The 121,634-nt window shown below is 39.2% G+C and overlaps 1 protein-coding gene across 1 annotated transcript; it reads left to right on the plus strand.

The window, feature by feature from the left end:
* The first annotated feature begins 274 nt into the window (after positions 1–274).
* On the plus strand, positions 275–76,583 carry SYCP2L (synaptonemal complex protein 2 like). The gene is made up of 32 exons (XM_053664114.1): positions 275–338; positions 1,338–1,407; positions 3,274–3,411; positions 3,717–3,836; positions 6,740–6,844; positions 7,261–7,285; positions 13,093–13,178; positions 13,275–13,363; positions 15,720–15,754; positions 16,601–16,743; positions 18,518–18,570; positions 19,369–19,414; positions 21,133–21,225; positions 21,326–21,386; positions 28,650–28,789; positions 38,727–38,820; positions 39,326–39,423; positions 40,288–40,345; positions 40,449–40,533; positions 49,568–49,616; positions 51,605–51,755; positions 52,367–52,416; positions 54,108–54,234; positions 55,235–55,308; positions 55,461–55,530; positions 63,191–63,292; positions 64,749–64,852; positions 65,755–65,846; positions 67,663–67,762; positions 67,941–67,999; positions 75,368–75,430; positions 76,487–76,583. The coding sequence occupies exons 2-31, from the start codon at positions 1,372–1,374 to the stop codon at positions 75,390–75,392; spliced, it is 2,508 nt and encodes an 835-aa protein (XP_053520089.1). The 5' UTR covers positions 275–338; positions 1,338–1,371; the 3' UTR covers positions 75,393–75,430; positions 76,487–76,583.
* The last annotated feature ends 45,051 nt before the right edge of the window (positions 76,584–121,634 follow it).

Genomic DNA, 121,634 nt, shown 5'->3' on the forward strand with positions numbered 1-121,634 from the left:
ATCCAAGAGCCACCCGGCCTCTCCGGGCGCGCGGCATCGCGGGAAGTGGAGTGCGGCGGCAGCCCGGAGCCTCGGGATGCGGGAGGTGAGCGACACTGGGAGGGCAGGGCACCCTTGCAGCTCTGGCCTCCTCCTCGCGGTTCCCGCGGGAGCGAGGGCGCTCGGTCCGTCCCGCTCCCGGCGCGGAGCCCTGCGTGCTGGCCCAGAGACCCGGGGCTGGCTCCTATCCCTGTGCCCCGGCGGCCGAGGAACTTGGTCCTTCTCCGGGACCTTTCGGGCGCTTCCACCTCTTTACATTTGTGTGTTTATTGTCAGTTTTCAGTGAGATAACAAACCAGGTTAGAAACCTCCGGTCCTTTGTTAACAGAGCGCTGGGAAAAGGATAAAGTGTAGAATTAATGCTTGGAAGGAAATAATTAGTTCTTTTCAATTTCTTTGTTGTTTGCCCAGCCGAATGCACGGCTGATGGGGAAAAGAAACGTCTGGGTTTGGGTTTTTGAATTCATCTTATCTTTCATACTTATAAACAATGACGGTAATATTGTAAAATATGCTGACATTTGAGGAGTTGGGGGCAAGAATATATAGAAGTAGGACCGTTAGCCCAAGCTAGGTTAAAAAAAAAAACTTGAGCAGAGATTTAAAAATAGTTAAAAATATTTCTTTTTGTTACACTTTCTAATTTAATTAATTGGGATGAAGTGAGCAGATGAGGTGCTGTTATTGCATTGTGTTGTGAAAAACAGGATGGCAGACCCAGGGGGCACTTTTTTAAGAAAATATGTAACAATCCACTGCCGTTTTGTAAATTCTCTGTGGTGGATGGTTGTAGTTGGTCCTTGAAATTTCAATATAAGTCCTATTTCACATTTAAAATTCCTGTAAATCAGAAACATGAAGCTTAAACTCATGACTGGGCTTGAAATGCATCTTTTAAATTTTTATTTTATAAACTCTTATTCTAAAAAGTTCATTAATTCAAAGCCTTTTATTTTACAGTTGTCTCTATATAGTTTAAATATATCTATTTTGTGTGGTTGTTTATAACAATGAAGTTTGCTTTGCTTCTTGTGATAGTTGTGTTATAGTGCTAAAGAGGTTGCATAGATTTTTTTTTGTTGTTTAAAATAATATCTGACTTAGACATAAAATCAGGGACATGAGCAAGCAAAAAAAAAGTTTTGTTCAAGAAAATAATATGAACCAGACTTAAAATCAGGGTCATGAGCAAACAAGAATTTAAAAAAAAGAAATTAATATGAACTTTTATTTCTTTTAAAATTTTGAACTGCACTTGTTTTAAATAAAAATTTAAAAACATTTTTTATTGTACACAGGAAAAGGACGGTCCTTCACAGCCTGTTCAGGAAGATGATAAGAGTGGAATGGCCCCAGGATGCCTTCTATGTAAAGATCAAGTTAATTTCATGTCTTCTCTGTCTGTCTCTCTCCCTCCCTTCTTACCCCCAATGTGTGTACACTCTTCCTAGTTCGCTCCCCTGGGCTTTCAGCGCTGTTGTTCCTCTGGTTGCTCAAACCAGAAGCAGAGAAATCATCTTTGCTGCTTCTCCTTCTAATCTCCAACGTCCAATTTATCATTGTGTCTTGTGATAAGTGTAAGCCAGTCTAAGCTGTTTTGTGCTAGCCACTATTCTAAATGCAGGTAAACAGTATTGAACAAAACAGAGTCTGTGCCCTCCTAGAGCATGCAGCCTGACACCCAGCCAAAGAAACAGGTTACCGACCAAAGGAGAGTAGGAGGAAGGAAAGGAACAGGATATTGTGATGGAGAATAATTGAGAGTGAAGGAAGGTACTTGGCTTACTTTAGGCAAGGTCCTAGAAGACATACGTGAAAATGTGATACCGAAGCTGAGATGTGAGGGGTGATAGGAGCCAGATGGGTGGAAAGTTGTGGGGAGAAGCAGTCTAAGCATTCAATAGCCAGTGCAGAGACCCTGAGACAGGGAAGAGTTTTACTATTCTGGGACTCATTATAAGGGAAGTCAATCAGAGGAAGCTGATAGAGATCAAATCAGGCAGAGCCCTGTTGTAGACCAAAGCAGAGGTTTTGGGTTTATCGGAGTGCAGACAAGCCAGGCAGAGTGTTGAGCAGACAGAAGACTGAGGTTCTAACTCAGAGAATCAGAGGGTGAATCTCAGCTGGGTGATCTCATGTGAGTTCTTAACCATTCCCAGCCTTGCTATTATTATCCCCTGATAAAGAATGTAACCTCTTAGGGTGGTGATGAAGATTAAATGAGAACATCTGCAGAACACTTAACACTTGGCACTGAAAGATTCACTATGTGGTAACTTTATAAAGAAAATAATATTTAAATATTTAATTTTAAATGCTGTCTTCCCATTTAAATCAGTACTAAGGATAAGTAGAATTTTGGGCTTCATACAATATAATACTTTCTTATTAAAATAACATTATATGTTGTAATTTATCCTGCAGGATTGGACTGGATTTTTTGAAATAAAAAATTATATCTCTGTATTACAGGTATTTAAGAAAGAGTATTATTCAAGTATATAATTAGAAGTATGTCTTGGCTAATGTTCAGTCAGAAAATATCAGTTTCATCATGGAAATTTGCATGTTTATCAGGTTTCATGATCTGAAGTTACTCGTGTTGGAGCCATTTTCCTCCTTTTATGGGCTTTCATGTTACTTAATGAGTGACAATAGGCTTGAAATTTTTAGTGTTTTAGAATTTCGAACACCATTGAGGATAAATGCTCTGTACCCCCAGATATCTGCAACTGAAGTGCAGGTTTCCTAAAGTCAGTGTTTCTCAGATGGTAGCATGGTGATAATCACCTGAACACTACCCTGAGCTCCTGATTCCTGACAAGCCTCAGGTGATGGCCATACTGCTGGTGGCCTGGGGGCCGTGAAACTGCAGCTATACCTCAGTTTATTGTGTTTTGCTTTATTACACTTTACAGGTGTTGCATTTTTTTTTACAAACTGAAGGCAAGACCCTCCACCAGCAAAAACATTACAACTGCCTTTATTGTGATACTTGCTTTATTGGGTGGTTTGGAACCGAGCCTGCAGTTTCTACCAGATATGCTTGCACTGTCTTAAGCCAACAAAGTTGCTCATTGGCTACACAACTATGTGCTGTTCAAGATATAACTCTGTTTTATATGTATCCTCTAATATTTTCACACTGAGTTATTGATAATGGTAGTTAGAAATGTTACTATGAAATAAATGTTCTTAGGGAAAATAGTAATTTGCAAACTATCAACTTTTCAGCTTCAATCACTTATTATTGATGCATTCCATGGTAAAGGATTTCAGAAAATAAAGGAATATTTTCAACAGAAAGTGAGCCACATTCCTCAAAAATATAATCATCTTGTATTATACCATCTTGACAAATCAATAAATAAGGCAAGTAAGTTGTTTTGTTTTTTTGACCAGAATACCAAATATATAATTATACTTTGTAAAGCTTTCCTCCAGTTTTGCTGAGATGTAATTAACATACAGCACTGTGTAAGTTCAAGGTGTGTAGCATTGAATTTTGACGTATGGGTGTGAAATGATTGCCACAATAAGTTCAGTTAACATCTGTTATATAATACAAAAAAAAGAAAATTTAAAAATAAGTTTTTTTTTCTTTGTGATGAGAACACTTAAGATCTACTCTCAACTTTCACCATAAGACTTTTAACTTAGTGTGGTCTCATACCTAGGAACTGGACAAAAGTGAGTTTCAGTATGTTTCACTGTTGCTGAAATGTATTCAGCGGTTCTTCATTGATGGCCTCAAAGAAGATGAGCCTTTGCTAATTCAGCAGGGACTGATCCCAAAGATAAGTTATGTTTTAATTTTGTATGGCTTTGGGTAACTTAAAGAACTAGAGAGGATTCAGTAATCTAGGTAAGTTTGGTATTTTCTCTTCCTTTAAAATCAAATTTGGAAAGAAACTGGTAACAGTATTTATTGCTCACATCCAGTCAAAGATCGAGTTCAGCATATGTTTCCTGGTGTGTGTGCTGGGCAGGAGTCAGACACCACACCTTTCTCCCCTTGAGGAGCCAAAGCAGGAATCACACATTTTTATTATTTTAGTGAATTTGACTTAGGAATATAGGATGAGTAGGTAGTGGACTACTCATTTCCACACTTCTCCCTGCAAACCCTGCAAAGGCTCTATAAGTATTTTAATACATATTAATAACAAGATTGGACCTAAGTGATCAAATACTTCCCCTTGCCACATCCCACTTTTCCAACTTTCTAAAATCTCAGTTAAAGCTGAAAAAACAAATGGCAAAAACATTGTTTATTTTTTCTAAGTCACCCCAATTATGAAATTCTGTTCTGTCTTTTAATTAACTAGTAGGTAATATTCTGAGGACCTGGCATCTGGACCCAGCAGAGCTTGCAAAAACTGGCTGCAGTTCCCTTTTCATGATGAGATTTTTCAGTCCTGAGACAAGTATTGGGGAGGAGATGGGAGGAGGCAGAGGGGCAGAAGGGTGATGTGGCTGGTAATAACATCTTTGCTTTACCCCCTGGACTCTACTGCCTAAAATGTGTTATCATCTGGTTGTGTCAAGGAGATTTGTCTCTGCCTTTTTTTTATAACTCAAAAACACTTCTCTGCAGCTGCCTCTCCAGGGGAGAAAGAATAAACACAGATTTCCCCTAAGTCTTCTCAGGGTTGGGAAGCTGGTGGGGGGAAACTAAGTGCTCAAGTAGTGCTCAGGTGCTCAGTATACAAACTGTGTATTTCATTTTGCATTTAGCTTCACCTAACTCCCTGATACACACTCATGCAAGTAATAGGAAGTAGAGAAGAGAAAAATCAAACTTTAAAGGAAATGGAGCAGGATTTCCCAGGGGTACCTTGGAACCTTAAGCTGGTTATTGGGGGCATGAGTTGCCATCCGCCCCAACCAGAATTTCCCATTTTGATTTAAGAATGCCCTCCCAAAGGTTTAAAGTATCAGACCAGATCTCCACTGGAGTCTTGAAATCATAGAAATTTCTATATTCCATTGGCATTCTGATTAATGATGGAGATTTCATAACCATAATTTAGATACATTTAAAGCAAGTGCTGTTTCACTTACATTTTGGCCAAGAAGAGGAGACTGATATCAAAGTGGATGGGATATTAGATTCTGTACTTGTAAACCCAGTTGTGTTTTCAGGTCAGTATAAAATGTGCTGGGGTGTTACTCTCCACAGAATAAGAATTCCCTACAGAAAGGAATGTATTTAGTCCTGTACCCTAAGATCCAGGAGTATTAAACACCTTGTCGTATACCATATACATAATGAATAGTAGCTACTGCATCTGTAAATTACTATTTGTCTGGGCCTCTGGTAACAACACAGCTATGGAGGGCAGTTGGTCTTTTCTGTTAGACAATGTATGACCATAGCATATACGTGGGTTCAGGAATGACTTCCTGGTCCCAAGCCTTCATAAAATAGTGTGGCATTTCCCCCACTTCTTTGTATCTCTACTCAACCAATATATTTTTGTGGGCTGGGAAGGGGGAAAATTGGGGGGAATAAATGGAGTAGTGGCAAAAATGTATTTAAAAGGCATAGAATTTTGAGTATGAATATAGGGAAGAGAAACTATCCCCTTAGCAGTGAGTTCTGCTCTATAGAGGCACATGTCTTTCCTCTGGCTGTCGGAGAAAAGGTTGCTTCAGAAGTGAATAATCATCTAGTCTAATACAAATATTTGTCTGATTTGAGATAAAAGAACCATTACTTGGAACCTAGTAGTGGCTCCAACCTGTTGTGCATTAGAATCACCTGGAGGACTTTAACAAGCGCTACCCAGGTACATCAGCAGAGATTCTGATTTGCTGGGTCCGCAGGGGTCCTAGGCATGAGGGTGTTCCATAGCTCCTGGGGCTTCTCCTAAGGTGCAGCACATGGCGAGAGCTGATTGATTTGTTCATGGTCTTTATCTGGGGTGCCTTGTATTCTTGGCTCCAAATTGAACAGTGTCCAAGGCTCTGCTCCTGATAAAAGTGGATCACCATGAACTTATTTTACTGACTTTGTGTTCAACTGTTAATTTCTAACTATGCATGCAGAATTTTTCTTCTCTTTTTCTTTTTTCTTTTTTATTAAGAGTGACCAGTCTCAGCAGCAATGGCCCAAAGATTTACTGAATAAATATATTGTAGGAGGATTTATGGTAGTTTATTTTAAATTATAGCAATGTTAGCAATTTAATATGAGCTTTAAAGATATATGTCCTTATGGAAAGGAAAAAGTCTCAAGTGGCTTTTGCTACTTTTGGCAAAAGAAAGGTAGTGAGACATTGGCATGTTTACTGTACTACATGCACTTTTGGAGCACATTCGACATTCTGCATCTCCTTTGACAGCTCGTCTTCTACAGCTTCCCAGAGGACAGGAACTTCTGTGTTGGGAGGCCCATTTTTGTCCTCACCCTTCCTCACTAGCCCCTTATTCTAGCCTTGCTTCATGGCCAAATGGAAACCATTCTTGCTGGTGTCTGAGAATTTACTTATTGTGACTCTGTGTAGCAGTATGATTACATCCTGGAGTGTTCTAGATGGAGGCCTCGGAGCCAGGCCTAACTGAACTTGGTGATGGAATGGAAAAAGGTCTTTAAAATTATTTTTCTCTAGTGAAAGAATTATCTCATGAAATGTTACCGAATAGGAAGTAGTTATGCAGTCATGGGGGTTCCACCTGTATTTCTTCTTTTGTGTACATGGTTACCTGGTTTGAAAGAACAGTAGGATTTCTGACCGTAGAAGATCTAGCTTCAGATACATCACTGAAGAATGTTACAGAAGACTTCTTTGATGCAGCACTGGTAAGGATGGGGGTGGATGATTCTCTGAACAGATGCCATTGGTAATTTGCAGGAATCTTTGCATTATTTCTAAAACTTGAATTTTTCTAAGATTGGGTTTTACTAAAAAACTCCCATATTTTATTATTAGAATATTATATGAGATAGAAACAAACAATATAGATAACCAATATTATAGAAAGATGAGGTGTTTTATTCTCATACATACCAATCCAATATATTATTATTCACCTGATAATAATATACTGATTTTAATAAAGTGATTGAAGTTCACATAGGATTTCTCTAATTTTTTTCTACTGTGTTTATAGTCAACTCCTGCCTGTTAGAGAAATATCAGCATTAATGTATTAACATTATAGTTTACAATACTTTTTAAAAATCATGCAAGCCTCACTTTTTCTTCTTTTTATTAGATTATTTCCAGGAGGAGTAGTAAAGGTAAGTGTATTACTAACACTAATTGGCTATTTACTTTTCATTAATAGACTATTCTGGTATAGAGAGAATATTTGTCTATGTGATATATAAAAATAAAGTGGGTTTAATTAATGTTTGGATTTATTGACCCTCTATGCGATTCATGTTGTGATGTTGAACTGAAAGTTTGTTGTAAAATATGTCTCAGTTTGCCTGAGGTCCATCTTAATTTAGCTGCTCCAATCGCCATTGACCACCCTGCTCCATTCTGGTGTACAGAGCCATCTTTGTCATTCCCAAGCAGCAAAGGCTGAGCTGTTACTGATTTAACCTGGAGCTGATGCCTTCTCTGTCTTTCAAGAGTCTAAAAGGCAAATTGTTAGAATATTTGGCAGTTAGATTGCTGATTCTGTTCCAGGTACTCAAGTTAAAGGTAATTTGATATCTTGAATTATACTATGGATTCAAAAATATTGGAACGTTCAGAAATTGACATCGTCTTAAATTTGGTATGTCCTCTTCCTATTGTTTGTCTTTTTATTTGTCTCTTGAGAAGCTGTTACTAAATTGATATTACATTCTACAATGGATATCATCTCACAGTTGAGGAAATTCAGTGCTAGAAACCTACATGTACATGGTGCTTAGTTGATTTTTTTAAAGGTCCTCCTATTTTTAGTAAGTGGATCCAAATACTTTCAAGTAAATTTCTTATGACCTTCATAAGTGATAGTTAATGTCTCTAAAAGTGATTAATACAATACACAATGGTTAAAAACTATTCTGATTTTTGTAACACTTAAAAATAAACTTGTCATATTAATTACAGCAGTGTATATCACTGCATATTTGAGAAAAATACATATGAGAGAGATCTATTCAGTCTACCATTGTTGTTCGGCCCACTTAGGGGTTCCTGTCTGTACGCCGACTCCATTGTTCCAGTGGAGGCAGCACTGCTCTAGGTGACTGACTGTATCAGTCAGCTTGGGCTGCCACAGCAAAATACCAAAGGCTCAGTGGCTTCAACAACAGGAATTTATTTTCTCACACTTCTGGAGGTTGGAAATCTGAGGTTGGGGTTCCAGCATGTTGGGTTCTGGTAAGAATCCCCTTTCTGGCTTGCAGATGGCCACCTTCTTGCTATGTCCTCACATGGCATATGTCAGAGAGCAAGCCAACTCTCTGGTATCTCATCTTTTTATAAGTTTTTTAAAAGATTTTGTTTATTTACTTTTAAAGAGATGGGTAGGGAAGGAGAGAGGGAGAGAAACATCAATGGGTGAGTGAGAGAGATATCGATCTGTTGCCTCTCACATTCACCCAACTGGAGACCTGGCCCACAAGCCAGGCATGTGCTCTGACTGGGCATTGAACAGGCAACCTTTTGGTTTGCAGGCTGGTGCTCAGTCCACTGAGCCACACCAGCCAGGGCTGGTATCTCATCTTATATAAAGATAGTAATCTCATCATGAAGACCCCACCCTCATGACTGCATCTAACCCTAATCACCTTTTCAAAGGAGCCCATTTCAAATACCATCACACTGAGGCTGGGGCTTCAACCTATTCATTTGGAGGGGAATGGTGTAGCAATGACAGTTTGTGGTTGGAGCCCACCCTGGCCACATTAGGATGGCTGACCTCTCTGAACAAGTCAGACTTTCACATGTGGCTCTGACAGTCATCTTGCATGGATGGCGTTATGTCTAGGCTCCACAGAGTTGAGAGCTAATCTCTCTCTCTTTTTTAAAAATATTTTATTTATTTATTTTTAGAGAGGAAGGGAAGGAGAGAAAGAGAGAAATATCAATGTACAGTTGCTTCTTGTGCGTCCCCTGCTGGGAACTGGCCTGCAACCCAGGCATGTGCCCTGACCGGGAATCGAACTGTGATCATGTGGTTCTCAGGCCCACGCACAATCCACTGAGCTACACCAGCCAGGACTTTCTTTTTTTTTTGAAGTACAAAAATGTTTTCACTGACTTTCCCATCTCCTCTTGCCATTGATGGAATTAATATTCCTTTTTCCACCAAGATTTATGTCTTCTTATTAAATATATTCCATTTTATGATTGCTTTGTTTTGTGCTTTACTATGTGGATTCTATTTTCTTTCACAATTTGCTTCTCTCTAGTGATTTGAATGGCTTATGTTTGAGTTACATTATACTGGTAGTTACTCTTAGTTTAATTATCAACATCAAAATTATAGCACCTCATTTTTTCTTTATATTATATAACAAGGAATTCAACATGTTTTTATTCCTTCTCCAGCTTTAACCCACATTAATTTAATCTGGGGTTTTAGGCCTGGATTAGGTATATATCTTTGTAAACAGGATTTGCTCTTTGCCTTGTATTGCAGGCCTATTTACAATAATTGTGTAGGGGTCACTACCAACCTGTTTATATCATGATGTCCTTATCCTTAGTCTTGAGTTCTTTGTTCTGCTTTATCTCCAATGCAATATTATCTTTGGAAGAGTGTCATTGGGGTGTGTAGGTTGGACATGGTCAGAGCTTGTTATCATTTAAGAAAGTCTTTGTGGCTTTTATACACTATAACTCCTGCTTTGCAATTTCTCCCCCTCAAAACTCTTGTTTCATTGTCTTCTAATATTAAGTGTTGGAAGGGTGTATACACATTTGTTTTAGGTGGTTCATGCTGAGTTACCTCAAAGTCAGATCTTACTTAGCTTGGGGAATTTTATTCTTTGATAATTGTATGAGTTAAAGCCAGGTTTCTCACCTTTGACACTGTTGACCTTTAGGGACAGATCATTTTTTTCGGGGAAGGGGTGGTTTACTGTCCTGTACATTTAGGATGTTTATCAGCCTTCCTAGCCTTTACCCAGGTGCTAATAGCAGCCCCTCCCACTTCTGCAGTTGTGATAAGAAAAAAAAAAGTCTCCAGAAATTGCTAAGTGCCCCTTGGGTGGAGGAGGGGGCAAAAATCACCTCTAATTGAAAAACACAGAGGTAAAGTGTTTTCCATGTGTGTAACATAGTAGTATCTAGTTCATGTAGTCTTGAATGATAAAGATGTTTATAGGCACAGGAGCCAAAAAGGCCAGAGGTAGGTAGTTCCAGGGGCACTTTGGTTGTGGCTGTGCTGCATGTGCTGCAGTTCTTTCAATTCTGCCTTTCTTGTATTTGCTCTTAAGTTGGTGTCCCTTGCTGGTTGTTAGGTGGTGGCCAGTAACCAGAGCTTTGTGCTTTCTGCTTCACATCCAGGGGAAGAAAATTTCTTTTTCCTCAACCATCAAAAGAAAGCCATAGCTTTGCTCTAATTGGACACCCCCACCCCTTAATGAACCAATCACTATGAAAACATGCAATGATATCCCAGCATAACTTAAGCCAATCTGTCCCACCCGATAGCATGGCAGCCATATAACAGGAGGGGGAAGGGAGAGGGGAGGCAGCAGAAAGTCCTTTATGAGAGCAGATCCCCAAAATGTAATTTATGTATAGAAAATTGTGTATTTATTTTTACATGTTTAATCCTCACTCACCTTCAGCATACTCTCCATTTGATGCAATACACCTATTGAGATGCAAAACACTTACATTTTTCCACTGCTCAAAACAGTATTTTGATGCCTTTTAGTGCCTCTGTAGGTTTTTTCCACATCAGCAAAAATGTTTCCCTTTGAGGACCTTTTCATCCAGGGAAACAAAAAATGTCTCTGGGGTGAGATTCAGTGAGTAGGGAGGGTTGAGCATGGAGGTCATACCTTTTATGGTCAAAAACTGCTATGTACTCAGCATGGTATGGGCACGTGTGCTTGTAAATCACCCATCATGACATGGGCAAACACATTGAAAGAATCTTCAGAAACATTCACTGATGCCAAATGCAGCCTCTCATAACAATGCCAGCTGGTGCACTGATACAAATGGGTTCCTAGAATACTCACCTGCTGGGGGAAGCCTGTACTACAAGGCCCCCACCTCTAGAAAATAATTCCATCGTTTGGGGTACTCCCTCTAGTACAATTACTCCTTCTAGTCTCTATGTAAGGTTATTATTCATTCATTACATCTTTTCTGTCTTCACATGCATTGGTTTGCATTGGTTTCTGTCATTTTTCCCCATGTATTTTGAGAACAGTTTCTAAGTTTTTCTTAGAAGCTATCAGTTAACTAATTCTGTTCTCATTGCTTCCAGTACAGTCTTGAATTCTGCTATTACATCTTTGCTTCCTTGAAAGTTCTGGGTGGTGGTGATCTGCCTCTGCTTTTACATCCATTTCCCACTCTTTCTCTCGTTCTACTTTCTATTACAGAGAACTATTTTTTCTAGGTTTTCTTATCAACTGGTTGCCTGCTAGGTTTAGCCAATGGAAAGAAATCCGAAGCAGCCAGGAACAAAGAAGGCATTTCTCCCTCTCTGTTCCACAGAGGTGCCATCTCCAGGAGTGACCACATAGTCTCTGCGGCTCTGGCCCATTTGTGTTACAGCTTTTGCTAGGTGACCTTGATTCCTGGGGTCTGACAATACTACTTTCTCCAAGTGACTTTGGGGGTGGGGTGGCACACTGGGAGGGGCCTGGGAGTCCTGTTAACGATGTTAATTGCTCAACCACATCGGTGTTTCCAATTTGGCTTCACAGCTTTTAAAAATTACCTTTGTCATTAATTTACTGTATTAAATTCCCTCAGATTGAAATATCAGACTGGCTTTAATTTTCATATTATGTATTTCTTTCTCATTTACAGTTGTATTATCTATATTCATCTTAGACTGTTACCTTTTCTTGAAGATCTGTTTTTTTATCCCATAGAATTCATGTTCTTCTGAGGTTTGAGATTATAAATCAGATGCCTCAAAAATTTTTGTTTCCTGAAATAAGCATATTTTCCAGTCATTCTGCTACCGCTTGACTTCAACTGCTTCTCTTTCCTTTTTCATTGGGCAATGTTCGTTAGTTTTTCTTTATTACCCTTTAAATGAAAAGGTCTAACGATGGCTGATATTTGCTAATAGGCTGCATAAGTATCTTTAGGATCCCTCCCTGTCAACCTAGGTTCTGTTAGAATCTTTGTCCAGTTTTAAGCTGACAGGCAAATTGTTGCCACAGCCCCTAGCCAAATACCTGGTTTCCAGAGATTATCTAGCAGTATTGATCTGGCTGCTTTGGGACTGAATAGGGATCTTTTAAATTTCTATTTTCTGGCTTGGGTTCCTATAGTTTCATGAGTTACACGGGGGTTTAAAAGTATATGAGATGTGATGAATAATTCATATATCAAAACTGCACTTCTGAGCCTGTCAAAATAATACTATGATCTTAGTGTAAGTTTTTGCAATGTATGCTACTGGTGCCATTTCATATCTTAATATGCTTAAGTAAAATCAAAATAATAGTTCATTTAATAAGCATAAAAATTACTGCATAGCTTTTCAAGTTTCTGTGCTTATGTTATTTAATAAAGGCCAACACTTAAAAAAATCCCACTTCTGTTAGTATAAGACCTTATAAAATTTTAATTTTTATGAAACACATAAATGTAAGAAACAGCAGGGCACTCCATGAGGAATTGAGCTTTGCATGTGGCTCAGTCTGGACAGAAAAGCTTTGTTTGAGCTGTGACCATCATAACAGCACACTTGGCACATGCCGTTCCTACTTTCCTTGGTGGGATCTATGCAGTGCAAAGGTGCTATGGCCTGGTGGTTTCTGGACCTTGAAGCAGGCTGCTATTTGTCTCTTGCCCTAACTATATAGCTTCCTAAATGTTTACTGCTCTCATGCCTTTTCCAGTCTTGTCTCTCCTTATTCTTTCTAGCATCAGTTTGATTGTCTTAAAATTATGCTTTCAGGGACAATTCAGATGTTGGGTTCCTTCATGTCTACCTTAGGATTTCTGGTGACAGAAAAGGCAGTAAATCATTTGATTCAGCAAGAGGTGAGTTGCAAATAACAAAACAGAAACCTGGGAGAAGGCTATGCACCATTCCTGTTTGTTTCTTCCTCTTGAATGCCTTTCTTCAACTCGGACCAGGCTTTGAAGACTCTGAACAGCATTTTGCATGCCGTACCTCGGGAGGAGAGAAAACAACTCCCCTCGTCAGAAGGAGTGCGTCAGCTTATGTAAGTGACCTTGTACTTAACTGTGTGATGATGTAAAGGCAAAATATCTCCGACTGAACCGCCTCAGTCTTTGTTCTCCTTAGGCCTGATTGCATCATTCCTTCCTTCAGGAAATGCTGTTCTTATTGTCTTATGCTAAACAATGAAGAAGGACTGAAGAAAAAAGCCAGACTTTGCTAAGCTCTTCTTTTTTTAGCACTATGACTTTTTGACTTTTTTCCATCAAATTTGTGAGGTAAAAAGCTTCCTTGGGCTATAGATTAATTTTTCACTGTGTGAACTAAATTAGTTATTTATGGGGTAATGCTGAGTACAAATCTTGCTGGTAAATTGCTTGGCTTCAGACCCTGGTTTTGCCATTTATGCTCATTGCACTATTTAGAGCACAGTCTTAACCTCACTGTGTCTCAGTTTGCTTGCCTGTGAAATGAAGCCAACATTAAATATACCTGATGGATAGGTATGTACCAGGTAAATCAGGCAATATATTGAAAATGATGCACACATTACCTGGCAGAGAGCAAATGCCCAAAGGTTACCAACTATTAGCTATACCATAGTGCTTAGAATTTGTGTTGCTTTTCAAGTGATAGATTTTTAAAAAATCCTCACTTAAGGACTTTTTAAAATTGTTTTTAGAGATAGAGGAAAGGCAGGAGAGAGTAAGGAAGAGAGAGAAAAACATCAATGTGAGAGACAAACATTGACTGGTTGCCTTTTGGGGGCTCCCCAACCTGGGGATCAACCCCACAACCTAGGTACATGTGCTGACTAGGAATCAAACCTGCAATCTTTCAGTGTACAGGATGATGCTTCAACCAACTGAGCCGCACTGGCCAGGGCTCAAGTGATTGATGTTTTTGTGTTTTGGTGCCCCAGTCACAATTATGTAGTTTTGGGACATTGAAATTTGGAGGTAGAGTTGTTATGCGTGAAGATGGAAGAAAACAAGCACCCTATTTTGAAATTTTAACCTAAAACCATGACTGTGAGCTAACCACTGACACACACTGATGACACTGTTGGTAGCACCCAGTGATTCATGGGACATGCAGCCATAACTGCATGAGGACAGGTGACCAGGTTTACCATAATGTAGGCCTGAGAGGGGACTGGTGAACATGGGGCTCATTGATGTCATGTTTGTCCATTTAACAAGTCTGTGCAGGATTCAGTTTTTTGCACTGAATTTTTCCTAAAAAATATTTATTGAATACATTAGCAAAATCATGATTCTTAGTAGTGTATTTAGACTTGGAGAGTAGCTGACTGGAATTTTCTCATAAGTGTTCAATCTAGTCCTATGGTCTTATCTTATTGCTTGTGTGTTCTAGCAAGTCTGGAATATTTTAGACTTCAAGTAAAATGTGCAAGTATAAAATTATGCAGAACTCTCAGTGGTGCTGTTTTAAGGCTTCTACTTAGCAGTAACAAATCAATTGTTTATTATGAGAAACTGAACTACTACAAGATTTATTAAGTTTCTTAACAAATGTGTTAAAATGAGAGTTATTTCAAACATTAAAAAAGATCTACATCACATTTGTTAGCATTTAATTAAAATTGTTAAAGAAACACAGATGCTCCTTGACTTGCAATGAGGCTACGTCCCATTAAACCCATGGTAACTGAATATATTTTAAGTAAAAATTGCAGTGAATATACCTAACCTACTGAACATCACAGTTTAGCCTAGTTTACCTTAAACATGCTTAGCACACTTATGTTAATCTAAAGTTGGGCACAATTATCTAACACAAAGCCTATTTTATGATCAAGTGTTGAATATTTCATGTTATTTATTATGTGTATCATTTTTCATCATCGTGAAGTTGAAAAATCATAAGTCAGAGACAATCTGCATACAAAATGGGAGTCTCTTTTTGTTACAATAATGTAATAACTTAGTTTTAAAAATAAGTTAAAAAAGCTTATTGCACCTATTATTAATATTTCTCTGCACCTATTGTTAATATTTCTTCCTGATGTTAAACTATGTAAAAAAGGGGCACACATCCCAACAAGGCTGGCAAGGTGATTATAAAATTCTAGACTCTTTGTTGAATCCTCAAAGGCCATCAAATTGAATTTGCTTTACAGAGGGAGGGGTAGAACCACAGCTTTTTTTGAACAAAACAAAACAAAATAAAACAAAACATTTAAGTCCTTAACATATAAACTTGAGAAAATGTTCTCATTAAAATCTATTTTTGACATAGAAAAAGTGCTGATGCTGAATTTGAAATAAGTAATTTAAAAAATATACATGTTGGTTTAAAATTTTAATGCAAATATAGTGAAGTTTGCCTATTTAGGTTGATTTCAGTAACATGCAGTTTATCTAAATGTTTTTCAGGAAAGATCTCTCAAGGACACTTTTCACTGTGGGTGGTAAGAAATGTTTAGAATTTTAAATATAATAATGTTAAATATTGGACATTAGGGTTTTATGAGCATTTTGGAACTATGGAAAATAAATTATGGCCAAACTGGAAATAGAAATTAAGATTTTGTTTTTGATTTATTATGAGAAATTTCAGTATGCTGAAAAACATAAAAAATAATTAATGAATACTCATACTCACCAATGAGCTTAGTCAAATTTTATCATTTTGTTACATTTGGTTAGTTTTTAAAACTAATCTGTGCCCATGACCCTCATCTCAGTCTCCTCTCCACTGGTGGAAGGGTGGTCCTTGACTTGGACTTGGTTTTCCTGTCTAAGTATATTGTTCTACTTTTTCACTGTGTATTCAAAAGCAACATACATGATTGTTTTGCAGATTTTAAAAGCATTTTATAAATTTCATTCTGTTGTACCTATCCAGCTGCAACTTTCTTTTTGTCCTTAAAATTGAGATTTAAACATGTAGATATATGTAGTTTTTGTGTTTCTGCTGTGAAATGCCACAATTGATGTGAAGACAATCTTTCCAGTAGAAATATTTTTGAAAGGCTATTTGAAGAGATGTTTCTGATGGATGTTTTTATATATATAATATAAAATACAGAAATATAGTTCATTGAAGTTATTATGTGCTGACATACCGTTTAGATATTCTAATGGTTCTTAAATGTTTAATTTAAATAACTATAATTACTCTGAGATACATCTCGCTGCTAATAAGACACAATATTAGTCTTTTAAAGTGGGATTTCTTTGAGTGGGTGCTAATCTCTGGAACTCATTTCTTCCTTTGCTTTGTGTCCAGAATTGTCCATATTTTTAATCTCTAGATTATGGTCAGCAGGTTGCTCTTTCTGAAGCATTGTGTAGACTGACAACTAAAACATCAAGAGATGACCTTGTCCATCAGTGGTTTGAAGATGATGTTATTGCTGAAGCTTTCAAAAAAATTAAGGATCGAGAATTTGAGACGGTGCGATTCCTGGTCCTCAAAATTCCATTTAGTTTGTATTTACTAAGCATCCTCTCAGCAATTCCCTGTGATTAAGGGAGGGTTTTTTCCTCATTTGTGCTTAAGTTACCATTTTTAAACTTCCTTTTTCCCACCTATGTGAAACAATTTGAGGACAGTACAAATAAAATATTTGTGGGTCAAATGTGTGGATACAGATAGGACTTCTTTATAGGTAACTTAGAAGTTACTATATGTGAATTTGATGGATCCAGGAAGAGAAAATGTCATCGGGTGGGGGAGCAGTTATTCAATGAACCTCAAAGGGTGGGTAGAGATGGAGGAGAATAGAAAGTGAATTTCAGCCTTGCAGAGAGCAGCTGGTGAGATAACGGGAGGCTTACATTGGCATCCTGAACTCTAGTGGTAGAGGAGTAACACAGGGTGTTTGTGTTGGGACACTTTGGAGGGACAGTAATTTTCAGTGCATCCCATGAACCTGGGTTCACTGTGATTGTCTCCTCGAGTAGCACAAAAATAGCTTATGGCTTTGTTTCATGCTCACCTTCATCTTAAATAGCTAAAATGTTTTCTCTTTGTAAAAGTTCTGAAAATGAGGGTTGGACACTTAGGAAAAGGTAATGAACAAAGACTCTTAGGTTTAAACAGTTGTGCAATTAGGATTCTATTAAATCCAAACCTTTAAATATCATTAAATATATTACAATTGACTTTGAGCCTGTTGCCAGATCTGCAATAGTTAGGATTCAGCTTGTTTTAAATGGAAAGACCATGAGCCCTGGGAGTCCCCACTCCATGATTTATATATATTTTGATGTTTGCATTTTGGCAAGTTTACTTACAAAACCCAAGTGTCCTCATCTATAAAGTGGAAATGAAACTGACCTCAACATTTGGAGAATTAAATGAGAGAAAATGGAAGTGCCAGGAATGTTTCTTTTCTCCTCTGTGTCACTCCCTCATCTGCATGGAAATTTGGTGAGAATAGGACAAAAGTAATTATCTTGTTTTTCAAATCATACCCCCAACTCCAGAGCTATCAACTTCTTAATTGAACTGCTTGCATCTAAAGGCTCACATTCCTGTTGTCTATTTAGTGCTCAATATAGACACAGAATGCAAGACTCAATACTATCAACAGCCGGTCCTCAATGGCAAAAACCTGGATCAGTCTCTCCTTGGCTTTTGAATTCTGGAAGCAACAAATTTACCTTCCTAATAGGTGTAAGATTGGAGAGCTCTAAAAATATTCTTCATTGTTAGAGCATATACTGGAAGAGAAAATCCAGGAAGTAGCATGTAGGGTGTTCTGGGTAAGGAAAATGGCAGGTGATGTGTAAGTTTTATGGGTTTGTGATTGGCTTGTGCTGGACAGATGGGTTTGTGATTGGACAGATGTTAGGGAGATGGATGCCCAGTGGGTTAGTCAAATACCGTAATCTACTTCATCAGTAAGATGTGGTTTCTACTGCTACTTTTCTAACCAAGGGATACATAATTGTGCATGGAACTTTGAGAGATCTACACATTCCTCAGCTGAAAATCTCCTGGCTCAGGGATTCCTTCTAGAACATAATGTCTGGGGCCTCCTCTTTTGACATAAAGTATTGTTTTAGTTAACATGTAATAATGAATCTCTGTGAAGCCTTGTGATGTTACTAGATACTAGAAATTTTGAGGCAAACACTGGCTTCTAACATGCTGGTGAGGAAAGTACTATTTAACTAAGTCATCTTGATGTTTTATTTAAAAGTTTGTATTATTTACTTTGAAGGACAGTAGACTGTTTCTTAATTACCTGAACAACAGACTTGGTGACCAAAGAAGGTAAGATGTTTCTCTGAGCCTTATTTTATTGACTAATTATATCCTGAAAATGTTTAATATAAAATAATCCAGGATCTATTTTATAATATTTTGGGACAGAGTATACTGCATACTACTGAGTTATTTATTGCATAGAAACCTTAGATTAGATGCATTCTGCCTATTGACTTATTTGTGTGTTTAAAAATAATCTCTATCGGCCCTGGCTGGTGTGGCTCAGTGGATGTGAGTACTTGCCAGTTCAATTCCTTGTCATGTACATATCTGGGTTGTTGGCCAGGTTCTCACTGGCAGCAAGCAAGAGACAAGCAATTGATGTTTCTCTCCTTTTCTTTCTCCCTCCCTTCTCCTCTCTGAAATTTACTGTAGATTAAAAAAATAATCTCTATCAGTCTTTTAGCATATTTATGATTTGGAATATTTTTAATATTACATCCTCTGGGAAGAGTTTATGAAGAGTGATTTTCTACAGTCTTGAGGTCACAAGGGGAAGGCGTATTATGGACAGTAAAGTCCATGATGGGAAGATATTTGCTAAATTCACTCCTTTCATTGGTAATTTTGCCAAGTGACTGGGCTGAGGTATAGTACCAATGAACCTGGCTTGTAGACTGCCAGATGGAGACTTGGGATCTAGCCATAGAAGATCCCCATTGCAGAGTTGAGGTCCCCTTCTATATCTTGTATAAGGAGACTTGATGGCATACCCTCTTCATAAATGCTTGTTTGTAGAACATCTGTAGGCTGTGCTTGGGTTCCACCCATCTTTTCACTTTTTAATTGTGAATTGTTTTACAGGGTCTATTCATTTCCATGTATTGCGGCTTTTGCTGATGGGCATGAGGTATGTTTCTATTTCCTGGGGGTAGTGAGGGTGGTATGTGATGAAACTCAGAGTTAGGTTTGCTCAGTAAGTGGCCATGCTGCTCTTGCCACTCAGAAGAGCTTTGTAGAAAAGGCAGCTCACTTCTGGTTGAGGCCTCAACTCTGAAGCTCATTGTCCCTTTCCTCTGTCTTCTCATACTGTAACTAGGGTGCATTACCATTGAGTTTAAGGGTCCTATTGTTACTACTAGATAAAGAAATTTTAGGGTTTATATCCATTCATGTGCTCAACTACAGAAATTTTAGGGTTTATATGCATTCATGTGCTCAACTACAGGAACCTTATTTTACTGTGTTAGTGGGTAACATTCACATCTAGGTAAAAGGGAAAAAGACAATTATTTTGCTTCTTTCCACACAGTTGATGCTTCTTACTCCAGCCACAGCAATTGGGGCCATTTTCCTTTTCATAAGTAATTCTACTATGTACTTCATAGTCCAAACTTGAGCATCCTCTTTTTACTCCTTCCTTTGATTTCTAAAGGAACAAGGTCCTTCATGTATAGGCATCCCAATCTGCAACATCTCAATTTTGGTGTAAAATCTCAAAAGATCTTTGAACTTTGACCTTGTTGGAGGTTTTCTTAACCATGTCTTCAGAGTTTCCTAATTAATAATTTCTTTGTTTGGGTTCCGTACCTGTGCTTGGTCTCTGTGAACTGTGTCTGCAACTCATGACTACTCTGTAAATTCCTCTCTAGAACTGATTTTGATGGCTTGATTCCCATATCTGTATTCTACTTTTCCTTCTAATTGTCTGAGTGGTTCAATCTCTGCTGGGTTCTTCTTCTTTCTTGGACTTCTAGATTTCCGTCAGCTGCAGTCAGGGTCTGTCCATTGGATTCCAGTAACATACATTGTAGGTTAAAACTTTTATTCAACTCTATAGCTATAAAAACGTAGGCACATATGATGGAAAGGTGTCCAAGAAATACAATTTATTGGAAAAACAGGAGGTAGAAGAGTAAGTTCAGTGTTTGCTTCATTGTTGTGGAATAAAAACTCTGTATTTCCTGATATATGTCTAGAAAAATCAGGAAAAACTCTGTATTTCCTGATTACATGTCTACAATACGTCTGGGAGAAAACAAAGGCATTGTTAATGGTGCCTATGGGAAGGTACCTATGGGCAGTAAGTAGAGAGGCAGAGAAGGGGAAGCTTGCTGTTTCTATCAACACCATACTGCTTGACTCTTTCTTTTTACTATAAGTATATATTTATTTTATAATAATTAAAATGAAGGTAACTTGAAATCTTCAATCTTAGCTCTATCCTAATAGACAGTAAGTTAGGAGACAAATCACCACTTCTATCTGATCACAGTTCTTTCTTTGCTAGAAGTTTCCATCCGTATGCAGTGTGGATTGTTACTGCTTAAACACAGAACTGTCTTCACTACGGTTTCACTAGGAAAAAAAGTTTGTGTGGATAGAGCCATCTGACATATTTAAATATCTTATTAAATAGCTAACGATAGTAGGATTTTTCATAAATAGTTTAGTTGTATAAAATTGAGATCTTCCTTTTGTTTTGTTGAAATGAGTAAGGCAATAAAGACACTCTATAATATTAGTGTTTTAGGAAAACAGAAGTTCTGTTTTTAATGGAAAAGTTTTCATCTGAACCTTTGACATAATATTTATGTGTGTAATTAATGCTGGAATTGTATCTTACAGATGAGAAAACCAGCAGATGAAAAATTAGAGAAATTTTGGATTGATTTCAACTTAGGAAGTCAGAGTGTAACTTTTTATATAAATAGTACTGAGGTAATCACATTTGATTTCTGTTTAAACTTAAGCACTTAGAGATTGTTCATATGCAAATATGTGTTATGTGCTCATGAATTTCACTTATTTTTCTTCCAAGAGTGCTTTGTGGGACTCAGTAATACTTTTGAAGGAAGAAGTGATTAATTTCAGCATAATAGGTAAGATGATAAACTATTGAACATTTAGTTCAGAGTACTATTTCTGTTCATAGTTGCAGTATGTGTTTAGTCACTTACAGAGAAGACTTGGTGCACTGATGTGGAAGTATAGTGGAAGGAGCAGTGGGTTGGGGGCTAGCTCACTGCTAGGCTCTCTGCAGGGGCACAGGACTGCTGATTTCTTCGCTTTGTGACTTTGGGATATCGTTACTTGCCTAATTTTCTCTACTTGCCTGGTTTTCTCATTGTGAAAATTGTGTAGTTTTTCAAAATATTAAAAATAAAACTACTATGTGATCTACCAATTTCACTTCTGGGTATATATCTGGAAGAATTGAAAATAGGACTTGAACAGATATGAGTATTTATAGACCCATGTTAATTGTAGCATTAGTCACAATACCTAATGTGTGGAAGCTACCTAAGAGCCCATCAGTGGATGAATAGATAAGCAAGATGGGGCGTATACATATGATAGAATATTATTTTAGCTTTAAAAAGGAAAGAAATTCTGACACATGGGACAACATGCATGAACCTTGGGGACATTATGCTTAGTGAAATCAACCAGTCACAAAAACACAAATACTGTATGATTCCACCTATATAAGGTATCTAAAGAAGTCAGATTGATAGAGACTACAGAATGGTTACCAGGGTCTGTGGGGAGGAGAAAGTGGGGATGGTTGTTTAGTGGGTACCATTTCAGGTTTATAAAATGAAAAGGTCCTAGAAGGCAGTTGTACAACGATATATACTTTACACTACTGAACTATACATCTAAGAATTCTTAACATGGCAAATATTATTTTTTGTACCACAATTTAAAAAAATGCATGTAGTACCTGTCCTTCCCTTCCTACATATTTTTAGTAATAATGAGTGTATATGGTTATGTGCCATTTCTGTCTAAATATCATCGCCCTGGCACCCTCCTCTTAAACCTCCATTACTCACCTCTCTTCTCAAATTGGTAGGTAGGTTTGAGGGACATGAAATCAGGAGTGATCCTTTTCTGGGTGGGTACAAGTAACCTATTAGTCCAGTTCAGCATTTCAGCTATACTCACTCTTGAACATCTATCAGGATTCCTAAACTGGGTCTTTAAAAAATGAAAGCATGTTTTTAAAAGTAATTTAGTATGTTTAACATTTTAAAGGTAGTTGGGTTTATTAAAGGTTAAAAACTAAGTGTTATGTGATAATATGGATATTATACTTCACATCTTTCCACAGAGAATTTAGACCAGCTTGCATATTTACACCAAAATAATAAAAATGGAAGATCAATAACACAGACAAGAATAACAAAAACGTCTGCCATGAAGGCTAGTCTAAAGTAGACACCATGGATATTCATATTTGGTGCTCAGCTTCCTGAAAACAGGATGAAAAGTGAAAACCTAATCTGTAATACAATTCTTTCTCATCATACAAGTCCTGGGGAGAACAAAGCCTTCTTAACCTTGAACCTGTAACTGAAGGCTCTCTCATGGACCCCTTAGGATGAGGTAATTCTTTCTCAGCCCTAAGTTTCCCTTAAATTTTTTTGTGTATATAAGCTAAATTCATCATTTTGTTAAATGATAATTTTTGAAAAGATGTAATCATGATCCTCATACAAATTTATTAAATGAATGTGAGTTTCAGATTTTATTTAATTTATTAATTGAGGAAGTCAGTGAGATGTAATAAACACTTCAAAGGAGAATTTAAAACCACACATATATATAAACAATACTGAAATTAGTTTACAAATATATTTAAGACTAGGCAATTGCATTCCACAGACACAATTAATTTGAATTACTAAGGACAAGAATAATTTATATTATTATTAGTTTTCTATAACTCACAGATTTGTGAAATAGCTCAAAGACCATGAAGAGTACAGATAACCCAGGAAGGATTGTAGACAGGCACCCAGGAGCTTTTTGGCCCATTTCAAATGTTTTAGTTTTCTGTATTGGTTCTTTTCAATGCATGTGAGAATTTGTTTTAATGTGCAGCCACTTTTAGTTTCTCCTGTTGGATATTATTGGAAAAAGAGGGAAACTTTGGGACTGTGATATTTGAAGTGGTAAAGCAGATGGCAGAAGAGGAGGAGAGACTTTTCTAGTGGAACTCTGGGAAATGAAGGGAAGATGAAATGAAGGAGCCTAGATTTTGGAACTGTACCAGTTGACCTCTGAGGAGTCTGAGAGTTGGAAGAACTGAGAGAAAGGGTAAAAGAAAACTCTTCACTCACAACACTTCAGACAACAAACGTTGTCAATTCTTAACCTCAATTCTGAGGCTAACTACCTGGAGTTAGTGCAGACCCCACAGGTTGAGGGCTCAGTCCCACAAAACTGCCCCTGCTAATCATAAGGCCCAGATGGCCACCTGTACTTCTGACCAACTAGATACAAACTGGGGTTTCCACAACCTTCTCTTCAGTTTTGATAATTTGCTATAATAGCTCACAGAACTCAGGGAAACACTTATTCAAATTGCCAGTTTATTAAATTAAAGGGTATAGATGAACAGCTAGGTAAAAGAGGTACACAGGGCAAGATCCACATGTGCCCTGAATGCAGGAGCTTCTGTCCCTATAAAATTAAGGTGCTCCATCCTCCAGGACCAAGGATATATTTACCAACTTTGAAGCTCTACCAACCTCTACCTTAGGGATTTTTGTGGAGGCTTTATCACATAGGCATGATAGATTATTAACTAAATCTCTGGCCCCTTTCCCCTGGAGCTTGAGTGGTGGGTCTGAAAGTTCTAACCCTCTAATCATGCCTTAGTCTTTCTGGGACCAGCCCCCATCCTAATGCCATCAGAGATCCTCCAGCCAGCAGTCACCTCGTTAGCATGCAAAAGACATTTGTCACTCAGGGAATGCTAAGAGTCTTAGTTCTTCAGTCAGGAACAGGGGTCAAAGACCAACTATTAGAAGAAAAGGTGCTTCTAGCACTCAGGAAATTACAAAGATTTTAGGAGCTCTGTGTCAGGAACCCAGGCAGAAGCCGAATATATAGTTCTTATTGTGTCACAGATGGGAAAACTTAGCAGTTAAGTAATCACAGAATTGAAAAGACAGGATACACTAGTTGGGAGTACCTCCTATCTCTAGTACAGAGATGCAGGTTATAAATAGCTCACCAGAAATGTAAATTAAGTGTAATCATAAATATAAGTTAAAAACAACTTATGTTGTCATTACCTGTTATTGTAGATGTAGAAAAGATGCTATCCAGAACCCACTTACGATAAAACTCTCAGCGAAGTGGGAATAGAAGGATCATGCTGTTACCAAAACCAGCCAGTGGGGAGGTCCCACCACTTGCTGCTGAACAAGCAAAACTCTGGAGACAGAGTTTGGTGGAAAGGAAAAGGAATCTTTTACTTAATGACCATACCATTTGAAATAAAGGCAAGTTTCTGATTCAAAGCCCATTCCCCCTAAGATATCCAAATAAAATTACCGTCCCACTCTCTGCCAGGCCAGATCAGTTGTAGGCTGCACCCAGAATTCATTTCCCCATTTAAAAATACTGGGAAAATGCAGGTGGCTGCAGCATACTTCTTGTCATGGTTTGCCCCAGGCATCCTTTGGAGTCTGTGTGTACTGGCCGAAGTCCCACTGGTGGCATGCTGCTCCTCCTTGGCTTCTGCCCACCAGTCCAGCACTTGCTCCCTGTCTCTTCAGCATCAGCTTACCAGTTCAGCTGTGCTCCTGGTCAGGCAGGCCTGTACAGCTCTCACTCCAGTCTTCAGTGCTGCTGCAGCTTCTCATGCTTGGAAGGGGTGTGAGGCTAGTGCCCCACCACATGGGTTCCAGGGCCCACCAGCCCCAGCCTCCTTCCCTTGTACCCCACCTGCCCAGTGCCTGCTGTGCTTCTGGCCAGGCAGGCTATGGACACTTGGGGAAGGGTGCTGGGAATGCTTATGGACTATGTGGTCTGCAAAAATCACTGGCCCGGGAACTGAAGCCCCTGGTGTCCGGCCAGACCAGCAAGGCCAGGGGAAAGCAAGAGTTCCTTGTTTTCATACTCTGCTCTTTTAAATATGTCCCCCAGAATACCCTGTGTGATGGAAGCAGATAGGAGGGTATATCCCTCTGTCCAATCACCTCCCTAGCCCGACATGCACCCTGTACACCTCTTCCTGCTGAATTATGATATGTTGCCTTGGTTGACAGGACAACACATGCTCCTTGGCATGACCACACTGTAGCTGCTACTTATGCACAGACCTCTGTGCTTCCCAACCCTGCCCCCATTTCCAGTAGGGGGTCCCCCTATTATAATACCTCAATATAATAAAGGCCACATATGGAAAACCTACAGCCAGCATCACGCTCAATGAGCAAAAACTAAAAGCATTTCCTTTAAGATCAGGAACAAGACAGTGGTGTCTGCTTTCACCTCTCTTGTTCAACATGGTACTGAAATCCTAGCCACAGTGATCAGTCATGAAGAAGAAATAAAAGGCATCCAAACTGTTACTATTAATTTAAGATACATAAAACATTGCTGATGTTGATGTTACTATTAATTTAAGATACATAAAACATTGTTCACTCTAAATGAACATTTTAGAAGAACTTCATGGGTTTTCTGACTAAGGTACCCCTAGCATTGTTTTTTATTGTTTAAGTCCCTGAACTCCAGATGTTGCTACTGTAATGGTTTTCTGGAACCAACTTGCCAAAGTTAGTATAATTTTTTTCCTTCAAAGTTAATATTCTGTACTTCATTAACATATCAGTTTTCTGTGAGATTATGATTTATGGTGTGCCTCACAGTGTCTGAAGGAGGTAGGTATTACTTTTCTATTTTTATAGCCAAGGACACTGAAGATTGTCTAGCAAATTCTCCAAGCAACACCTTAGTTTTGTATGAAACTTCTTGCTAAGAAGTTGGCAGTGTTTTAGTAGTATGTTGAATACTTGGTGTGGCCTTTAGGTAATTTCTTCTGATGCTTGTATGTTTGTGTTGAGCTGTACAACCTAACTAGATGTATACTTTTAGATATTACTTTTATTGCAGTGTTTCATAGACTTTTCCTGTAGTGACTAGATATTCAGCAAGACCAGTATTTTGGGGGATTAATGAGCTTTTTTCTAGGCCAACATTGTCCTATAGAAACATAATATGAGCCACATATTTAATGTTAAATTTTCACATAGCCACATTAAGAAGTTGCTTTAAGTGGACTAATTTTAATAATATACATTTAACTCAACATATAAAAATATCAACTTTCAAACATGTAATGAATATGGAAAATTGATCAGATATTTTACTCTCTTTTTTTGTACTGAGCCTTCACAGATTAATGTGTAATTTATGTTTATGGTGCACTTCAATTTGTACCAGCCGTGTTATAAGTACTCAGTAGCCACAGATCCAGACCTAGGTGTGTCTCACTCTTTTCCTCTTTCCATTCTCAACAGTTTGTGACTTTAGCTTTGCTCACTCTTTCATAGACTGTACTCTTTTTTTCCTCAAGCTGTTTCCAATTCAGCATGCACTTACTGTGGCTTATTCTTGGGCTTCCCTTTAATTTTTTTGTCTAAGCCTGCAATCTTCAATATTTTTCATCTCATGGCACACAGAAACTAATTACTAAAATTTTGTAGCATGCCAAAAAATATGTATTTTGCTCATCTGTCAAAAATGGGTAAAATTTTGATACCTACAGTTTTTGCTCCAAAGTGACTTTTTTAAAAAGCAGGTACCTATACTTGTATATAAGGATTTTTGGCACCAAGAATTAACCAATCAGATATGACCTTATTATGTGATGTGACCAATAGAATGTCACTTTCTTAAGGCATATATATATATATACACACACACACACACATATATATACACACACACACACACATACATACACACACACACACACACATATATTTCAAGACAGGGAATTCACTCTGGATGGCTATTGTTATGTCGGCTATTGTCATTAAAAATTTTTTATTTTCATTGTATTTTTTCCCATTACCATTTATTCCCGTTATGGCTGTTATCATTTTTGTTTGTTTGTTTGTTTGACAGTCTAAGGAAAAAGAGGTCAGTGCCCCTGACTAAATAGTTAGGTACTGCAAGTTTTAAAAAATTCTTGTAGCACACTGGTTAAAAATCAGTGGTCCAAGCTATTTTCTGTTCTAAACCAATTACTATTTGTCAGTAAAGGGCTGGTGTCCTGGAAGGGGACCCTCAAGGAGACTGTTGTTTGAGGAACAGGACTGTCTGTGATGTTTCCATTTCTCCTGTTTAAGTGGAGGCCATTGAAAGGCAGGTAGATTATTTCATTTTGCATATTGTGACCATTGACATTTAATCTAAATTTTAGAAATGAGTGGGATCTGGGAGAGAAAAAGAATGAGAATGAATGTTACCCTTCACATAATTGGGATGTAAAACATCTGTTGTAAATGATAGCATTATATTTAGAAAATACTCTTTGAAAAATGGATTGAGTTTTAGAAGGCAAAGCTATCTCCATTGCTGTGTAGTTAAGATCAGTTACTTTCTTTTCTGCCAAATTAACCACTTAATCATATTGTGTGTGTCTATAAACACACATGAATCTAATAAAAGTAACTTCAAAGTAGCTTTTAAAATATTTCTTTTTTTAATTTATTTTTTATTGATTATGCTGTTACAGTTGTTCTATTCCCCCCTTCATTCCCCTCCACCCTACCCCCCTGTCCCCACCATTACCCCCCCTTTAGTTTATGACCATGTGTCTCAAGTTCTTTAGATTCTATATTTCCCATACTATTCTTGCCCCGCCACCTATTTTCTATCTACTGTCTATGCTACTTATTTTCTGTACCTTCTCGCCCCTTCTCCTCCTCCCACTCCCCTGTTGCTAACCCTCCCTTAAAATATTTCTTTTCACCCTGCCTGGTGTGGCTCAATGGATTAGGTGCCTGCCTGCAAAACAAATGGCACTTGTTTGATTCCCAGTCAGGGCGTATGCTTGGGTTATGGGCCAGGTCCCCATTTGGGGGGGTTGCTGTGAGAAGCAACTACACATTAATGTTTCTCACCCTCTCTCCCACCCTTCCCCTCTGTCTAAAAATAAATAAATAAAATATTTTAAAAGGACACATTAAAATATTTCTTTTCTTCCAATAATTGTAGGAAAATCTGGACAGTTGACAAATATCACAGTATATTTATAAAATTATAAAATTATAAAAATGTAAAATAAAACTTAGAGTTGTTAATATACACTAGTATATTTTATTTTTTTCTAGAAACTGAAAAGAAGATATTCATCATTTACCTGAAGCCTATTAATATCAGAAACCGAGAAGTGAGGAAAATAGAAATCCATTTTGATTTGCAATTCAACATATCACAAGCTTCCATTAAAGCTTTAGGAGAAGACAAACAGGTGGCAGGTTTAATTCTCTTTAATTATTTTACTGTGTTAGTATGTTTTCATGTCTCTTAAATTTCCATGTTGGATTTTTTTAATTGAAATATAACTGACATATAATATGTCACTCATATAACGATGTTCCAGTCTGTGAGAGACTTGATAGATGAGGGTGGTTCCACAGTATTATAATGGAGCCGAAAAGTTCCTATCACCAAGTGACACTGTAGCCTTCATAACATCATCATCATAGTGCAATGCATTACATATGTGTTCGTGGTGATGCTGGTGTAAACAAACCTATTATTGCACAGTCGGTTACATAAAAGCATAACACATGCAATTATGTATAGCACATAATGATAAGTGACAATATTATTGACATATATTTACTACTCTATATTTTTGTTTCTTTTTTAAAGTACAATGAAGTTTATGTATTTTTTATTATTTAAATTATTTTATTGTCGTTCAGTTACAGTTGTCTGTATTTCCTCCCCACCCTTCACTGCCTCCCATTTTTGTTTCTTTAGAATACTCTTTCTCCTTACTGAAAAAAGAACTTTGCTGTAGAACAGTATGCTGTGTTATGCTGGCAGGAGCCTCATAAATCTGGTGTTTACTGTGTCTTTTGATTACATCACTTTAGGGTGTGTTTGTTTTAATCTCACATTGTTTTTGTACAGTAACTTGCTGTACAGGATTGTAGCTAAGATCAGCAGAATCTACCATATAGCATAGGTGTGTAGTAGGCTACACTATCTAGGTTTGTGTAAGTGTACTTGATGTTCACACAGTGATGACATCACCTAGTGATGCACTTCTCAGAATGTAGTAAGTGGTGCATGAATATTAGTTTCAGGTGTACAGCATAGTGATTCAGTATTTGTGTATATAGCAAAATGATTACCACAATAAGTCTAATGAGCCGTTGCCATAATTAAAGAGTTTTTCTTGTGATGAGAACTTTTAATTTACTCTCAGCAGTTTTCAAACATGCAATTTCTAATTCTCCCTTTAGGTCTTTTAATATTCGCTTTATATAGGTAGGTGTTCCTATGTTAGGGGCATAAACATGTATAAATATTGTATTGTGCTGATACGACTGACCCCTTTATCATGAACTTTCCTTGTTTCTTATTACAGTGACCCCTCACCTATCATGGGAGTTATGTTCCAGAGACCCCCCCCTTGATAGGTGAAAATCCATGAAGTGGTGGCATTATATTTATTTTATTATTTATGTATATTTTAAGGCTTTATAAACCCTTCCCACATTCCTATAAACCTTTCCCGCTATCTTATTAACCTTTCCCATACTCTTATAAACACTCCATATGCTCTTAAACACTTTCTACACTCAAACCTATGTAATTTTAACAACATGTAAAATTCTATATGGGCACTCACTAGTGAAGTATACAGTCGTCCCTCACTTTATCATGATTCACTTATTGTGGCTTCATTGTGTCTCGGGTTTTAACCTGTGATATAGTGAAGCCGCAATAAGTGAACCACGATATAACAAGGGACGACTGTACAGCCTTTGCATGAAAGTCTATTTTGTCTGATACAACTATAGCTACTCCAGTTTTGCTTTGCTTTCCATTGGCATGGAATATCTTTTCCATCCCTTCCCTTTCAGTGTATGTGTGTCCTTACATCTGAAGTGAGTCTCTTTAAGGCAACATATAGATGGGTCTTTTAAAAAAAATCTATTCAGTGACTATGTCTTTCGAATGGAGAATTGAACTTATTTACATTTAAAGTTATTGATAGGTACATGCGGATTGCCATTTTGTTCTTTTTTTGTGGCTGTTTTGTACATCCTCTGTTCCTTTCTTCTCTTGTTCTATTTATGTGTGATTTGATGATTTTCTATAGTGGTATGTTTAGATTCCTTTTTAAAAAATCTTTTTTTAGTATGTCTACTATAGTTTTTTGCTTTGTTACTATGAGGCTTATATAAAGCAACTTGTGACAGTCTGTTTTTAAGTTGATAACAATTTAAGTTGAGTTACATTCAGATACTCTACATTTTTACTCTTCCTTCCATGTTTTATATTTTTGATGTTAAAATTTACATCTTTTGTCTTGCATATTCCTTAACAAAGTATTGTAGTTATAATTACTTTTATTCTTTTATCTTTTTTAACTTTCATATTAGCTTTATGAGTAATTATAACATTAGATTATTTACATTAGGTTGTTCTGAGTTTAACTATATATCTACCTTTACCAGTGAGATTTATAGTTTTATATATTTTCCTGTTACTAATTAGCACCCTTTAATTTAAGCTTAGAGAGACCTTTTAACATTTCATATAAAGATGGTTTAGTAATGATGAACTCCTTTAGCTTTTGCTTTTCTGGAACACTTTATCTCCACATTTGAATGACAGCATTGTCAGATAGGCTATTCTTGGTTGGAAGTTTTTTTTCTTTCAGCTCTTTTAGTATATTGTGCCACATACCCTTGGCCTGCAGATTTTCAGTTGAGAAAACTGACGGTCTTAGATGGGTTCCTTTATATGTAACAAGTTGTTTTGGGGTTTTTTTTTTTGCTGCTTTTAAGATTCTTTTTTCATCTTTAACTTTTGACACTTTAATTATAATGTATCATAGTGTGGGTCTTTTGGCTTCTTTTTTTCTTTTCTTTCTTTCTTTCTTTCTTTCTTTCTTTCTTTCTTTCTTTCTTTCTTTCTTTCATTCATTTCTTTCACCCTTTTGAGTTTTCTGGATCTGGATGTCTATTTCCTATTCCATGTTAGAGAAGTTTTGAGCCATTATTTCTTCAAATAAACTTTCTGCCCCTTTCTCTCTTGTCTCCTTTTGACCCCTATAGTGAATGTTTGTCCACTTGATGTTGCCTCATAAATACCTTATACTATCTTCACCTTTTTCATTATTTTTCTTTTTGCTGTTCTGATTGGGCAAGTTTTACTGTCTTAAGGTTCAGTGATCGATCCTTTCTTTCATCTCTCCTGCTGTTGAACATCTGTAGTGTGTTTTTCAGTTTAGTGGCAGTATTCTCAAGGTCTGTGACTTCTGTTTGGCATTTTCTTATATTTTTAATGTTTCCTATAAAGTTCTCACTGTGTTCATCCATTATTTTACCATTGATGAGTATTTTTATGACCATTATTTAAAAATGTTTATCAAGTAAATTGCTTTCTATGCATTAGATAAAATAGCCACCTCTCCCAATCTGAAGGAGTGGTTTCATAAAGAGATGAATCTTGTTTCTCAACTCTGCCCTAGCTCTTCATTTTCTCTCAATCCTGTGAAAGTCTAAGCAGCCTGTCATTTTTAGAGGCTCCTAGTATTTGAAGTTGTGCCAAGAACTGTCAGCATCCTAAAGGGAAAGATCTCAGTCAACACCTAGATTCAGGCTGATTAGAAAACAGACCATCAGCCAGCAGCTTTTAAAGTATGAAGATATTTACAGTCCTCTGGAACTATGAGTGTGAGTGCAAGCCCCACTGTCTACTAGAACCAAGTGATCTAGAGGTGGACCCTGGGTGGCAGCCACAAAAATTGGGGTGCTAAGTGACAGTACAAGCTTCTTTCTGGAAGATAGTAGTGAGCTGTAGTGAGGCAGAGAGAGAGAAGGCAAAGGTGGCATCCACTGGCCTCTATTTTGGAGAGTACCTCAGTAGCCTCTGTGCATGTTCCCAACCAGAAATCTGCCCCTCTCACCAGATCTTCAGGAAAGCAAATAGGCCTTTTTCAAAGAAAATCTGGGGGGGGGGTGTTTTAGTCTACTGTGTGTGCTGTGCCATAGGGGTGATAGCCAGAAGAGAACTGTCTCTCCGGCTGTTATAGTCCTATGGGACACAGGAATGCAAGCCCTGATGGCTGTCAGTACCAGGCAATCCAGGGGCATAGTCTGGGTTGCAGCCACCAAAACTGGGGCACCAGAGGTAGAAATGGGTACCAGATGTATGTACAAGCTGCTCTCTGGGAGATCTTGGTACTCTGGTGCATGGCAGAGGGAGAGTATGAAGATAACACATGCCCTCCAAGGCCTCTGGAGAGGTTCACAGTCAGCCCTAAGTTGTATGTTTAATTAGAAACCTGCCTCTCCGGCAGCAGCTAAAGAGATAAGTGAATAGGCCTTTTCTGCATAAAGACTGGGCATCTCAATCTTTTGTGTGTCCTGAGGGTGGTATCTAGTTAAGAAAACTCTTCATTGGTTGCAGTCCTGAGTTTAAGCCCTGCTAGTCACAAGAGCCAGACAATTTAGAGGTGTTCCCTGGGTTGTACCTGTAAAAATCAAGGTACTAGTTGAGAGTACAAGCTCCTATTCAGAGACATTGGCAAGACAAAGTAGACTATAAAGATGGTGCTTTCTGGCTTCTGTCCTTAGATGCCTGGCACTCAGACTGAAGTTTTAAGATAATCAAATAAGCTTCTTTTCAGTGGGTTGCTTCCTTGCAGGGCCGTGGGGAAGGCAAGTGAACCCTTTAAGAACTGTTTCTCACAGAAATCAGGAAAAAATGTCCCATTTGATATAGCAACAAGAAAAAATAAAGTACCTAGAAATAAACCTAACCAAGGAGGTAAAAGACCTGTACTCAGAAAACTATACAAAAGTGATGAAAGGAATTAAGGAAGACACAAACAAAAGGAAGCATGTGCCATGGTCATGGATTGAAAGAATTAACATCAACAAAATGGCCATGCTACCCAAAGCAATTTATAGATTCAATGAAATTCCTATTAAAGTACCCATGACATATTTCACAAATAAAGAACAAACATTTCAGAAATTTATATAGAACCATAAACAACCCTGAATAGCTGCAGCAATTTTGAGAAAGAAGAACAAAGCAGGAGGAATCACAATACCTGACACCAAACTGTATTACAAGGCCACTGTAATCGAAACAGCCTGGTACTGGCATAAAAACTGACAGACCAATGAAACAGAACAGAGGGCCCAGAAATAAACCCAAGTCTCTTTGGTCAATTAATAGTTGATGAAGGGGGAAATATTAAATAGAGCAAAAATAGCCTCTTCAACAAATGGTGTTGGGAGATCTGGATAGCTACATACAAAAAATTGAAATTTGATCACCAACTTAGTTCATACACAAAGATAAATTCAATGTGGGTAAAAGACTTAAATATAAGTTGTAACACCATAAAAGTCCTAGAGGAAAACATTGGCAGGAAAATTTCAAACATTCCAGGCAGCAACATCTTCAGATGATGTGTCCCTTACAGCAAGGGATATAAAGGAAAGAATAAACAAATGGGACCTCATCAAATTAAAAAGCTTTCAAATGGCTAAAGAAAAGAGCATTAAAATGAAAAGAGAACCAACTGTATGAGAAAACATATTTGCCACTGACACCTGGGACAAGGGTTTGATCTCCAAAATATATAAAGAACTCACATGACTCCACTGCAGGAAGACAAACAACCCAATTAAAAATGGGCAAAAGACTTGAACAGACACTTCTCCAAGGAGGACATACAGAGGGCCCAGAGACATATGAAAAGATGCTCAATATCGCTAGAGATCAGAGAGCTGCAAATTAAAACCACAATGAAATACCACCTCACACTGGTCAGAATGGCCATCATAAACAAATTAACAAACAAGTGTTGGAGAGGATGGGGAGAAAGGGGATTCCCAGTGCACTGTTGGTGGGAATGCAGACTGGTGCAGCCACTCTAGAAAACAGTATGGAATTTCCTCAAAACTAAAAATGGAACTGCCTTTTGACCCAGCAATTCCACTGCTGGGATTATACCCTAAGAACCCTGAAACCCCAATCCAAAAGAACCTATGCACCCCAATGTTCATAGCAGCACAATTTACAATAGCCAAGTGCTGGAAGCAACCTAAGTGCCCATCAGTAAATGAGGGAATCAAAAAACTATGGTACATTTACACAATGAAATTCTACACAGCAGAGAGAAGAAAGGAGTTTATACCCTTTGCTACAGCATGGATGGAACTGGAGAGCATTATGTTAAGTGAAATTAGCCAGGAGGTGAGGGACAAATACCATATGATCTTACCTTTAACCAAAACATAATCAGCAAAAGGAAAAAGCAAACAAAATATAACTGGAGACATTCCAATGAAGAATAATCTAACAATTAAGAATAATCTAACAATAGCCAGGGGTAGGGGGACAGGACAGTGGAGAAAGGGTTTTCAGGAACTACTATAAAGGACACATGGACAAAACCAAGGGGGAGGGTGGAGGAAGCAAGGGAGGGAGGTTTGTTTGGCTGAGGTTGGTGGGTAAGGGGTGGGGAGAAAATGCAGACAAGTGTAATTGAACAACAATAAAGTAATTTAAAAGAAAAAACAAAACTGTTTCTCACTTTGTTATAGCCTTATAGGTCTCATGGACTCAAGTCCCAATGACCTTTCAAAGCTAGATAGTTGGGGGGTTTGTATTGCAGGTGCAAATCTTTTTTTTCTTTTTTTAAATATATTTTATTGATTATGCCATTACACTTGTCCTATTCCCCCCTCATTCCCCTCCACCCTGCACACCCCTCCTCCACCATCCCCCCCTTTAGTTTATGTCCACGTGTCTCAAATTCTTTAGACTTTATATTTCCCATACTATTCTTGCCCTCCTTCCTATCTATTTTCTACCTACTGTCTAGGCTACTTATTCTCTGTACCTTTTCCCCCCTTCTCTTCCTCCCACTCCCCTGTTGCTAACCTTCCTTGTGATCTCCATTTCTGTGGTTTCACTCCTGATCTAGCTGTCCTGCTTAGTTGCTTTTGTTGCAGGTGTGGTTGTTAATAACTGTGAGTTTTCTTTCCTTTCACTGGCCATATTTTTTATCTTCTTTTTCTTAGATAAGTTCCTTTAACATTTCATATAATAATGACTTGGTGATGATGAACTCCTTTAACTTGACCTTATCTGAGAAGCACTTTATCTGCCTTTCCATTCTAAATGAAAGCTTTGCTGGATAGAGCAAGCTTGGTTGTAGGTGTTTGGATTTCATGACTTGGAATACCTCTTTCCAGCCCCTTCTTGCCTGTAAGGTCTCTTTTGAGAAATCAGCTGACAGTCTGATGGGAACTCCTTTGTAGGTGACAGTCCCCTTATCTCTTGCTGCTTCTAGGATTCTCTCCTTCATTTTAATCTTGGGTAATATAATTATGATGTGCCTTGGTGTGTTCTTTCTTGGGTCCAACTTGTTTGGGACTCTCTGAGCTTCCTGGATTTCCTGGAAGTCTATTGCCTTTGCCAGATTGGGGAAATTCTCCTTTATTATTTGTTCAAATAAGTGTTCCACTTGAGGCTGTTCCTCTTCCCCTTCTCTTACTCCTATAATTCAGATGTTGGAACGTTTAAAGATGTCCTGGAGGTTCCTAAGCCTCTCCTCATGTTTTTGAATTCTTGTTTCTTCATCCTTTTCTGTTTGGTCATTTTTTTCTTCCTTCTAGTCCATTCCCTTGATTTGAGTCCCAGTTTCCTTCCCATCACTATTGGTTTCCTGTGCAATTTCCTTCATTTCAATTAGTTTAGCCTTCATATGTTCCTCTAATTTGTGGCTATAATCAACCAGTTCTGTGAGCATCCTGATCACCAGTGTTTTGAACTGTGCACCTGAAAGTTTGGCTGTTTCTTCACTGCTTAGAATTATTGGCTCTGGGGCTTTGAGCTGTTCTTGAGCCATAATGTTTTGGTCTGTTTGTGCCTGTTAAGTATGAAGAGTGGAGCCTTAGATGTTCACCAGGGAGGGGCCACCCAGGTTGCTGGGTTGTGAAGCTGTATGTGAGGGCAGGGTCAGAGAGGGGCAGTGGTGTTTGTTCTGCTCTCTCTCAGATTTCTGTCCCCTTTGCCACTTCCCACAAGCAAATTGGGCCCTTCTGGTGCTGGTTCTTGGGTGTGTCAGCTGGTATACCCTCCAAGACCCTGTGGGTCTCTCCAACAAACTCTCTGTGAGCCTGGGAGCCTCTCCCAGCACCTTGACCCTGAAAGTCTTTCCAATTGGTGCATTCAGGCTCTAATTCCTGTTTCTGGGGCCGTAGCCTGAGGGGTCTGTCTCAGTGCTCGCTCCTTCACTTGGTTTATCTGCTCACACGAATGCGTGACCATGGTCAGCTAGCCGCCTTGCGCCCTCACTGGGTCCATCCATTGCCACCCCATGCCTGGAAATCTGCCAACTGCAGCTTACACTCCTGGGTGGGTTTGACCCAGTGAACTTTCCTGCTCAATCTTTCTGCTGACTCTGCTGCTGACTCTGCCCCTCTTACTGGTCTGGCTGAATGGTTCGTTGTCAGACTTTCATACAGTTCAATTTTCTGTGTTTGGCTGTGTTTTTGTTACTAAAACTTCGTTGTGTTTAAACTTAGTTGTGCAAGGAGGCACCGTGTTTCCACCTATGCCTCCATCTTGGCCAGAAGTCAGGTGCAAATCTTAAAAATTGGGGTACCAGATGTGGGGGTTCATACCCTTTACTTTTCAATGAGAAATGTGCAGTCTTGAGTTCCTTCCTGATTGTGAGTTACCATGCTCTTGGTGGGGTTTATGGTGAGATTGTGTCTCAACATTTCTTGCTTTCTCTGTAGTTTTTTCTTGTTCACCTGATCTGTAGGAATCATTCAGCTACATTTGGTGTTTTTTTCCCCTCCAGAAGAAATTTTACTTCAGCTATATGTAGCTGAATATTAGTGTGCCTGTGGGAGGGGGTGAGTTTAGGATATTTCTACGTTGCTATCTTGAACCAGAACTCCTTGTTGGGTGTTGATGTGAACATTTAATTAAGCAGAAGGATTGATGTCTTTCATATCATGTAATAAGTAAGAGCTGAGAGTACTGAGTTTTAAACCCAGTTCTTCCTTTTCATATATCATCCTAACTATGTAGGACACAATGCCTCTTTGTGCCTTGAAATGCTTTATTTTATTTATTTTGAATAATTGAATTTTTTCCAGGATATTATCACCTCCTTATATTATTCCAGAAGTTCTGAGGATACCTGCTGTGGACTTGTTACTTCTTTATCTCTCAGCTCCTTGAGGATGGAGGGGAATCACTGGGAATAGGGTCTCTTTGGGAATTTTCAATAGTTCTATCTGTTGGTCTTTTCTTGTGGAAATGATCTGAGCCTTATATAGACTGCTATTATCTCACTAAGTATAATATTTCCTATTTGTATACAAGAGCAAGGAGACTATCATAGACAGTAAACACAGCAAAGAAATTTGTGGCAAGAAAACATAAAACACTATGGTATGGTCAATAGGGGTGGAATTAAGATATCGGAGACCTGAGGGAGCATGCATTTGGCTGTTATCCTTTTGGCTTTAGTTGTATAGAAAATCATTTTATGCATGCTAAAGTGCACTATACATATAATTTCCAAAGACTTACCCATGAGAAGACCATTTCATGAAGATGAGAAATAGAAGTAGAATTAATCAATTAATGAAAATACCTTTTCCATCATACTTCAGTGAGTTGGCTTGACACTATAGGTTTGCCTTCATGAGAAATGTCAGAATTACATGTATCTCCACATTTCACAAAGTGAATAAAATATTTTGGGAGAAAATTGGGCTTTGCATCCTATTAAGCCACAGTTCCTTGAGCACTAGCCCCTGTGATGAAGGGGTAGGGATGGCGAGAGCCTACAGTTGGGAACTCAGCACACTCATCCTGAGAGCTTCAGTTCCTGAGTAAAGCAGGGATAGAAGTTACAGGCCTCAGACTTGGGAGACAGGAAACAAAGGCTGTGAAGACTCCAAGATGGGAGGGGCTGAGAGCAGGGAAGTGGTAAGCCAGAGATTTTCTGGAGGATGGAGGTAGGCCAGAAGCTGGAAACAGTGAAATGACCCTTCAAAAGAGGACAAGGTGAAGACAAACTTCTAGTCTATCGATGTGCTGTTTCTGAGCTTTAAATTTTCCTTAAAAATTTTTTAAAAGATTACTGGTTTTAAAAGTCATGTGGCTTCTTTTAGATGTTACCTGTCCAGACAGAAGTCTCCTCAGAACTTGTTGATAAGTTTAACAAAGAAGACACCGAGATTCCTATCGACCATGAAAGAGAGACAGGTATGTTAGAAGATAACAAATTTTTCTACTCTGAATATTTGTAAAAATAATGATAAAACCTTACTTGGAAGAGGTCACTGAAAACCTATGATCATGTAAGAATAATAAATTCATTATTTTACTTTTAGAGAAAGAAAACCTGCTAATAGTCTTAAATCGTTTTCCCCACCTAATACAGTTTCTCTTCTGGGTCAACTGGAAATGAAAAAGGAGGAAAAAATGATGTGGGTGGCAGGCAGCAGGGGACAGGGTATGCAGGGGCCTATCTACAAGGCTGGCCTTGTACAGATCAGGTAGCCCTTATGAGTTACAGCCCACAGCTATTTTCTGCAGTTCCTATAGATTTCCAGTCTGAGATTGGAGACCTGATCTAATTTACCAGCTTTTACCAAAAGATGGGGATGTCCCTGCACTGAGGGTCCCACAAAGAGCAATTGGAGAGTGTGCTCACTGTTGTGCATGAATACTGTTATCACTTTCATATACTCTTTTCTTAATGTGATAGACCAGGCAGAAGAATCCACTGAGCTGGCAGAGTTAATGCATGCTGAAGCTGACAACTGCCTAACAACTCCCCCTTTAAATGACCAGTCTGAGCTTGCTGTGAGTATGGGGAGCTGGATACAAGATTCTGAACTCTGTCCACTGGGTGGAAGCTGCCTCTCCTGGCATGTAGTCCATTTTCTCCTGGCCAACCATCTGCTTCTTTTTGACCACCCCCTTCTTTAGATTATTTTTGCCCACCTTCTTTATGTGTTCTCTCTTTTCTTTCAATTTGGTTTTCCCATGGAATGAGTGACTTGGCTGGGTCTGTCTCATTCCCTCATTTGGGATCTAGCAACTGAGATGTAGGGAAAGGAGCCTAATCTTTGGAGATAGACCTGGTTTTTACTTAATACCTGTGGGACTTTGGACAAATTACTTAACATCACTGAGCCTGAAGACTCTCATCTACAAAACGGAAATAATAGCTGGTTCTCAGTGTGGACCTCTAGGATTAAAAACAGAATGTGTGTATAGCACCTAACACACTGCTTAGCATATGTAGGGTTCTGCCCCTTTCTCCTTTACTTATATTGGATTACCTGGACACATCATACTGAACTGTGTTGATAGTATAATGACTTAAAAAAAACATACCAAAGGTTATTCCTCTAGATAGTTGGTCCCCTTGGGAAGTTCTGTGCTTAGTCCAACAATTCTGACACTATTGAAGACATTTTTGTAAGTTTTCCCTTAATGTTTCTTTTAGTAACTTTGGAACACTCTGATTGTCTTTGAGAGTGGCAAATTTCTCCTGAGGGTGAATATTGATTTTTTGGAACAGCTAACTGTAATGAACGAAGAGCCTAGTATCTTAGTATTCAATGGAAACAATTTTCTTTGGAGCTATATAGTGGCTCCAAACTAATGATAAAAGAGACCTTTGAAGGCACCATAATGAAATACATATTTTTTTTTCTGCAGCAAACAAAGATAGCTGATAGTTCTCCTGAAAAATTGAAACTGGGTGATACACAGCAAGGTCAGATTTTTAAATCTATCATAAATAAGGCTTGGATGGTATATTTATATTTAAATATTTACTCGAAAAACTTAACATTTTTGTTTTTAATTTTCACCATTAGAAGTTACTTCAGTACATGAATTTTCTCCAGATTTACAAGGACAATCAGTAGAAATTCTGGTTCCTAAATTAAAAGACAAATCTAGGTAAGTGTTTTTCAAATCAAATATAAATGATGTAGATTTCTGTTAATGTAACTGGTTAATGTACAAGTCAACTGTCTGAGTTATCCCCCTTTTCTGCATATGGCCACACCCCACACAAGGAAAGGGCATTGTGTGCAGTTTCTATGGAATGATTGGAGCAGTGGTAGAATGTTCTCCTGATCTATAGGTCTGTGGTTATACCCCCAGTATAATCTTTAGTAATGTATTTTTCTGCAGCAAAACATTGAATAACCCCAGCCAGAAAACTTATATTCCAGGCATTAATTTAATTGCCACTATGCCTCTGAAGCATGGGTCATAGGACAAGTGATATTTTTATAGCTTTGAGATATAATTAAAATGAAATAAACTGTACATATTTTAAGTGTATATATTTTATTGAGTTTTAACATATGTCTGTGACCACAAGCACATGATGACCATATCCATTATCGACCAAGAACTTTTTCCTGCCCCTTTGAAATACCTCCCTCCTGCCCTATTTCATCTCCTACCACCACTGCAATCACTGATCTGCTTTCTGCTACTGTAGATAAGTTTGCAGAGTTAAAAATCTTATATAAATGGAACCCAAACAGTGTGCACTCTTTTTTTCTAGCTTCTATTACTTTAATTATTTTGAGATTCATCCATGCTGTATGTATCAGCAGTTCATTCTTTTATATTGCCCAGTAGTATTCCATTGTATGGCATGAGTTGTTTATCCATTCACCTGTTGATGACATTTGAGTTGTTTATCTTTTTTGTTGTTGCAAGTAAAGTTCTTAGGATTCATGTATAAGTCTTTGCATGGACACGTGTTTTCTTTTCTCTTGGGTAAATACATAGGAGTGGAATGGTTGGATCATTGTTGGTGTATGTTAATTTTTAAAAAACCCTGTCATACTGTTTTCCAAAGTGGTTGCAGCATTTTACATTTCCATCAGTAGTCTTCAAGAGTTCTAGATGCTGGACATTCTTACCAGTACTTGGTAATATGTTCTTTATTATAGCCATTGCAGTGGAAGTGGTGTTGAGCACCTTTTCATATATTTGTTTTCCATCTATGTATCTTGTTCAGTAAAGTATCTTCAAATCTTTTGCTCATTTAAAAAATGGATTATTTTTCTTTCTTATTGAGTTATAATAGTTCTTTTTTTAAATTTTATTTAGTTATTTTTCAAGTACAGTTTTCTGTCTATTCCTCCCATCCCAGCCCACCCCGCCCCGTGCTCCCCACCTATAATAGTTCTTTATATATTATACATACAAGTGTTTCGATCAGATATATGTTTGCATATATTTTCTGTGTCTCAATGATTTTTATAACAGTGTATTTTGAAAAAGCAAAAGTTTTAAATTTTTGTAACATCCAATTTATTGATTTCTTTTTTAATACTTAATGCTTTTTTGAGACATGCTTAAGAAATCTTAGGCAAACTCATGATCAGTATTGTTTCTTATGTTTTCTTTTAGAATTTTTAATTTTAGATCTTATTTCAGTTTGTGAGTAATTTTCTATATTATGTGAGGTAGTGGTTGAGCATCTTTTCCCTTCCTTGCTCCCTCTCTCCCCCCATCCCTTTTTCTCTGTCTTCTCACCCTTTCTCTCTTCTTTCTTTCATATGTTTGTCCTGTTGTTTCAGACCATTTATTGAGACAATTATTTTTCGCCCATTTAATTTTCTTGGAAACTTTGTTGATGATCAGTTGACCATATCTATATAGATCTATTTGTGGACTCTATATTCTGTTCCATTGATCTGTTTGTCTGTCTTTCCATATTATCTGAATTACTATAACTTTGCTATCATAATTACTATTTTCCATTTTGAAATGAGGTAGTGTTAGTCTTCCATCTTTGTCATTTGTGTTCAAAGTTGTTTTGAATATACTAGGTGTTTTGAATTTTTATACAAATTTTAGAATCAACTTTACAAAAAAGTCTGTTAGGATTTTGACTGGGATTGTGTTGGCTTTTTAGATCAATTTAGGAAGAAGCAACATCATATAGATAATATATCTCTTTATTTATTTAAAACTTTTCCTCTCAGTAGTGTTTCATTGTTTTCAATGTGTAAATCTTGCAAATATTTTGCTGAATTTATCCCTAAGTACTTCATATTCTCTGCTATTATAATTTTTTTAATTTCAGTTTTTGAATGTTTATTCTATAGAAGTGCAGTTGATGTGTGTATATTGGTATTATATCCTTCTTAAGCCCACTTACTAATTTTTCCATACTCCATTTGATAGAATTTTAGTTGCTGTGCACATTTTAAGTACTTAATTCCCAGTAAAGTACAAGAAATGAGCAGCTTGTTGTCTTTACTCCTATAGCACAGCCCCAGCAACAGTTGTGAGCATGACTGGAACAACTGTATTTGTAGGTGATATGATCACCTAAGTAGCTAGTTTGGTGAAATCTACAAGAAGGCTGATAGAACTAATAAGTAAACTTTTAAATGTATAATTGTAGTTTTAGGAATTATGGCAAAAATATATGTAATATAAAACTTATCATCTTAACTATTTTTAATTTTCAATTACAGTTGATATACAATATATCAGTTTCAAGTATACAGCATAGTGGTTACACATTTGTATAACTTACAAAGTAATCCTCCTAATAGGTCTTGCATGCCCACCTGACACCATAAATAGTTATTGCAGTATCACTGACTGTATTTCCTATGCTGTAGTTTACATCCCCTGATTATTTTGTAACTGCCAGTTTGTACTTCCTAATCTCTTCACTTTTCTCACCCAGCCCCCCCAACCTCGATTCCATCTGGCAACCATCAGTTTGTTCTCTGTACCTATGACTTTCTTTCTTTAGATTGCACGTATAAATTAAGTCATATGGTATTCGTTTTGCTCCTTCTAACTAACTCATTTTAATCAGCATAATGCCCTCCATGTCCATCCATGTTGTCTCAGATGGAAGTATTTCATTCTTTATTAAGGCTGAGTAATATTCCATTGTTTATATGTATGACTTCTTTGTCCAGTTGTCTGTTGATGGGCACTTGGTAATTTCCATGTTTGGCCATTGTAAATAATGTTTTATTGAACATAGGATGCATAAATTTTTTAAATTAAGTATTTTGTATTTCTTTAGATAAATATCTTGGAATAAGATTGCTTGAACATATGGCAGTTCTAGTTCTCAATCTTTTGAAGTGTGTTTTTTTATGCTGTTACAGTTGTCCAATATTTTTTCTCCCCTTTATTTCCCTCCACCCAGTGCCACCCCTCCTACCATCATTACCCCGCACCCTCCATCTTAGCTCATATTTGTGGATTGTATGTATAAATTCTTTGGCTTCTCTATTTCCTATACTATTCTTAACCTTACCCTGTCTATTTTGTACCTACCAATTATACTTGTTATTCTCTGTACCTTTTCTCCCATCCTCCTCTCTCTCCCTTTCTGCTGATAACCCTCCATGTGATCTCCATTTCTGTGATTTTGTTCCTGGTCTCGTGGTTGGCTTCGCTTGTTTTTTATATTTTTAGGTTCAGTTGGTGATAGTTGTGAGTTTGATGTCATTTTACTAGTCATAGTTTTTATCGTTTTCTTAGATAAGTCCCTTCAATATTTCATATAAGGGCTTAGTGATGATGAACTTCTTTGACTTGACCTTATCTGGGAAGCACTTTATCTGCCTTTGTATTCTAAATGATAGCTTTACTGGATAGAGTAATCTTGGATGTATGTCCTTGCCTTTCATGACTTTGAATACTTTCCAGACCTTTCCTGCCTGTAAGGTTTCTTTTGAGAAGTCAGCTGACAGTCTTATTGAAACTCCTTTGTAGGTAACTGACTCCTTTTCTACTGCTGCTTTTGAGATTCTCTCCTTATCTTTAATATTGGGTAACTTAATTATGATGTGTCTTGATATGTGCTTCCTTGGAACTCTCTGAGCAGGACTCTCTGAGCTTCCTGGATCCCCTGGAAGTCTATTTCCTTTTCCAGACTGGGGAATTTCTCCTTCATTATGTTTTCAAATAAGTTTTCAATTTCTTGGTCTTCTCTTTCTGGCACCCCTATGATCAGATGTTGGAACATCTAAACTGTCCTAGAGGTTCCTAGGCCCCTCCTCCTCCTTTTGAATTCTTGTTTCTTCGTTCTGTTCTGATTGAATGTTCTTTCTTCCTTGTGCTCCAAGCCGTTGATTTGAATGCTGGTTTCCTTCACTTGGCGGTTGGTTTCCTGTACATTTTCCTCTATTTTACTTTACATAGCCTTCACTTCTTCCCCTACTTTGTGACCATACTCAACCATTTCTGTGAGCATTCTGATTACCAGTGTTTTTAACTCTGCAACTGATAGGTTGGCTATCTCATCATCGCTTAGTTCTTTTTCTAGAGTTTTGATCTGTTTTTTTCATTTTGGCCATATTTCCCTGTCTCATTGCATCTGTTACATTGTAAGGGACAGAGCCTTGGCTCTCCTGGGTGGGGCAGGCCTTTGCTTGGTTGTGTCACTGTATGTGGGGGAGGGGTCAGAGAGGGTTTAAGAAACAATGCTGCTTTCTCCACTCTTGCCCTACTTTCACTTCCCCTGCTACCCACAAGCCAATTGGGCCCTTCTGGTGCTGACTCCTGGGTGGGTGGGTTTGTGTTCATTGTAGGACCTTGTGGGCCCCTCTAACAGAGTCTCCTGTGAGACTGGGAGTTTCTCATACTACCACGCTGACCACAGGTTTTTATAGTCAGAGATATTGAGGCTTTCTTTTACTGCCTTGACCCCTAATTTATATGGCCTGTCTTGCTCCCCAGTTGTTTCTCCTGGTTTATCTGCATGCAAATGTGGGACCACCAGCTGTTACCTCACCCACCAGGTCTTCCAGCTACCGCCTTGCTGCACATCCTTGCCACCCTGGCTGCCTGTCTCCACCCCTCCTTCCAGTCTGGATGAATGTTTCTTTTTTAACTCCTTGGTTGTCAGTCTTTTAAATAGTTTGATTTTCTGCCAGTTCTGGTTGTTTTTTGTTTTTAAATTTCTTGTTGTCCTTTTGGTTGTGTGAGGAGGCAAAGTGTATCTATCTATGCCTCTATCTTGGCCAGAAAGTCCTATTTTTAATTTTTTGGGGTAACTCCATACTGTTTTCCACAGTGGCTGCATCTGTCTGCATTCTACCATTAGTGCAAAAGTCCCTTTTCTCTGCATCCTTGCCAACACTTGTTTGTTGTTTTATTGATGATAACCATTCTGACAGGTATAAGGTGATGTCTCATTGTGGTTTTAATTGTGTTTCTCTGATGATTAGTGATATTGAGCATCTTTTCATAGGTCTATTGGCCATCTCTATGTCCTCTTTGGAGAAATAGCTATTCAAGAGGACAATATATATATATTTTTTAAATTTTATTTAGTTACTTTTCAAGTACATTTTTTTTTCTCTTCCCCCCCCCCGCCTGGTCTCCCCCCTCCCTCCCATCCCCCCCCCCCCCCCAGTCCTCATCTCTGTGTCTTTCATACTTGTTCCTCAAAATCCCTCCCTCTTTTTCCCCTTAAGTTCCCTTCCCTCTCCCCTCTGGTTGCTGCCCACTTGTTCTCTATTTCAGCGTCTTTGTTTTTATTCTGTTTGCTTGTTTGTTTTATTCTTTAGCTTCCTGTCAAAGGTGAGATCATATGGTATTTGTCCTTCAATGCCTGGCCTATTTCACTCAGCATAATGCTTTCCAGTTCCATCCATGTTGTTGCAAAAGGTAGTAGTTCCTTCTTTCTCTCTGCTGCATAAAATTCCATGGTGTATATGTACCACAATTTTTGGATCCATTCATTTACTGATGGGCACCTAGGTTGCTTCCAACTCTTGGCTATTGTAAATTGTGCTGCTATGAACATTGTGGCGCATAGGTTCTTTGAAATTGATGTTTTAGGATTCTTGGGGTATAATCCTAGCAGTGGAATTGCTGGGTCAAAAGGCAGGTCAATTTTTATTTTTCTGAGAAAATTCCATACTGTTTTCCATAATGGTTGTACCAGTCTACAATCCCACCAACAGTGAACTAAGGTCCCCTTTTTCCCCACACCCTCTCCAACATTTGTTGTTTGTTGTTTTGTCGATGATAGCCATCCTGACAGGTATAAGGTGGTGTCTCATTGTGGTTTTAATTGTGCATCTCTCTGATAGCTAGCGATATTGAGCATCTTTTCATATCCACTCTGTCCGATTTCAAGAGGACAATATTTTTAAGACGCCAATTTCCCCCAAATTATCTATAGATTCCATGCAAATTCAACTCAAATCCGAGCAGAATTTTTCATTTGTTTGTTTGTTGTTTGTTTTGGATGTGGAGAAAAGGGAATCCTAGTGCACTGTTGGTAGAAATGCAGACTGGTGCAGCCACTGTGGAAAACAATATGGAATTTCCTCAGAAAACTAAAAATGGAACTGCCTTTTGACTCAGCAATTCCACCGTTAGGATTATACCCTAAGAACCCTGAAACTCCAATTCAGGAGAACCAGTGCACCCCAGTGTTCACAGCAGCAAAATTTACAATAGCCAAGTGCCGGAAGCAGCCTAAGTGCCCACCAGTAAATGAATGGATCAAAAAACTATGGTACATTTACACAGTGGAATACTATACAGCAGAAGGAAAGAAAAAACTTCTACCCTTTGCAAAAGCATGGATGGAACTGGAACACATTATGCTTAGTGAAATAAACCAGGAGCTGAAAGACAAATACCATATGATCTTACCTATAAGTAGAACCTAATTAACAAAACAAACAAGCAAGCAATATATAACCAGAGACATTGAAATTAAGAACAAACTGACAGTAATGAGAAGGGAGGTGGGAGGGAAGAATGGCAGGGAAATGGGGTAGGGTTTTCAGGAACATCTGTGAAAGACACATGGACAAAGCCAAAGAGGGGTGGGATCAAGGGTGGGAAGTGGGATGGTTGGGGTTGGGAGGATTAGAGGAGGGTAAAATGGAGACATCTGTACTTGAGCAACAATTAAATTTAAAAAAATTTAAAGTTAAAAAATATAATTATTGATAGGTATGTATAAAAAAGAAATTGTCAAGTTACTTCTAAATTTTAGATGGAAATTTAAACATCTAATAATTGCCAAAACAGATTTCATAAAGAACTACAAAGTGGGAGGGCTAACACACTACCTGTTTTCAAGACTTTTTATAAAGCTAAAATAATCAAGAGAGTATGGTTTTGGCATAGTGATATATAAATAAATGGAATAGACTAGGAGTCCAGAAATAGACCTACCTATCTGTGAACAACTGGTCTGTGACAAAAATGCAAAGACAATTCAGTGGCAAAAGGATAGGTTGTTTTTTTCCCAAAAAGTGATGCTAGGACAATCAAATATCCATACATGCAATAAAATACATAATTTTTTATCTTTACCTTCTACCATATAAAAAACTCACTAAATTGATTATAGACCTAAGTCTAAAACTTATATGAAAGAACACTTAAGAAAATATTTGTGAGCTTGAGTTAGCAAAGATTTCTTAGATATGACATCAAACATATTGTCTATAAAAGAACAAATTGATAAATTGGACTTAATTAAAATCAACAACTTCTGCCCTTTGGAATATAGTGTTAGGGAAGTGAAAAGACTAGCCACATACTTGGAGAAAATATCTGTAAAGCATATATCTGATGAAGGACTATACCCAAAATATATTAAGTATTCTCAAAATAATGCCAAGTCAAAGAAGTCAGGCAAAAAAAAAACAGTACATACTATATGATTCCATTTACATAAAATACTAGAAAATGCAAAGTAGTCTATAGAGACAGAAAGTAGATTGATTGTTGCCTGGAAATAAAGGTTCATTGGCTGTTTCATTCTTTTTTAAAAAAAATTGTGTTAAGAACACCTAATATGAACTCTACTCTTAACAAAATTTTATGTGTCCAATATAGTATTAATGTTCGTAGGCACAATATTATATGAAAAACCTATAGAATTCATTTACCTTATATTACTGAAACTTTATAGTTGTTAAATAGCAACTCCACATTTCCCCCTCCCCTCAGCCCCTGGACATCACCATCCTATTCACCTTTTCTACAATTTTGACTCTTAGATGCCTCATGTAAGTGGAATCATGCAGTATTTGTCTTTCTGTGACCAGCTTATTTCAGTTAGCATAATGCTCAAGTTCATCTATATTGTTGCATATTGCAGGATTTCCTTTTTTCTAAAGGCTGACAGTATTCCATTGTATTTATATACCATACTTTGTTTATGCCTTCACTCATCATGGGCAGTTGGATTGTTTCCATATCTTGGCTATTGTAAATAATGCTGTAGTGAACATTAAAGTGAACATATCTATTCAAGATTCTGATTTCAATTCCATTGGATTTATGGGATTGCTGGATCATATAATTGTTTTAATTTTGTTTAAAAATTGCCATACTATTTTCTATAGTGGCTACATCATTTTATATTCTTATAAACAGTATGTAAGGGTCTAGTTGCTCCAAATCTTCACCAACACTTAATTTTTTTATAATAGTAAACTATAAAAGGCAAAATAGCAAACCAAAATATATAAGGAACTCCTACAATTCAGTAGCAAATAAGAAGAATCACCTGATTAAAAATATAGGGAAAGGCTTTGAATAGACATTTTTCCAAAGAAGACATACAAATGACAAACAGGTATATGAAAAGATGCTCAGCATTACTACTCATCAGTTGATTCTAAAGTAGAGCCAGACAAACACTGCTCTGCAGCTTTGCCACAGCTCACTGCTTGCTTGTACTTAGTTGTACCCTGCCTTCCTCTCTTCATGCCTGACAGAGAAGGGCTCAACAAAGGTTGGTTTGCTTTAAATAACAAGTTGTCAGGCAGAGGATCTGTGGAAATGGGTTGCAATATGATAAGTTTGTCTATGTGACGTGGTATTCGCCTGCACTGGGCTCGCATTTGACAAAGGGCACATGAAGGAGAAAAGAACTTGGGGCTGTGAAATGAGGGAAGGAGAAGGTGAAGGTGGTACAGTTCTGCTGATTCAATATATTTTGTTTTAGGCAAGAATCTGCTTTCAAGGGAGACAGTAAGGAAGAAACAAGGATGTTGGTAATTGAACAACTTTTATTGTTTGGGGACATTACTCCCAAATTTTATGTTATTTGCATACCATCTTAAAAATTCATCATGGCTCTGCTCTTTGTCTCTATTTTTCTCAATTAAATTTATCTTAAACTTATTTTAAAGGGAATTATTTCACTTTCAAATGGAAAATCAGCATCAGTTGTAACAAATGGTATGTAAACTGCCAAATAAATACAATGGAAAATAACAAAGTTATCAAATTGAGCTGTAGTTTTACTCATATTAGGCTTTCAGGAGTAAGCAGAAGAGAAGTGTTGAAAACCTACAAACACTTGAGATTTATCCTGAGTGGAAGCAGACATGTTAATGAATAGAAATTTTTTACTCTGAGTCACTAGCTTCGTTTTGTTTCTCTGTGCACCAACTTACACATCTCCAGTATGCCTCCCACTTGGCTCTAAATATGTAGTCAGAGCATTTAAAAAAATCTCTATAATTAACATTAAATGGAATTTTTTAAAAATTTGAGATCATGAGCTTCAAACAAATGAGTTAAGGCTCTTTCTGGCTTGCTTTTAGCAATGGTTCTCACTCTCCACTGCCCAGTCTTCTAATTGGAATCACCAGGGGAGCTGATGAAACTACTGAAGCCTGGATCCCCTCCCGGATGATCCTGACTTAATTGGTCCACAGTAAAGCCCAGGCACTGGGATTTTTTAAAACCCTCCTGGTGATTCTAATATGCAGCCAACTTTAAAAACAACTGCTCTGGGTACTCATGTTTTCGTAAGTAACTTTCAACACTTTTTATTATATGAAACTAAAGAAACTGGGAAGCCTTGCTGTGTGATATTTTTACTGGGCAAATTCAGTAAAGTGATGCTTTCTCTTTACAAGACACTGGGCTGAGGAACCTTTGAAGAAATGCGGGCGGTTCCCCCAACTCTTCTTATTCTTCTCATAAGAGTAAGATGCAAATAGGCCTGACTCCCAGAGTTCCTTTCAAAAATGAGTTCTCTACAAAATACTGAGCTGCTAAACATTTTAAATTGGGTCTTTAAAAATAAATTCCTCTTAAAAACAGATAGTTTACCATCCTTAAGGTTATGGGTTGTATTTTCATAAACAGGGGTGAGGCTGGTTCCCACCCTAAGCTGATTCTGCGCTTTGCCATTTTAGGCACAGGGTGGAGCTATACAGTGGATAGGTGTCAATTTGAGAAGAGCATGTGAGGTACTGTGACCATTCAGTATTGTGGATTCACGAGAATCCTCCCTGGCCTGAAATGAGGAGCTGTTAGGAGCTGAGTGCTGGGGTCCCTCTAGAGGCATGGTGGTGTGAGGACCAGGGCCCCAGAGGGACACGCAGATAGGGCTCAAAGAGAGATATATTATGTTAAAGTCAAAGCATATTTCATATTAAAATTAAGCACAAACATTTATTTGTCATAGCATGTATAAAAACAAATGCAAAACAGAAAAGGATTAAAAATATATAAACATTAATGTACAGTTGAATAACCCACCAGAACAGATTAAATTTGCCCAAATCTCAAAACTTTATAATCCAGGTCCAATTTCAAAAGGCTAAGGTTTAAATAGAAATGACTCCCTCATTTTTATTTTAGTTCCTTTAAAATGTAGACATGCATGTCTTTGCAAAAGTTACTTTTGTACTTCGTTTTGTTGTTCAGGTTAGTATTTTGAAGTGACAGTGTTGATGATACTGATACTGATGATACTGACGTGCCTCCGGTTTTAAACAGTTACCTAGCATCTCTTCAGGTGCAACATCTGATTAGACAAGATTTGGTCATCCTTTACAACATTGGCTTGGTTGAGAATTGACTGATGAAATAATCTGTTTCCTCTTCCGCTACTTACTTCTCTGTCTGTATTATGTAAGGAACCCTGTTACCCCTCTCTTGTCTAACTTCATAGTGATATGTTTAATGTTACATAAAGAGTTCCCACACCCCTTTAATAGTGCTCATTTGCTATCTGTGTTTGTAGAAGTTCGGTTACAGGAAACACCTCTTCTCAGAGAGCAATCAAGATTCAAGTTCTAGTAGCACTGCACTATCTTGGACCAATGACCAAGATAGGAAATCCCTAAAACCATATCCTGGTAGAAGAAAGACAAGAACTAGAAGTAGCTTAAAAAGTAAGTTTGGTGTGTGTCTTCTTCCAAGTCGTTTTTCAAATAAGCAAGTGGGTATTTATTTCTCCATATGTGATGAGAGAGGGTGCCAAAAAATTGTATGATCATGTGAATCTCCTTCCCTGCTACAATTACATTGAGAAGGCAAAATGTACCTATGTGAAACAGTATAAAAATATTGAAATGGCCAATGACTGTTAAGTATGAACTGTATGTACATAGTGGAGTAGGAGGTCAGATAAGAGGAATCTGATATGAGCTGGAATCATCAGAAAAAGTTTCAGGGGAGAGGAGGGTGGGACTTGAGCTCATCATTGGGGAAAAACAGGTTTGGAGAAGGAGAAGTGGTGTAAATTAGGTAAAACTACAAGGACAAACTGAGGACATGAGGACAGTATTCAGGAACGTAATCTGGAGCAGAACATTTGTGCTGGGTAGTGAGGAACAAAATTGAATCATTACAAAGGAATCTTAAGAGCCAGACATTTGAGCCAGCTGTAGGAAATAAAAATTGCTTCTCACTGGGACATGTATAATTGGGAGAGGGATAAATGAATTTTTATATTTCTCCTAAGTAAATGTATCCATTGTACACTTTTCCCTTCATTTTTTAGTCTTGCCATTTTCCCCTTCCAGTCTGGGCAGTGACCATGAGAAAGACCAAGTAAGTAAATTTTATCTGGGCTGCCTGTGCATTAGCATGGCATAGGTTGATCTGTTTAGGGTTAAAGAGCACCTTTTTCTTAAAAAAAGATAAAACTTTTCAGAAATATGAGAATAACAAAGCACTGGTATGTAAGCCACTGTCAGTAGAAACTGGAAGGACTTCTAAATATTTAGAATGAATCTTGAGTAAAGGTTTAGGCACTTTTTTCATTGTTCTCAAATGTTGCTGAAAGATTATAACAGTGTGTACAATCTGGGCTGTTCTGATTTACTGCAAATGTGTGCTCTTTTGAACTCACTTTTAAAAATAAACTTCTTCATTTAATTCTTCCCTTAGTGTTCAGTTTGTTGATATGTTACTTCCAAAGCTTTTAGAGATTTAAACATTTAAATCTTTATTTTGCAAGTGGTTTAAATGCCTTCAGGGCTATATAAATATTGAATAGACCCTCAAAGTTTCTTAATTCCCTTCACTATCTTTGTTTTATAGCAAAATGGTTAAGAGTATGAACACCAGTGTCCTCCAGACCAATTTTGAATTGCCTAATTTTTCCTGTGATTAGCTGAATTGTCTCTCTCAGCAGTTGGCTTTTCTTTCTTGTTAATTAAATGAGACCTATCCTGTCTGGCTGCCGGGATTCTGAGGGGTGGACAACAATGTGTTCAGTGCTCCAATCAGAAGTGGATACCCGCCCGAACCTGCCTTCCTCCTTCAGCCAGGGGACTGTGGTCCTCTGTGAATCTTAGAGGCTCTGAGGCTCTGTAATGACAGAGGTTCCAGATGAAACCTATGAGCCAGAGGAAGTACCCCAAATGTTTGTTTAACCTGAAATAATGTGGTCAGAAATAGACCAAATGAATAGTTTTTAGTAAATGCATCTTTTATTTTAAATAAGCACCAAAGAAACATCAAAGTTTTGAGAATCCATAAATTGAAGCTCTGTAAGTGATAGGAACTCTATGCTAATTTTCAGTGAAGGTATTGCTGACTTTGTACAAATATTGGCTTTCAAAGTTTACCTCTCTGTGTTGGAATATAAGAGAATAATTTTGAGCAAGGGTCAGCTGACTTTTTCTTTAAAGGGCCAGAGAGTAAACATGTTTGACTCTGTGGCCACAGGGTTTCTGTGGTGACTGTTTAGCACTGCCGTTGTAGCACACAGGCTGCCACGGACAACACCGGAATGCACGAGTGTGCTGTGTTCTGATAAAATTTTATTTACCAGAACCTGATTTAGAGCAGTGGTTAACCTGGTATAAGGGGACTAAATGGTAATGGAAAAAAATACCATAAAGTTAAAAAAAAACTTTAGTAGTTATCAGAATGACCAGGGTGACTTGTTAAAATATAGGTAGCTGGGTCCTGTCCCCAGAGTTTCTGACTAAGTAGGTCACGGGTGGGGCTGGAGAACTGGCATTTCCATCAGGTTCCCAGTGTTGCTGATGATGTGGTCTGGGACCTTGCTTTGACATCTTTGATTTGGAATTGCTTTCAATTTAGAATTATTAATTAATATATGACTTAATGTGCTCCAACTCTGGGATCTTATAGTTTTAGTGTTTAGTTTCAAATGGAGCAAATCTAATATTTAAACCTGTATAAAGGATATTGGAAATGTCTTGGAATTTTTGGTAACTTGTCTAGAGTGATTATGAATGTTAACACTTCTAAAAAGTACTACATTTTAGGCTAAACTTCTAACACCATTATGGAAAGATACCACCAGGCAAAATAATGCCATGCCTCCAATTTCTGGAACAAAATTTAAGGGTAGTTCTGCCCTTTTAACTCCTGAAGTTTCTGCCCAGAAAACAGGTACTTAATTTCTGATGATTTAAATAGAAAAAAATTATATTTGGGGAAAAGCAGTTTGAAGTAAATAAAACACTTGTCATTTATGTTGAAGAAAGTGTGAAGATATGATTGTTCTTGAATAATCTCATTGGCAAAAGATAGGGGATAATTATGTTTTAATTTTACTTTAAAATTTGAGATCAGCTTGTACATAAGAATTGCTGGTTCTTTTTTTTTTTTTTTTAAAGAGGCAAGGAACTCAAATGATGACTTGCTAGCAGAGGCTGGTAAACTTTTTCTATAAAGGACTGGATAATACATATTTTTTTTGCTGTTTGGTGCCTATTATTTCTGCATCTATTTAAGTGGTAGCACAAAATCAACCATAGACAAGATGTAAAACAATGAGCATGGCTGTGTTTTCATAAAACTTGAATTATAAAACTATGTGGCAGAAGGGCCTGAAGGGCCAGAGTTTGCCAGCCCTTGGCCTATGAGGTATCTTAACCCCCACTGAATTTCATTAAAACTATTTGCATCTTTTAAAGGTTTCATTCACTTTTATCATTCTGCAGTTCGTTGCCAGGCACAGAATGGCTCTAAGAAACCACAGCTGACAACCTCTTATTGCGGCTGCTGCTGGCAGAAAGGAAGTAAAGGAGAGAAACAAGCAGAGAGGAAAATTAGCATTAGAGAATAAGAGGAAATTGGGGAGTAGAACTAAGAGAGAGAAGAAGGAGAGGGATTGTAGGCTGGGGCAGTAGATTGGTTGCCCATGAATTTGGGGCCAGATGGGCAGCTATAAAAAGTGCTGATCTGAACTGGCTAATTATACAAACCTGATCACCATACATGCCATGAGAAACACAGTCAAGGTTTTTTTGTTGTTGTTTCAGTAGGTACTGTGTAGCCCCCTTTTTTGGTGGTGAAATTTTATACATAAAGGCATAGCGAAATGTTAGTGCCTGAAGTTGCTTCTTAGTCCATTTATTCCCTTGAAAATGTTCTCTCTAATACTCAGAACTTCAAAGTCCCTACCCACTGAGCAGTCTTTCTTCATTGGAGCACTCAGAAGTTGAAGAAAATTTACCTAAGGTACTCTTTAATTGTTGGGTTTTTATCTGATTTTCCAGGATTAATGTTATATTTGCATGATGTACTGCTTATTCCTTCTTAAGGGATAATAAAACATTTTTTATTTTGATACAAATACGTATATATTTGGCCTGTTTTTTTCTTTTTTTAAGACTGTGAACCAAGAGCTATTGATGAAAAGTGCTAACCTCAAACATAAACTGGAAAATCTGGAAGACAGAGGTGAGAGAATACTAAACTCTTTTTGTAGAGTGAAGCAAAATTATTGGAATTTGCAGGCTGCATTATTCAAATTGCAGCAGATGAACTCTCTTTACAGAATGATGATTGCCAGCAGCTCCAAATGTGCATGAAGGTCAAGGGGAGGAACAGAGGGCTTCATTTAGGAACAGGAGTGTCTTAACATTGAGAAGCATATAGCTTGGAGGCCCTAATTCTGTCAACCTGCACAACTGGTTTTTGTCCTCAGAGAAGAGCTTAGTGGGGGCACTTACAGTTTATCAGAAATGCTTGAAAAGGTTGTGTGGCCAAGTTATTAAAATTTCCAAATTCATTTATCATGGTAACAGTAATATGAAGGTTTCCAGGCTAATCGACAATGTGGTGAATGAGTATAGTGCCACACTGCTGTTTAGGATGTTTGTGAACTGTTTGTTTTTTCTTTATGCTTTAAATCAAATTTTAGGAAGATTCAAATAGTTATGACTTATGTGCAGGATATTTAGTGTATCAACACAGCAAACATCTGTGAACTACCATACAGTTTTAGAATACTGTTATTTCCAAATCTTGTTACACTACATCCCCAGTACTTCCCCCCTCACAGGGGCCCATTCAGTTTAGTTTGCATTTGATTCAGCTGCTTTTACTGTTTTCACTTTTGCATTATGAAGAATATGACACATTCAGAAGAGAACACAGAACATGTACACAGAATAAAGAGTGGTGATAAGTTGAACACATGTGTAACCATACCTCAGTGTGGGGGTGACTTTGCCAGGAAGTCCCTCTGTCCACCACAGATTAAACTAACACTACCAAGACATGATCTGCTTGGGGAGGAGAGGTGGCCAGTTTCTCAGAGGAGAAGGGCCAGGAGCCCCTTCCTCAAGGGGCTTCTGGTGGGTTGTAATACACAGGAATACAGGTGGTAAGGATCAAACAGTAGATAACATTTCAAAGAAATCTGAGGGCTTAGTCTGAGTCAGTGTCTGTCAGGAAAGGGGGTTGCAGAAACTTTGGGAGACATACTCATTTCCCGCTCGGGCCCTTATCATATGAATGAAAACATTCTTAGCAAAGCAGGCTTCACAGGACTTTTAGGAATTCTTTCTTATGCCCCATCACCCCAGGTCCCACTTTAGCTGGCAAGGGGCTGCACTGCCTCCCCCATCACAGGTTTTCAGGCTTCAGTGGATTAGAGCCAGGAAGCACTTCTCCCAGAGGACATGGGGACTTGGGTTATGTCAGAATAGCCGGGGGGCGAGGGTCCATCACTCCCTCTTTGTTGCAGCCCTCCGAGTCCTTCTATGATGGCCTCCCAAGTGATCTTGTCTGGCTTAGGTTGCCCCCCTCTGAGGGGTCTTACCCGTCATGGACTAACAGACCAAGCACTGGGGGCAGGGGGATGAAACAGAGACAAGCTTTGTCTCCTTGTGGCTCGAATTCTGGAGGTTGCTCACTCAGCCATAGCCATGAGAGGCAGTTGTAATTCCTGAAACCAGGCAGAGCGGTTCCCAAGACCTCAGAGTGAGAACTGGAAAACTGTCACTGACTTAGGGTCCCCAGCACAGGGCCCTGCCCTGTACCTTCCCTTTGTCCCTCATACAGGTGACAGCAGTTCTGACTTGTGGAAACACTTCTCTTGCTTTTCTTCATAATTTTACTTTTTGTGTGTGCATCCCTAATAATATGTAGTTTATATTTGATTTGAAATTTAAACAAATAGCATCATACTGTGTATATCTGATGTGGCCTGATTCTTTCGCTCATAATCATTTGTAAGATCCATTTATGCTGATGCATGTAGGTGAAGTATATTAGCTTTCATCACAATACAGCATTTGGTTACATGAATACACCATCATGTATTTATTCATTCTAGTACTGTGTGGTATTTGAATTGTTTACAGTTTTACTTGTTAGAAATAGTGCATCAGTGAAGAATCATGTACATTTATTTCATCATGCAGGTAGAGAAAAATGTTCTCTAGGTGTTTTTTAGACATAGAATTGCTGGGCCAGAGTATATAATAACCTTTTAACAGTTTTAAAGGTGAAAAACTTTCTCCAAAGTGATTGATCGATTGACTTTCTTGCCAGCTATGTATGAGAGTTCTGCTGCTTCACTTTCTTGCTATCATTTGGTGTTTAAAATTTTTGATGTGTGTGTGTATACATGCATGTTCATGTATACATTGAAGTTTTAATTAGAATATCCCTGATAAAATTTAAGCATCATCTTATGTTTATTAGCTATTTGAATTTCCTTTTTTGTGTAGTGTCTAAACATGTCTTGCCAATTTGCCAATAGAGTTGTCTTTATATAAATTCCTAGGAATTCTTCATATGTTCTATACTTGGTTATGTGTTTTATAAATATCTTCTTCCATGTCATGCTATATCTTCTTCCACTTTGGAGTTTGCACTCTCACTCTGTATGATGCTGTCTGCGTATGTCTTTATGACTTCTCCAAAAAGTTAAAGTTTTTAACTTTAATGAATTCTACATTATTTATCTTTTCTCCATAGTTAGTATGTTTTTAGTCTTGAAAAATTCTCCCCTATCAAAAGTGAAAGATATTCTCATATACTACTTTCTATATTATGTACATTTAATGCTATACATTTCTAAGTACTATTCTAGGTGAATCCCACACATTGTAATATATATTTGTTATTATTTATTTTAAAAGCTTTTTCATTTTTCTTTTTTTTAAATTTAATTACAATTTAAATTGGTGACATTGGTTAATATGTCACATAGGTTTCAACTCTACATTTTCACGATACAAGATCTGTACACTGCATTGTGTGCCCACCACCCACAGTCAGACCGTCTTCTGTCACCATGTACTAGGCCCCCTTCCGCCTCCACCACCCTTCCCGCCAGTAACCAGCACACTGCTGTCTCTGTCCACAAGTTTCAGTTTTATATCCCACATACGAGTGAAATCATATGGTTCTTAGCTTTTTCTGACTAACTGCTTTCACTTACCATAATAGTCTCAAGATCCATCCATGCTGTTGCGAATGGCAGTATTAGGTTAAACAAAAAGTTCATTTGTGTTTTCTGTAAGATGGCTATAGTAGTGCTTAGTTGTCTTTAACTTCATTTGAAACTATTTTGTTAGATTGATTGTGACAGCTGGTATATCAGGATACATTTTAAAAACCTTATCAGAATTGCTGGATTTTTGTATAGCCATTTTAATATTGAAGATGGGAGAAAATATGCAACATTTTTGGCATATTATGCTTTATTATTTCAAGAGGGGTAAAAATACAACTGAAATGCGCAAGAAGATTTGTGCAGTTTCTGGAGAAGGTGCTGTAACTGGTCAAACATGTTGAAAGTGGTTTGCAAAGTTTCATGCTGGAGATTTCTTGCTGGATGATGCTCCACAGTTGGGTGGATTATATGATCAGATTGAAACATTAATTGAGAACAATCAATGTTATACTATGTAGGATATAGCCAACATACTCAAAATAGCCACATCAATAAAATTATTATTGAAAATGAAAAATATGTGTTTTGGAAGTCCTAGCCACAGCAATAAGATAAAAAGAATAAATAAATTTAGTCACTTAATAAATCAAGTTGCTTAATCACTGATACATTCTCCAACTGTACCTAGCAGCCTGGTGTGAGCTCCGCAGGGTGGGGCGACACAGATTCCTGTGGGTGGAGCTATTGCTTCCTCTCAGGCTGATGTCATTTGCAGGTGAATTCTCTGCTGGAGAGAGATGGCTTCTGCAGTAGGGAAATGACTCAACACAGGGATCCTGGCAGCTCACCCCTCTGCTTTCTCACCACAGCCACCAGTCCCAGACTCTCCTCATGCATCTCGAGTTCACTCTGCCTTCCTTCTGCCAGATCCCAAAGTGTGGGGCTGCCAAGAGAAAATTGTGTGTTGGCCCTCTAGAGGCCCTCTGTTTCTCTAGCTGTCTCTCCCTGGTGGACAGAAACTGCAATGCATTTCACAGCCGCATGTTATTTGGGTTTCTTTCCCAGTTCTGGTGCTTAGGGTAGGGGCCCAGCTTGAGGTCTTGACATTTCTCAGCGGGAGCCCCCCAGTGACTAAAGTACCCCTCCCTCCGGAACTTCAGCCCCACGAGCCCTCTCACACCTCCACACTCCCTACCAGCGGCGGGGTTGGTTTCTTCTGTCTGTCCTTCGTTATAAGGCTTCTCTCTCCAGCGAGTGTTCAGTTTGCTATTCAGAGTGTTTTTTCTATAATTTAGTTGTAATTCCGGTTTGGCCCTGAGAGGTGGTTAGTGTAGCTCCCACTCATCCCTCTGCCATCTTATTACATGTTTGAGAGGGCTTTAATTTCCGAAATGATGTGTTTACTGTTTGTGTCCATTTGGAGATGTTTTGTGTATGTGGTTTTGGGGTTTTTGGTTTTGTTTTTGAGTTTTTCTAGACTCTGGGGAAGGGAGGGAGAAAGTGAAGGAAAGAAACATGATTGTGAGAGAGAAACGTCAACTGGTTGCCTCACATATACACCCCTCCTAGGGATCAAACCCAAAGATCAGCCATATGCCTTGACTGAGAATGAAACCTGTCAACTTTTTGTTTGTGGTATGTTACTAAGTCTCTCTAGCCAAGGCTATATATGTAGTTTTAACCCCTTTATGAGAATGTCAAAATGTCCTGATTAAAAGAGGCATATAGTTACCATGGAAACAAAACTGAGCCAATGGCATGACTATTCTGTAACAAATGTGTACTCCTAGTCCTTTTACCTTTTTCATCCATCCCCTCAACCCTTTCCCATCTGGCAACCATCAATACGTTCTCTGAATATATGAGTCTTTCTGTTCTGCTTGTTTGTTTTTTAGATTCAATTGTCAATAGATTATGTATTTATTTACATTTTATTGTTCAGATTTTTTATCTCTTTTTTTTTCTTTTTAAAGAAGACCCTTTAACATTTTCTATAATACTGGTTTGGTGATGGTGAACTCCTTTAGCTTTTTCCTATTTGGGAAATTCTTTGTCTGTCCTTAGATTGCAAATAATAGCTCTTCTGGGTAAAATAATCTTCATTGTAGGTCCTTGCTTTTCATTACTTTGAGTATCTCTTGCTAACTCTGCTGGCCAGAAATCATTTGACAGTCTTATAGGAGCTCCCTTAATTGCTTTTCTCTTGCTCCTTTTAAGATTCTCTCTGTCTTTAAATTTTGCCAGATTTATGAGGGGAGGGTTCAGCAAAGGAATAGTGGCTTCTGCCAGCACTTCTGTCCCAGAGGAAGATGCCCCCAATTCTTGTCCTGATGCAGGATAATTCAGTTCTTCTGCATATGTCCTGGCACCTTTCAAGTTGCTTCCCCAACTTGAGCTCAGAGAGAGTGAGTCTGAGTAAGTCTGTGCATAGGCCCTTTAAGAGCAACTTCCTGGGACTCCACAAGCCCTTCGTCTCCCTCAACCACAATTCCTGCTGGATTTTACAGCCAGAATTTATGAGGGCTTCTCATCCTGGCACTGGACCCCTGGGTTAGGGGGTCTGATGTTGGGTTGGGTTCCCTTGCTTCCCAGGGGGACCTTTGCCCCTGAGATATCCCTTCCAATTTTGATCCGCCATATGTGGGTGTAGGACCAGCCTGTTCCATGTCTCTTCCCTCTTATCAGTCTCCATATGGCTTCTTTAATTCCCTCATTGTAGGACTTCCATTCAGCCAGATTTCAGGCAGTTCTGAATGATGGTTGTTCTGTAGTTGTAATTTTGATGTGGTTCTGGGAGTAGGCAAGTACCATATTTACCTACACCCCCATCTTGACCGGAAGTTAAGATGTCACATCTTATGTTGTAGAAGCTTGGATATTCTGCAGCATTTATTCATTTGTTTGGCCTGTAAATGTCTATTGAATGTCTACTATGTGCAAGCCATTTTACATGTTAGATATTCTAGGGCAGCAGTCCCCAACAATTTTGGCACCGGGGACCATTTTTGTGGAAGACAGTTTTTCTACAGGTTGGGGATGGGGTATGGTTTTGGGATGAGTCAAGCACATTACATTCACCTCCATCTGTGTGGCCTGGTTCCTAACAGGCCTGGAATGATAGCAGTCTGCAGCCCAGAGGTTTGGGAACTCCTGTTCTAGAGAACAAAATGGACACGATACCTGACCTCATTGGAGTTTATCTTATAGTGGGGGAGAAATAATACACAAAAATAAAACATGTAGTATATTATATTGTGATAAAGGCTAAGAAAACATCAAGAAAGGGGATTAAAGGTTGGGAGATGGTATTAAGTATTACATTGTGATAAAGGCTAAGAAAAAAATTAATTACAGAAGTTTAAATACTGGGAGGGTGGTATCGAAATTTAAGTTGGATGGCCAGAGAAAAACCTTGGTGCAGAAATGTGGGGAAAGGACTCAAGTTGGATGAACAGCAATTGCAAAGGCCTTTAGGCTTTTGGGTGTGTCTGGGATGTCCGAGAAAGCTCAAGGAGACTAGGGTAGAAGAGCAGAGTGGAGAAAAAGAAACTTGCTTCTTTGCTTCTCTACTGTCTGCCCTCCATAGTGCACAACTCTTTGCGCATGGAATATTAAAAATGTTTATAAGCATATTAATGAAATTAGATTTCAAAACTTTCAGAGGGAAAACCAATAGTGACTAGCTGGATATGCAAGGAGGGGAAAAGTAGATGACTCACCAGATGAGTGTGTGTGTAGGGGCTATGTGTGTAGTGGGGAAGAAAGTGGTTAGGATGAAGAGGAATAGAAAAGAGCAGGTTTGAGATGGAGATATTGAGTAGGTAACTGGAAACACAACTTTGCTACCTAGGAGAGCTCAGGCAAGAGAGGTATTTGACAGATGCCACCTGGAGGCATGGGATTGATGAGATTCTCCAGGGTTATGGTGTAGGAATTCAGGTGTGGACAGAGCCATGGTGTGAAAATGCAGCAACAGATATGGATTCATTCTATAGGCAGAATTTTAGGCCTTGGTGACAGAAGGGAAGTAGATGGTAAAGAAAAGCAAGAGTCAGGTGAATGCTAGTGAACTGTTAACAATGGTGGTGACATTGATCAAATCAGAAGGGGTAAAAGTGAATATCAGAATAAAAAATATTTAGTAAATGCTGAGTTGAAAAAAGAATCTATGTTTAAATCTCATAAACTGAGGCATTCAAAGTCATTGAACTAGTTAGGAGCCAAAATGACCTTATTTGTAAGGTAGCCCTTATTACAACTCTGAAGCTCCAGTGTTACCAGCAGGTGGCGCACTCCACAGGGTGATCAGATGAGCTTCCAAACCTCATTTGCCTGGAAACCTTCCTCTTTGCCATTAAGCCTGAAGCCTGGGAATTTTTTTTCCAGGGTTAGGGGAAAAAAGGGGGTGTGATGCCAATCATTACTGCTTTTTGTTTGAGTCAGTCTGTACCTGGATAAGCAGAGTGGTGTCCCTAAATGGCACAGAACTCATCAAAGGGAGGCTTATTTCTGTGTGTTCTTTTTAGACATCATTCGACTTAGTGCTTTGGTACTTCTTGAATGTGCCAAATAATAAGTAGTTAGTATCAGGGAACAACTTTCACTTGTTGCTCATCAAGACTAGATATTAATTGGCAAAAAGAGGGCAAGATAAACTTGGGACAAAATAAATGTGTGTGTGGTTATTAATATGCTGTGCTTAACCTTTAGACACATCAGATGGCAGTTTTGCTAAGTGGAAACAGTCAAAATTGAAAGAAGATGATGTTCCAGGATCCCTTTCCTCAGTGGCAGAAGAAACAGACTTGTCAGGTAACATTATACACCCAGCCAGCCAGTCATGCAAGTGTGTGACAAAGTGTGACTGAATGTAGCAATGTGAATTACAAGAGTTACAGTTTGAAGTTCACAGCAGCTGTAAAATTCTGAAAACTAAGCATTCTGTCCTTTCAGAGACAAGTAAATTGTTGCACAACTTACAGATAAAAGTAAGCACATCTCCTCCTAGCCTTTTGGTTTCTGCCACTTAACTCTTCTTTGTGGCAATTTTCAGGGCCAGAGGTTCCTAAACTTACAAGTCTCTGCTTTAGTTGAGAGTTATTACCATATTTTTGCACCATAAGACACGCCTAGGTTTTAGAGGAGGAAAATAGGGAAAAAATTTTTGAAGCAAAAAATGTGGTAAAATATTTAATAACAATATTTCACCAATGTAAATGTAAACAGAACTCAACAGCAGCATTAACAAGCATTATTCCTCCCACATTTGGGGTGGGGGATGGGAATGCATCTTATACTTCGAAAAATACATAACTAAATTTTTGTGTTGTATATGTTTACTCTAAAGCAATGAAGGAGAATGACCTGAGATAGCTTCATAGGTGGGGCTGGCCTTCTGGATGAGTGATGCCACCACATTTTGAAACAAAAGGCTCCAAGAAGGCAAATTGGGGAGCCCAGAGGTGCTAGGGCGTGGTAGTTAAGAGCCAGGCAGCCTGGGTTCCAATCCTGAAGCAACTGGTGTGAGCTTGCACCAGTTATTTGATCTCTCTGTTAAATGTGGACAGTAACAGTGTCACTTCATGTGGTTTTTAAGAAGATTAAATGAGTCAGCACATGCAAGTCCCTTAGAATGGTGTTAGACCCGGCATGTGCCCTAATGAAACTTCTGGCACCCATAAGTTGTTATGCCAATGTTTCCCTTATAGCAGGGTGTCAAACTAGTTTTCACGGGGGGCCATATCAGCCTCGTGGTTGCCTTCAAGGTCCAAAATAGTTTTAGAACTGTATAAATGTAACTACTCCTTAACTGGTAAGGAGTTGAAATTACATTCAGGCCTTTGAAGGTAACCTCAAGGCTGATGTGGCCCCCAGTGAGAATGAGTTTGACACCCCTGCCTTCTAGAAATGCCCTACGTACCACGTCCTCCTTAAAACTCCTTACAACACCACAGCCTGCTTCTTAGATGTGATACCAGTTGCACTGATCTAAAGTACTGGGAAAGTTTGAATTAAGTGGGCATTTGCTAGAGAGTGAGGTTTGATGGGAAGTGACATGAAGTGCCTCTTGCAAGGCCACTTGTGCAGCCTTGCTGGCCTCAGTAGGAGTCAGCCTGGCTGCAGTCTCCGCCAGGCAGCTGTGCAGCTTGGTGGATTGGATTTGTGCTTCTGCCTGAGTGTCCATCCTCAGTTCAGCTAATGGACTGAGCACATCTACGTCAAGCACTTTGTTAATTTTACTTCGTGTTTTATTTTTACTGTTCAAAAGGCATTTCTCCTCCATCCCTGGCAGTTGTGCCAGAGAACTTGAATAGTTCTGCTGTTATCACAACCTTTGAAAACTTCACTAGAGAACTGAAAAGAAAATACGAGGTAATGATCTGCTAACAATGAAAAGCTAGCCTGTGATGAGTTTAAAGTAACAGGTTCATATTATTTATTAATCCTGTTGTCTTTCATGTGTGAAAGTGTTCCTGAGTGTTTCGGGAAGGTAGATTTGTCTTAGCTATGGTCACTGACTTTAGAGCCTTTGTGAATTGTGGTTTGTATTTATAAGACAGCTATTTCATGCCCATTGACTACCATGGGACCAGATGGACTATATGGAAACCAGACTCATGGTTTGGTTTCATTGATAGCATTCTAGACAGCTGAACTAGGAGGCAATGATTTGGTCACAGTGATACACAAAGAGGAGCAGGGAGGAGGCCTGTGGATAACAGAGGTGTCTGGGACAGAGATGGAGTTAGGCTGTGGGTGGGTGTTCAGCTGAGTGGTGGCTTCTCTTTGTGACACTGCACATACAGGCTGTCCCCAAACTTTCATCTGCCAAATGAATTTTAGGACCAGTTCAATGCCCCCCTTTTGTCCTATTTTTGTATATCCCTAGAGTTATTTAATAGCATATATGAGAGAACTATCTTACCCTAACATACAATCATTTACCTAAGTTGGAAGATCTCCAAAGTCTTATTTTCTTAATGGGAGCTAATTTATAATGGAAAGTTGTACATGATATACAATATGTGTAGCAATAGTACAAATGCGAATTTTTCTATTTTAGCTTATTGTTCTTTATTAGTACTGACCCTGAGGTAATGCATGGAAGGTGTGTAGTATGGAACCTTATCACTGTTCTGTAGCCAGAACAGTGACATTAATGTTTGCAATGAATATGAAATGCTGTCAACATGTTTTTAGTACAACGCCTGCACTCAGTTTGTGAGGTTATGGTTAACCCAAATGTGACCCTTTTTATTGTTGTTATGGTTTAGCTTAGGTACAGGAGGAGTGCACTTTATTCAAAATATGCAAAGCAAGCACCGAGTTGCCTAATAAAATTTTTAAACCAGATACATCACTGCAGGTAAGTGCATGCATAAAAGTTCAAAACAAGTTCATGAAAGTGTGATCGCTTGGAAACAATGGTCTCATGACTACTGGGCTGGCTTGTGAGGAGTTGAAGCTTGGGCAGATGTGAGGTTTGATACATGGCTTAACCCTGGCAGGTGTGTGATCCTTCACTCATAAGATAAAGGTTGAACTAAAGGCCTTCCTTAAGCTTCTTTATATTCTTCCATTATATGATTTTAAGATACTATTAAAATTCATAATCCAATTGTGAAAACAGGGCAAGTGTGTATATATATGTAAAAAATGCTGGATAAATGATATATGGTAGAGACATACAGTGGATATTATTCAGCCTTAAAAAGGAGTAAAATTCTGATACAGGCCATAATATAGATGAACTGTGAGGACATTATGCTAAGTGAAATATGTAAAAAGACAATTACTATATGATTCTACTTCTATGATGTACCTAGAACAGGCAAATTCATAGAGATGGCATAGAGGTTACCAGCAGCTGGGAGAAGTAGGAAACAGGGAGTTATTGTTTAATCAGTGCAGGGTTGTTGTTTGGACTGAAGGGAAAGTTTTGGAAATGGATGTTGGTGATGGTTGCAGAACATTGCAAATGGCCTTATACTGCTACTGAATGGTACACCTAAAATAGTTAAAAGGGTAAATTTTATGTTATGTATATTTTGACACAATAAGAAATACTACACACTCATGCACATGCATGCACATGTGTGCAAACACATATACCCCTATCACCATGTAACAAGAAGCACAAGCGTGCTGAGATTTCAGACAGATGGGAAGGATGAGAAATGGGAGTGGAGAGGTGGGTTTCTGCAGTGACTGGAGTTAACCCAGAGTGATTACAATGGAAGTGCATCTGCAGTGAGGGTCAGAAAATGAGGGTTTGAACAGTACAGGGAAGATGAGTATAGAAATTGTTTCTGTTGGAGAGAATGGTTTTAAACGAAGGTGGGAAGACAGCAATGGCAGATCAGTTTGCTTAACTGAAGTAGAAAGTTTCTTAGGGAGGGCTAAATAATATGAATAGAAATTTATATTTTTTTCAAACATTTATACATGTACTTGCCATTTGATTCTTAAAACAAGCCTGAGAAGGACTTGGGACTTCTGGAACTTCTAGTGTCTTCTAGGGGGCAAACATTTATTCGCTTTTTATTTAGCCTATGCCCATGCGCATGTGAGGTGCTGGGTGTGTGCCACAGGCAGGAGTGTAGAGAGAGTAAGCATCAAGAGCGTCTTGCCTTTGTGGAATTTTCTGTGTAATGAAGAAGATAGACAAGAAGCAAGCACACAAAGAAGCAGTTTCTATGGTAGAAACTGCTTTAGACACAATAGCAACTGTTAGAAATTTCAGAACTAAAACGTAGAGATGGAAAAAGTTTGTTAGCCGATTTCAGCTTTTAAAGCCAGTTTACTCAAGAAAAGGGCTGCAAGTGGAAGGTAGGAAGCATTGGGGAGCCATGGCTGGTGGTACAGTGGCTTCTAGCCCAGGTCTGGTGTTGGCCCCCTTTTCCCTGGCATTATTTCTCCTTTGCTCTCTACAAAGTATGGATTGAAATACCAGCTCTCTCCAGGCTTCTGTTGAAAGGGTAAATAACAGTTCGCAGTTGAGTTTCAGGGGGTGAGGGTGGGCTGGCAGTAAGGGGAGGGAAGAGAAGAGAGATGTGAATTCTTAAAAACAAGAACCATCTAGAGTCAAATGTGAGGTATCCTTGCAATAAGAGGTTTAATCAAGAGTGTATTTTGTCACAGCCAAGCAGCCCCAGTGAAATCTATTGCTTTTACATTTACAGACTGAATAAACTAGAGCAGTTTCACAATTTTGTCTTTCAAGAGCTGACCAATCTTGAGAAGGATTTTCAGGCTCTGAAACACCTTGAGAAAGATGTTCTGGTAAGTTCTTTTTGGCTGTTATTTTTTTTATTAATTTTATTTAGTTATTTTTCAAGTACAGTTTTTTGTCTATTTTTCCAAGTTCTTTTTGTTTACAACATTCTCTGTGGCTTTCAAGAGTCTGTTCCAGGGTAGAATAACTGCTTACTGGCTAAACACACCTATTATTCAATTTTAGGAATTTCTGGGGAAACAGGCTGATGATCTGAAGTCATTCTGTGACCTGCAGATAACTAGGTAATTTTTAAAAGTTTTCTTCCTAGAAGTGTCTTAGTTGAATGTGAGCTATGCTTTAGCTAGAGTATGGGGGTTGATATTGGTAGAACTTCACGTAAGGAGCTAAATGGCTACTTCTTTTTAAACTAGCTGCTCCTGTGTCACTGCCTGAGTGTGGTCTGGCTCAGGATATCAATCTAGGAGGGTAAATTTTCAAAAGCAGAAACAGGATCATCCAAATTTCAGTATGTGTGATCTAAATTGTTTTTATTTTTAAGCAGTATTTAAAACAATTAAAATCTGGATTTTGAGCAAAAGATTTAGATTTGTGAGTAAACAGTTGATTTTCAGTTATATACTGACTTGTGTTCTTTTTTTTTAATTTTTAATTTTTTAAAATTTTTATTTAATTATTTTTCAAGTACATTTTTGTCTATTTCTCCCATCCCAGCACCCCCCCCACCCCGTCACCCCACCTCCCTCCCATTTCCGCCCCCCACACCAGTCCTCATCCCTGTGACTTTCATACTTGTTCCTCAAAATCCCTCCCCTTTTTTCCCCTTAAATTCCCTTCCCTCTCCCCTCTGGTCACTGTCCACTTGTTCTCTATTTCAGTGTCTTTGTTTTTATTCTGTTTGCTTGTTTGTTTTATTGTTTAGCTTCCTGTCAAAGGTGAGATCATATGGTATTTGTCCTTCAATGCCTGGCCTATTTCACTCAGCATAATGCTTTCCAGTTCCATCCATGTTGTTGCAAAGGGTAGTAGCTCCTTTCTCTCTGCTGCATAGAATTACATTATGTATATGTACCACAATTTTTTGATCTGTTCATTTACTGATGGGCACCTAGGTTGCTTCCAACTCTTGGCTATTGTAAATTGTGCTGCTATGAACATTGTGGTGCATAGGTTATTTGAAATTGATGTTTTAGGATTCTTAGGATATAATCCTAGCAGTGGAATTGCTGGGTCAAAAGGCAGGTCGATTTTTATTTTTCCGAGAAAATTCCATACTGTTTTCCATAATGGTTGTACCAGTCTGCAATCCCACCAACAGTGAACTAAGGACCCCTTTTCCCCACAACCTCTCCAACATTTGTTGTTTGTTGCTTTGTTTATTATAGCCATCCTGACTGGTGTAAAGTGGTATCTCATTGTGGTTTTAATTTGCATCTCTCTGATAGCTAATGATATTGAGCACCTCTTCATGTGTCTCTGGATGTTCTGTATGTCCTCTTTGGAGAAGTGTATGTTCAAGTCCTTTTCCCATTTTTTAATTGGGTTAGATGGCTTCTTAGAGTGGAGTCGTGTAAATTCTTTGTATATTTTGGAGATTAAACCTTTGAGGTATCATTGGCAAATATGTTTTCCCATACAGTTGGTTGTCTTTTTATTTTAATACTGTTTTCTTTAGCCATGCAGAAGCTTTTTATTTTGATGAGATCCCATTTGTTTATTCTTTCCTTTATATTCCTTGCTCTAGGGCACATATCCGTAAAAATGTTGCTGCGTGGAATATCTGAGATTTTCTTGCCAGTGTTCTCCTCTAGGACTTTAATGGTGTCATGGCTTATATTTAAGTCTTTTATCCACCTTGAATTTATTTTGGTGTATGGTGTAAGTTGGTGCTCAAGTTTCATTTTTTTTCATGTAGCTGTCCAGTTCTCCCAACACCATTTGCTGAAGAGGCTATCTTTACTCCATTTTATGTTACTGCCCCCTTTGTCAAATATTAATTGACTGTAGAGAGTTGGTTTGATTTCTGGGCTCTCTGTTCTATTCCATTGGTCTATGTGCCTGTTTTTATGCCAGTACCAGGCTGTTTTGATTACAGTGGCTTTGTAATACAGTTTGATATCAGGTATTGTGATCCCTCCTACTTTGTTCTTCTTTCTCAAAAGGATTGGAAGAATTAACATCATCCAAATGACTTGTGTTCTTGATACAGTATATTCTATCAAGAACGCTCATATATATATATAAAGCAACAAGTGGGTGTATCCCACCCTGCATTCTGAGGCTGCTGCTTCAGTTCCCTGGGAGTCCCATCCCATTGTCTGGAGTGTTAGGAGTGGGGCAGTAGAGAGCGGAGTCCTGCACACATGCCTCTGCTTCTGCCCTGGGAGGGGTTCTAGTGCTTTCTTCCAGTTTGAACAATCAAAAGGGATGCCTACATATACTCGCGGTGGCTAAAGCTTTATCTCCCAGTTGAGAATCAGCTTCTGTCACAGAAATCTAACTCAAATGGTTTTAGGAAGGATATTATTCTTATTGCACCACATATTTCAAACAGCAACACTTTTGAAATTTGGGTTACCACTCCTCTGTTATTCCATTTAACACAATTAATAATAATGACACTACTGACTATAGATTTTCAAAATTCTTGTGCATGCACATCTCCGTTCATGTGCCCTTATTAAGAATTAAAGGCAATATAATTTTAAAACCTCTTTACTGAATACCCCAGATCGTGAATGGTTCTCAGACTTTTTGGAACTGGGACCTCTTAAACTTTTACCTAAAAAAATATAAGTATAATTTTCAGAGAACTTTTCTTCCATCTTTAAGAATGTAACTCTTTACATGGGCTATGGTGGAGGTCACCCACAGGTACAAATTGGGGTAGGGGTGTTTGGTCATTCTAGGCTTCATGAGAATGATTCCTGCTATCTTGCTGTGAACAGCAGATTCACACAGTAATGTAGTTTCACATACAGCTTGGGAAGCACATAGGCATCAAAGACACTCGCTTTAGAAATGTCCCTAATAGCTTCAGCCTCTACTGTATTTCCAGTGATGAGCCTCTTAAGGGCCTTGTCCTTGGGCACACATTGGGTACAGCTGGTGCAGTGAATGGACTGCATATTTCTGCGGCTCTTCATGGCATGACAGTTGTTCCTTCTTTTCTTGGTCAGCTTGGAAGAGAGAACCCAAGAGAGGCTTAAACTTCTAAAATTTACTGAGAATCCCCAAAAAGCTTTTTTAAAAATATTTTTTTTATTTTATTGATTATGCCATTACATTTGTTCTATTTCCCCCCCTCATTCCCCTCCACCCTGCACACCCCTCCCCCACCACTCCCCCTCCACTCCCCCCTTTAGTTCATGAACACGTGTCTCAAGTTCTTTAGATTCTATATTTCCCCTACTATTCTTACCCTCCCCCCATCTATTTTCTATCTACTTTCTATGCTACTTATTTTCTGTACTTTCTCTCTACTTCTCCTTCTCCCACTCCCCTGTTACTAACCCTCCACGTGATCTTCATTTCTATGGTTCACTCCTGATCTAGTTGTCCTCTTAATTTGCTTTTGTTTTAGGTGTGGTTGTTAATAACTGTGAGTTTGCTGTCCTTTCACTGTTCATCTTTTTATCTTCTTTTTCTTAGGTAAGTCCCTTTAACATTTCATATAATAAGGGCTTGGTGATGATGAACTCCTTGAACTTGATCTTATCTGAGAAGCACTTTATCTGTCCTTCCATTCTAAATGAAAGCTTTGCTGTATAGAGCTAACTTGGTTGTAGGTCATTGGTTTTCATGACTTGGAATACTTCTTTCCAGCCCCTTCTTGCCTGTAAGGTCTCTTTTGAGAAATCAGCTGACAGTCTGATGGGAACTCCTTTGTAGGTGACTATCCCCTTATCTCTTGCTGCTTCTAGGATTCTCTCCTTCATTTTAATCTTGGCTAATATAATTATGATGTGCCTTGGTGTGTTTCATCTTGGGTCCAACATCTTTGGGACTCTCTGAGCTTCCTGGATTTCCTGGAAGTCTATTTCCTTTGCCAGATTGGGGAAGTTCTCCTTTATTATTTGTTCAAATAAGGTTTCCACTGGTGGCTGTTCCTCTTCCCCTTCTGGTACTCCTATAATTCGGATGTGGGAGCGTTTAAAGATGTCCTGGAGGTTCCTAAGTTTCTCCTCATTTTTTTGAATTCTTGTTTTTTTCATCCTTTTCTGTTTGGTCATTTTTTTCTTCCTTCTGGTCCACTCCCTTGATTTGATTCCCAGTTTCCTTTACATCATTTTTGGTTTCCTCTGCATTTCCCTTCATTTCAATTAGTTTAGCCTTCATATGTTCCTCTAATTTGCGACTAAAATCAACCAGTTCTGTGAGCATCCTGATCACCAGTGTTTTGAACTGTGCATCTGAAAGTTTGGCTATTTCTTCATCGCTTAGATTTATTGGCTCTGGGGCTCTGAGTTGTTCTTGAGCCATGTTTTGATCTGTTTGTGCCTGTTAGGTATGAGGAGCGGAGCCTTAGTTGTTCACCAGGGTGGGGCCACCCAGGTGGCTGGTTTGTGATGCTGTTTGTGGGGGCGGGGTCAGAGAGGGAGCAATGGCGGTCCTCTTTGCTTGCCTGATCCGGCTCACCACTCACCCCCGCCTGTTAATCTGAGCGCAAATGTGCGAGCCCGTTGCCCTGTGCTGGGGCCTGTGTGGTCTGTCTCAATGCTCATCTCTTCACTGGTTTATCTGCATGCAAATGCTCGACCCCAGACAGCCAGCTGGGCCGTGCCTTCCCTGGGTCCTGCCCTAGCTACCCCGCATCCGGGATCCACGCCCTCAGCTGCCTGCATGCTGCTCGTGTGCTGCCCGGGTCAGGGGATCTTTTTTGCCCAACCTGCTCTGCTGCTGGCTCTGCCCCTCTCACCATTTAGCTGAGCGGTTCATTGTCTTTGGACTCTGTATTGTTCGATTTTCTGTAGTTTGGTTGCGTTTATTATTGTTAAAACTTTGTTGTTTTTAGATTTGGTTGTGTGAGGAAACAAAGTGTTTCCACCTACGCCTCCATCTTGGCGGAAGTCCCCCAAAGAGCTTTTGATTTATGGGTTAGAGCTATGAAAATTTTCCATATTAAAAATTGAGACTGAGATTTAAAACATGTATTTATTTAAAAATAGCAAATAAATCTGTATATATTGATGTAAGTAATAGATTTTTATGAAAAATAACCAGACTTTTCAAAACAGGGAATGTGAAAAGAGTAGCACTATTTTATGTTTCTGCAAATGTCTTTAACGTCTGGCTTAATAGAAGATAGCTGTGTTCTCATGTCTGCTTGTGAATTCAGTCTGTTGTGATATCACAGGTTGTGTAGCCTCTGGAAAATTCAGTGGTGTATTTGTGGGAATGTAAGAATTAAAAAAGCAAATAATTTCATAGTGTCAAATAATGTCCAAAATAAATGTTCATCTTACAGAACCAAGGATTTGGGGTGCCTTAAGGGTCCAAAGGTTCACAATTTGCTAACAACTAGTATAAAGCAGCACTGTAATAAGCATTAGAGAAGATTATACCCCCTATTCTTCTGAAACATAGAGAATTTACTTATTTTGACTGAAGCCCACATTTTAGACAACTGTTTCGTTGATTCATACAGGTTACATTGTAGAATATTACTTACCACTTACATTCATCTCCCTTGGTAATAGCCCCCTGTGGGAATTTAGAATAAGAACAAAATTGCTTCTAAATATACATATCTCAGAGTTCTACATTTGTTCTCCTTTCTCCCAAACACCTAGGAAACCACCCTGTGGCTTGAAGATGAGAGAGAATGGTGATGCTCTTTAGTTCACACTGAGTGTGTACTGAGCACCAGGCTCTGGGCTAAGCACTTGAAGTGCCTATGAGATTTAGAGTGTTTAAGTAGCTTGGTAGAGATCCAATATCTGGACCTGGTCAGGATCTGGTGTCTGTCCTTCTGTCATGTTTGCTCATTAGTGTTGGCTTTATACATTTTTCCTAGGGTGACAAGAAGGACATTTCTCAGACTAGATGTGGGCATAATGCTGTAGAGGGACTGGGATTCAGTGCTTTGAGATGTGGTCATGAAATATCTCTGCACAAGTTCCAGCCAAGATGCAGGTAGATGTTTTTTGCCTTCTCACACAACCAAAAGAAAGACAACAACAAATTAAAAAACAAAAAACAACCAGAACTGCCAGAAAAGTCTGACAGCCAAGAAGTTAAAGAAGAAACATTCATCTAGATTGGTAGGAGGGGCAGAGAGGGGCAGCCAGGGCAGAGAGGACACACGGTAAAGCAGCAGCTGGTGGACTGGGTGGGCGGGCAAGGTGACAACTGGCGACTGGGCAGACCCACATTCTTATATGGATAAACTGGGAAGATCAACTGAAGAGCAAGACACACCACACAACCCAGGGTTCCATTGTGGGGAAAATAATGCCTCAGAATGTCTGGCTATAAAAACCTGTGAGGGTGAGGTGTCAGAAAAAATGGCCAGTCTCTCGAAAGTGGGGTGAGAGCCAAGCAAGTGGCATTGTTCCCTTTCTGACCTCTCCCCCATGTATAACACCACAACACAGCGAAGTGGGGTGTCCTGCCCTGGAGAACACCTATGGCTCTGCCCTGTTGCCTCATACAACATAACAGGTGTGCTGAGACAAAGAAATATGGCCCAACTAAAACAACAGATCAAAACTCTAGAAAAAGAACTAAGTAAGACAGAGATAGCCAACCTATCAGATGCACAGTTCAAGACACTGGTAATCAGGATGCTCACAGAAATGATTGAGTATGCCTGAAAATAAGGGAAGAAATGAAGGCTATATGGGTGAAATAAAGAAAAATATACAGGGAAACAACAGTCAAGAAAAGAAAACTGAGATTCAAACCAATGATGTGGAATAAAAGGAAGAAGTAAACATTCTACCAGAACAGAATGAAGAAACAAATTCAAAAAAATGAGGAAAGGCTGAGGAATTTTAAATGTTCCAGCATCTAAATTGTAGGGGTGCCAGGAGAAGAGGGAAAGCAAGAAATTGAAAACTTACTTGAAAAAAAAAGAAAGAAAATGATGAAACAAAAATTCCCCAATCTGGTGAAGGAAATGGTGAATCACAGAAATGGAGATACATGGAGGGTTATCAGCTGGGAGGAGGAAGGGGGAGAATGAAGGAAAAGGCACAGGGAATAAGAAGTGTAATTGGTAGTTACAAAATTGACAGGGGGTGATTAAAAATAGTATAGGAAAAGGAGGAGCCAAAGAACTTACATATATAACCCATGGCAAGAACTAAGTGGGGGGAATGCTGAAGGGAATGGGGGTACCCGGCAGAGGGGCATAAAGGGGAGAAAAAGGGATGGGACAACTGTAATAGCATAATCAATAAAATATACTTAAAAAAGAAATACTTATGCACAGGTGTGGGCTAGTGGTATTGATAGATGATATATAAAATAGAATCAAGTAAAATATTAATTTCTTATGTCAATATCGTAGATTGACCCTTGACCCTCCTCAGCTAACATTGGTAACATAATCTATGAAATGACTCTATGGTATATGCATATACATATATGTATATTCCTAATTTTAATTGCCAAATGTGAATATAATGATATGGACCAATTTCTTCCAGGCTTAATGCAATCCAGCCTTCCTGAGGAAAGCCAAATACCAGTTTCATTACTGCATCCCTGGGGTAGGTACAAAGGTTTGCTTTGTTCAGTTGATGTGAATTGGAGTGGGTGAAGCAAACACTGAAAGATACTTTGCCCATATTGCAGCTCTTCCACTGAGATTTCTCCTTTTTCACAATATCTCCCATCTTAGCTATTATCCTTTTGGATCTGGGTCATTCATTCATTCACTCATTCAGTAAATGTTTATAATTGAGTCTTGGCTCTGCATCAGGCACTCTGCTAAATAGGAAAATATGGTGGTTAACACACATGCTACCACCTCCATTAAAGATAAATTCTCTAATGGAATACAGAAAAAAGACAAGTAAACAAAATAATTGCAAGTTTACTAAGTACTTTTGGGGATACTAACCAGGTGCTTTGGCAGAGCTAAATGGTGTGAAGTTCAATTTAAGATAGGATGGTCATCAAAGGTCTAAGGAAGTGATATTTAAGGTGGTGTTTCAAGAACAGGAAAAACCTGGACTTGTGAACAGTTTAAAGCAACCACATTGGATACGAAGCACTTGACACCTTTGAGGAACTGAAAGTTCTTGGATCACAGTGGTGTAAGGGGGTCTTACTTGAAATCAAGTTGGGAACGTGGTTGACTCTCAATGAAGAAAGGCTTCTTTGACCTCGTTGAGGAGTTTGAATTTTATACTAAGGGTGAAGGAAAGTATAGATGGGTTTTGAGCAAAGGCATTGAGGATGAGGGTTATATAATCTGATGTATATTTTAAGAGAATTGTTCTAGCTATTGTGTTGAGAATTGATTGGGGAAGTGAAGAATAGAAGAGGGGGTGTGGAAAGAATAGAAGAAGAAAGCTCAACTGGCGGGCATTGGAGATGGGGAGAAGTGGAGAGATTCCAGATTCATTTTGGAGCTAGAATTAATAAATTACTCATAGATGGAAGGAAGGGGTAAAGGAATGAGAAATACAGGTACATCCTAGGTTTCTGTCTTTTAGGAATTGGATCTTATTGCCATCATACAGATAGGGAAGACATGGGATGGAAGGAATGTGTGTATTGAGCAGAAACTACAGTTAATTTGTTAACATTTTAACTTTCAGATGTCTATGCAACCTAAGTTTTGATGAGAACCTGGAATAATGGACACTTTTCCAAGAAAATGCAATTTAACTAAAGAGGCTCCTGAATACATGGAATAACTAGCAAATATTCATCAAAGAAATAAAGTTGATGAAGAAGTACCCTACAAATGTGTATGGTCCAGATTGCTGCCCAGAGAAGTTCTACTGGTTCTTTAAAGAAGAATAACTTGAGTGTTATTCAGGCTGATTGGAACCAGTGAATTCATTACAGGAAACTGCCTTAAGACTTCCGTCTGGGGGAGAGAGTGGTCTGACAGGAGGGAGGGCGACACTAAGATATGTTTAGCTTCCTAAGAGGTATAGGGCGTTCTAAGCCCATGTGCTCCTGAGGTTGAGTCAGACTGGTTCTACTCTTCTGTGAGGTCCTCAGGCATCATTTTATCTACTGAATAATTTATATTCTCTGGTTCAGTTTCTCCACTTGAATGTAAAATTCAACATATGAGAACAGTGGATGAACCACACGTGTTATCCAACCAAAAAGGTGAGTACCTGGCATCTGATAGGTATGAAATAAAAACTGCATCAGATGAATGAATAGGCTGGACAGATGGATGGATGGGGTGTGATAAAATGTACTAATGTCTTATTGTTCCCACTGTTCAGTTGGGATGCTTCACTGAAGTGATGAAGCCAGATTTCACTCTTGCACATCCCAAACATTAGGCTTCCCTTTAGACACTGTTTGTTCTCAGTCTTTAGAAGAACAAGGTAATAATCTCTTCTGATTTCTTTGTAAAATTCTTCAAGTTGCTCATTAAACAATAACAATACCACCGAAAAACACAGGGCACAATTCCTGCTGCCCATCTACCCACTGCCAGAGGCCTCCAGCTTGGCAGGATCCAAGCCATCTACATTTGTCCAGTAGGCTCACACATGTGTGTCTCAGGTCACGCATCCAGCAGGGACCAACCCCATTTCAACCCTGAAGTAATGTGATCCCAGCCCAACCGTGAGGACACCAGCACCCACTCACCTCAGGTACCTAGATGGGCAGCCTTCACCCTTGTAGTCAGTGGGCCTGTTCCCCTCTGTGGCTGCCAGTTTGCTTCCTTTCTCTGACAGAAAAAAGTTTATAGGGGGGTCTGCGCCAAAAGCAAAGAAACTAAGCTTTGGGGTAACTTTATTATAGGTATAATCACATGAGGTTATGCTCAACTTTTTTAAAAAGTTGAAAGTCCATATAGGACTTTGATTATTATCATAACATATTTCTTAGGAGCCTGACCACACTTCCACCATTGAAGGCTCACCTTATCAGACAGTATCAGGAATATTCAAGTGACACCTGCCTTTAGGTTAATTCAGTAAAAGTTTATCGAGGACTAAATGTGCCAGGTACTATGAATATTTGCTTACACAGAATTTACTATTTCATTGGAGAGAAAAGATCATGTGATTGCAGAAGATCACAAGGCAAGATCTACTTAGGAGTTGAAGCCCAGGCTCTCCTAGTTCCGGAGGGAAGGAGAACCTTTCTCTGCTTTCAGACATAGACTCATCCAGTAACACTTAATTCAGGGCTTTAGGCTCTAATTTTAATTATCTGAAATTCAGCTGCAAATTTAGGCATAAATGATGAAAGACCTCTAAGCAGAAAAACATGCAAAAAAGTCTGTGCACTGTTTATGAGTGAGCCAAATCTATTTCCTTTTTCTGCCAAGTTCTATCAAGTATAATATTTCTGTTTACTAACCCAAAACTGGTTAACAGACAGTATTTAAAAGAGAAACAAAATGCTGCCAGAGATGGAAACTGAATTTAGGAGAATAAAGGAGGCACCTGAAAGTGAAGAATACATATAACTTTAAAAATATTAGGCATAAGAGCTTAATAGGCAGAACAGTCTAAGACAATTTACTATTCAAGCAATCCATCATACCTTCATGGTTCTTCCAAGTATGATATGCTTCAAACACTGCCTGATTTTTTTCATGTGATTTATATATGAAATATATAAACAGTAAGCTAGATGTTTGGAACCCTCAGAAATTTTTCTCAGATACAGTGATACAAAAAGTGATTTTGCTTTCAGAACAGTGTCTGAGTGTTAGTGACCTCCATGATACAAGTGCTATGTTTATGAACTACAGTAAACATTACAGAAAACAATTCTAAAGCCATTTTTAAAACATAAAAGTCATAAGGTAATACCAATAAAATAGGTCCATATCTCACAATGCTCCCCAAACTGCTTGTGTGGTCCAGAGCCTAGGCCCACTTGGTGGAAACTGAATCTCCCTTAGGCTTTGCCTGACTTACCCCACAGACCATTGGAATCTGAAATGGAGAAATATGGGTTGGTGTTGCTTTATATGAGAGGATAGAAGGAGAGCTAACACTTGCCTCAGGCCAGAAGATACCTGATTTGCCACTGGGACAAAGTTAAGGGCATTCTCACTGATTTGATGCATCCAGTCAAAGAGCATCTATTCTTTACCAGACCACCAAGGGCAGTGTCAGACCCTCATTGTATCCCTAGCACCTACTGACTGAACACTGTAGACAAATGTATTTCGAGCAAAGGAAGCAATGGATGGATGATATTTCTTCCTAAAGAAGGGCAGCCACTTAAAGAAGGATGAAGATCTAGTTTCTTATTGCCTACACCCAGGATGTCCAAGCTATGGGGCTAGACACCACAGAGCTAGGCACAGAGCAGCAGCTATGAACCAAAAAAAGACCTTGTACTTGGTGCAGCAGGAATTTCTAGGGAGGAAACAGCTGGTAAGGAAGGGAAAAGAGAAGAGATAGGAGAGGAAACTTGTTCTCATTAGAAGTATCTGGGAGATATAAGAGTCAACTGGTGGTGGCAGGAGAGAGTGAAGATGAACTGGCAGCCGGAAGTGAACTCATGTAGACCAGGGACCTGTACAAACAAATGTTTGTACTCGAAAAATCTCTTGAGCCATAGAAAAAAAAATCATGTTTAGTTTCCCCTAGGATACAGAAAGAATTATGCAATGTATGTTAGAAAGAATGACACCAAAATGAGTTAAAAATTTAAAAGTATATGTTATTTCTCAAGGCAGGAAGCTTTTGTTATTTGGGAAATGCACTGGTGTGCTAGACAAATGGGGTATCGTTATTTCTTCCAGGTTGAAGGCTATTTTAATAGCTGATTAGAATTTTAGAAAGTGAGACTCAATATTAGGATGTATTCTATTCTAGTCTAACACTAGAATATATCTATGCAGGTTTTTGAAATGCCACTGAATATTCAGGTTCATAAACAATGAAATGATCTTCAACTGTACCCACTACAGATAAACAGCTGTAAAATTCACTGCAACACATAGAACCAAAACTAATACAGCTGAAAGTAGGTTGTGCTTTATAGGTTCATTTTATTGTTGAATATCTTGGACAAGCAGGGGAAAGTAGATAATAGCAAAGAAGAATGAAACGGCATGTTTCCAAACAGTCCCTTTAGTTATTCAGATAAATCATGCTATTTCTTTATTGGAATCCCATCAGAAGGTCATTGTTCTAGGAACTAAGGAATTTTGATCAGCATGAGCCAGTCTGATTATTCCTCAAGAGATCAAAACACAGTAGAAAAAGAGCAGCCTGCTGAAAAATAGAACAAATGGTTAATATAAATCATCAGAGGGATGCAAATTAAAACCACAATGAGACTATCACCTCATACCTGTCAGAATGACCATCATTGATAAGCCAACACACAACATGTTGGTCAGGATGTGGAAAAGGAATCCTCATGTAGTATTGGCAGGAATGCAGGTTGGTGCAGCCACTGTGGAAAACAGAATGGAGTTTCCTCAAAAAATTAAAAATGGAACTGCCTTTTGATGTGGTGATCCTACTACTTCTGGGAATTTACCTGAAGAAACCTGAAACACTGGTTCAAAAGAGTAAGTGCAGTCCTATGTTCACTGCAGCATTATTTACAACATACAAGATCAGCCCAAGTACCTACCCATCAGTACATGAATGGATAAAAAAGTTGTGGCACATTTACACAGTGGAATACTACTTGGCTATTAAAATAAAAGGAAATCTTACCTCTTGCAACAGCATTCATAGATCTGGAGCTTATTTTGCTAAGTGAAAAAAGCGGTCAGAGGAAGACAAATACCATGTGATCTCACTTATATGTGGAGTCTAAAAATAAAATGAGACTTCCACCAAGATGGAGGCATAGGTGGAGATGCCTAGCTTTCTCACACAACCAAGTTTAGAGTCAACTAAATATTAGCAACAGAAAACACAGCCAGAACACAGAAAATTGAACTTTTTGGAAGTCTGATAACAAAATCTTCAGCCTGACCGGTAAGAGGGGCGAAACCAGCAGCTGGTCGTGCGGGGTTGCACAGGAAAGCTCGGTCAGATGGACTCAGGCGCGTGGAACCCAGGCGCAGGGTTGCAAGGGGCGGACCTGGTGAGTGGCCCGGCGAGCGACTGCGGGGAGCCAGCAAGGGAACAGGGCCGAAATTTGACTGTGGTCGCCGCATTCATGCGCAGATGGACCAGCGAGGGAGTGGGCGGTGAGACGGGACTGAGCGGGTCCTAGCTGAGCAGGTCCCAGCTGCGCTAGGCAGCAGAGGGCTCCGCCATTGCCCCGCTCTGACCCCGCCTCCACATAACCACGTCATAACCCAGCGACACTGAGTGGCCCGGCCCTGGTGAACTACCTAAGGCTCTGCTCTTCACCTAGCGGTGCCAAAGGGCAGAGGAGGTCGCCATTTCCCCGCTCTGACCACACCCCCACATACAGCATCACAAACCAGCGACCTGGGAGTCCAAGGCTCCGCTCCTCATACTTAACGGGCACGAACAGACCAAAAATGGCTCAAGAAGTTCTCAAAGCCCCAGAGCCTATAAATCTAAGCAATGAAGAAATAGCAAAACTCTCAGACGCACGGTTTAAAACACTGGTGATCAGGATGCTCACGGATCTGGTTGATTATAGCCACAAATTAGAGAAACATATGAAGGTGAAACTAGTGGAAATGAATGGAATTGCACAGGAAACCAATAGCGATGAAAAGGAAACTGGGACTCAAATCAATGGAGTGGACCAGAAGAAAGCAAATAATGGCCAAACAGAAAAGAGTGAAGAAGCAAGAATTCAAAAAAATGAGGAGAGTCTTAGGAACCTCCAGGACATCTTTAAATGCTCCCACATCCGAATTATAGGGGTACCAGAAGGGGGAAAGGCACAGCCACCAGTGGAAAACTTATTTGAACAAATAATAAAGGAGAATTTCCCCAATCTGGCAAAGGAAATAGACTTCCAGGAAATCCAGGAAGCTCAGAGAGTCCCAAAGATGTTGGACCCAAGACGAAACACACCAAGGCACATCATCATTATATTAGCCAAGATTAAAATGAAGGAGAGAATCCTAGAAGCAGCAAGAGATAAGGGGACAGTCACCTACAAAGGAGTTCCCATCAGACTGTCAGCTGATTTCTCAAAAGAGACCTTACAGGCAAGAAGGGGCTGGAAAGAGGTATTCCAAGTCATGAAAACCAATGACCTACGACCAAGATTACTCTATACAGCAAAGCTTTCATTTAGAATGGAAGGACAGATAAAGTGCTTCTCAGATAAGATCAAGTTCAAGGAATTCATCATCACCAAGCCCTTCTTATATGAAATGTTAAAGGGACTTACCTAAGAAAAAGAAGTTAAAAAAACATGAACAGTGAAAGGACAGCAAACTCACAGTTATTAACAACCACACCTAAAACAAAAGCAAACTAAAAGGACAGCTAGATCAGGAGTGGAAACATAGAAATGAAGATCACATGGAGGGTTAGCAACAGGGGAGTGGGAGGAGGAGAAGGGGGGAGAAGGTACAGAAAATAAGTAGCATAGATGGTAGATAGAAAATAGATGGGAGGGCAAGAATAGTATGGGAAATATAGAATCTAAAGAACTTGAGACACATGGTCATAAACTAAAGGGGGGGTAATAGTGGGGATGGGGGTAGGGTGGAGGAGAATGAAGGGGAATAGAACAACTGTAATGGCATAGTGAATAAAAATAAAATAAAATAAAATAATAAAATAAAATGAAACAGTGATAGCTGTCAGAGGGGTGGGGGGTTGGGGAGGCTGGATGAAATAAGGTGAAGGGATTAAGCAAAAAAGATAAATATAGATACACACACAGTATATATAAAACATGTAGATACAAACAACAGAGTCAGAGGGAAAAGGGGTGCAGCTAAGTTGAGGTGAACTAACCCCAGGAAATGGGGACAGAAATAGACTTTGCTTGGGGCAATGAGTGCAAGATACTGTGTGTGGATGATGTTTGCTTGCATTGTACACTTGAAACCTGTAACCCAGTAAGTCAATAAATAAGGTTTTTAAATCATGAACAAAAAAGCTTGTAAAGTCAGTATGAAAAACAAAAACAACTCATTTTTTAAAGTGACAATATGAGTAGGCAATGCACACAACTACAAATGGCTAATCAAAATGTTAAGATTACAGTATCTGAGTATCAGGGGTGTGCAAATCTAATAAGACAGTGTTTCCACTTATCAGATCAAAAATTTAAAAGATTACTAATATCCACTTTTGTGGAGACTAGGGTGTTTCTTCTCTAAGTATGATTTGAGGATCATTTGCATCAGAATCTTTCGGTGGTTTATTCAAAAGGCAATCGCCAAAACTCTGAAACAACCTAAATATAGTTCAGTGGTTGAACTGACAAACCAACATATCTACCCAGGGAATATTTCTCAGCAATGAAAAAAAAAGTACTATATATGTGCACACACATATATCAATAAACATTTATATATAAATTTACATTTATATAAATATAAATATATATTAGTTCAGAGGTGAGCTTATTTTTTCAATTTTTATACATACAAACATATGAAATATATTTCACATATATGAAATATTTACATACATTTATATTTACATAAATACATATTTACATATAAATATATTTGTACTTTTCATTACTGAGAAATACATGTTTATAAGTATATATTTATATATAAGTATAAATATATAAGTATATATAAATATAGGTAAATATATATTTATATATAATATATAATATATATATTTTAAGCAAGTCTTGCATTTGTTTAATCCCATACCTCAGTTGATATTAATACAGGAAGCAACCTGAATGAATCTCAGTGGGATTATTCTGAGTGAAAGAAGTCAGACTCACAAGAAAAAGTCAATAATGACAGAGAAAATGTTGCTGTTCACCAGGGGTTTGAGGTGGGAGTAGGGTGTGACTGTAACTCAACAGTAAGAGAGAACTCACTGGGATGATGGGACTCTTCTGTGTATTGATTGTGGTGGTTACACAAACCTACTACCTATGTTGAAATTCACAGAACCATGCACTCCACCTTCCCCAACATAAAAATTATCATGTGAAAATTGAAAACAAACAAAAAAACATATAAGGAGCTCACCTCAGAACTAACAATCAAAATCTCTGGGCAGGTGGGGCAGAGCCTGTTGCTTATACAACAAGCTCCCAGTGATTCTCATTGGCAATAAGTTTTAAAAATCACTGGTTCCCATAATTATTCATATAAATGTAAATTTGTACCATACTCTGGGGCAAAACTAGGAATATCTATCAGAGTGTAATGTGTGTATACTTTTACTCAGCAGTCCACTTTTAGGAATTTGTTATGTGGATATACTCCCAGGAGTTTGAAGAAACATGACAAACATGTACTGTGGCAATGCCATAGTGGAAATTAGGAACTACTTAGATTTCCATCAACAGCAAAGAGTAAAATAAATTATGCTACAGGCATATTGTGCATTAAGAAGCCAGAGGCCTACTGTAATCAAAACAGCCTGGTACTGGCATAAAAACAGGCACATAGACCAATGGAACAGAACAGAGAGCCCAGAAATCAACCCAACTCTCTACAGTCAGTTAATATTTGACAAAGGGGGCAGTAACATAAAATGGAGTAAAGATAGCCTCTTCAACAAATGGTGTTGGGAGAACTGGACAGCTGCATGCAAAAAAATGAAACTCGAGCACCAACTTACACCATACACCAAAATAAATTCAAGGTGGATAAAAGACTTAAATGTAAGTCGTGACACCATTAAAGTCCTAGAGGTGAACATTGGCAAGAAAATCTCAGATATTCCACGCAGCAACATTTTTACCGATATGTCCCCTAGAGCAAGGAATATAAAGGAAAGAATAAACAAATGGGATCTAATCAAAATAAAAAGCTTCTGTGTGGCTAAAGAAAACAGTATTAGCCCTGGCTGGCATAGCTCAGTGGATTGAGCGCGGGCCTGCAAACCAGAGTATCGCGGTTTGATTCCCAGTCAGGGCACATCCCTGGGTTGCAGGCCAGTTCCCAGCAGGGGACTCACGAGAGGCAACCACACATGGATGTTTCTCTACCACTCTTTCTCATTCCCTTCCCCTCTCTCTAAAAATAAATAAATAAAATATTAAAAAAAGAAAACAGTATTAAATTAAAAAAACAACCAACTGTATGGGAAAACATTTTTGCCAATGATACCTCAGACAAAGGTTTAATCTCCAAAATATACAAAGAATTTACAGGACTCCACTCTAGGAAGACATCTAACCCAATTAAAAAATGGGAAAAGGACTTGAACAGACACTTCTCCAAGGAACAGACACTTCTCCAAGGAGGACATACAGAATATCCAGAGACACATGAAGAGATGCTCAATATTGTTAGCTATCAGAGAGATGCAAATTAAAACCACAATGAGATACCACTTTACACCAGTCAGGATGGCTATCATAAACAAAGCAAAAAACAACAAATGTTGGAAAGGTTGTGGGGAAAAGGGGACCTTAGTTCACTGTTGGTGGGATTGCAGACTGGTACAACCATTATGGAAAACAGTATAAAATTTTCTCAGAAAAATAAAAATCGACCGGCCTTTTGACCCAGGAATTCCACTGCTAGGATTATATCCCAAGAATTTTAAAACATCAATTTCAAAGAACCTATGCACCACAATGTTCATAGCAGCACAATTTACAATAGCCAAGAGATGGAAGCAACCTAGGTGCCCATCAGTAAATGAATGGGTCAAAAAATTGTGGTACATATACACAATGGAATTCTATGCAGCAGAGAGAAAGGAGCTACTACCCTTTGCAACAACATGGATGGAACTGGAAAGCATTATGCTGAGTGAAATAGGCCAGGTATTGAAAGACAAATACCATATGATCTCACCTTTAACAGGAAGCCAAACAACAAAATAAACAAGGAAACAGAATAAAAACAAAGACACTGAAATAGAGAACAAGTGGACAGTGACCAGAGGGGAGAGGGAAGGGAATTTAGGAGGAAAAAAGGGGAGGGATTTTGAGGAACAAGTATGAAAGACACAGGGATGAGGACTGGGGGGGGAGGAAATGGGAGGGAGGTGGGGAGCACGGGGCAGGGGGGCTGGGCAGGGGAGAAATAGACAAAAAAACTGTACTTGAAAAATAACTAAATAAAATTTTAAAAAAAGAAGAAGAAGCCAGAGGCCTGTGGGGAGGCCTGCACAAGAGCTCACTTCTGTGATCTACTTTCTTTCTCCCTTCAATTCATATGCTGTTCCCTTTGTTCAGCATGTGGTTCTCATCTGGGGACAATTGTGCCTTTGAGGTAAGCAGGAGATAGGAAGGAGGAAACTCTGGAGGTGCCCCAGAGCTAAGATAAAGGACATGAATACAGGACAGAGACCCTGTTCTAAGACTAGTTGTATCTGCTTGCTGGAAAAGCACTGAATCATGGTGACTCATGAATGCACCTGCACAGAAGATGCTACACGGTCCCTACTTCATTATAATAGCATTACAATAAATTAACATTGTGTGATGCCCTTCTCTGGTGGCCAGTTAAAGAAAATCATGGGAGACCAAATGAGCAGTAGTTTTAAAGTAGTATAACTACTGTATATGTGCAATAAAAATTCGCCAAAACTAGCCAGGAAATATCCACTCTATAAGAATAGAATCCCTCCAGCCCCTGAGGTCAATCTCTGCTTGGAGTGGGCCTGCTTCCATATTCTGTGGAGTGTACTATCACTTAATAAATCTGCTCTCTCTCTTTTTGCTATAAACTCTGTGTGTTTGGTTCAATTATTTGTCCGCGATCACCAAGAACCTGGTTACCTGTGCCCACCTGTGACAGAGGGATACGTAGAAATATCAGCAGAGAGGTTTCTGGTTGTCGCAGCTGGGGAATGGGTCCTGCTGGCACCTAGTGGGTAGAGGCCAGGGGTGCTGCATCACATCCTACCAGGCAGAGGACCTCCCTCACATCAAAGAATTTTCTGGCCCCAAAGGTCTGAGGTGGACAAGCCCTGTCTTGCAGGGCCCTTTCCACCAAGACTTAATCCCAAACCTCTTCTTCAAGTCCTACTTCCTCACTGAAACTTTCCCAGGCCCCTTCTTTAGACCAGGATCTTTAGTTTCTTTAAACCCTGTTCTGCTTAGCATCTCCCCACGACCCACAAATTACCACTTGACACCTAATTAGTTGTCACCAAATCTAGCATTTGTCTTATCCCATATCCTCAGGTTATAATGTTACAGAACAGAGGGGCAGGGGGCGGTGAATTATATACTATTACCAAAAGAACCCCACCTTTTTCTCTGGGGGTCCCCCCATCTACTAGATTTGTATTGCCCACTGCCAGGGAGAGATGTCTCTCGATGCCAGAAATGGAAAGGAAAGGAATTATTAACTTTTAAATAAAGTTATACAGACTTAATATCTTCAGAGTAGACATTACTCTTAATGTCTAAGAGTAATGACTTAATGTCTTCATTAAAAATACTAAAGTTGTTTAGAATACCCACAGATACACACAGTCCTTCCTTCTCTCTCTGCCCAGTCCCAGGTACTGTATCTCAGGAAAAGAAGTAAAAGTCCATGATTCAGGCTCCTGACACCATCAGCTGTGTTGCAGCCATGATCTTCAGTTAATCCAAAGTCATGTGGCACCTTCTCATGGCCCACCAGCAAGAGTCCTTTCACCCTTTTCTTCCCGACAAAGTCTCTCCTGCTTCCTAAGCCACATGGCAAAAGGGAGCAACCCAAAGCCACATGGTCCTGACTCTTGCTCAAGCCTCGGAGTCCCCACTCCACCAAAGCCCTGTAATCCCCCCCTCCCTGGCATGGCTCCTGCTCCTGGATTTACTGTAAATCCCAGCACCAGTCTTCCTCTGCAGCTCCATTTCTGGCTCTTCCTACAATCAGTTATACCTGCCAGTATTCCTGTATTCTTCTGCCTTCTGGCACTCAGCTCCTTTTCCCGAATGTCCCCTAAAATCTCCCACATTGGACATTAACATGTCGAGAAGTCTTTTTCATCATTTTTTATTAATGTTCAAATACAGTTGTCTCCATTTTCCCATCACCACTTTCCCAGGCCCCACTGCACCCACCTCCCACTCTCAATTCTACCTTCCTTTGGGTTTCTCCATGGGTCCTTTAACTCTGGCTTAGGTTGCCCCTCGCTGTGAGGAGTCTTACCCGTCTCTGATTCTGACCAAGCTTTGGGGGCAGGGAGGAAACTGAGGCAGCGTTCGCTACCAGAGACAGGCTTTGTCTCCTGTGGCTCGCATTCCAGAGGTCACTTGCTCATCCTTAGCCATGGGGGTAGTTACAATTCCTGAAACCAGCCAGAGTGGTCCCCAACACCTTAGCGTACAGCCAAGGTGATGGGATGTCGGGTCCTGTTGCTTTTCTTGTATTCTTGTTTTTGTGTTCCTTTCTGTCAATGTCCCTTTCATTTTCTGTCTGTCTGCATGTTTCTGTCTGCCATATCTCAGTAAGATATATAGTACACACAGCCACAACCCCACTCTGTTAATCAGTGCCACCAAACTCTCTATCATTTGGGCTTGGATTGAGTCCTGTTTAAAAATCAAAGACAGAATAGGAGCCTTGTATTGGGATGGCTGTTTGATTTAATTAGTGAATCTTGCTCCATACTACTGAAAAAGAAAAGTAAACAGTGCTTGAACATGTCTTACATGTGTTAATTTTTAAAGAAAGCTGGCAGTGAAGGAAAGGTAGAAGCAAAATGGGAGAAGTGGGTCATGATGAGGAACTCCATGTGGCTGGGAGTATGGTGACCTGGAGAGAGGAAGTAAAAGCCAGGCAGTGGCTGTTTATAAAGCATCTACAGGTGATAGTTTTTTCAACAGGTGAGTTGATTTGAACTTTAGCATTTGGTTTATTATAAAACACTAAAAAAAGCTTTTGTTCTAAAATTTAACAGAAATGATAACAACAGAGTATAAGGATCCCAGCAGCTGAGTGTACATTTTAACATATAATGAAGGTAATAGGGAAATAAAAATTTTCTTTATTTTCTGTATTGTGAGCCTTTTACACTATTCTTTGTTGATTTAATGATAATCTTTAAACACTTAACTAATTTGATTTGTTATTGTCAATAACAATTTATAAGACATTAACTTAAGGATTCAAAAATATATTAACACATGATGATTATATTTGATTGCAGAATGTTGAATAAGTAACAGTCAGGTTCACAGTAATACTCAGAGAGTAAGGGAAAGGACAAAAGCTAATTTGCTGTCATTGCTCTTGCCTATTACACCTAACTCAATTCTAAAAATGGATAATTAAGGGGACAGAATTAAGCATTTGCTTTGCCTTTTTAGGAAGACATGCAGGTCATCTTCAGTTAGTGAAGGAAAACTCTTATTTAAAGAAGAATACTAGCTAGCAAATATAAAAGGAGTGGTAAAATTAGAAAATCACCATTTTGTACCTACCAGCAAAAAAAGTGGTTCAGAAAAGAATTGTAAATGGATATTAATGCTGATCCATGAAAGGGTGTTAGCATGGTGCCAAGTGAAGGAACAAATGTGCCTGTACTTTAGTGCTATGTGTTGGTCTCCAATTCAATGACATGGTGGGCTTACCATATATAGTGGAACAGAAGACATAATGTCATACACTTAGTTTTCTTCCCCCAAATATTTGCTCTTAGTATGTAGACCTAACTTCCAGTTACAGGAAATATGGGGGCTGGAGGATCAACGTGTAAAATGTCATGAGATGAGGAGCAGGTGAAGGGAGGCACAGGTGAAACAAGAACAGCCAGATGTTGATAATTATTGAAACTGGCTGATGAGAATTCATTATGTTAGTCTGTTTATTTTGTATATATTTGAAGTTTTTCATAATAAAAACAAACTTAAAGAAAAAAACACCAGGAGGAAATAATTAGACAAATCCAGAATATGGTTATGGTCTACATTCTGGTCTCTTTAAAGAGTCAGTCTCAACCCCGGCTGGTGTGACTCAGTGGATTGAGTGCTGGCCTGTGAACCAAAGGGTAGCCTGTTTGATTTTATGAACATAAAGAGAAAGATGGAGAACATAAAGAGAAAGCCCTGTGGGTGGTGGGGAAGACCCTAGAAAAGCCCATGTGGTTGTAAGGGCTGTCGGCTGGGTATTTATTTCAGCTTTTTGAACAGAGGGAGATTGCACTCTGCAACACAGTGAAACTACACGAGCTCCAAGAATGAGAGAAGAAGCCCTGGAAACCAGGATTGATGCTCTGAAAGATCTGTGAGTGACAGAACAGCAACACAGATCCCTGTCTCCTGCTACAGCGATCAAGTCAGAGTCAGAGGGAGATGACATCAAAGTGGGACCCTATTCCCAAAAGGCCCACCCCATGATGATACAAAAGATGAAATCCCAGCAGCTCATGATGCCTTGGGGGAACCCAGTGAGCCCTGTGCAAATGGTGGAACATACCACCAATAGACCTTACATGAAGGCTGAGCTGGTTGATCTTGCAAATCAGTTTCACCAGCGATCTGGGGAGCCCTTAGCCCCTTGGCTCTGTGGCTCTTGTGTTTGTGGGACTTAGGGAGGATAGTGTCATGTGCTCTGATGCCGAGATGGAAACGTTAGCATCCATCACAACACACCCCTCCCTGTACCAGTGGCTGCAGAATAGCTGGAGGCATGCTGGGGAGCAAGGGCCACAATGTGTTCCATGCAGAGACATGCAGGGAGACACTCAGCTTGCAGCATGTGTGGCTCACACACCCATGAATAAAGGCATGCCAGACATCCCAACAGCTCCATGAATATTCTTCCATCTGCCTGAATACCATGAATTTGTCAGGCTTTGAATGGTCACAACACAATAGAGTAATCTTAGATGTATGTCCTTGCCTGTCACGACTTGGAATACTTCTTTCCAACTCCTATTTGCCTGAAAAGTTTCTTTTGAGGAATCCATTGATAGTCTTATGGGCACTCCTTGGTAGGTAACTGTCTCCTTTTCTCTCGCTGCTTTTAAGATTCTCTCCTTACCTTTAATCTTGGCTAATGTAATTATGGTGTGCCTTGGTGTGTGCTTCCTAGGGTCTAACTTCTTTGGGACTCTCTGAGCTTCCTAGACTTCCTGAAAGTTTCTTTCCTTTGCCAGATTGGGGAAGTTCTCCTTCATTATGTTTTCAAATACATTTTCCATTTCTTACTCTTTTTCTTCTCCTGGCAGCCCTATGATTCAGATGTTGAAATGTTTAAAGTTGTCCTGGAGGTTCCTAAGCCTCTCTCTTTTTTTTTTTTTAATTCCTATTTCTTCATTCTGTTCCACACCATTGATTTGAGTCCCAGTTTCCTTCCCCTCACTGTTGGTTCCCTGTACATTTTCCTTTATTTCACCTTTCATAGCCTTCACTTTTCCTCTATTTTGGGACTATACTCAACCATTTCTGTGAGCATCCTGATCACCAGTGTTTTGAACTCTGCATCTGATAGGTTAGCTATCTCTTTGTTGCTTAGTTGTATTTTTTCTGGAGATTTGACCTGTTTTTTTCATTTGGGCCATATTTTTTTGTCTCACACACCCGTTAGGTGTGGGTAGTAAGGGGCAGAGCCTTTGGTATTAGCCAGGGTGGGGCAACCCACATACTGCAGCATTGTAATGCTGTCGGTCTGGATGAATGTTTCTCCTTTAACTCCTTGGTTGTTGGACTTTCATACAGTTCAATTTTCTGGCACTTTTTGTTTTTTTAAAAGACTTTATTTATTTATCTTCAGAGGGGAAGGGAAGGAGAGAGGGAGAGAAACATCAATGTATGGTTGCCTTTCATGTGTCCCCTGCTGGGAATTGGCCTGCAGGGAACTGGTCTGCAACCCAGGCATGTGCCCTGACTAGGAATCGAACCGCGATTGTCTGGTTCGCAGGCCCGTGCTCAATCCACTGAGCTACACCAGCCAGGGTATTTTTTGTTTTTAAATTTGTTGTTGTCTGTCTTTTGGTTGTGTGAGGAGACAAAGTGTATCTACCTATGCCTTTATCTTGGCCAGAAGTTTGCTTGTTTATATTTTTTGAAGAAGAATTATGGGTTCTTAGACCTGTACTATATAAATTTTAATATTTCATTTTTTATACTCATAATAACCTAATTTTCTGGGCCTCACAACTTTTAATATTTGCTACAGGTATTTCTAGATGCCTTTAAAATTTTTTCAATGTGGCCAAACATAATAGGTAGTTTTGAATAATGATGGAAAGCTCAAAAAATTTTTTTTGGTTGATTTTACTTCTAGAAAAAGTTCCCCAAGTATACATTCTGAAATATCACTGATGTTTTTCTCTTCTATATCAGGGCTTGGTAAGCCAGAGTCCATGGGCTAAATCCACACAACAATCTGTTTATACAAGGTTTAAGAGTTAAGAATACTTTCTTACCGGGTTGTAGGAAAATACCAAAAAAGATTATGTAACAGGGTCAGTATGTGTTTCACAAAGCCTAAACTAGTTACGCTTTGGCCTTTTAAGGAAAGTTTGTTGAGAATTTTATATTATATTCATAACAGTTACAAATAACCTAAATAAACATGTTAGTGCCTATGATTGAGTAGTATGTGGCCATTATTGATTGTGTTTTTTAATAATATTTAACAGCTTCAGGAGCTGTTTTTTCATAACATTAAGTAGGATATGAAACTAAATGTAATATGATTTTGATTTTGTAAAATCAAAAGTGTATACATATGTGTAGGAGAAAGAACTAAGAAATGCTCCCTGGTGTATTAGTAGTGGCTATTTTGAGGTGGTGGGATTATGAGTGCTTTTTATTTATTTATTTATTTATTTATTTATTTATGTATAAAGTACTTGTTATTTTTTATAAAATAATTGCCTATTTTTATTTTCTAATTTCCCTGAAAGGGAAGTATTTAGGGTTGCTGTTTCTGGTGAGACATCTTGTCTGAGGAGGAAGGGGACCCTGGAAGGAGAGCAGACAGCATCACGGGACTGGGGCAAGAGGATAAAGATGCAGGGGAGGAGGGAGCTAAAGCCATCGAGACTTACTCTGAGAGAGTAGGCTGCAAGGAGCATTCCCAAAGCAAGAAAAGCATTGAAAATAGAGGGGAGAGGAAATGAGGATGGACAAGGAACCAGCAGGGAGCACAAGTGGAGAAATTGGCCTAGGGAGAAAGAAGGGGGTAGTTATCAGACACAGAAGGCAAGGAGGGGTGGTATTGTTTGAAATCAAGCCTTACACCCTCCTGTTGTTGTGTTCTTAGAAGTGGCAGGGAGGGGGGCAGGCAGGTAGAGGATAGATTCTTGGAGGAAAGTAAAGATGTGAGTACAATGTTGAAATAGCTTCTCTGTTGTTGTTCCTCACATATAAATTCCTACATTTAAGTTCATTTGTCTTTAAATACCTTAGTGGTAAATTGAGAATTTTGCAAATTCCTATTTTACAGGCTTTGGTCTTATGCATCACTCTAGGAAAAAATCTTTGGAATTGGAGGTATGTATGGATTTTAAAAGAGCAGGTAAGTTGAGTCTCATCCAAGGGAGAGAGAAGAGATTGGAGAAGGCATGTTATGAAATGTCCAACCCCTTCGGCCCTTGAAGGGATAGGAATTCAAGTCTGCATTACTTTAGCGGTAGTTAGCTTGTAGAACATGGAAGTAAAATTCTATTGATGTGGATGAAATTTATTGTGATATCCTCACTCCCCCAAAAAAGCTGTGGAATGGACTCAGAAGCAAAGAGCTAAGAGGAATCTCAAAAGTAGTGAAATTCAAATCTTAGAAGTGTTTTGGGGGTCTTCAAATTTATCTTGTGGTCCATGTAGTTTTTAGATTTCTTGCATAATATTTTTCAGACTTAATAGTTACTGTGATAGATTTTTGAACCAATGCTGTCAGTTACTTCACAGAGAGAAAAATTCAGTCCTCAAAAGTGTTCATTACACCTGACCTATGTGGGCAGAAGTTCTTGTGTATTTTAGTAGAGTCCCAGCTCCAGTTATGGTAAGTACATGTTCTTACTGGTTTCACGTAAATAAAAATAGTGTCTTCCTTCCTTCCTTCCTTCCTTCCTTCCTTCCTTCCTTCCTTCCTTCCTTCCTTCCTTCCTTCCTTCCTTCCTTTCTTTCTTTCTTTCTTTCTTTCTTTCTTTCTTTCTTTCTTTCTTTCTTTCTTTCTTTCTTTCTTTTTCTTTCTTTCTTTCTTCTCTCTTTCTTTCTTCTTAAGTAGCTTCATTGAAATAGTTTACATACCACACAATTCACATTTTGAAGTGTACAAATGAATGATTTTTAGTAAATTTACAGGGTTAATGGCTTTACTACAATTCAGTTTTAAATTTTTCTCTCACCTTAAAAAGATCCCTTGTGCTTGATTTGCAACTTCTGTTCCCATTTCCAACCTAAGGCAACCACTGTGTAAGCTTTCAACCTTTGTGGATTTGCCTTTCCTGCACATTTTAGAAGCACATAGAATTTAGTAAGTTTGGCTAATACCTACTAATTTAAATGTTTCCAAACACAAATGACTCAGTCAACAGGCACTGACCTCCCTTGTGTTATGTAAGGTACTTGAGTAGGTACTGCAGAGATGAAAATGATGCATTCTTTTCCATCTACCAATGTCACCATTTACTTGGCTAGAAACCAAGATGTGGTGTCTGCATGAGAAATTATAATTTAATGTAGATGATTGAGGCTTATAAAAGAATAATAATCAAAGTGCAGAGTGAATAGGAGGAAGGAAATAATAAACATAACAGCAGAAATAAATGAAATAGTCTAAAGGTATAAATAGTCAATGAAAACAAAAGCTGATTGTTTGAAAAGATAAACAAGATTGATAACTTTTAATAAGACTCATCAAGGCAAAAAGAAAGAACCCAAATAAAATCAGAAATGAAAGAGAAGAATTGACAACTGATACCACAAAAATACAGAGGAATATAAGAAAATACTACAAACAATTATATGCCAACAAATTGGACAATCTGGAAGAAATGCATAAATTCCTGGAAACATTCAATCTTTTAAGACTGAATCAAGAAGAAACTGAAAATCTGAACAGAATGTCTGGACTGGATGACTGCACAGGTGAATTTTACCAAACATTTAAGGAAGAATTAACACCTCTCCTTATCAAACTATTTCAAGAAATTTGAGAGGAAGGATGGCTCCCAAGCTCATTCTATAAGGCCAGCTTTACCCTGATTCCAAAATGAGATAGACAGATTACAAAAAAAAAAAAAGAAAGAAAGAAAAAAAGAAAATTATGGGCCCTGATGAATATAGATTTTAAGAAATCCTCAACAAAATATTAGCAAATCAAGTTCAGCAATACATTAAAAAGATTATACACCATGATCAAGTGAGATTTACTCCTGGGATGCAAGGTTGGTTCAATATCCACAAAACAACTAATGTGATATACCACATAAACAAAATGAAGGATTCAACTCACATGATCATATAAGTACATACAAAAAAACATTTGGAAAAATCCAATATCTATTTATGATAAAAAAAAATTCAGCAAAGTGGGAATAGGGAAGACACACCTTAACACAGTAAAAGCCACTTATGACAACCCCACAGCTAACATCATACACAATGGGGAAAACCTAAAGCATTTTTCTTAAGATCAGGAACATAACAAAGTTGTCCACTTTCATCAGTTTTATTCAACATAGTATTACCATATTTTTCAAACTATAAGACACACACACACCCCAATTTGGGGAAAAAATGCAGCAGCAACCCTGCTCCTGCCTCCTGTGACCCTGCTCCACCACCACCACCCACAACAGTGAGCCAGCTAAGCTACATTCGGACTACAAGATGCACCTGCATTTCCTCCCAAACTTTGGTGGTTCATCTTATAGTAAAAAATACAGTAGATCTCCTAGCCACAGCAATCAGACAAGAAAAACATAAAAGGCATCCAAATTACATAGGAAGAAGTAAATTATCATTATTTGTGGATGGCATGATATTATATAGAGAGAACCCTAAAGAGTTCACCAGAAATTATTAGAACTGATGAATGAATTCAGTAAAGTAGCAGTATACCAAATTAATATTTAGACATTGGTTGCTCTTTATACACCAAAATTAAGTAGTAAAAGAGAAATTAAGAAAAAAATTCCATTTACAATTGCATCCAAAAAATACCAAGGAATAAATTTAATCAAGTAAGTAAAGATCTGTATTCAAAAAACTTTAAGATGTAAAAGAAAGAAATTGAAGAAGATACAAATAAATGAAAGCATATACTGTGCTGACAGATAGGAAGAATTAACATTGTTAAACTATCCATACTCAAAGCAATCTATAGATTCTGTGCACTACCTAACAAAATACTGATGACATTTTAAATATAACTAGAAATAATCCTAAGATTTATATGGAACCACAAGACTTTGAATAGCTACAGCAATCTTGAGAAAGAACAAAGTTGGAGGTACCATGTTGCCCATAATATCAAGCTACTACAAGGCTATGGTAGTGTCATGGTACTGGCATGCATAGATCGTAGATCAATGGAACAGAACAGAGAGCCCAGAAATAATCCCGAACTATATGGTCAATTAATCTATTACAAAGGAAGAAAGAATATACAACAAGGAAAAGGCAGTCTATTCAATAAATGGTGTTGGGAAAACTGGACAGATACATGCAAAAACATAAAACTAGACCACTTCCTTATACCATATACAAGAATAAATGCAAATGGATTAAAAATTTAGTAAGACCTGAAACCATAAAATTTCTAAAAGAAAACATAGGCAGTAAATGCTCTGACATTGCTCTTAGTTACACACACACACACACACACACACACACACACACACACTCACATATAACCTTAGGCAATGAAAACAAAAGGAAACAAATGGGACTACATGAAACTATAAGTTTTTCCACAGCAAAAGAACTCATCAAAAAATGGAAAAAAATCCTACTGAGTGGCAGAAGATATTTGCTAGTAATACATCCTGAAGGTGGTTAATGTCCAAAATTTATAAAGAACCCTTACAACTTAACAGCAAAATAATCAAACAACTTGATTAAAAAATGGGCAGAGTGTATGAATAGAAACTTCCCTAGAGGGGGCAGATATATAGCCAATAGACATATGGAAATGTGCTCAATTTCACTAATCACCAGAGAAATGCAAATTAAAATCATAATGAGATATTATCACACCTGTCAGAATGGCTATTGTCAATAAATCAACAAACATGTTGGAGAGGATGTGGAAAAAGAGAACCTTCATGCACTATTGGTGGGACTGCAAATTGGTACAGCCACTATGGATGATAGTATGGAGGTCTCTCCAAAATTAAAAATAGAAATACTGTATGATGCAGTAATATTGCATAATTGCTGCATATTTATCTAAAGAAATCCAAAACACTAATTCAAATAGGTGTAAGCAGTCCTGTGTACATTGCAACACTATTTACAATAGCTATGGAAGCAATCTAAGTGCCCATCAATAGATGACTAAATGAAGAAATGGTACCCATATACACAATGGAATATTGCTTGGCCGTAAAAAAGAAGGGAATCTTATCATTTGTGACAACATGGATAGATCTTGAGGATATTATGCTAACTGAAATAAATCAGACAGAGAAAGACAACTACCATATGATTTCACTTATATTTGGAATCTAAAGACTGAAGTAAATGAACAAACAAAACAGAAACAGACTCATAGGTACAAAGAACAAACTGATGGTTGCCAAATTAGGTAGTAGGGGAGAGCATGTAGCTTGGGTGAAAAATGTGAATAGATTAAGAAGTGCGAATTTGTAGTTATGAATAGTCATGAGGATATAAAATACAGCATTGGGAATATAGTCAATAATAGTATAGTAAGTATGTATGGTAACCGGGTGGTTACCAGATTTATGGAGGCATCACATTGTAAATTATATGAATGTCTGACTATTATGCTGTACACCTGACACTAATACAAAATAATATTGAATGTCAAGTAAATTGAAAAAATAAAGAAAGAAAAAAATCAAATCTAGGATAACTGTCATGTTCCTGGCTTGGGTAAGAAGAAGTGTTGAGGTGCTGGAAATGTTGTGGAAATGGGAGGTAGAGGGGAAGAGGCTGTACTGAGGAAGAGTCAATGTGTTTAGCCATTGACGCCTTGACCTTCAGGTGTCTGTGAGGCTTACAACTAAAAATGCACACTGGAGTTCAGGAGAAACGTCTAGGTGAAAAATTCCAATTTGTTAGAAACAAGCATGTGAATTGCTCAATTCTACCAAATTCGGGAAAAGGAAGCTGAAGGTTGAGTCCATCATTCACAAGTGCTCCATAAAAACTGAGTAAGAACTACCAGAGGGAAAGTAGGAGATAATGGTTTAAAATTAACCAGGAACAGTGTCACACACACAGTGCCCTATCACGAATCTCATGTCCTTCATACCCTAATCCACTTCATTCATTCCAGATTGAAGCATATCTTAAACATCATAGTGTTTCATCTCTTCATAGTTGAGTGTGCAGAGAGAAGGACTTGTTGGGTCTGTTGTGCTTTCTGAAAGGGTATTCTTTTTCTTCTATTCTCAGTTTTTTTTATAATAACTTTGGAGAAGTTCAACCATGATTCCTCTTTTGTATTTTTATTATATTTTATATTTTAGTGGAAAGAGTTTCTCTGTACATTATTGTCAGAAACAAGAAGTCCCCATAGCTTTTCTAGTTTCTGTTTTTTTGGCAAACTTTTCAAAAATTGTCTGTGCTTTCTTGGATCTGCTTCCTTGCTTCCCTTCCCTGCTTTTATCTGGACTTTCTCTTTGCCTTGTTCTCATCTCCCCTGTCTCTCTCTAACTGGATTCTACTCAAAGTTTTTCCCTCCATGAGGATTTCCATTTTGGAAGATAGTTTAATTGGTTGGGGAGATGATAGGCTTGACATCTCCAGCACCTTCAGACCTATCATGTCATTCTTCCTACACAGGTAAACAATGCTGCAAATGCTTCCTGCAGCTTATGCTGGCTTCTAATGGGCCCACCACGCTCCACAGGACTGCTCTGGTCTCAGGGATGCCATCAATAGCCTTGTTGCCTTCTCTCTGCTTCCTGCGGACAAGACTGATGCCATGTTGGTCTCAGAGCTAACCTGTTTTGAAACTAATGCTATATTTGGAGCATATGGGGTTCCTAAGCCATAGGTTCCCTTAGAGATGTCTGGATGTCTCTGGCTCTGCTCTCCAAGGCCCTCTGCTTTTATCGGACACATTAGCCTACCATCTCCACCCACCGTCTTCCCAAAGTTCTCTCTAGAGGGGAGAGGATATGGTAAAAAGAGACACTAAAAGAATTAATTTACACAATCACTGTAAAAGGCTTGGTTTCTTTGTAGCTGAAATGTTACTATTGAATATGCATTACCTTGCTCCCCAACCAATGAGTCTATAAACTTTTTAAAAAATGTATTTTATTGATCATGCTATTACAGTTGTCCCATTTTCTCCCCTTTATTCCCTTCTGCCCTGTATATCCCCTCCCACCTGCATTCCCCCCTGCCCTTAGTTCATGTCCATGAGTCATACATATAAGTTCTTTGGCTTCTACATTTCCTATAATATTCTTAATCTCTCCCTGTCTATAAGTGGTAAGTACCTACCATTTATGCCACTTAGTCCCTGCACCTTTTTCCCCAAAGTCTATGAATTTTTTCATGAAAGCTATCATACTCTATTCATCTTTCTATCCCCAGGACTTTCGATGGTCCCCTTGTAAGAAAGACAATCTTTGTTGCACTGAATTAAAAATACGGATTTTTCTACTTGAAACTGACTGTATCATTATTTTTCTACAAGGTCTAGACAACCACTGGGAAATAAAGGCATAAGCAGTTCATACACAGAAAGAGGCCCAAACACATTTTTTTTACCTGAAAGGATAGTAAGAAAATAATAACCCAAAGAGACCTGAGATGCAGTAGTAATTGATAAATGGAAAGGGGATAAATGGTAGTGGAAAAGTATAATAAACATAAATAAATAGAAACAAAAAAGTAAAAAAATAATCGTTATAAAATGTTTAAACTGCATTTTTAAAAGTCAATGCAAAAACTATAGCAGTTATTATAGTTCCTCTTGTTTAATTGATACTTTGCAGTTGTTTTGGTTCATTTGGCTGCCATAACAGAATACCACAGACCAGGTGGCTCATATACAACAGAAATTTATTGCTCACATTTCTGGAGGCTGGAAGTCAGAGACCAGTATAACAGCAAGGTCAGGTGATGGCCCCCTTACACGTCAAAGACTTCTGGTGTCCTCACATTGTGGAAAGTGTGAGAGCACTCTCTGGAGTCTTTTCTGTAAGGAGACTGATAAAGACCAACTGCGATTTTGAAGGAACATATCCATCAAGAGAGTCTATGGGAGGAGCTAGGACTCATGGGAGGAGTTCTCCAATCTATCTAGTCATGAGAATCCTGCAGGAACAACTCTGTGCTCACAATACTGCCCTCCCCTTAACTTCCTTTTTCCCTTATATAAATACCATCCCATCTTGCCACACAGGGCAGTGTGCACCTGGCTTACCCACGTTTGCATGCACTGGGTTGAACCCTTCTTTTTCCTGGATAAGGTGATGAAACAACTAGTCAATATTATTTTTCAGTTGACTACTAAATCCATCCCTGAAGGCTCTATCCTCATAATTTAAGCACCTTCCAAAGGCCATCCCTCCTAATACCACCACCTTTGGAGGTTAGGATTTCAACACGAATTTGGTTGGGATGCAAACATGACTTTAGCAGCAGTCCACCAACTTGCTTTGCCCAGATTCTTTCTTGGGGTTCTCAGCATCTGTATGAAGTAGGTGAGCTAGTGACATGAGCACTCTCCATAGGCCAACAGTAAAAATAGCTCTCAAGAGACAAAGTCTGGATTTAATTTGTCTTCCAGACACAGCAGACTGTCTCTAAAACCTTATTCCCATACCACAATTTCCACCTACTGCAGCCATGTCGGTAGTATTCAGGGGAGCTGGAGAAAGCAGGCAGAGGCTCTGTCTCTAACTCATTGCAGACTCCTGACCCAATTCCCAGCCAGTTCCCTGACCCAGATCAGGGAACAGGCAGGCTGGTGCCCTCAGTGCAGGGATGTCAGGAAGGAGAACAGTTCCTTTTCCCTTCTTCGAAGCTGCACATTCCGTTCGCCCATATAATATCACTCATTTTACCTAGAGAAGCTTTTGCCAGCAACTGTAATTTGTAGAGAAATTTTGCAAGGAAATAATTTTGCTTCATTTTCAAAATCTGCAAGATGCCCCCATTTGTCCAATTACAAATTTGGGGTTTTATTTGAAGAAAGGACAGATAAGAATGGCTGTTTAGAAGGCAAAGGGCAATATTTGCCACCTTTGTCCTCTAAGAGAGCTTCTCAAACTGAAAATAGCTGAGGATCCTGTTTAAATGCAGATTCTGATTTAGAAGAGCTGGAGAGGACCCCAGGATTTTGCCAACTGTATCTTGAAAAGAGAAGGAAAAGAAGAGTACAGTAGGTTATTGGTAATTCACAGGACAAAAGTAGAACAAAAATCACTAAAATAGTGTCAGGAGAGGGAAGGAAGATGGCGACGGAGTAGGACAGAGTAGATTCCATCTCCCCCTACACATGGGAGAAAATCCTGGCCTATCTACACAGGAACAGAGCAAACAGCCAACAGTTCCCCAGCACATATGAAAATAAGAGACCAGATATTGTAGCGGACACTCAAAAACTAGTTGTTAAGGAGAGTGCTCTAGGACAGTAGGGTCACAGGGACCAGAGCAAAGACAGGAGTGGTGGAGGCCTTTGTCCCATGACCAGCACCCGGCACTTAGAGCCTGGTGGGTCTACCATGGACTCTGGGATCCCCAGGCCTGCTGCAGGGTCCTTGGAAGAGAGCCTGGACATCAGCTCCCTCTCTCCCCAGCCAAGCAAGGTTTGGGCAACACTGGGAGAGACCTGGTTGCTTGAGGTTGCAGAGAGATCAATAAGGAGAAAGGGGCGTGATCACCCGCAGAGTCTGTGGTCGGCAGCTTGGGAGAATTGAGAGGCACAGTATCGAGCTCCAACTCTGATTTTCACTGATCTGGCTAGAGAATTGGGCTGATCTGGGCAGGCTTGAATGGAAGGAATCTCTCAAAAAGTAAACTGTTTGGGGGATTCTCCTGCGACAGCTGCTTGGCCTACTGTCCACCCAGCCTGGCAGCCATCCCAAGGTTGGGTGGAAGGCCTTGCGTTCCCCCACAGAACTGGGAAGGGTTTGTGCCCAAACCTGCGGGACCCAGACAGCCTGGCCAGGGCACACACCCATACCCCAGCCCATGGCGATGACTCCTGGGGAAAGAGTGCTCTAAAGAAGACCTGGATCCCCTTCGTGGGGTGTTGGGGAGAGGTGCCAGGCTAGCTCTTGGGATAGTGCTCACAGGACTGGCTGGGTACACATCGGGAAGTGAGAAAGGCCCTCAGCCTGCTGCAGCCAGCAAGACCAGAAAGACCAGTTTGGCCAACTGGAAACCAACGAGAAGTTTTTTTTTTTAAGTAATCTTTTATTTTTTAATTTTATTATTGCTTTATCTTTCAATATCTTTTCCTCTCTTTCCTTCTTTCTAGTTTTATTCATTCTTCCTTTCTTTCCAATTTTACTTTTCTTCCTCCCTTCTGCCTTTTTTTCCCCCACAAGTGAGACAAAAACTTGGAATTGTGAAAAAACCAGAGTTGGACCCAAAGAGAGACAAATCTCACTTTGTTATAGCAGAGAAACTACAAGTTACTGCATATTTGTATTATTATTTTTTCATTTTTCTTACATCTTTTGTCCTAATAGTATCTTTGTATTCCTCCTCTTTCTTTCTTTCTTTCTTTCTTTCTTTCTTTCTTTCTTTCTTTCTTTCTTTCTTTCTTTCTTTTTAAATATTTTATTTATTTATCTTTAGAGAGGAAGGGAAGGAGTGAAGGAGAGAAATATCAATGTATGGTTGCCTCTCGTGAGTCCTCTCCTGGGAACTGGCCTGCAACCCAGGCATGTGCCCTGACTGGAAATCGAACCACGATCATGTGGTTCGCAGGCCTGCACTCAGTCCACTGAGCTACACCAGCCAGGGCCCTCCTCTTTCTGTATAGTCTTCTTTGACTTGGCTGGTTATATTGTATCATATGGCAGTTTTTTCTTATTCTCTCCTCCACAGTGTATTGCTAATTTTCTAAACTTCACGTCACCTGTGTTCCTTTAGCATGCTACTCAAAGTTCTAACCCCCTGTTCATATTATCCAGATCACATAGATTCTGACGTATCATGGTTGCTCTAATATTATTGTAAATAATAGCTGTTCCATACAACTTTAAATACTTCACAACACCCCTCCTGGATCTTAACCCACTTCACAGTTTCCTGAACTCCATTACTGTAGTGGTTAACTGTATTTGCTCACACACTTCACCTATTCACTATCCTTTACTCTCACCTTCCCTCAGAATCTGAACTCCCACAACCTCACTGATTTCTAGATCCAACTGACAAGCCTTCCCTCCCTAAGTAGAGCCTTATCTTTTGTCCATCCTTTCTTAAAAGTGGCTAATTGGGTTGAAGATTATGATTAACACTATACATAACCTAAAGATCTCCTATCTCTTCTCTACTGGCTACTACTGTAAATATCATAGAATACTCTCCTGCTGTCATAAACCGTTTTTGCCTCCCCCTTCAAATGATCACACACACACACACACACACACACACACACACACAAAAGAGTAGGTGGAAGCAGTGAACACCAGGATACCAACTAGAAGAGGAAACACAACAACAAAGGAACCACCAACAGATAACAACAGAAGAAGGTGAAGGAGAGAATAGAAACCACACAAACCTCAATCAAGACCTATCTAGAAATGCAACTAAATAGTGGAGAAACCTACCCAGTATAAATAACTGAACAAGAGCAAAGGAGAATTCTCAAAACCTTGTACACATGAAAGAACTAGCTTCAACACAACCTGCCCTCACCAGTATAACAAATTAAAACAGGTGGTGGACCGACGGAACATCAGTTAACCAGCTGGTGGGAAGGACCCACAAAAGAAAGACCCCAAAACATCCAAAATCCAAAGAAACAGAGAGCCAACTTAAAGGAGAGCCCAAGACCAGTGAGATTCGGAGATAAAAAAGACCACACCACCAAATCTCACAGGTATTATAGGACAGAAGTTTACACCATAAACCCAGGAAGCCAGAACAAATCAATTTAAGAAGCTGAAGCTAACAAGAAGAGTCTCACAAACAATGGGAAGACAAAGAAACAATCCCCAAATGAAAGAAAAAGCAGGGGCTTCAGAAAGAATGTTAGATGAAATAGAGGCTAATCAACTATCAGATATTGAATTCAAAGCACTGGTTATCAGGAAGTTCAAAGAGCTCACAATGAGCTACCAGAAACTACAGGGGAGCTATAGTGATCTCTCTGCAAACTACATCAACATGAAAAAGGAAATAGAAAATATCAGCAAGGACTGAGAGGAAATGAAGAACACAATTTCTGAACTTAAGAACACAATGGAAGGAATCAAAAGCAGGAATAAAGCAGAAGATTTGATCAGTGAGTTGGAGGACAGAGTAGGAAAAAAAACACCCAGAAAGAGCAAGAAAAGGAAAAGAGGCTCAGAAAGAATGAAGAGGGATTAAGAGAAATGCAAGACAATATGAAATGTAAAAATATCCAAATAAGAGGGATACCAGAAGGAGAAGAAGAAGAACAAGGGATAGAAAACCTATTTGAAAAAGTAATGATGGACAACTTTCCTAATTTGATGAGGGAAAAAGTCACACAAATCCAGGAAACACAGAAAGTCCCAATCAAGAGGAACCTAAAGAGGCACACTTCAAGACACATCAGAATTAAAATGGAAAAATTCCAAGACAAAAAGAGAATCTTAAAGGCAGCAAGGGATAAAAAAGAAGTAACATACAAGGGAGTCCCAGTAAGGTTAGCTGCTGACTTTTCAATGGAAATGCTCTAAGCAAGAAGAGAATGGCAAGAAATATTGCAAGCAATGAGAACCAGAGGCCTGCAACCAAGGCTACTTTACCCAGCAAAGCTCTTGATCAAGATAGAAGAGCTTCCAAGACAAAAGGAGTCTAAAAGAATATGCCTCCACCAAACCAGCTCTGCAAGAAATGCTAAAAGGACTGCTATAAGCAAAGAAAGAAAAAGAGACAGACAAAGAGGAACACAGATACAAAAATAGCAATGAATAAGTACCTATCAACAACAGCCTTAAACATAAATGGATTAAATGCTCCAGTCAAAAGACACAGAATAGCTGAATGGATAAGAAAGCATGACCTACACATATGCTGCCTACAAGAGACCCACCTCATGATAAGAGACCTAAGTGAAGGGCTGAAAACAAATTTTCCAAGCAAATGGAGAGAACAAAAAAATCCAGGGTATTAATACTCATATCAGACAAAATAGACTTCAAAGAAGGGGCCATAAAGAGAGACCCAGAAGGTCACTTCATGATACTCAAGGGAAGAATCCACCAAGAAAATATAAACATCGTAAATATATATGCACCTAACATAGGAGCACCCAAATATATAAAGAAAATCTTAGAGGACTACAAGAAAGATACTGACAGCAACACAATTATAGTAGGGGATTTTAACACCCCACTAACAAAAATGGACAGATCTTCCAAACAAAATATCAACAAAAATATTGTGGCATTGAACAACCCCCTAGATGAAATGGACTTAACTGATAATATATAGAGAGCCCTCATCCCAAAGAAGCTAAATACACATTCTTTTCAAATGCACATGAAACATTTTCAAAAAGAGACCACATGACAGGACACAAAACAAGCCTCAACAAATTCAAGAAAATTGAAATCGCGCCAAGCATTTTCTCACAAAGGACTGAAAGTGGAAACCAACCCCAAAGGAAAAAACCCAAAACACCCAAAATCATGGAGTTTGAGTAACATGCTATTAAACAACAAATGGGTCAAGAATGAAATTAGGGAAGAAATCAAAAAGTTTCTGGAAATAAATGAAAATGAACTCATGACAACCCAAAACTTATGGGACACAGTGAAGGAAGTCCTGAGAGGGAAGTTGATAGTGATGCAGGCCTACCAAAAAAAGATAGAAGTACTTCAAAGAAACAACCTAACCTTATGCCTGCAAGAACTCGAGGAACAACAAGAAAGACAGCTCAGAACAAGTAGAAGGAAGGAAATAACCAAGATCAGAGCAGAATTAAATGACATAGAGACTAAAAGCACAATTCTAAGGAGCAATGAATCCAAGAGACATTTTTTTGAGAAGATAAACAAAATCAACAAGGCTTTAAGCAGGATCATCAAGAAAGAAAGACAGGACCCAAGTAAACACAATCAGAAATGAAAGAGGAGAGATTACAACTGACCCCACAGAAATACAAAGGATTGTAAGAAATTACTATGAAGAACTGTATGCCAAGAAATTTGAAAACCTAGGTGAAATGGACAAATTTTTTAGAAAAATACAATCTTTCAAAACTGAATGAAGAAGAAGCAGAAAGCCTGAACAGACCAATAACAGCAGATGAAATTGAAGCAGTAATCAAAAAACTCTTGACACGCAAAAGCCCTGGACCAAATGGTTTCACAGGAGAATTCTACAAAGCATTTAAGGAAGAGCTAACCTCTATCCTTCACAGACTATTCCAAAAAACCTAAAATGATGGAAGACTCCCAAACTCTTTTTATGAAGCCAGCATCATCCTAATTCCAAAACCAGATAAAGACACAACAAAGAAAGAAAACTTCAGGCCAATATTGCTGATGAACATAGACACTAAAATTCTCAACAAAATATTGGCAAACTGTACACAACAATACATTAAAAAGATCATACACCATGATCAAATGGGATTCATCCCAGGGATTCAAGGATGGTTCAACAGTCACAAATCAAGAAATGTATAACATTATGTAAACAAAAGCAAAGACAAAAATCACAAGATTATATCAATAGATGCAGAAAAAGCTTTTGATAAGGTACAACACCCATTTATGATAAAAACACTCAGCAAAGTGGGAATAGAGGGAGCATTTCTCAATATAATAAAGGCCATATATGAGAGATCTACAGCCAACATCATACTCAACAGGCAAAAACTAAAATCTTTTTTAGTAAGATCAGGAACAAGACAAGGTTGTCCACTTTCACCACTTGTATTCAATAAAGTATTGGAATTTTTGGCCACAGCGATCAGACAAGAAAAGGAAATAAAAGGCATCCAAATCAGAAAGGAGGAAACAAAACTGTCATTGTTTGCAGATGACATGATAGTGTACATGGAAAATCCTATAGACTCTACCCAAAAACTGCTTGACCTAACAAATGAATTTGGCAAAACAGAGGGATACAAAGTCAATATCCAGAAATGAAAGGCATTTTTGTATACCAACAATGAAACAGCAGAAGCAGAAATCAAGAAAAACATCCCATTTGATATAGCAAAAAGAAAAATAAAATATCTGGGAATAAACCTAACTAAGGAGGTAAAAGACCTGTATGCAGAAAACTACACAGCCCTGAAGAAAGAAATCAAGGAAGACACAAACAAATGGAAACATACACTGTGTTCATGGATTGGAACAATTAACATCATCAAAATGTCCATACTACCCAGAGCAATTTACAGATTCAATGCAATACTTACTAAAGTACCAATGGCATATTTCACGGACATAAAACAAACACTTCAGAAATTTTTATGGAACCATAAACAACCCCAAATAGCAGCTGCACTTTTGAGAAAGAAGAACAAAGTAAGAGGGATCACAATACCTGATATCAAACTGTATTGCAAGGCTACTGTAATCAAAACAGCCTGGTACTGGTATAAAAACAGGCACACAGACCAATGGAACAGAACAGAGAGCCCAGAAATCAACCCAACTCTCTAAAGTCAATTAATATTCGACAAAGGGGGCAGTAACATAAAATGGAGTAAAGATAGCCTCTTGAACAAATGGTGTTGGGAGAACTGGACAGGTACGTGCAAAAAAAATGGAACTCGAGCACCGACTTACACCATACACCAAAATAAATTCAAGGTGGATAAAAGACTTAAATATAAGCCACGACACCGTTAAAGTCCTAGAGGAGAACATTGGCAGGAAAATCTCAGATATTTCATGCAGCAACATTTTTACTGATATGTCCCCTAGAGCAAGGAATATAAAGGAAAGAATAAACAAATGGGATCTCATCAAAATAAAAAGCTTCTGTGTGGCTAAAGAAAACAGTATTAAAGTAAAAAGAGAACCAACTGTGTGGGAAAACATATTTGCCAAAGATACCTCGGACAAGGGTTTAATCTCCAAAATATACAAAGAACTTAAAGGACTCTACTCTAAGACAAGCAACTCAATTAGCAAGTGGGCAAAGGACTTGAACAGGCACTTCTCCAAGGAGGACATACAGAAGATCCAGAGACACATGAAAAGATGCTCAATACAGCGCCAACAGAAAGATGCAAATTAAAACCACAATGAGATACCACTTTACACCGGTCAGGATGGCCATCATAAACAAAGCAACAAACAATAAATGTTGGAGAGGTTGTGGGGAAAAGGGGACCCTAGTGCACTGTGGGTGGGATTGCAGACTGGTACAACCACTGTGGAGAACAGTATGGAATTTTTCTAAGAAAACCAAAAATGAATCTGCCTTTTGACCCAGCAATTCCACTGCTAGGATCAAGAAACCTAAGAACCCTGAAACACCAATCCAAAAGAACCTACGCACCCCAATGTTCATAGCAGCACAATTTACAATAGCCAAGAGTTGGAATCAACCTAGTTGCGCAGCAGTAAATAAATGGATCCAAAAACAATGGTACATTTACACAATGGAATTCTATGCAGCAGAAAGAAAGAAGTATCTCCTACCCTTTGCAACAGCATGGATGGAACTGGAAAGCATTATGCTGAGTGAAATAAGCCAGGTGGTAAAAGACAAATACCATATGATCTCACCTTTAACAGGAAGCTAAACAACAAAACAAACAAGCAAGCAAAATATGACCAAAGACACTGAAGTACAGAACATGCTGACAGGGGCTAGAGGGGAGAGGGGAGGGAATTTCAGGGGCAAAGGGGAATGATTTACAGGAATAATTATAAAGGACATATGGACAAAAACAAAGGGGAGTGGAAATGGGAGGGAGGTGGGGAGCACTGGGGGGCTGGGCTGGGTTGGAAGTAAAAGACAGAAAACTGTACTTGAACAATAATTAAATAAAAAAATCACTAAAATAATGGCCAGTTAGGCCCCAGTCACCATCTCTTCTGATTTGCTAGTGTCTGTGCCCTGAAGCTACAGCGATTTGAATGTGTGTTCTTGGTCTTAGCTTTTGCCACTGCTCTCAGGCCTGTTCCTCTCCAAAAGGGCCTGCACTGTAAAATTCCCACCCACTGTCCAGAAAACCACATCTCCAATGCTCAGCACCCCTTTCTGCAAGAGTACGTGTCCACGGTGTCTGAGTTATTCTGTTTAAAATAATACACTTGATCTACAGCAGGAACAACAATGATCCTTGGAAATCCAAATCCTATAAGGTGGACACAGATATGCCGAGTGGGTCTCCTTTGAGATGGCAACAGCAGGTGAGGTGAGCTGCAGGTCTGTGACTTTTCGACTTTTTTTTTCCATATATGCAGGGATAACAGTTACCTTCACTCACACACACACACACACACACACACACACACACACACACACACGTCTCAATGGCAAGTATCCATTCTCACACAGCACAGGCAGAGGGGAAGCCTCTTTCTAACTGCTTCATAGTAAGGCAACCTGGATCCCCATAGAGTAAACACTTCACAAACTTTTACATTATTTTGCAAAATATGAATGATGCTTTTTCTTTTTCCCTTGGTGAATTTCAAATATTTTGCTAGGATAGTATAAGTAAGAAAAAGTGTCATACCTGAGTATAAACTTCTGAAAGACCAATCCATAGCCACACAAGAGTCAGCAGAAGCTTCCAAATCCTTTGGGATGAGGACCCAATTATATTACTGAACTAGGTGCTCCCCACTCCACCACTGTCTGTGGTTTAGCGGAAGGCTGATAGCTTTGTCTTTCCAGTTGAAGTGATACACACTGTAGGGAACCTTTTTGCATATCATGGAAATGTAGCTTGGTCCTCATGTGGAAAACCAGTGGGGAACAAGTGGCACACAGGACCATGCCCATGGATAGGTTTCCCTGTGGGGAATCAGGCATGCATTGTACCTAGGCCGCTATGAAGCTTCCTTTTGCTAAAACTCCCTCACCCCAAATTGAGGCAGCAAGGACTTACTGCAACTTCCTAAAATCTGAGCTTAAACCACCCAAGTATGGAGTGTGACTGGTTGAACCACTTTTTTCCCTTGGTCTGAAACATCCTTATCTTTGAAATAATTAGCAACATTCTTTTCTTTTGTTATCTGTAAAAGGAAATCACCTGCAGTGAGCCTGTGTATAGTAAATGAGGACTACCCTTCGTGTAATGTACCCAGAGAAGCAATAAAAGCCTGTCTGGTCAGGGACTGAGGGCTCTGGCCCTTTCCCCCTCTCTCTCTGACTTAGAGAGCAGCCCACACTGTCCCTTTTTCTCCCCAGGACTTCTGTTGTCCATGTGTATTTGTTCATGAGCAGCCATGACATACACAGATCCTGTAGGCCAGGATCTGCCACAACACACCAGACATAGAACAGGGTATGTTCACTCTACGCCATGGAGACAACATCTCATTTGCAAGAAATGATGCATCTGAAGGTGTCCCATTCAGAGACTATCAGACCCAGGAGAACTCAGAGCAAGGCCAGCCCTGAGAGGGGTCAACACCAAGGAAAAATAATGCCAAAACAAATGCTGACAGAGGTGACACAGTCAAGCAGGTAAAAGCAGTGAACTGGTCCACTGGTGTCTGTTTACAGGACAGGCAAATGGTCAGAGAGAGAGTAGAATTTGTTGCATATTAATGGGAAATCCTGAGCTGCTGATGTTCAGCAGACAAGGCAGGGAATAGCACTGGGTGGTCTGCCCGTGGTGGCCTGCTCACAGTGACCTGGCTCCTGGTTGGGGTGTAGGTAGAGACCAGGAGTTGAGCACTGTGCCATGGAGCCTCCAATTCATCCCATTGCTTCTTTAGTATAAATAAATCCAGCAAAGGAACAAGTTATAGGAGTGATAAAGTAATTATCGAACTCCAGATATCTTTTGGTGTCCTGATCTGCTGAACAGGGTGTGTGCTGATAACTTTATCTACCAGGAATGTTTAGGAGGCAACAAAAAATAGTGCCACTGAGAACCCATTTTTAAGCAAGCAAACCAATGTGTACATTTAGAGAAAGTGATCATCATTTATGGTTGAATAAAAGCAAACGAAGGGAGCCCTGGGCACGTCTGTGGTAGGCATGACCAGTTCTTACCACCCTCCATCTCTCCTGCCATGCGAGGACTAGGAAGACTGCATTTCACAGCCCCTTTGTATTTGGGTGGGTACAAGTCTGTCTAACAGAAGGGTGAGCAGTAATGACATGGGTCATGTTCAGGCCAGGATAGTGAAGAACTTATGTAATATTATGCAGAGTGTCTGCCAGAGGAAAAAAGATTGAAGGAGCCTGACTTATCAAGTCAGTACATAGAGGACATGACCTTGAAGAGCAGACAGAACCCACAGTGTTAAGTGAGAGTGTGCTCTTGTGTGTACAGTTTGTGAGATTTGTGCTTGTGTGTTACGTCTCACCTAACTATTGTAACTGATTTCAAGAAATTCAGAAACATGTTAAAGCATAAGCCCACGTCTAGAGGCTCCGAGAGAGAAAACATCTCAGGAGTAATTAAAAGGTAAAAAAACCCACAAACTAAATAGACCCCTCTGACTACAAATAAAAATTACCCAATGAGGAAGCAATGAGTAGAGATGCCTAAAGTACAGGTATTGTTGAATCGACTAGGTCTCTGGTAAATGTTGGTATAAAATTGACAGGTATATAAAATGGATATGGCTAACCATAAATGCAAATGAGGAGTATTGAAAAGGATTGTTTCGGGAAAGCTAGTTTTTAAAAAGAACTAAACCTTGTTGAAAAGGCCATGGGCTGTGACAAGCCCTTGTTTGATTAAGTATGACCAGGAAAAAGGACAACAGCCTGGGGTCTTCAAAAGGAGAAAAAACAGCCCTGGCTGGTGTGGCTCAGTGGTTTGAGCATGGGCCTGTGAAGCAAAGGGTCACCGGTTCGACTCCAGTCAACTGGGCACTTGCCTGGGTTGCAGACCAGGTCTCCAGTAGGAGACACATGAGAGGCAACCACACATTGATGTTTCTCTCCCACTCTTCTTCCCTTCCCCTCTCTCTAAAAATAAATAAATAAAATATTAAAAAAATCATTTTAAAAGAAAAAAAAAGCACAACTGCTTGGCTGGTATTTTGCTTCCAATTTCTCTTTAAGGGAAAATAGAACCAGTTTGAAGAAGCCATGGTGTATGGAGGCAGGTGATGGATCAGGAAGGAAACACATCCATTGTGCCGATCGCATCCAAGAAGAGGAGGTGGGTGGTTTTGCTCCCCTGCTCCCACTGGTGGGAGCTCCTCTGGATTCTTGTGCTTGATGCTGCACACAGCCTTTTTAAAGGAAATTAGACAAATTGGTTTTATCCAGGGAAAAATTAATAGGAAGGCAAAAGGCCTGATAATTCTCTTATAAAAGGACAAGTTGAAGGAATACAAGGTTCTATTTTGGGAAAGAGCTGATTAATGCGACCTACAGGAACAGTCATTGAACATTAGGCATGAATCTTGGACTGAAGTGTCCAAAATCTAACTGAATCTATGCTAAAGGAGGGGGAAATGTATCACAGAAACACACATTGTAGACTAACACAATGTGTGTGTGAGCATAGATGGACTGCAGCCCTTATGTATTTTCTCAGACTCATCTTCTTCCCTGCTCCTCCCACTTCCTTCCACCCTTTCACCTGTCTGCTCTGCTTTTTATTAAGTATTGTTTTTTTTTTTTTAATTTCATGCAGGCACACTCCATGTAGAAAATAAAACCACCATCTGCTCCAGTCTCACTGCACTCCTGTTCACAGTGTGAGCCATGTTTCCAGATAGCTCCAGGGTTACACTGAGAGGCTGAGAGTCTTCTGCCCTTATTAGGTGAATCATGTGGTCAGGGTGATGATGTAATCCTGTTAGCATGGCTGGTCCCTGTGCCCACACTGGGGGAGGTAGAGGGAGAGCCCTGAACCACAGACACAAAACTAAGGGGGCGGGAAGGGTGATTCTCCACAGTAAAGATGATGGATGAGAAAAAGTAAACACAGTAAGTCCAGTTTCACATATCTGAAGATTCCATGTGAAAGTGAGTTGATTTAAGTACTCATTTCTAAGAGGCATTACTCAGTCCGAGTGTCAATAAGTGTTATTTAATCTATGGGAACACGTTATAAAAATCAGAACTGTTTAAAAAGAGAAGAAATGCTCTGCTCCATTTCTTAGAGGGCATGGCAATTTATTTCAGATATTGGGGGACATTCTTGCCTCTGGAAGGGAGGGTGAGTCAGATGACTTTCAAAGTCAATTTCCACATGGACACTCAGATCCTAGAATGCTATTGTGAGTTCAAAAAGAGAAAGCATACAACCACTGGTACAAACATGGAGGCCATCTTCAGCAGTATGTTGCTGCTAAAAATGTGGGCTTTTTTCCCTCTTTTTCCAGAAGATTAAATCTTCACAGTGCATAGCCTGTCTAGAGCCCACAGTGGGTTTGCCACACTTGGGGAGCCACTGCGATGTGCTGACTTGAATTCCAGAGAGTTTTGAGATGGCTTCCCGTGGACACCACATTTTTGTTTGGCAATAGAGCCTTTCCTTATGTGATTTTGGTTTTACTGCTCCTGAGAGTGAAAAGTGCCCCTCATACCTCATTGTGAGTGATTCCAGAGCACAGATCACACCCATCATCCAGTTGACCAGGCACCCTTGTTTCTAGCATCGGCAATGCCCCTTCAGCAACATAATATCCATTAGATTCCAGGAATATCCACTAGATTAATACATGAGCAAATTAGTTATTTGAGTCTTGGTGTGGACATACGAAGTCTGTGCAGAAAAAGTGCAGCCATTTTTAATATAAAGAGAATGGTTTGTGTGACATTGATGTAACCTGGCAACGAAGGAGAGTGGACTAGAATGTGCATGCACGAACAATGAAGACTTCACTCTACTAGTCAGTGGGGGTGGTAGAAGCCATTGAGTGGGCATGTGTACTGTGTGGCTGTCACATTCAAAATGACTGAGCAAGTAGAGCAATGAATCTGCATCACATTTTGTATTAAGCTTGAACATTGCTCCATGGAAATATCTGGGTGACTCAGAAGGCCACAGATGTGGGCAACTGGTGACTGGCTGCTTCATCAACAAGATGCTCACTCATGTATCACATCTTGTGCAGAGTTTTTTTGGTAAAACACCAAATCACTCAGGTGATTCATTCCCTCTACAGCCCAGATTTGGCACCATGTGACTTCTGGCTTTTCCCAAAATTAAAATCACCTTTGAAAGGGAAGAGATTTCAAATCATTGATGAGATTCAGGAAAATATGACAGGGAAGCTAATGGTGATTGGGAGAACTGTGCAGTCCCAAAATGCCAACTTTGAAGGGGACTGAGGTGTCATTGTCCTATGTGCAATGTTTCTTTTATCTTCCCCAATAATTGTCTATTTTTCATAGCACATGGCTGGATATTTTCTGGAAAGACCTCACATGTTTTGGCGAAATACCTTAGAATGGCATGGCTTGGTCATGTGGTAGGTGTATGTTGAACATTTAAAACATAATATTCCCACCATGGCCGATGGCTCAGTTGGTTGGAGCCTTGGCCTGTATACCCAAAGGTTGCAGATTCGGTATCTGGTTGGGGGGGGGTGGCTGTTTGGGAAGCAGCCCATTGATATTTCTCTCTCATATCATTGTATCTCTCCCTCTCTCTTCCCTACCTCCTTTCCTCTCTCTCTCAAATCAGTAAACATATCTTCAGGTGAGGATTAAAAAAATAGTTCAACTGTTTTTCAAAGTGATTTTACCAAGTCCCACCAGAATGTAAGAATGTAAGAGATTGTCATTTGTACCACACCCTCAGCAATACATGGTATGTGGCCAGTCTTTTTAATTTTACCCTCTAGTGGTTCTGGAATGTATGTTGCTGTGGGTTTACTTTGCATTTCCTTAACAACTAATGATGTTGTAGGGGTGTCCAGCCTTTTGGTGTCTATGGACCACACTGGAAGAAGAAGAGTTGCCTTGGGCCACATATTAAATGCGCAAAAAAATCCCATGATAGCCACATTCATAGTCATCTTGTGCCCCATGCAGCCTGTGGGCCGAGGGTTAAACATCCCTGATAGAATATTTTATGTGTTTACTTCGGCTTCTTTTTAGGTGAAATGTCTGTCCGAAGCTTTTCCAAATTTTTTTTATAATGTATTTTATTGATTATGCCATTACAGATGCCCCCATCCCCCTCTTCATTCCCCTCCACCCTGCACACCCCCTCCCACCCACATTCCCCCCTTTAGTTCATGTCCATGTGCCATAAGTTCTTTAGCTTCTACATTTCCCACACTACTCTTGACCTCCCCCTGTCTATTTTCTCCCCACCGTCTATGCTACTTATTCTCTGTACCTTTTCCTCCACTGTCCTCCTTCCACTCCCCCATTGCTAACCCTCCATATGATCTCCATTTCTGTGGCTCTGCTCCTGTTTTAGCTATATGCTTAGTTTACTTCTTTTTTAGGTGTGGTTGTTAATAACTGAGTTTGCTGTCTTTTCACTGTTCATATTTTTTATCTTCTTTTTCTTAGATAAGTCCCTTTAACATTTCATATAATAAGGGCTTGGTGATGATGAACTCCTTGAACTTGACCTTATCTGAGAAGCACTTTATCTGTCCTTCCATTCTAAATGAAAGCTTTGCTGGATAGAGCAATCTTGGTTGTAGGTCTTTGGATTTCATGACTTGGAGTACTTCTTTCCCTTCTTGCCTATAGGTCTCTTTTGAGAAATCAGCTGACAGTCTGATGGGAACTCCTTTGTAGGTGACTGTTTCCTTATCTCTTGCTGCTTCTAGAATTCTCTCCTTCATTTTAATCTTGGGTAATGTAATGATGTGCCTTGATGTGTTCCTCTTTGGGTCCACCTTCTTTGGGACTCTCTGAGCTTCCTGGACTTCCTGGAAGTCTATTTCCTTTGCCAGATTGGGCAAGTTCTCCTTTATTATTTGTTCCAATAAGTTTTCTACTTGCTGCTCTTCCTCTTCCCTTTCTTGTACCCCTATAATTAACATGTTGGAACATTTAAAGGTGTCCTGGAGGTTCCTAAGCCTCTCCTCATTTTTTCAAATTCTTGTTTCTTCATTCTGTTCTGTTTGGTTCCTTCTTCCTTCTGGTCCATTTCACTGATTTGAGTCCCAGTTTTATTTCCATAACTATTGGTTCTCTGTGCATTTTCCTTCATTTCACTTAGTGTAGCCTTCATTTTTTTTTATCTAGTTTGCGACCAAAATCAACCAGTTCTGTGAGCATCCTGATCACCAGTGTTTCGAACTTTGCATCTGATAGGTTGGCTATCTCTTGGTCACTTAAAAGTATTGGCTCTGGGGTTTTGATTTGTTCTTTCATTTGAGCCATAATTTTTTGGTCTGGTTGCACCTGTTATGTGGTAAGGGGCAGAGCCTTAGGTGTTCACCAGGGCGGGTCAACCCATGTCCCTGGGTTGTGATGCTGTATGTGGGGGCGGGGTCAGAGAGGGAACAATGGCACTTGCTCTGCTCTCTTGAATTTCAGTCCCCTCTGCCACTTTCCACAAGCAAATTGGGCCCTTCTGATGTTGGTTCCCGGGTGGGTCGGCTTATATACATTCTAGGACCCTGTGGGTCTCTCCAAAGAATTATCTGGTGAGGCTGGGAGTCTCTCCTGGCACCTTTTCAATCTGTGCTTTTGGGCTTTATTTCCCAGTGCTGCAGCCCTGAGTTGCATGGTCTGTCTCACTGCCCGTTTTTGCCTAGTTTATCTGCACGTGAATGTGTGACTTTGGCCAGCCCCGCACTGTCTGCATTCCTAGGCAGCCACCACCTTTTCCTGCCACAACCCCTCTCCACCGGCCACCGACTCCACCCCTCTTACTGGTCTGGTTGAATGGTTGTCAGACTTCCATACAGTTCAATCTTCTGTCTGTTCTGGTTGTGTTTTTGTTTCTAAATCTTTGTTGTACTTAATTTTGATTGCGTGAGGAGGCACACAATATTTCCATCTACTCCTCCATCTTGGCTCTAATCCCAATTTTTTATTGGGATGTTGTTTTATTATTGTTGAGTGTTTCAGAGTCTTGTTACATGCAATGACATAGATTAGTAGGACATACTATGTGCCACACAATATGCTTATCAGAGAAAAGTCAGACAAAAATCTCTTGCCTCAAAAATATGACAGTCCTTCATCACAAGGCCTCCTCAGCAGCGCTTGGTCCTGGGTGGGCCTTTGTGACTGCTTCCATGAAAAGGATGTGGCAGAAGTGACACCACAAGATTTCAGATTTTGGAAATTAGGTCATAAAAACGGATAGACTTCTACCTGGCTATCTCTCTCTCTTTCTTATCTTTTAGAATTCATCCCCCAATCATGAGAGTCTCACATGGTGAGGTTGCATCTTCTGGCCTGCAACCCCCAGCTAACAGCCTTCGCAGTGCCTCAGTTGTGAGTGGAGCAGAGATGAGCATCCCCTGGTACCTTCTCAGACTGCAGATTCATGAGCAAAATATATTGTTGTCATTTGAGGTCCCTGAGCATTGGGTCAGTTTGCCATGCAGCAAAAAATTACCAAAATACAAACCACAACAGAGACTGGCATTGTTATGTTGAAAATGACATTTTTAGTAGTCTGAATAACTTTTTCTAAGACAGATGGTAAATTTATTTAACTAAGCAATTTATACTTAGGTTAAAGCATTTAAGTAAAAATTTAAAACTTGCTTTTCTAATTTTCAGGCATTTGCCTTAGAAACTTGAAGATGTTTATTGGGCTGCAAACAATCAGAAGGCCACAGAATTTCAGAGCCAAAATTGAGATTGAGAGGCTCCAGTCCTCACTGTACTGCCAGGAACCAGAAGATAGAACTCTTTCTGTTTATCTTACACAACCTGGAAAATAAAGATATGCTTTCCTGCTTTGTCACTCTCTTAATGGCTCCTCCATTTAGGATGAATCATACCAAATTTGTTCAGAAAATATTCTTTCCTTCCTTATGCAAGAAAACACTTCTGTTTAAGAATCTAAATTCATCTCCCAAATTATTAAAATTTCAGCTTGCTCACTGCCCAGCAACAGTCTTGCATGACTCACAGAATCAAGGTGTGAGAGACACGGGCTGTGAAAGCTGCAGGCTCTGGGTACTCACTTGGCCCGGGTTCAAATCCCAGCTCTGCCACCTTCTATCTTTATGGCTTTGCTCAGTTCACTCAATCCTTCCCAGGTTTGCATTTTCTCATCTGTAAGGTAGAGATGTAATGTAGTATGAGATAGACCTCACAGGATTTTTGTAAAAATTAAGCTCCTGAACCAGAGCTGATACCCAGACTATGGCAGCAACTCTTGTAACTCTGCTACCCCTTCAACAGGGGCCCATAGATTCCCATTTATTGGTCTTTCTTACTGTAAAGATAAAGTAATTCATATTTTTCAATTGCTTTTTCAAAAAGTCCCTGAAAGTCAGTGTGAGCCAACAAAAGGTTTAAGTTTATCCTGACGGGAATTAGCAGGCATTAAAGTGGTTAAGCAGAGAAGAAACATCCTTTGAAGTTGCCTTTATTTGCATTTTTAACTGTAGTGTGAAGGAGGGACTGGGGATGGGGGTCACTTGACTAGAGGATGGGCAAGAAAACTTGAGAGGCTGTGCCCATAATTGTGGTGAAGGATGTCAGGGGCCTCTGTCCAGGGGCAACTGGGCAGAAAATAATCAATATAATTATAGCTAAGAATGGTCACAGAAGGGGATTTGGGCAAGAGTGGCAAGAGAAAACTGTACTATCACTAAAGTAAAGAAGAAAGCATTTTAAAGAGGAAGTAGCTCTCAGCACAGACCTCTGTTGAATGAATGAGGAGGGTCCCAAATTAGCCTCTGCTTGCACTGATGACCACTGAGAAGCCATCCCACCGTACATGTAACAACCTGGCCCCGTCTGTTTATGACTCTCAGTTTTTCATATACCATAAGTATGGTGGTTGTGAATAGCCCTCCAAATTAGGGATTGTTCTATTTCTTATTTATTTATTTTTATCCTCACTGGAGGACATTTTTTAAATTGTTTTTAGAGAGAGGAAGGGAGCAAGGAAGGGAGAGAGAGAAACACTGATTTGAGAGAAGCACTGAGCAGCTGCCTTCTGTACACACCCAGACCAGGGATCAAACCTGCAACCTGTCAGTTACAGGATGACGTTCTAACCAACTGAGCCACATCAGCCAGGGCTATACTTCTTATTTAAAATGTGAACCTTTAATTATTTCAGCAGTCAATGCTACTTCCTTCAAGGTCTCCAGGGCCTGCTTTACTTACTGTGCAATGGGTCAGTGGTGCAAGTGATTGAAAGACAGCAGTGAATTCCAAATAAGGCTTTGATATTTCTTCAATAGTACCTTGTAATGGTCAGTCTTCTGCTGGTACATAGCAGATATATATAGAAGTGGTTTCGTCATGCAAGAGATGATATGGCAAACTCTCTGAGAATGGACACAGCTGCCTGGAGTGATGATAACACCAGGGGTGAGGCCATTCCAGCTGCATACCAGCTGGCACTCCCCCTTGAGTGTCCTGGGGCGCTGGCTCTGCCTTCCTGGCCATCATGTGCATACAGCTGAATGTTTACTGATGGACGGATTCCCAGGAGCATCCCCTGCAGGCTGAGGCTCCAGAACTATGGAGGGCCACTCTTCAGATGCCTCCCACAGTCAATATCCAAAGTCCTCCTCGAGGCTGAAGGGACTTCTAAAGGTCCCCTACCTGTTTTTATTGTTTTTCAGGGAGCAGATAGAAACAAACACTCCGCTCCCATCTGTGATATTGCTCTCAGTTGCCACCAGGCTCCCTCACTTCTGTGTCATCTCTGATTTTGACCCAGAATCTTTGAATTGGATGAGCTCTCCGATCCAGCTTCATCCCTCATTTTGCAGCTGAGTTGTGAAAACTCAAGCTTCAGTGAGTTGCTTTGGAGCACAGGTAAGAAAGTAAACTAAAGTAGACACAATGTCTCAGTAAGACAGGTTCACAAGGCTGTGTCTGTCCTCCAGGGGAAGCTGAGTAGAAGGTGGACTTGGTGAGCACAACCCTTCCTGTCCTGGTGCTGACTGGGTGGGCTGAAGGGTTCTCCCCTAACAGGAAAACCAGCATTATCAGGACTGCTGGTGCAGGGGTTACTCAGCAGAGCTGTGCCATTGCAAGCCACCTTTAATTAGAAATACAGTTCTCTCTGCAGTTCCTATCCACATTCCAAATCTACCCCTACATCCATTAAAAAAATAATTTATTGGAAATCTTCTACAACTGCCATGGAAAAATGTCAGCCACATTTAATCTCACTGAGCACTGATTTAGCATGCTCTGCCAAGTCCTGGAAGCAGGTCAGTAAGGCAGCGTCCCGCCTGAGGAACCACAGGAGACCATGAAGGTTACAGGAGCATGCAGCGGCAGGAGACCATGCTGGGCACTCACTGACAAGTTAAAAAAAAAAACGACGCTTCACAGGGGAGCTTGGGCTTGAAGAAGAATAGGCTTCAATGAGTGGAGAACAGCATTCCAGTCAGGGGGAAGATGTGGTCAAACAACGTCTGTCTTAAAGCCTTTAGTGCAGAGCTGTCAAACTCATTTTTCCTAGGGGCCACATCAGCCTCAAGGTTGCCTTCAAAGGGCCAAGAGTAGAGCTCCTTGTCCCTAGTTAAGCAGCAGTTACATTTATACAGTCCTAAAATTACATTCAGTTCTTTGAAGGCAAATTCAAGGCTGATGTGGCCCCCCGGTGAAAATGAGTTTGACACCCTTTCTTTAGTGTATTAGTGTACCAATCCATCTAATTCATAAAACTGTGAAACTCATAAATAAACATGAAATGTAGACAGTCCAACTAAAGCAGACTCAGAGCCTGCCAAGAGGAGTAATTTCACGAACTCCTCCACAGTACAGGCCAACCAGAACAACCTCATATGCAAAACATTGATTGACAGAGCAGGACATTTTGTCATAATATACCAAAGCTGTTCTTATAAGACTGCTACTTTGGAACTGTAAGGAGGCAGCCCAAACACAAATTATAACACAGGAACCCCCTCTCTGAATTCCAGGAGAGATCCTTCAACTTTGACCCATTGAAGTTACTTCATTCCATGAGATTTCCAACTTTCTTTAGACTTTTAACAGAGTTTACAAGTGGGTGACAGTCGTGGTCTAATGCTCAGTCCTTGGGCTCAAAAGCAAGCGACATTCACGCGGGCTTCGTGGACCTCCGGGGCTTTGGCAGAGCATCCCTCCTCTGCAGTTCTGTATTGGAACACATGGGGGCAGTACGGTGCAGCCTGCCCCGACTCCGGTTTTGTCACACCTGCATATTGAAGGGCAAGGCTCAGAGCTTCAAAATAGACCCTTTGACAGTATTGAAAATCGGAAGGAGAT

This window comes from Artibeus jamaicensis, unplaced genomic scaffold (genome assembly GCF_021234435.1).
Source record: "Artibeus jamaicensis isolate MK-2021 breed Jamaican fruit bat unplaced genomic scaffold, CSHL_Jam_final contig_335, whole genome shotgun sequence".
NCBI lineage: Eukaryota > Metazoa > Chordata > Mammalia > Chiroptera > Phyllostomidae > Artibeus > Artibeus jamaicensis.

Coding starts and splice junctions, on each gene's coding strand:
- SYCP2L (XM_053664114.1), top strand. CDS start 1,372: ATGATAAGAGTGGAATGGCCCCAGGATGCCTTCTAT. Junction 1,408..3,273: donor GGCCCCAGGATGCCTTCTAT/GTAAAGATCAAG, acceptor TCAACTTTTCAG/CTTCAATCACTTATTATTGA. Junction 67,763..67,940: donor ACCTTGAGAAAGATGTTCTG/GTAAGTTCTTTT, acceptor ATTCAATTTTAG/GAATTTCTGGGGAAACAGGC.